This window comes from Mesoplodon mirus, assembly GCF_964341445.2.
Source record: "Mesoplodon mirus genome assembly, chromosome: 16".
In the NCBI taxonomy this organism is placed as follows: Eukaryota; Metazoa; Chordata; class Mammalia; order Artiodactyla; family Ziphiidae; genus Mesoplodon; species Mesoplodon mirus.
Window position 1 is genome coordinate 15,874,224 of NC_138992.1, and position 129,514 is coordinate 16,003,737.

The window sequence follows — 129,514 nt, forward strand, 5'->3', positions numbered from 1 at the left end:
TGCTTTCATCCTAGAGACCACAGTCATCAGGAAAAAACAAGAAAATGAATCATACATTAAAAAGGAACATCATTAAGATATGTCAGAAGACTCATTTAACTTGGGGTGAGGCCTTGCCAGTTACCCTGCTATGGATCAGTGGTTCCCAGAAACAGTCTTAAATTAAGCCCCTTTGAAATACTGTATGGTAGGCCATTCGAGGTGCCTGCCTGGGCAGGAGAATCTATAAATGCTTTAAAATACCTAGCAGCTGCCAACTACGTTAAAACTTTGGGCATTATACTAACCTCTGTTCATGACTTGACCTCCAACAGGCCTGCCTATCCAACTGAAATAGATGGTAATTTCATTATAGCTGGAGAAGCTTCAACCAATTTGTTTAATTTTGTCCAAATAAATAGCACAGGAATTTAGTATATGTACTGGGAACCAGAACCAAAACCCCAACTTCAATTACAAAGCAGACAACAAAGTGCTAAGGAGTTTCATCAGGTTCAAATAATTGTAGATAAAAAAGGACTGACTAAAAATTCTAAGGAATAGTCATTGCCTCTTTTCAGCAGTAAGTAGCCAGAGCGATCTTCATCCCTTTTGCCACAAGACTGTGGAACGGACATTGAAAGTAGGGAATTGTAATAGGGAATAACCTTTGTATTCGATTATTAATACAAGTTAATCACTAAAGGGATGTTGCCTGTAAGCTTAAATTTTACATAATGGCCCATCTCTGGGAACCCTGCCTCCCAGGTAATGAGCTTAAGCTGAAATACCTTTGTTTAGCTCATAGGAAACATCCTGACCAGGCCCACATGTGAATGACTACAAGAAGGAAGAAATTAACATACCCTCTGGAGGCTGACGGGAACCAGGAAATGTTTGGCTTTACTCCCTCCCCTTTTAGCATAAAAGAAGCCTGAAATAACTGTCCTGTCAAAGCAAGATGGTTCTTTGGGACATGAGTCCACCGTCTTCTTGGTCTGCTGGCTTTGTGAATAAAGTCACTGTTCCTTGCCCCAGCAACTCCTCCCTCCATTTATTGGCCTGCCCTGCAGCAAACAGCAGGAGCTTGGACTCAGCAACAGTGATAGCTATAACCACCCCTTCATCTTTCAAGCCTTTGATAGCACACTGGTCTCTGCAATTCTCCACTGAGGATGTGATAATACTTTTGGGTTAACATCGTGGTAGGGAGGACTTTCAGAGGCCTTCACTTGGCTCTTCCTAATCTAACGGCCCTTACTCAGTGGGTCATAGCACCAGTGTAGAGATTCTGCCCTTTGTCAAATATGTTTATTCCAATTATATATTCAGGTACCCAAAATCACTACAGTTGGTTTCATGGCCTTATTGCATCCACTGTAATTCAAACTGGCCCAAGGCTCCTTTTTCACCTGACCACTGTTAGCTCTGACTTTGGTGGGCCCAAGTAATTAGTGTCATTTTACAGCCAATGTCTAGTAATCCCTGAAAGGGCTGGGTGTCTTCTTTTTCCTGCTACCCAGTCTTTCAGGTAAGTGCCAACAAATCTCTTTGGAAAGGACTGAGGGATTATTTATAGCATATATATGTGTCATTCATAGCTGCAGAATCCTTCACCATAAGGACCTGGTCTTCCCTTCAATCAAGAGACATTGAATATAAAATAGACAACCAACAAGGACCTACTGTGTTTTAGCACAGGGAACTACACTCAGTATTTCATAATAACCTATAAGGGAAGAGCATCTGAAGACTATATATGTATAACTGAATTGCTTTGCTGTACCCCTGAAACTAACATGACTATACTTCAATTTAAAAAAAAAGGCTTTGAATCTGGGTATGGAAAATGGGTGACAGACATAGCTCTCCATTATGGTGATGTCATTGAGCAGGACCCTATGGGGCCTTCCTGGGACAGACCTCCCCATGTCCTCCACTTGCCTCTTGTTTGTAGAAAAACTTTAGCTTCCTAGGCCTTCCCCAAGTTCCAAAGATAAATTTAATTGGAGAAGTGAGAAAACGCAGAAACAAAGGAAAACAGTCAAGCAAGACAAATAACAATAGTTTAGCCATTAAACAAAGTCAGGGAGTTTTAGCTCCTCCTCGAGGGCTATAGATAAAAATCTGAGTCAAATCTTTTGAGCTGTGTTTAGCAGATACTGAGACCCCCACCAGGTGGAAGAGTTAACTGCATGCTGCCCACAAGCACATAGACCCCAGACGGGTTGCAACCAGAAGGTTGATGATGTTGCTCCCGATTACCTCACCACCAACCAATCAGAAGAATGTCCACGAGCTGATCACACACCCCACAACCCCTCAACCCCTCTCCCTCACTGTGTCCTTAGAAAACCTTTCCCTGAAAGCTACTGGCAAGTTTGGGCCTTTAGAGCATTAGCTGCCTGGACTCCTTGCTCGGTGCCCCGCACTAAATGCTACACTTGCCTTAACCCCCACACAGCGTTGGTAGATTGGCTTAACTGCATGCAGGCGAGCGGACCCAAGTTTGGTTCAGTAACAGTGACTCAAGTCAGGTTTTGGGCCACCAGATCTTAAGATTTCCTGTTACATATATCAAGCAACATTTTAGTAGGCTGCCTACCTAGTTCATTCGTAGGGAAAACAGAATCAATTACTGATAGCCAAGAATCCCTTAATACTTCTTCTCTGCTGCCCGCAGCTGTAAATGGTTGTCTTTGGTAGTTAAACCACTAACACTTGGCCTCTGCTTCATGCAACCCCATCATCCCCACTGAAATCAGGAAGCATATTGACGGGCGTCTCTCACCACAGAGTTTTTCAAATTTGCAGATATTCGCTTCACTCATTGCCTTAAGAAGGGAGTGTCTTTGGGGCTGAGCATGTAGCTGGAAAGAAAGTGAGAAGTTCATACGTGATAAATCCACTCCTGCGTTCATACCTTCCCAAGCCTTCCTATGCCTTCATCTACATCACATCAGGGATATCCTGGCATCTCTCTGTAATTAAAGAGGCCAACATTGAGTCCACGTTTCTGCCAACCAAGTAAACTTTTAGAGCCACTTTTTTTTTTTTTCTTTTTTGCAGTACCCGGGCCTCTCACTGTTGTGGCCTCTCCCCGTTGCGGAGCACAGGCTCTGGACGTGCAGGCTCAGCGGCCATGGCTCACGGGCCCAGACGCTCCACGGCATGTGCGATCCTCCCGGACCGGGGCACGAACCCGTGTCCCCTGCATCGGCAGGCAGACTAGAGCCACTTTCAATTGCACAGGAGTGCCTGTGATCAATTTATGGCCTCTGAGCTCCAAATTCACTCTTCAGTGCCTGCTCTGCAAAAACAGATGAGACCCTTCAAGCCTTTCTTCTTACGGTGTGCACGGTGTTAGGCTGTCAGCAGAGGGCGCGGGAGGACACTGCAGGAGGAATGGGGCTTCTCTTTCTAGCTCAGATGTGCTGTTTTCTTTATTCTACTGATAGTTCCTGCTTCGTGGTCCCTCAGTGGTCGGAGTGTGTGGGGACACCTAGTGGTGCTCTGTGCCAGCCGTGTGCCCAGAGCACACAACCTCTTAGTGACTTCACAGCCCAGCCCGAGGACCACTTCACTGTGGTCCTCCCAATGTGGACATGGCATGTTCACTTCTAATGCCAGCAGCAGCCCCGACACGCTCTGAGCGCCTGGCTTCTGGCCTTGGTTTGCCTGTATCCCGGGGGGTGGTTCCCCGTTGTTACCGACAAGGGTTCTTGGACTTCCTTAACAGAAAGATAAGAGGATAAGAGGCCAGACAAAAATACAGGCAAGGCTTTATTGGGGTCCCTGCTGCAGCAGGTGGGAGTGAAAACAAGTAACATGTCCCCTTGCTCACTCCCCAAGCTGGGGGGGAGCTGGTTCCTTATCTGGGGTGAAGGTAGGGGTGGGTCCAGGGGCCAGACCAGAGGGGTGGCTTAGGTGTCTGCCCACCTCTCTGGTCGTGTTGAGTGCAGGGGGCATGCTCAGTCTGCTGCTTTTTGCTCCTGACACACTGCTTTTGCTTCTGGCTCTTTAGAAGTGGAAGTTGGGTTTTTTGGTCCTTTTGTATCTTGTCTATAATATGCCCCAGCTCCCCATGCACACAGTTATTTTTAGTCCCTTATAGTTTCTTTGTATTTGGTCGATCAAGGAGACATCTGCCTAGGTGCAAGCACTGCAGCGAAGGGTCCCAGGTCCCAGCCTGTCTCACCGTGACCCTCCCCTTCCCAACATGGCCCAACCGGGCCACACATGGCTATGGTAACACTCGGGGTCCTGGCTTCCTACGAGCTTTCACTCGGCAGCCTTGGATCGCCTGCACCCTGGCCACTTCCTTCCTGCTGCCTATGCAGGCGGGCCAGCTCTGGCCTGGGCAGTCCAGCAACCCCTCTGCTGGCCAGTGCGCTCTGAACCTGAGGCTTGAGGAGGGAGGAACCTCCTTCCGAGTTTGTCCTTCCTTGGGTCCTCTCCCTCAGCCCTAGGCACACTTTAGCATTTTTATACTTACTGCCCTATCATAGTTTACTAACTCTTTACATTAAACTTCTCTTGTTCAAATTACCTGGTTTATCTCCAGACTGATCTGAGATTAAACATTAAGAATCTGTGTTAAGTGCACCCACATTAAAAGATTAACACTTTGGCAGTCCTCGTAGTCATCATTACTGCTCTGATGGTCAAAGTGGAGTCACAGTGGGAAGGCCTTCAGCAAATATTCAAATCTTGCTCAACATCAGAGAATTCATACCAGAGAAAAACCTTGTGAATGTGTGAGAAGGCCTTTAACCAAGTTAGTAACTTATTCAACACCATTGAATTCATACTGAAGACTCTTTAAGTGGAGTCAATGTGGAGAGGGATTTAGCTGAAGCTCCACACTTATCCAACCGGAAAGAAACCTTATGAATATGATAAATATGAAAAGGCATTTAGGAACTGCTCTTCTTCAGCTAACTCAGGGGAGCATTGGAGAAAAGCTCTGTGACTGTAGTCAGTGTGGGAAGAATTTTAGCCAAGCTCAACCTTCATTCAATTCCCAGAGAATTTATATTATAAAGAAATTGGGGGACTTCTTTGGTGGTCCAGTGGCTAAGACTCTGCGCTCCCAATGCAGGGGGCCCGGGTTCGATCCCTGGTTAGGAAACTAGATCCCACAATGCCGCAACTAAGACCCGGTGCAGCCAAATGAACAAATATTTAAAAAAAAAAAAAAAAAAGAAAAAAGAAATTGGGGTCAGGTTGAGGATATACTGCCAAGAAGCAGGAGGAGATAATCAGAAATGTATTTTGTAGATTTCATTAAATATGATAACCTCTGAAATGCCAAGCAATCCCACACGACTTATGAGACTCAGCCAATTACCTCTCTGCTAAGCCAGTGACTTTATCAAGATTACTGTTGGGAGAATTGCAGGCTCAGGGAAAACTGGAGGCAAGAATGTAATAAAAAAGAACTTCATGTGGTTGAAAGTATGTATAACCCACTTTCACTGGATGGATAGAAACTTTAAAAGTTTAAAATATTATAAGACTATAAAAGAGTGTGTGTGTGCACGCACACATGGTTTGCAAAACCAATCTGAATGGATGTAAATTTGAGTAAAAGAGGTCCTGAAGTAGAGGTCAAAAATGGGCGATATACAGTTGATTCTGGCTGGAAGAATCACAATATTTTAGAATTCAAATGCTTCTTTTTAAAAAAAAATTTATTTATTTAGGCTGAGCGGGATCTTCATTGCAGCACATGGGATCCTTTGTTGCAGCACATGGGATCTTTAGTTCTGGCACGTGGGCTTCTTAGTTGCGGTATGTGTGTGGGATCTAGTTCTCTGACCAGGGATTGAACCTGGGCCCCGAGCATTGGGAGGGCAGTGTCTTACCCAGTGGACCACCAGAGGAGTCCCTAGAATTCAAATCCTTTTAGGTGAGCAATTTCTAGCTCATCAAAGTTGCCATCACACCAGAAATATTTTATATCCTGTGACTTTCTGTTGCCACATACACACACCAGCCTGGCCCATGAAGGTATGCTTCTAACAAACGGACAAAGAAAATGAGGCTGATGAAAGTGCTCTTGGGAAACCAATGCCTTGTCTAATGATGGTTTTTTTTTTTAATTGTTTTTCCTGATGTAATCTGAAGTGGTTTTTTTTTTTTGGCTGCGTTGGGTCTTTGTTGCTGTGCGCGGGCTTTCTCTAGTTGCAGCGAGCGGGGGCTACTCTTCATTGCGGAGTACGAGCTCTAGGCGCGTGGGCTCAGTAGTTGTGGCACGCGGGCTCTAGAGCGCAGGCTCAGCAGTTGTGGCGCACGGGCTTAGCTGCTCCGCGGCATGTGGGATCTTCCCGGGCCAGGGCTCAAACCCGTGTCCCCTGCATTGGCAGGCGGATTCCTAATCACTGCACCACCAGGGAAGTCCTGTAACGGGGTATTCTTTTAGGACTTCGGACAAAAGAGAGCATTTGGCTTACCATAAGGTTATGCTTTGTGCCCAAAACAAAACACTCGTATGTACTGTGTGCTGTGTGTTAAGCACCATACCAGGACAAGCAGTATCAGGAACTTTATATACATGATCTTATTTAATCTTTACATCAAAGACCACGTGCTGTTTCTACTCTCCTGTTAGAAATGGGTCCAGGGAAGTAATTTGCCAAGATGACGAAGCCGGGAGCAGCCCTGTTGTGGCGCTCAGCCGGCGCCGTCAGGAGAAGAGGAAACAGTGGCCCGGGTGCTGTTGGAACGGTGGATCGCGGGCGAGGGGAGGACCAGCTGCTGGGGGCAGAGGGGTGGCAGGTGGGCCTCTCCTCACTGCTCGCGCTCTGGCGCTGCTGCTGAGTTCAGGCTCAGTCCTGGTTGCACAGCTGTTGAGGTGGTGTCCTGTTCTTTATTTCTCCGTTCACCTTTAAAATAAAACCTCATCCACTAAAGTTCCATAAAGAGGTTTATGCTGGTCCTTGCAACCTGAAAGGGCCTCATACAAAGCTTTAAAAGCTTCAAATTTTTTTTATTGTGAAAAGTACAATAAGCCATTTACAAGTCCCAAAGCACCAGAATTAAGGAGAACACATAATTTTTATACACACATATTTTTCATACAAAAGGTTGATCTTCGTAGGAATTTAAAATAAATAATCTGAAAATCAGTGTCACTGATTGCAAAATAGGTATCTCGCTCTTTGACTCTCTCAAGGTGACCAGCCTCCTAAGTAGCCAAAAGATGAGGCGTTTGACATCTGTTTCGAGCCTGGGTGGCGAGTCTCTGGCGGAGATTTCTCACTCTCTCCATAACATCCCATTGCATGGTGTCCCAACGTGTTTTTCTTTGGTTTAATGAAACTTGAAAACAAAATTTAAAATTAACAACAGTTAATTTTAGCAATCGTATAGTGTTTAAAGGTAAATACTTGCAAAAAATCAATAATGAAATGAATATTCTAAAAACAAAACTTCTTAAACAAAAAGCCTAACACATTACCTGCCCATGTGGTTCCATTTACAAGTCAAATATTTATTCGTTGAATTGAATGAATGCTATTAGAGAACTTATCTGCTTTTGGTTAGCTTTTTTTTTTTTTTTTTTTTTTTTTGATTTGGGAATACAGATGACCTTTTAAATTAGAAAGAAAGCTTGTTTAAGAGAGAATTTGTGTTCTTTGCAATAGTAAGTTTCTCCACTGTGGTGCTTATTGTAATGAGAAAATTCCAAGGTGCCAAAATTAATATTGTGAAATGTACACCATGACCACTTCTCCTAATGCTTGAATAAATAAATCAAGTGCTTTTTATAGTGGCCAACGGCAGGGAGAGTCCAGGATCAAGATTAGAGCATTACAATGTGTCCAAGTGTAACAGTCATTTCATATTGATTTAGAGGGGCTAGTAAATACTGGAATTCAACAAAGAAGCATCTTAAAAATATACTTCTCTGAAACTTAGTTACATATTCAAATAGCTTCAATTTCTGAAAACTGTTTTTCCCCCAAGGAATAAAACATTTATGCTTCTCTTATTTTGCTGCCAAATGAGAAACTTGCCAAATGTCCTCAACTGGATTTTGAAATTTAGAACTATCTAGTTAAAAAGTTCTGACGTGTCAGAATAGAGAACAGTTGAGAATCTCCTGTCCTTTCATTTGACTTACACATGACTTTTGGTTTAATTCACATCCTGACACAGAATTTAGAGATGCACATAAGAGTATGAGTTAGCAAGGATATTTTACACAACACTGGAACTCATGACTTGTTATCGGGTATATTTCTTACAAAGCTGGTCTTCTGGGGACATTATATACAAATCTGTTCTTCGACAAGAACTCAAAACACATTGTTAAATTCTGCTTCACTTATATGACAGTTTTACTGAAAAAGTTGGTTGAAATAAAGTCTAACCGAGTTTCCAGTCCCCTCCCCTCCTTTTAAACACAAATCAAGGACTTGACTGGGGAAACTGTTAGATGCTTTATGGGCTTAATGCTGTGCCTGCATTTCTGTAAGATGTTTCCATCCCATCCCTTCCAGAAATAAACAAAAACCTCCAGTTCATCAAGTCAAGGGATCAAAAGGCAACTAATCAACATGGAGCCACTTTCCCTCAGCAGTTCTGAGCAAGCTGGCCCTGCAGTGCATCTCAGGGCCCAGAGCAGACACATGTTTCCAATGGTTGTTGGAGGGAACTGAGCCCAGAATAAGAGTTGAGAAAATTCAAATATGTAATCGCTTTGAAAACTCATGCTGCGGTTTTCTTTTCACGAGGGTGTAAAACAATAGTCACGAATATCGTTAATTTAGTTGGTGACGGACTTCTACTGGAGCCTCCAACTCTGTTTCGGGCAGCAGTGCTGATGCTAGAGAAGCAGTCGCACTGAATGGTACTTGGCAAAAGCTTTCTCTGCTTGGGGTGCGGACTGACCCAGTTCTTCTCCCCAGCTGGAGACTTGGGAATCTTGCTGACTCCACTTTAGGACTTCCATGATCAATGCCCTGGGAAAATGGTCTCAACAGGCTACAAATATAACTTGAGCCACAATCTTGCTTAAATATTGCTAAATCGAACATGACAGAAGACATCTTTCTTGTTTGTTGACTTACTCTGTGTCAAGGACTCCATTTCAGAAAGGTCTTTTAACTGTGAGGTTCTAGGCAAACAGCTTGAGGCGACCCATTCATCTCGGCACCTGGGCACTATGTTGTAAAAGTGAAAAAACAGAGAGAATGTTTGGGAATGGATAGAAAGCCATGATTAATTCCAGACGGTCCCTAGTGAATTAAACTTGCCAAGGATAAAAAGCCCCTTAGTCTTCTCTTCTGGGAAGAACGCTGTCACCATTCAATAGGCAAGGGAAGTACAGTTAGTGAGAATTAAGAGCTGAGCTGAAGTTTTGGTAAAGTACTTTAAAAACACCTTTAGCTAAAACAAAAAGCCAACAAACAACTGAAAAATACAGGTGTTAGTACAGAGATCCCAAACATTTCTTGGGAGAGACTATTAAATGTGATTAGCAAACCTTCCTTGGGAACAACTGCGAGCTGATCACTACCAGCCTTAACCAGGCAAGGCATGGTCACAATACACAGCAGACCAGAAGCAGCGATAGGCACGTTTTGTTTTGTTTTTTTAAAAATATTTTTATTTTTATTATTTATTTTGGCTGGGCTGGGTCTTAGCTGCAGCACGTGGCATCTTTAGTTGCGGCATGTGGGATCTTTAGTTGCGGCCTGCAGAGTCTTAGTTGCAGCATGCGGGATCTAGTTCCTGACCAGGGATGAAACCCTGCATTGGGAGCATGGAGTCTCACCCACTGGACTACCAGGGACGTCCCAAGCGATAGGCAAGTTTTACCTGGACTTATGAGAGTAGGAAGCATGGCAGTGTTCCACACCTAACCGGTGCCACCTCCTATTTTTTTTTTAACATCACTCCCGTCACTTCAAAATTTATACTCACCCTTCAGCTGTGTTTTTACTGTTTCCTAACTCCTACAGCTTTACATCCAATAAGACATCAGAATCTTTTTGATTTTTTTCATCCTAATGTCACTCAGGATGTCCCTTCCTTTCTACTCCCATCACCAGGATCCAAGCCTCCATGAGTCAGGCCCAGACTGCTCGGGTCACACTGACTCATGAAGATGATGCCTGCCTTTCACCTGGGCTCAAGAGCTTCAGCTAATGGGTTTTGTGTGTGTGTGTGTGTGTTTTGTTTGTGTTTTAAAAAATTAATTAATTTTTTAACATCTTTGTCGGAGTATAATTGCTGTACAATGCTGTGTTACTTTCTGCTGTATAACAAAATGAATCAGTTATACATATACATATGTTCCCATATCTCCTCCCTCTTGTGTCTCCCTCCCACCCTCCCTATCCCACCCCTCTAGGTGGTCACAAAGCACCGAGCTGATCTCCCTGTGCTATGCGGCTGCTTCCCACTAGCTATCGGTTTTACATTTGGTAGTGTATATATGTCCATGCCACTCTCCCACTTCGTCCCAGCTTACCCTTCCCCCTCCCCGTGTCCTCAAGTCCATTCTCTACATCTGCATCTTTATTCCTATCCTGCCCCCAGGTTTTTCAGAACCATTTTTTTTCAGATTCCATACGTATGTGTTCAGCTAATGGTTTTAACTCATCGTTGTAGCTCAATGAATCATTAAGATAATGTGACTAATTACCAAATGATTAGTTTTGAACTGGAGTCAGGGAATGGAATATAAGAGGCATCTTAAAATATCTGAAGGGCTATCATGGTATAAGTGTAATCTGCATTGCTCCAGAGAATAGTTTTTTTTTTTTAATTGTAGTTGATTTACAGTGTTGTGTTAGTTTCAGGTGTATGCCAAAGTGATTCACTTATGTATTCTTTTTCAGATTCTTTTGTATTCTAGCTTATTACAAGATACTGAATATAGTTCTCTGTGCTATACAGTAAGTCCCTGTTGTTTATCTATTTTATATATAGTAGCGTGTATCTGTGTATCTGTTAATCCCACACCCCTAATTTATCCCTCTCCCCCTTTTCCCCTTTGGTAACCACAAGTTTGTCTTCTATGTCTGTGAGTCTGTTTGTTTCATAAATAAGTTCATTTGTATCATTTTTTAAGATTCCACATATAAGTGGTATCATATGATTCATCTTTCTCTGTCTGGCTTACTTCACTTAGTATTATAATCTCTAGGTCCATCCATGTTGCAAATGGCATTATTTCATTCTTTTTTAAGGCTGAGTAGTATTCCATTGTATATATGTATTACATCTTCTTTATCCATTCATTAGTTGATGGCCATTTAGGTTGCTTCCATGTCTTGGCTATTGTGAATAGCGCTGTAATGAACATTAGGGTGCATGTATTTTTTCGAATTAGAGTTTTCGTCTTTTCTGGATATATGCCCAGGAATGGAATTGCTGGGCCATATGGTAGTTCTCTTTTTAGTTTTTTAAGGAGCCTCCATACTGTTCTCCATAGTGGCTGCACCAATCTACATTCCCACCAACAGTGTAGGAAGGTTCCCTTTTCTCTACACCTCCAGCATTTATTTGTAGACTTTTCTGATGGCCATTCTGACCAGAGAACAGTTTTTAATGAGAGGGTTTACAAAAAGAAAAGCAGGTTCAGCTTTACATAAGGAGCAACTTTTAAATAAAATACTGGCAGAAAATGGAATGAGGTAACGAGCTCACCAGCTCTCTTAGTGTTCTGGCACGGGCTGGATAACCACTATTGCAATGTTGCAGAGATGATTCACATATCAGATCCTTCCAAATCTGAGATCTCACAGTACCTTGTCTCTCATCTGTCCTAAATCCATCCTGCCCACGGCTATTAGGGAGGATGAATTAAATGCCGTCTTGTAAATATCACACAGCCAATGGTTCCCCCCGCCTTTGCTTATAGCAACGTTTCAAACACTGCTGAGCAGATTCACGTGTGAAACTTTAAAACAGAAATCTAGCTTTCCAGTTTTTTTAAAAAACATTATTTATGTAATTTTGGCTGCACTGGGTCTTCGTTGCTGCACGTGGGCTTTCTCTAGCTGTGGCGAGCGGGGGCTACTCTTGGTTGCAGTGCACGGGCTTATTGCGGTGGCTTCTCTTATTGTGGAGCACGGGCTCTAGGCGCGCAGGCTTCAGTAGTTGTGGCGCACGGGCTTAGCTGCTCTGTGGCATGTGGGATCTTCCTGGACCAGGGCTCAAACCCGTGTCCCCTGCATTGGCAGGCGGATTCTTAACCACTGTGCCACCAGAGAAGCCCTTTCCATTTTTTTTAAATCTACAGAATTAAGTGTGAGGTCCTGACTATGCATTTTTTAAAAAATTTGTAATGTATCAAAAAATTGCCAGTCACTGGCTAACTGTAACATATTTGAACATATAAATAGTACAGTAAAAAGTGAAAGTTCTTTTTTCTATACTTCTTTGCACTACAACTTGCTTTTTTCCTTCATTTAATGTATTTATTTTAAAGCCCCAAAAGTGATTCTTATTATTTAAAATTAGTATTTATTTACTGAAGTGGTATTACCTGTACCTCACAAAATTCAAAAGGAACAAAAAGGTACAAACTAAATTTCCTTCCTTTCCCTAACCACGTTCCTTGCCCAGGAGACAAGCCCGGTACTCTGTCTTCCGCAGGCCATTCTGCTCTGCAGCCAGGCTGGGAAACAGGATGAAGCCCACTGCTCAGCCTGGCACTGGAGGTCCTCATCACCTGCATTCTTCAATGATACCTTTAACCATCCTTGCACAGAAGCTCTCTGCTCCAGCTGGCCTAACCTGCATCACCACGACAGGCAAGTCTCTGCCACTGATTAATTACTTTTAACAAGTTCTGTCTCATGCAAGGAGTTCATGGAGGCGTTTGGTTGGGGAATCCACAAAAATGATTATGGGAAAGTGCTGAGTGTGTGTGTGTGTGTACGTGTATGTGCATGTTTCTGGGAGAGATCCTCAGAGAGACCCACAGACTGTAAGTGGTTAGAAAATGGTGTAATATAACGTTAGAACTGTAACAAAATTAAAAAGCGCCTAGTCTATAATCTTCTCATTTTACAAATGAGGAAACTGAAGACCAGTAAACATTTCTTAATAAGCACAAATGAAACACAAGTGGGTAAATAAACTAACCAGAGGTACACAGCTTATTGACTCTGGCTAAGATTATTTAAACTCTGTCTTCGTTTACCATGAGGCTGGGACTAGAACCCGGTGTTCCCGACATCTAGCCTGGGATCCTGCACCACCATGAAATCCTCCCTCCCTGAAACGTCCTCCAATTGCTCTAAGTTCTTCCCTTTCTTCAAGGCCCAGTCACTTTAAAACCTGGTCCAGTGGCCCTACCTGGCAACCAGCATTTACAAATGTCATTAAAAAAATAAGTTTCACTGAGGTAATTCATATACCACAGAATTCACCCCTTTAAAGGGTACAGTTCAGTGTTTTTAGTACACTTAGAGTTGTATAATCATCACCACTCATTCTAGAACATTTTCATCATCCCCAAATGAACGTCTTACCCACTAGTGGCCCACTCCCCGACCCCTCCCACCCACAGACCACTAACCCCCTTCTGCCTCTACAGGTTTGCCTATTCTGGACATTTCATGAATAGAATCATACAACATGTGGCCTTTTGGTCTAGCTTCTTTAACTTAGCATAAGGTTTTCAAGGTTCATCCATTTTGTAGCATGAATCAGTAGTTAATTCCTTTTTATTGCTAAATAAGATTCCATTGTATGGATATACCATATTTTGTTTATCCATTCCGCATTTGATGGATATCTGGGTTGTTTCTACTTTTTGGCTATTATGAATAATGATGCTGTGAGCATTCAATGTACAAGTTTTTGTAGGGATATGTTTTCAGTTCTCTTGGGTATATACCTACGAGTGGAACTGCTGGGTCATACAGTCTCTCTACATTTAACCTTTTGAGGAACTGCCAGACTGTTTCCCAGAGTGGCTGCACCATGTCACGTTCCCACCAGCACTGTTCCAATTCCTCTGATCCTCGCCCACACTTGTTAGTGGGTTACATCCATGCTACTGATCATGAAGTTGTATCTCACTGTATATATATTTTTAATTTTAATGTTTTCTCATGTGGTTTTGATTTGTATTTCCCTAATGACTAATTTAAGCTGAACATCTTTTCATGTGTATTGGTCATTGAATATCTTCTCTGGAGCACTGTCTGTTCAAATCCTTTGCCCATTAAAAATCTGGGCTAATATTTTATAAGACATCACTCACTATTCAGCTTAAGTTTATGGGCCTGGGGTTTTAGGAGCAGTGAGGGTCATTCACATTGTCTAGAAGGTTCCATTTTCTGGGAAACAGTAAGAAGTCCTCCCCATTGCTAATAAAGGTTGACACTAGGCACAAATTTAAATAAACGACCTGTCGTTGGCACACTCATCTGCTTCCTACTTCCTGGTGCCTCGCTTCCAGGCTCTGAGTGACAGGCCAATGCTGAGCACTTCCAATCAATGCCATTTTCCTAATTATAGCTGATTATCCTCCAGTTTTAGGATTAAGTGACACGGATTTAATCTACACACCCTAATTAAGGCAATGATCAAATCCTTACACGTTTGCCTTTTGAAAAATGAATGATTATTAACCAAACTACCACTCATTGGTGAAATTTAGGAACGTTGAAAAAACGTAGGTGGCATGGGAGAAAGACACCATGGAGGCGGAAGGGCCAACATGTGGGAAGACTACGGACGCAGGGAGCTTTTTGCAGTTTCTTTCCTTTTCAAGTTCTAAATTCGTAGCTTCTCCAAAAGTCTCAAATTTCTTTTCTTTCTAATGTTGGGGTAAGTGTGACAGGGTTAGGGAGAACTGGCAGATCCAGGGGTTTGTGTCTTTTAATGTGTGACATTTTGCTCCCCACTTCCCCCAAGGGCTCTGGGCGCTATTTGGGACCTAAACCCAAAAGCGTGAGAAGTAATGAGGGGTTTCAAAAGCAGCCTAATTAAATGATGATAGCATCTAACCTCTATTTTTGCTTTTCAATTTGTGCACTACAAAAGTAATTACAAAGGTAATGCACAGAGCAGCATTAGTCATAAAAGCCCCAAATCGGACACAACCCAAATGTCTATCAATTGATGAATGGATAAATAAAATGCGGAATACTCATACAATGGAATATTATTCTGCATTAAAAAGGAGTGAAGTACTGATATATGCTACAACATGGCTGAACCTCAAAACATTATGCTAGTGAAAGAAGTCAGACACGAAGGACCATGTAGCATATGATTCCATTTATATGAAATTTCCTGAATAGGCAAATCTACAGAAACGGGTAGATTAGTGGTTGCCAAGGGCTGGGGGGAGTGGCAGGAAATGAGGAAAGACTGCAAATGGACATGGGATTTATTTGGGGCTGTGAAAATGTTCTAAAATCGGGCTTCCCTGGTGGCGCAGTGGTTGAGAGTCCGCCTGCCAATGCAGGGAACACGGGCTCGTGCCCCGATCCGGGAAGATCCCACATGCCGCGGAGCGGCTGGGCCCGTGAGCCATGGCCGCTGAGCCTGCGCGTCCGGAGCCTGTGCTCCGCATTGGGAGAGGCCACAACGGTGAGAGGCCCGCGTACCGAAAAAAAAAAAAAAAAAAAAAAAAAGTTCTAAAATCGATCATGGTGATGGCTACACAACTCTGAATATATTTTTTAATATATGGTAATACAATACTGTTGAATTGTATATTTTTAATAGGTGAATGGTATGGCATGTGAATTACATATCAGTAAGGCTGTTATTTAAAAAAGTAATACATACATTTTATAAAAGACTGAAACAATATAAGATATAGTAAAACAGAAGTTCCCTGTATCTTTACTCTATTTTAGAATTTTAAATTATTATTATTATTATTATTTTGGCCGTGCCATGGGGCTTGTGGGATCTTAGTTCCCCAATCAGGGACTGAACCCGGGCCACGGCAGTGAAAGCACTGAGTCCTAACCTAACTGGACTGCCAGGGAATTTCCAAGAATTTTAAATTAAAATTTTGATGTTTCATTGAATGCCACTGTAAGCCTTGCACCAAAACCTAATGTTTGATTAGATCCTATAATAAGTTTCCTTGTGTTATTTTAATAAACTGTTGTTCTGAGGACCAGCTATTGGCAAAGCACACATTTTTACTAAAATTAACTAGAAATAGCACTTTGGGAACAAATCATAGTCTAGTACATTAAGGGGATGCCAAGGACCATGGAATAAAACAATTCTAGGATGGTTGAGAAATTTTTCTTAATTGGAGCTTTTTTTTTTTTAAAACAGCCCCACCTCCTCATCCCACCCTTCCTGACCAAAAAGTGGTCACTAGTGATTACCTTTTAGCTGAGCAATAATTTGACTAAAAGTGCCAAAATACATCTCAAGGATTTATCCATGATAAGAGACCACAGTAAATGAATGAAGGTGTAACACCACGAAGGGAGACAGAAGCATTCGCGATGCTCACCTTTATGATACGGACGTTGAGCATGTATCTCATTCTCTAGGAACCACCTTCTAGAGGCATCTGAGAGAGCAGCAGCTTTCTTTTCTGATTTCAAATCAAAGTCTTGTTCTTCAGCTTCCTCCCACTAAATACAAATAAATGAAAAAAAATCACATAAAAATTGTGCTAATGCAAGTTCCTATAGTGAAGTAGCCCCTTTTGTTTCCTCTACTTTATATTTCCAAGGCACGCAGGCACGTAGGATTTATTTGGTATTAGGGAATTTGGGTGCCTGTCTTGGCTCAAGGCTGTTGAAGAACCTTGAAAGCAGAGGCACTTCTGATGTCCCTACTATTCAATTCCTCAGAGTGCCATACAGGTCCCAGCTGTCACTGAAATAACAATTCATTTCAATACATTTCAGATCTCAAACCTTATGGGATTGAGTTTTTAAAATTAATGGATGGAAAGGTATCCTTGAGAATGAAAGACATACTCCAGGAAATAGTGCAGAAAGGTTGAAGGGGGCAGTTTTTCTGATGACCTTGGAGCCAGGATACCAACCGTGGACTGCTCACCTCCAGACTTTTCATGTGAAAAAGAAAAATACTTCTATCTTGCTTATAGTTACTGTTATTTTGGTTTTTATTACTAGTAGCTACATATAATTCCTAACTGTTCAAAGTCGTTTACGTTGCTAGTATAAAAAATTAGGTAAATTAAAGTAGTAATACTATACAATCAGCTAGAACAAATCCACGAGGTTGGGAAGTTGCGACACTAACGTAACTGAGAAAGACACTTAGTCATTCTTAGGTGGCATCAACATTGGACTTCTCTGAGCACTACCTATTAAAATTAGATAATCTTTAAGATCTTTTCAAACACAAATTATGTGGTTTGATGCTATTGCCATTTGATTATGTACTATTTCAAGATTTAAATGATTAATAACATGAAGTTTATAACACCATTCTTACCTTTTTAGCTTCCCCCTCCATCACTGCATTTAATACTTCCATTTCTTTCTTTCTGTTTTTCCGAAGCAGTTTGGCTACGTCCTGGTAACATTCATTTTGGTGTAGATCATCGCATCTTTGTTTATGTAAAGCTTGAATTCGCCCGTCAGTATTTAGACATGCTTGTTTAGCTTCTGCCAAATTTTCTTCAACTAACTAAGAAAAATTCGTAAATTTCAGAAGCAAGATTAGACTACATAAAATACGGTATGTCCATTCAACGTACCCAAGTGTCCAGGACAGATGTTCACAACCCTGGTTGCATATTAGAATCACCTCAGTGTTTAAAACAAACTGATGTCCAGGCTCCACCACAAACCAACTAAATCAATCTCTTTATCAGCTGGATATTGGTATTTCTAGAAAGCTCTTCAAGTGGTTCTAATGTATAGCCAAGGTTGAGAACTTCTAGGCTAAGGGATGGGTGGAATTAAACAATTCCTATGTTTCAGTCCTTTGAAAAGGAGTCAGAAGAACCTATTTTTACAGACTGGACAAAAGCCTGTAAGGAAAAAAAAGGGGGGAGGGAATATTCTGGGGGGAAGCCAAGGAACAGAACAGAAGGTAGGGAAATCTTAACACTATTCCTGGCTTTTGGAACAGGGCCAGGCCCTGCCACAGACCCATTTAACATTTCGTTAAAGGGATAATAGACAAAGTTCTATCCTGAAGCCCTCAAATTCTATTTCCATTCATTTAAGCCAGCATTTCTGAAAGGATACTCCACAAGAAATTCTATAAAATAAGTTTAAGAAGATTTCTTAAAGATTCACAATGTTCCATATCCTCAAACCTGGAATGGAAAAACCTAACTTTAAGACAGCATTTTCAATACTTGTCATCCCCATTTTATTTAATACTAGTTATTGATATTCTACAGAATACACTTTGGAAATGCTGGCTTATATTATACCAGGCAGAGACCTGATGTTTTGCAACTAATCCACTCAGGGATAATTTCGGAGGCTTAAAAATGTAGGGCACTATAATTTATAAAGTTATTCCCTATGTATTTTCTTCCAAGTCTTGAAATTCTCAGAGTATAAAAGACACATGTATATGGCTGTCAGTGAAGTAAGTAACCTCTAAATAAAATAATGTGAGTTTCTAGGAACTGTGATAACTGAAGCAAAGAAACAAATTAACTTTACAGAGTTCAATATTAAATTCCTTCTTTTAAAAGAATGGCAGATGGTAATTCCTCCTTCTATAGATACACTAAATTTATCATATTTTTACCTTCTGAGTTTTTTGGTTCTGAGTTTGATCTGTTCCTTTCGGTCTGTGAAACATGTGTTTTTCAAGATCCACTTTTCGTTTATGGGCGTCTGCATCTTCTCTCATTCCTTTTGCAATAGCTTCTTGATTTCTAGTGAGATTCTGTTAAAGAAATCATTTGTAAAAAAAAAAAAAAATCACCAATCCATATAATAATGACGCTGGAACACAAAAACGTCTTTGCTCTTTTTCAGAATACCAAAACTGTAATCATCTAATTTTCAAAGTAAAAAGCAAACAGTGGTGACATCAGTGGAAATAAGAGTAAGGACCTCTGAAAATTCATCTATAAAAGCACTGAGATCACTGGCAAAACAAACTTTTTCAGAACTCTGGAAATTAACTGAAGGCTTACAGCAATCTGGGGAGCATTTATTCATAAAAATGGCTGAATCTTAGTAAGAAGGACGAACTTTATGGCATTTTAAACTTGCTTTATTCCTATTCCATGCCACCCCTAAGCTCTGCCATTAGTTTTGAAAATCATTAGCCTGGCAGCTAATGGAGGGGAGAAAATGGAGTTGAGGTCCTTCTAACTCCCATTCCCAGAGAACTGTCATCATCTGACTTGGAAGACCCCACTTTCAAGGCTGTTTTTATTTGACCTGACCCATAACTCACCTGCAGCCTTTTCCCTGGGGATGTCTGCTGAAAACAATCAGGGGAAACTGTAGAACATCGTGACTGTCCAAGGCAGTGGATCACAGAGCAAACAACGGGCCAATCAAAAAGCTTTGTAGGAAAAGCTGGGGAATCAGATACCTATAGGGGGCTTTGAAATGCTCCAATAGATTCCTGGGACTTTAGAAGGCCGTGTGCACGTGTAAAAAATGTGCACGTGCCAAGGGCTGTGTGAATGCTCAGACCCGAGAAGGTCCTAAGCGCTCAGCTCTGGTGAACTGAGGTTTTGCAAAATCAGGAAGTGAAATCTAAGAGAGTGGTAAACTATCTAACTGAGTGTTGAAAGTGTGCCCGAAAATGATGCACATGGTGCCTCTCGGCAAAGACTAGAGGCTTACTGGTTCAAGGGATTTAAGGAAATCTCCGTCTAGTCACCAGGCTACCTGAGTAGAGACTTCAGTGGCTATGACATGACAAAGAATACTTTACAGAATAATTCAGAAAAGTCCCTAAGCAAAGAAACAACAAGAAACCCTTGGGAGAGAAAAGAATGTGATTTCCAGAAATGTCCTCTTACTTAAAATAGCTAGTTTTCAACAAAAATTACACGATATAATAAAAACCAAGAAAGTATGGCCCTACATGCTTTAAACAGACATCAACCACATGATCTCCAAAGGAGATATAAAAACGGACAATGAATATATGAAAAGGTGCTTGATATTAGTCATCAGATAAACAACAAATGCTAATTGAGGAACATTCTACAATATATCTGGCCTATATACTTCAAAAGTATAAATGTCATAAAATATAAAGACAAGACTCAGGAATGGTTCCAACTTAAAGGAGAATACAGGGACATGACAACTGAAACAAATGGATTAGCTTAGATTTTCTTTTGCTATAAAAGACATTTTTAGGACAACTGATAAAATGTGAATACGGTTTATACAACAGATAATAATATGTTAATGTGCTGATTTTGATAATTGTACTGTGATTATATAATAAGGATTCCTTGTAGAAAATATACAATGAAGTATTCAGGGGTAAAAGAGCATCATGTCTGTAACTTACTCAAACAGCTCAGGAAAAAAAAATGTGTGTACAGACAGAAAGAGAAGGATAATGCAAATTTAGCAAAATGTTCATATTTGAGAATCTGAGAGAAAAACACTTTGAAATTTTTAGTATTTTCTTGCAAAATTTCTGTTAATTCTGAAATCATGCCCCCGGTGCCACCACTCCACCTCCCCCGCAGAAAAGACAGTAAAAAAATAACCTCAAGCTTAGTTCAAATGAATGAATTCTAATTCAAAATCATAGGAGACTTAGTGTAAATTCCTGGGGCTCAGATTTAGAAAAAGTTCAGTGTAGAAACTTAAAGTGTTGTAGTTATGAATGGATGCTATGTTTTAAATCTTATTTAATGTGAGCAACAAACAATCATATGCATGTTACCTGTTACGTATTTGTAGTTATTGCTAATTTCAAACTCAGTCTGACTTTAAGAGGAAAGTGAAAACTTGGTTTCAACATTAAATAAATGAGTAACATAATGCTTTTCCCCAACAAAAAATATCTACAGCAGTAACCAAGTTTCCTTTTCCAGGGTCTTGGAAACTGAATTATACGTGCTAAAGTAGGTACTTACTGATTGGATTCCAGAAGATTCAAATTTAGAGTGCCTTACAGCTCTTATCTGACTTACTTTGTAGGATCTTTGTGAAGTACTGGGTTAATTTTGCAGTCACTATTACACAGATATAAGAAAACTTAGTAAGTTAGTAAAAGATCCTGAGGCAAAATCTGGGGCTTACATCTGGTGCTTCAGACACTAGACTAAGTTGTTAAGAGAAACATGAATTAAAGAATTACAACAAACTGTGCATCAGACATTCTGGCTACCTTACAATCCTGGGTAACACTACACTCTTCTTGAAAAAAAAACCAAATAAAATGAACATTAAAAAACCTTGAATAAACTGTCTAAAAAGGGTTCGTGCAAACTCTGCTTTTCTTATATTGGAAATTGTTGATTTATACCTTCTCATAAAGTCTTTTTTGTGATTCGAGTTCCAGATGTCTCGTTTCTAGGTCTTTGGCTGTGGCAGCAATTTCTCGATCTCTCATATGTACCTACGGCCAAATAACAAACTGTGAATACCAAAAATAATTTACAAAAATATTTTTTGTTTAATAGATTTAGTAATCTTGTAATATGAACAACCCGCTAAATGCATTTAAAACAATAGGTATTGGGTTTTTGAAACCAGAGTAATTGCCAATCTATTAACATTCACTGTGGAATCTAGAAATAATGTCTGAGTTAAAGTTAAGCATAATTTTCTAAAAAAGAAAACACAATTACCATATGCTCATCTGCCCAGACTGGGAGAACAGATGGCAGTGCTTTCCATATTACATTAGCCATATTATGAGTTAGAAAAACTTGAGCAATTTAAATTCACAGTGGATAAAAATATAAAATGTTTAATCTTATTCGATATAACATTTATTTAATGTTCTTTTTGATTAAACTTCTATACTTTTCTAAATTCGGTTTGGCAACTAGTAATTTCAAGTTAAAATTTACTGTGGACTGTTCAACCTGTATGTGCCCTGCTTGGACCTAGCCAATTTAAAGTTCACCTTTCTCAAAATTTGATTACTTGGGAGCTTTTCAGTCCTATACCCTAGAGGATTTGGATCAGGAACTCTTTAGATAGAGACTCCTGGGAACAGTCTTAAATACTTGGCTGCCTAAAATGCTCATTCTTTAGGAGTGAGAATAACATGATATGTGTTTCAGAACAAAACAAAACAAACTATAACCCCTGAGGCATCTAACCTAATCATTTCATCCAACCAGTAAACGGTTAATGATTGCATTACTACTTACACGCATAAGGCAAAGTGTTAGCTATTGTAGACAAACTATCAAATACATATAATCAGAGAAACAAACAGTAAAAATGAGAGTATAGTGGGATGTGCAAGGACATGCATCCAAGGAGTAAAAAAACCACGGACTGAAAACCAGTTCAACTTAGAGAGGTTCCTGAGAAAGCAGTTAGCTCAAAGGTGGGGATACTTGAGTTGATGAAGCAAGAGTAGTTATAATGCTAAGAGGTGGAGGAGACGTTTGGCGTAGCAAATAATGCTTTTTAGGAGTTTCAATTACAGAAGCTCTTTTGCTCATGAATTTTCAGAGATACAAACAGCTATGTACCAGAGCAAAACAGATCAACTTTGCTTGCTACTAACAGATGTCTGTGTCACTTGTATGTGTCACTTTGGACTCAAGCAGCCTTTCCTGCTGGCGCCCGAACGGTGAGTAGAGAAGCTTCTGCTATTTAGCAGGGTCAGAGCTCACTGTCAGCCCAGGGAGATGGAGGGGCAGGAGGCTGGAATGGGAGGCAGAGGCCAGATCGTGCCACTGAAAGGACCTGACAGGATTCTTCCACCAAAAAACTGCCTTCCACTATCTCAAAGGGGTTTGGAATAAAGAGATCAGAGTTCTAAGCCTGTATTACTTTTGGAGAAGAACATAGATTTTCTAGAATAATGAATTATCAACCTCATTTACTAGATGAGATAGTTAAAAGAAATCATGGATTTTAAAACACAACTTAAATTAATTGGCTTTAAACAAAACAAAGTATTATCTCATGCTATAGAAAGAGATAATAGATTATTAATATAGATGAATGAAAATCTTAAGAAAAATTTAAATATTTACTACTTTATCAAAAGCAAGTTTGAAACTCCTTAATTAGTTTACAAATTCGGTGCAATCCTAATAAAAATTCCAATAGGATGGGGGGATTCAGAGAGAGAGAGAGAGAGGGAGAGAGAAAATTTTCAAAGTCTATTTGAAATGATAAACATTTGAGAATACTTTAGAAAACTCTTTAAAAGGCACACTAATTGTGGTAATTAGGCCTACTAATTAGTAAAACATTACACAGGTGTTATTCAAACAGTGTGGTACTGGTTTAGGAATAGACAGCAAAGGAAGAGATCAAGTTTATAGGGGAACTGAACATTTAATAACCATCAGCTGGCAAAATGACTTTGCTAATATTTAACAAATGCTGCTGGGAAAATTGACTTGCCTTTGGAAAGAAGTAAGCTTGGTTCCTAACTCATTCCTTACATTCAATTTTCAGACACATCAGGGGCTGGCAAACTCTTCCTGTAAAGGGTCTCAGAGTTAAATACTTTAGGCTTTGTGGGACATAGTTTGTGTCAGCTATTCACCTCTGCTGTTGTAGTGCGAAAGCAGCCAAAGAAATATGTAAACAAATAAGTGTGATCGTTTTCCAATAAAACTGTATTTATGGTCACTGAAATTTGAATTTCATATGTTTTTAAAAAATTCATATAATTTTCATGTCATGAATTATTATTCTTTGATTCCGACTTTTTTTTAACCACTGAAAATGTTAAAACCATTGTAACTCACGAGTCTTAAAAAACAGGTGGTGGGTCAGATTTGCTGGCACACAATAATCTGCTGACTCTTAGGGACTTCCCTGTGGCGCAGTGGTTAAGAATCCGCCTGCCAATGCAGGGGACACGGGTTCGAGCCCTGGTCCGGGAAGATCCCACATGCCACGGAGCAGCTAAGCCTGTGTGCCACAACTACCGAGCCCACGTTCTAGAGCCCGCGAGCCACAACTACTGAGCGTGCATGCCACAACTACTGAAGTCTGCACGCCTAGAGCCTACGCTCCACAACAAAAAAAGCCACCGCAATGAGAAGCCCGTGAACCGCAATGAAGAGTAGCCCCTGCTCGCCACAACTAGAGAAAGCCCGCGCGCAGCAACAAAGACCCAATGCAGCCATAAAAAAAAAAAAAAAAAAAGATAAGGTAATCAAAGATTTAAAAAAACAACAGAAAGCTACAGAACTAGAAGAAAATAGGCATAAGTGGTACAATAACCTTAAATGGGAAGGTTAATAAACATGACAGAAAACCTAGAAGTCATAAAAAACTAATGAAGTTGGTTATCCAAAAATTAAAATATTTTACATGATGAAAAAAAGACACTGCAAACATTCTTAGAGTCAAGAAACACAGACCAAGCAAAACATTCTCAACAGACAAAAGGATTAATGCCCTGACCCTATGCTGTGAGGCAAGCACTATAGCCACATATAACTGTTAAGTCACTTAAAATGTGATCAGTCCTAATTGAGGTGTGCTACAAGTATAAACTGACTATTAGATTTCGAAGACTTAGTACAAACAAAAGGTAAAACATCTCAATGACAATGTATACTAATTACATACTGCAAAGATAATTTCAAATATACTGAATTAAATATTATTAAAATTAATTTCACCTGTTTCTTCTTACTTTTAATGTGGCCATTAGAAAACTTAAAATTACCCATGTGGCTCACATCATACTTCTATTGGACACTGCTGCCCCAAATGATAAAAGAGCCTGTGTAAATTGGTAAGAAAAAGAGTAACTTGGTAGAAAAATGGAGAAACGATTTAGATATGCAATTTTTAGTTCTACAAATGAAGATAAATAAATGAAGAGACTGGGCTTCCCTGGTGGTGCAGTGGTTGAGAGTCCGCCTGCCGATACAGGGTACACAGGTTTGTGCCCTGCTCTGGGAAGATCCCACATGTCGCGGAGCAGCTAGGCCTGTGAGCCATGGCCTCTGAGCATGCGCGTCCAGAGCCTGTGCTCCGCAACGGGAGAGGCCACAACAGTGAGAGGCCCACGCACCGCAAATAATAAATAAATAAATAGATAGATAGATAGATAGATAAATAAATAAATAGACAGTTAACATCACTAGCAAAAAACCCAAAAAACCCCAAAAAACAAAACCATTTTTCAACTATCACCTATCAGACTGGCAAATATTAAGACTGATGCACTCCAAATTGACTAGGGTATCGGTACCCTTATATTCTTAAAATACCTAAGTGCATTCATTTTTGGAGGACAATTTGGCATACCTTGGAATTTATTCAACAAAAATATGTGTGCAACTACTCAAAGATTTGTACCGAGAATGCACAATCTAGCAGTGTTTCGTACAGCAGAATACTGCAAACAACCTAAATGTCCAACAGCAAAAGATAAGTTAAGTAAACTATGACATGTCCATATAATGGAATACTATGCAACCGTAAAAAAGAGAAAGATATATAACCATTTTAAAATAATTTATCTCTGGGGATGAAATGAGAGATGAGTGGAGAAGGTCCATTTTAACTCCATATATTTTATAATGGAAATCTTTTTAGACTGGCGATGTGTAAATTTTTATATTAAAAAGGAGCATTTCCCTTACTTCACAATTAACTTCATGGTTAACTGATACTTCTCTAAAAGAAACCGTCATCAAGGACACTCGTCAACTTGACCCCTTTTTCCTGGCATTTCTAAAACATTTAACCATTAATGAAATATAAAAGAGAATAAGAATAGCTGGGGGTGGGGCGGAATTACATAAAACTAAAGGGGCTATTTAGTATCCCTTGTGAACTCTAGGAATAATGTTTAACTTGAAGGTGTTCGTTACATTTAAATGAGAGTTAATGGAGATAATGTATGAGAACTAAGAATAATAAACCTTTCTCTCAATTTCATCACCCAGTCTTCTTAGCTCCATTTCACGCTGATCTTGCTGAAGCTGCAGAAGACGCCTTCTTGCAGCATCTGGTAAGTGCACTTCCTTTACTTTCAACTCTCTTTTCACAGCATCTAGTCTTAAACACAAAATACATCAAGAGGAATAAATAAAATCATTTCCCAATATATATTTAAATGGAAAAATACTATGTTTCACAACAATGAAAGGCCTGCCACCTATTTTGGTCTGCTTTCCCAATTCAACTGGTGCCATCATAACATGGGTTTTTATAATATATAAATGAAAACGCTCAATTACAAAACAAGCCTGCATTCATGAAAATGACAAGTCCACATGCAATTGGCTATTTCTTCATACTCAAAAATTCTCTTTAACAGGTCTACTACTCAGATCACCTCAATACAATTAATATCCTTTATCTGAGAAAAGAAGGCCCCAAAATACTCTGATGTTACCAAAGATTATGTATGCTTATTCTTTTAGAAGGCTAATGGCTCAGTTCAGTAATTTTTTTTAACTCACACCAGAAATCTGTTTCATAAAGTCCTATACAAAAATAAGAATCAACAAACACTTACAGAAGTGATTTTCCCAACAATTAGCCTTAATCTCAATGCTTATCCTATGATCTTAACTAATTTAAACATTTTGCCTTATTAACATATTATTGAATAAGCATTTAATACTTCTTTCCCTGTCCTCCAAAGTATGAAATGTATAATGAGACAATCATTTTATGTTTCATTTTCAGGTCACACAGATATGTTTAAAACACAATTTAAAAAATTATACTCCACTAAAGATGATTTACCCAGCATTGTGTTGCAAGGCATTTCTGCCCACTGTAAAAGGTACCTTAGATCTTGTATTACTTCTGAATAATCACAGCAAGTTATATTATACTCAGTATAGCTTTAGAATTACATTTTACTATATGCCAATTTTTTGAAAAATGTATTATAATTTCTTTTTATTAGCTTAAACATTTGCTTAATGGAAATAGCAGAGCTGGGTAATACTATACAAAGTGAAACTGTATATAATTATATATAATTTCATAATAGTGAAAGAAATAAAAATTATTAAAATAACTCAGATGTCCAGCTTTTTTCAGAGTGTTAAACATACTTTTGTCTTTGCTGTATCATCATCTCCTCCTCTTGTAAGAGCATTTCTCTCCTTGTTTCTTCAGCTTTACGAAGCAGTTCCTGTTTTTGGTACCAAGCTTCATCTTCAACTCTTTGCTGGTCTACTTCAGCTTGCATGTCTTCAACTGCCTGCCTAGAGTAGACAATATTTATTATTATAACAAAACGCAAATAAGAAAACTGAGTAATTTAAGTCCAAGAATGAACAAAACACAAAATGTACACCTGATTAACATGTAACTGTTTTACTTCCATATTCAAGAATACCTTTAAAGATATTTCCTTCCTTCAAACTCTGATTTTATACAACTTAATAATTTACATGTCTTTTTCATAAAAATTTTGTTTATAATAGATTTTGTTTTTATCAAAGAACAACCACTCCATGATTACCTCTCTCTTAAGTAATCCAATTCATCATTCCTTATTCTTTCTCGTTCCTGTGTCTGATAGTCCACAATAAACTTTGGATATTGATTAAATACTGGGTATTGCCCTTTTGTCAGTGCCACAAAAACATCAAGCATGCTGTCTGGATGAATATCAGTGGGCGTGGTATCCATGAGACGATAAACTTCTCTAATTACAGCACTTATATCCAGGTTATTCCGATGGTGAAAAAAATACTGTAAGAAAACTTCGTGTTTAAATTGAGATTTACCTAGTAGAGCAATTAAGGTAGAACTAAAATGAGTTTAAAACATGTAAATGTGAATTTATCTTTAAGAGGATTTTTTGTTTTTGCAAATTCACTGAAGCGTTTCGTAACCCGTTTTAAAATGAAGATCCAGTTTCATATTTTAAAAAATAAATTTATACAACCATATTATGAAATTTTGAAATAAAACTTTAAAAATTTTAACTCAAAATGAAGGCTTCCTTTATAACAGAAGACTGTTTCAGCAACAAAATAAATTCTTCTACTGGAATTTTTTTCTTCAAAATCCAAAATAAGTAAATTCAAAACTAAATTAGCCTTTGAAAATAACCTTGATTTTTAAAAAATATCTGATGTGTTTCCACATTATCTTGTTCTGCTGGCAGATCCAAATTCTAATATATGTACACACATACATACATATATGTACGCATCTTGTGATCATGAAGTAAAAATAAAGTTTAATTTGATAGGAACCACAAAATAAGTAACAAACAAAACCAACTTCATTCATCCTGTTACCAAAAGAACCTCTCCCTTTAAAAACTACCTCTAATGCTTTCTTTCAGCCACTGTCCTCAAAATTCTCATAGTTACCATTCTGCATGTGTAATAAGCATCCAGATTATCACAGACCAGTTGGGTCACTGATAAGATCATGCACAAAATAAACAACTACCCAATTGTTAAACATCCTTTAAATAGGCAAAAAGCACAAAACTCCAATATTATCATGATTCTTCTCCGAAGCTATGATTTTAGGACTAGTAGTCAAGCTATGACTGACTACAGCTGTGTAAGGGCCAAGATGCACTGATAACTTATTCTCCGCTATATTCTTACCACCTGCACCAGTACCTGACATATAGTAGGTACTCAATAAATACATGGATTTTTAATTGAAATAAATGAAATTTGAGAACCACTACTTAAGAACAAGGATATGTACCTCAAAATCATCTTTAAGATTACAGTTGAGCAAAGGAGCTCTAGAACATATGTTGTAGGCCACAACAGTCATCAGGAGGAATGATGGACGGTTGGAAAAGACATTATCAAATAATTTTAGCCACTCCTCTCTTGTCAGTACTTCCGAGAACACAGTTTCAAGGAGAGGCCATGCATACAGCTAAAAGAAATAAAATATGTATTAGTTCTTGAAGGAGAAGTCATAACAGCCATTGCTAATATGCTTGTTTGGTTTAGATACTAAAAGCATTATATTAAGAACATGATTATGAAAAGAACTACTCTAATTCGGGCTCTTCTTTACAGACTTTCACGAAAGCAGTTTAATGAAGAAAAAAAATGGAATACTATTAAAAGCATAACAGTAGTATGTTTATTATATTCTTTCAAGAAAATACTGTCTTATTTATGCCAGAACCAATGTTAGCTTCCAAAATAAGTTGTTATTCTAAAAACCTTACATTTCTTACCTGGGAAGTTATATCATGATTTATGAAGTGTTGCAGGAGTTCCTTGTCATGAAATGCCAAAACATTTTCTATCATACTAAGAATATTGATGGGAGGATTAGGAAAATATTCAAACCAGTGTTGACACCAATTGACTATGAAGAAAAAAATTGAAAATTTACCTTTACCTTTCTATATCATCAAAGAGCTTTGCAGTTCTTAAATGTATCCACTCTTTATATCCTCAACAGGCCCATTAATAAGGAAAACATAACTCTTTAAATTCTAGAACAATAGATTTTAAAACTCCATCATGTTACTGCAGTATTTTAGGTTTATAGAATATTCCCGTTTCTTCAGAGCAGTCAATGAGAAAGTGTCAACTAAAACAAACGAACCTTCCCAAAGTATTCCTGATGGTAGCTATAAGGCTCTCTGTTTCCTGCTGGCTTGTATGCTGCATGTATTTAGATTTCTCCTGGTTCACAAAATGACCCTCCTAAAAAAGGTCCCTATTTAAGTCTTCGATAAAATGTGATCAATGTTAAATGGCAATCTCCTCAAATCTACTAAAATTCATACCTAATTAAAGAGTCCCATTTCTAGGAAGAGAGTGTTCTATAGCTATGGTAACTGGCAGTCACCAGGACTGGTTTTAAATCTAACTGATCAATGACAACTTGTTTCAGTAAACTTGACTTTGAAAACCAACCAATCAGTGACAGCTGCAGCAGTGTCCTCTGAAAGTCAGCCAATAGAAAGCAGAATCCATTCCACGGAAGAGGCCTCTAAGGCTGACTTTAACTCATTCTCACTTAGTAACCAGCACAACCCCCAAAACATTCTTTTCCAAAAACCCTAGGAAGATGATCAGTTTCATTGCTCAATGAACCTATGTCTAACCACCACAACTTTCCATAATTATTAAATTCAGGTTTTTAATTTTAAATACTGAGCTGGGGTTCCATGTTTTGATGATAAGATCTTTCTCAAATTAGCAAATGGTCTGATCAGAATATTGGATTACATACGGTTTATTCCATTATTTCATTTATTAGTTAAGTATTTAGATTTAATAATTAAGTCATAAATAAAATCTTGCAAAACTAAGCTTTAAAAGAAACATTTCAGCTTCTTTAACTGCTGCTCTTAATAAGTTAACTTTAACAGAAAAATCCAACCTCTCCTAAGTAAGTACCTATGATGTCCCAGACACTGCTAGTTTTGGGAATTTTAAAACACCACACACATACACAAAGCCCTCTTATATTTAATCTTCATCAATAGAACAACTGTTTTCAATTAAGCAAGAGGGAAACCCTGTTTTATACAGTAAACGTCTCTTGTATTCTGCTAGGTGCCACCACACACAGACAGAAGTATGGGTAGAGGACCTAGAGACAGAATTGACTGAGAGGAGAATAAAGAGAAATGGTCATCATGTGGAGGTCCTTCACTAAACCTGAAGAATTTCCTCCTGGTTATAAGAGGAACTCTAGAGTGTGCTTAAAAATGACTTTTATAAACGTATTCCAAATTATACACAGAAGTAACTATATTCCTTCACAATTTCTTCTTGGCCCCAACTAGACTGTAAGCTGAAAGCCAAAACAATGGCTTATCCCAAAGCAGGGCTAACATTTAGTTGAAGCTCAGTTTATTGAATAAAACTAGTTTGAGACCCTTGATGAAAATCCATAGCTACTCATGCTGACTGTCCTGGATCTTTCAGATTTAGATTTCAGTTTCAGAAGAGAAAAATCAATTTCCTTAGTATATAATCATACGTAGCTATGTAACAAGACTTTACTGGAAGTAAAAGATACAGTTGTGCATGCTTACTCTAATTAGATATAATCTGCTTTTTTTCTTTCTTGTGGTAAAATATAATTTGCCATTTTAACCATTTTTAAGTGTACCATTCAGTGACATTAATTCTATTCACAATGTTGTGCAACCATCACTATTTCCAAAATCCTTTCCCAAACAGAAACTCTGTACCTACTCAGCGTTAACTTCCCATTTCTACTTCCCCAGCCCTGGTAACCTCTAATCTACTTTCTGTGCCTATTTGAGAAATTTCACATAAATCTATCCTTCTGTGTCTAGCTTTTTTCACTAAACATGTTTCCAAGGTTCATCCATGTTGTAGCAGGCGTCAGAATGTCATTGCTTTTTATGGCTGAATAATATTCCACTGTATATATACAGATATGGTTTCTCCATTCATCTGTTAATGGATATTTGGGTTGTTTCCATTTTTGGCTATTGGGAATAATGCTCTACAAACATATTTGTATACAAGTATCTATTTGAGTCTCTGTTTTCAATTTTTTGGGGGATATCCCTAGGAGTACAACTGTGGGGTTATATGGTAATTCTACGTTTAACTTTTTGAAGAACCACCAAACTGTTTTCCACAGTGACTGCACCATTTTACATTTCTATCAGCAATGTACAAAGGTTACAATTTTTCCAATCCTTGCCAACACTTACTTTCTTTTAAATTACGGCCATCCTAGTAGGTATGAAGTGGTGTCTCACTGTGGTTTTGATCTGCATTTCCCTAATGACTAATGGTCCTGAGCATCTTTTCATGGGCTCAGTAGCTCATTTGTATATCTTCTTTGGAGAAACATCCATTCAAGCCCTTGCCCATTTTTTAATTGGATTGTTCATCTTTTGTTCTTGTTTCTTTTCCTTTTAAAACTCTTAGTGTTATTGACAGGGTAAACTAGTACAACCCTTTAGTGGAATCAATTAGAATATTCACATTTTATGACCTAATGATACCAATTCTAGGACTCTAAGCAAAAGAAATTATTATGAATTTATGAATGTGAAGCTAGTCACAACACTGTTACTTTTTTTTTTTTTTTTTTGGTACGCGGGGCTCTCACTGTTGTGGCCTCTCCCGTTGCGGAGCACAGACTCCAGATGCGCAGGCTCAGCGGCCATGGCTCACAGGCCCAGCTGCTCCGCGGCATATGGGATCTTCCCAGACCGGGGCACGAACCCGCGTCCCCTGCATCAGCAGGCGGACTCTCAACTACTGCGCCACCAGGGAAGCCCAACACTGTTACTTTTTTTTTTTTTTTCTTTTTGCGGTATGCGGGCCTCTCACTGTTGTGGCCTCTCCCGTTGCGGAGCACAGGCTCCGGACGCGCAGGCCCAGCGGCCATGGCTCACGGGCCCAGCCGCTCCGCGGCATATGGGATCCTCCCAGACCGGGGCACGAACCCGCATCCCCTGCATCGGCAGGCGGACTCTCAACCACTGCGCCACCAGGGAGGCCCCAACACTGTTACTTTTAATACATAAAAATTAGGAACAACCTAAATGTCCAACAATAAAACATTAAACTAGACCATGTACATTATAGAATATTACAACAATAAAATGTTTACAAAGTGTATACAAATAAGAGAAATGTATATATCATATGAAATAAAAGTAGTATAATTATAAAAATAAAAAACCCTAAAAGTCTAACAGTTGGGGGATACATTATGGTATAACTATAAGGTGAAATATTATATAGGCAATAAATTATTTTTTTAAGATATTTAATGATTTAGGGAAATGCTCTTAAAAGAAATTCATTAATATATTATCAAGATTGTTTCTGAGGAAGAGGAATATTCATGAATTTTCTTTTCTTTTATATATTTTCCTATATTTCCTCCAATGATTGGTAAAAACTTACTAAAGCAAATACAGCATGATAAAATGAACGAAAATCTGTAAAGAGAAGTAAACTAAAATATTCACAGTATGTACGCTGGGATCTTTTTATTTCTACTTTTCAGAATTTTATCGTTATAGTTAAGTGCTTATCTCCTTTGTACAAGAAAAATACAAAAATGTTATTTTTGTTAAACCAGTGTTGGTTTAATTTGGATCCAGTTTATTAACCATTTAGCTGATTTTACTAATATGAAAAAAAAGACTTACTTTTTAGGGTAGATGATAATGATGAAGCAGTAACACAATGGGAGTACAGCTATAGGTTCTGAGTGCCTGGGTTCAAATCCTTATTCTGTCATTAACCTAATCATGGAACTTAAGCTCTCTGTGCCTCAGTTTCCTCAACTATAAAAAGGGAATAATAATATATAACACCTACCTCACAGGATTGCTGTAAGGTTAAATGAGTTAATAAAGGCAAAACACTTAGAATGGTACCTGGTACACAGGAAGTTCTCATTAAATGCTAGCTATGGATGATGAGAATGGGGGTAACTGCCAACACCTGCCACATCAGGCATCGTGTGCTAAATGCTTTACATATTTACTGCAGTCTTACGAATAATAACTGACTTTCAATAAGTGAAACATCTGCTTCCTTCTTACTAACAAAATCTAGCCTGTAACAGTATCTTCTAAAATGCAACCATCCAAACTTCATTGTAAGTAAAAAGGTTTATTTATGTATAAATGTCCAAACTCTCCATTTTATGCTCTATGTCTGACTGTCTCACACTAGAATTGTTAAATGTTGCAAAGGTATCAGGAAAATGTATAAGTATCTACTCTTGGTTTCATTATTTACTTATTTACTTACTTATAAGAGTAGCAACAACTTCAAAACAGATGAGCTGGTTGTTCTGGAATAATTTTATAAATGGAAATGCCAGAAGTGGAAGATATGGTGTGTCACTAAAGATGGCGGACCAGTGAGCTAATGCGGAGAGGGTTCTGTGAATAAAATAAGGAAAGACCAGAAAAGCTTGTTAAAATTTATTTGAATAAATAATACATTCACATGATGACAAATGATACAGAAGGTAAATGTGGTGAAATTTGGGTGTGTCTGTTTTCCCATGACTAGACTGAGGTTATAAGTTTTTGGCAAGAATACCACAAAAGTGATGTGCAACACACTGACAGGATTTATTACCGGTGATTTTAAATTTGATTACTTGGTTAAGGAGGTGTCTGCTAAGTTTCTCTACTATGAAATCACTATTTTCCCATTTTTAATTAATAAATATCTTGGGGGAGATACACATTGCTGCAAAATACTGAACATACATACCTCTGTAATACTCTGAGTAGTTTCCTACTTTTGATGGGGTATTTCTTCTGAAGGTTGAGAAATGCCACATGAATACCTTTATCTACAAGGTTACTAAATGCAGTATGATTTTCAGGCAGCTGTAGCAGAGAGCGCCAAATGAACATTCTGAAATTAAAACATAATTTTAACCAAGAAAAATTAAGGGATAAGACTGATTTAACATGCAAGAGTTTAAATTTTACCTGTATTTCGTTGGATATTCACCATAGCCTTTTAATAAGATTTGTAAACGCTTTTTGTTTAATCCATCTGAAAACTCATTCTGTAAAGAAAAAAAACAGTATCAATAAGTGACATAATCTTAAAACTGAAAAGGTAATCTAGTCCACAGTGGCTTTCCAACTTTGGAACACGATACACAGTAAAAAAATATTTTATATCATGGGACTCTCCACACACACACACACACACACACACACACACACACAATATCTTTCTCTCTCTTGAGCATGCACATACACAGCAGATAAAGTTTATGACATATTTTTTTACCCTGTAACAGGGTTTGACAAACTTTTGCTGTCAAAGTTCAGAGTAAATATTTTAGGCTTTGTGGGTCAAGAGGCAGAATCAAGCATATTATGCAGGTACTTATATAACCATTTAAAATGCAATCATTTAAAAATATAAAAATCATCCTTAGCTTGAGTAGCCAGATTGGCCCCATGGGCTGTCATGTCAATGCCTGTAGCAAGAGCAATGCATTTGGATATTTTCTTCCTCTCTTGCTCCTTCCACCTCTTTTATTTTTTTTGCACTTTTACCTTTTAAGTCAATTTTTATCTTAATGGAAAAACATTTTATAGATTTTAGGATCACAAAGCCATTTTCATAATCTCGTTTAAGCCTAACAACTATATGAAACAGATGAGATGTGTTGTCTTCCTTTCTTTGAGAAAATGGGAAGGTCAGAGAAGTTCAGCAACTTGCTCAAGATCACAAGTCTGCTGAGTCTTGCTTGGCTCAAGACTCAAAGCCACATTTTCTGACTTAGTTCAGTGCTCTCTTCACCACATAAGAAACAGGTAATCAAAGTGTAAGAGGGAGGTGAGGGACAGCCCAAGATGATGGTGAATGAAGATCCCCGTTTGAGAGCCATGTACCAGACATTAAGGGCAACTAGCCCAGACTGGAGCAATGTGATCCATAAAAGAGACACATTCACTGCTGTAGTCACCAAGACACCCGCTGCCATTGAAGCCTCTTTAAACAAAGGTCAGAATGCCCAGGTGGATTGACCTGTGAGTTTCATCTGCTTTTGTCTTCACCATGAGCTGATGAAGCTCCTACTTCCCTTTCCATGTCCTGATGCCACGATCAGTTGAGGACAGGCATTTCACCCACAGAAGTACTCTACTTTGACCTACTCCTTACAACTGGCTATGGGTTTTTAGAAGCCGCCCACTCCCAGACATATTTCTGCAGGGCTTCCAACTTTGATCCAGACCAAGGGCTGCCAGATGCCCTGACCATGGTGTCACTTTTACTTCCCAGAAGTCAATCATCACCATGCCTACTAGTTTCCTCAGAAAAGGCTCCTGTGAACGCTCAGGAAAGCTGAAGCCAGACCATGTCTCAGAAACACATTCAACTAATAGGGTCAATACTGCCCAATCTTTACACAGCTAGGTTTGTGCCTGCTACTTAGTTTTTTAAAACTAAACAGTATTTTGTTTAGGGTTACATTGTAGAGGCAATAAAACTATAAGGAAAGCCAAGGACATAATGCAAAAGTGAGGACAATGGTTACATCTATGGGACAGGGAGAGAAATGCGATTGGGGACAAGCACACAGGGGACTTCAGAGCTACTGGTAATACTGTTTCTTAATGTGGATATGAATATGTCCAAGAAAAGAGTTAACATGGCAGGTCTGTGACTGCTACCCTTAGAAAGGCCCACTTGAAGGTTGGCCTGTGTCTGGTGTCCAGATATCTGGACTTCGAGGAAGTTCCCACTATCTCCAGATGAACGGGAGCGGATCACTGTGCCTAAACTGTACACTGTGGTTTATGCTGAGCACCTGCTTTCCTTGTGGAGTCTGGAATTTTGCAAGGGTGCAAAACCAGCCTCCAGTAAAAACCCTAGGCACTGAGTTTCTAATGAACTTCCCTGGTAGACAACACTTCACACATTCTTCTTTTGAGGGAAGTTTCACGTTTTAAAACTGCTTATAGAAGAAAAGAGGTTGTTAAAATTAATGTGAAAAATACCAACAGTTGGTAAGAATATGAAGCAACTGGAACCCTCAAATACCTCTTGGTGGGAATATGGATTGTTTAAATCAACCACCTGGGAAACTATTTGACAGTATTTACTAAAGCTGAACATATGCATAGCCCATATGCCAGTAATTCCACTCCTAGGTTTACACCAAACAGAAACATGTCCTTATGTTCATCAAAGATGCCGTAGAATGTTCAGAGCAGCACCGTTTCTAATAGCAAAAAAACTAGAAAACTACCCAAATGCCTACCGATAGCAGAATGGATAAAGCATGGTTTATTCACTCAACGGAATTCTACACAGCTGTGAGTGAATGGTTTACGACCACATGGATCTCTCCAACATACCATTAAATCAAAGAAGCCAGAAACAAAAGAGTACCAATTGAATGATCCAACGAACATAAGTACAAAAAAGGCAGAACTAATCTACGGTGTTAAAAGGGAGGAGGGGGCTTCCCTGGTGGCGCAGTGGTTGAGAGTCCGCCTGCCAATGCAGGGGACATGGGTTCGTGCCCCGGTCCGGGAGGATCCCACATGCCGCGGAGCGGCTGGGCCCGTGAGCCATGGCTGCTGAGCCTGCACGTCCAGAGCCTGTGCTCCGCAACGGGAGAGGCCACAGCAGTGAGAGGCCCGCGTACCACCAAAAAAAAAAAAAAAAAAACATAGGGGGAGGAGAGTAGTTATGCTTGGGGTAAGGGGGAAAGTGTATGGAAGGGAGCAGCAGAGGGGCTTCTAGGGTGCTGGGAATGGTCCATTTTTTGATCTGGATGCTGATAACACAGGTGTATTCAGTCTGTAAAAATTTACTGAGCTGTGCATTTTTATGCATATGATTAACTGTCAATAAAAAGTTTTGAAAGTCCTTGAAAGTGTTAGAGGTTATTTATTAATGTGGATATTTTCGTTCAATTCCAAAGCAATATATGCTCGTCACAGAAAATTAAGAAAATACAAAAAATACATTTAAAGAAGAGAATAAGACTGACTGAAATAGGTAATTCTACTACTATCAAAATTTTTATGCACATGCTCTGACTTAAAAATTCTACTTCTACAGATACGTTTGTTCACATGTTCTAGGAATATCCACTGCATCAGACTGTATTAACGGAAGACTGACGATACACCCTAAATGCCAGTCGGCAGAGTCCTAGTGCGATAACGTAAGGTATATCCATACATGCAATACTACGCGAATATTCTAACAATGTTGGAGCACTACATGCAGTAATATAAGCAGATATTCAATCTGTTAAGTGATAAGAGCAAGTTATAGAACAGCGCTACAGGGCTTCCCCGGTGGTGCAGTGGTTGGGAGTCCGCCTGCCGATGCAGGGGACACAGGTTCGTGCCCCGGTCCGGGAAGATCCCGCATGCCGCGGAGCGGCTGGGCCTGTGAGCCGTGGCCACTGAGCCTGCGCGTCCGGAGCCTGTGCTCCACAACTGGAGAGGCCACAACAATGAGAGGCCCACGTACCACAAAAAACAAAACCCCAAAACAGTGCTATAGTATGATTCCATTTATGTAAAAAAATTTTAAACAGGTAACAGACAGGGTCTTCCCTGGTGGTGCAGTGGTTGAGAGTCCGCCTGCCGATGCAGGGGACACGGGTTCGTGCCCCGGTCTGGGAAGATCCCACATGCTGCGGAGCGGCTAGGCCCGTGAGCCATGGCTGCTGAGCCTGCGCGTCCGGAGCCTGTGCTCCGCAACGGGAGAGGCCACAACAGTGAGAGGCCCGTGTAACGCAAAAAAAAAAAAAAAAAAAAAGGGTAACAGACACAGATGTGTTTTATATTTTGGCTGCGTTGGGTCTGTTGCTGTGCACGGGCTTTCTCTAGCTGCGGTGAGCGGGGGCTACTCTTCATTGCGGTGCGCAGGCTTCTTGTTGTGGTGGCTTCTCTTGTCATGGAGCACGGGCTTTAGGTGCACGGGCTTCAGTAGTTGTGGCACGTGAGCTCAGTAGTTGTGGCGCATGGGCTTAGTTGCTCTTTGGCATGTGGGATACTCCCGGACCAGGGCTCGAACCCGCGTCCCCTGCATTGGCAGGTGGATTCTTAACCACTGTGCCACCAGGGAAGTCCCATCAACAACTATTAACAATGGTCACCTCTGGGGAGTGCAATGAAGAGTGGGCTAGGGCACAGGGAGGGAGAAAAGTATGCTTTTGTTCTTTTCCCTTTACAACCTCTACATTAGCATTGTCTAACAGATAAGCAAGAGCCAAATGTAATTTAAGTTTTCTTAAAAAATATAATTTAAGTTTCACGTTCAAAAAAGTCAAAAGCAGCAGGTAAAAATCAAATTTAATACATTTACTTAACCCAATGTAATAAAAATATTATCATTTCAACATATAATTAGCATAAAATTATTAATTAACATGATATTGTACATTCTTTAGGGGTAGAAGATTAAGGGGTACAAACTACTATGTATAAAATAAAGAAGCTAAAGGATATATGGCACCAGGGATATAGCCAATATTTTATAATAACTGTAAGTGGAGTGTAATCTATAAAAATACTGAATCACTATTTTGTACTAATATAATACTGTAAATCAACTACACTTCAATTTTAAAAAAGATATTTTACATTCTTTTGTTCATAATAAAATCTCAATATCTGATGTGTATTTCACACATATACCACATCTCAAATCAGATTAGCCACATGTGACTAGTGGCTAGCATATTGGACAGTGCAATCCTATACTGTTTTGACTTTTAAAAAAAACCCAGAAACATGTATTAATTTTATATTAAAAAGTTTTAAAAGCATGTTATAATTTCACTTACAACTTGCTTCTTTTCTATAATTTTCCTTTAATTCCTAAGAGAAGGAAGAATCATGATGGTCTAGAAATCACAAGACTTGTCTACAGCAGAGCCATGACAAACAAACGTTTAATACAGTCTTACCTCTTTATTTTCAAAATTACCAGTCAGGTCTTGTTTTAATATTCTAGCTTGTATTTTGTTTTCCCTTGACTTTCCTGGCCGCTGTACTCTTCCTGATGTTATTTTCATCTTAAGATCACCAGAATTCACTTTCCTCTTAGGCACATCTTCAATCACTTTCACTAAAGGAGGAGGTGGCTAAAAAGGGGGGGGTGGAAATCCAGTGGTTATCCTTGGAAAATAGACCTGTTAACATATAATTTACAAAATGTATTTTGCTCAATTTAGTAATATGCCTTAATAGATATAATTATCCTTCAGGCAAAAGTGTAAATAAAATGTCCAAGAATGTTTCCTTGTTGACTAACGAATCAAAGCAAATTTCTGCCGAATTCCTTTGAGGAACGTAATAAAGATCATGATTAACAACAATAAACAGAATTTAGTTATTCCTTGAAGGCTGGCCTTAATCATAGAGTATCAATCCATGTTTTACACCTGTAAGATAAAGTGAGTAGTAAGGCGGTAATCTGCTGCAGAGAAGGCCCAGTTACACACAGGGCCCTCTAGAATGCTGAGAGAAGCACCCTAATATTCTTCGGGCTCAAGTGAAATTTCTTTGAGGGAAACTGTCACATGACTTTCCTCTGAAAGCACGGGACCCCTGCCTTGTCCTTGGTTACATTTTCTCATCTACATGGAGATGGCTGCCAGTCCCTGACTGCATCAACAGCTTCAGAGGCACGGCAGAAGGCACGACTTAGATGCCAAACCCTCATTTTTATGGGGCTCATCAAACAGGAGAATAAGCCCCCAACAACTTCAATTTACTTAAGGTAAAATGATTCACTAAGACATTTTCTCTGTGAATAACACTCTCTTTGAAATAAAAAGATCTTCATTGTTCAAAGAAAATAAGCAGATAAAGTAGCTCCGGCTTTCTGAGTTCTAAATATGATTCAAGTACAATGACTTTCACAGGGTGTTTTAAATGTTTGAGACCATTATTGCTGAATGTTCCCTTAGTGATTAGCCCAGATCCAGATCAAAGACAAGGTGGATCTGTGATTTTAAAATAATTTTTCTTGAAGCCAAAGTGCCAATTCCTTGCATATGAGAATACGAACACAATATACCCCAAATGTCCAAATGAACATATTCGATTTCAGAAAAACAAATATTACACACATCACCCTGAATTCAAGCTGTCATGGAAGCCAGAACAGTGTGCTTCCATGATGACGTACAATGGAAATGAATCACCACTCTTCCGGAAAGCTCTTTGAAGCAGAAACCAAACTTTTCTGACCTCCTCCCCCTTCGTCCCCAAAAGAAATAAACAGAACAAAGCAAACATCTTGACTCTTTTTAAATAACAGACTATAAAAAGACTACTTTGAGGTTTCAGAGATTTTTCTCACATTGCCTTCAAAAGTTCAGGACTTCTGCTTTTGAAACCTGCAGCCTATTATAGGAGACCAAGAAAATATTCCCTATTGTCAACTGCAGTATGTATGACACAACACTGTAAAATGTATAGAGCGGGTAATATACATGGCATTGATATTGCATTTTTATTTGTTTTAAAATTATTTTGCAAAGTATTTGAAGTTTTAACTGCACCTGTAAGGGTTTTTTAATAGTGTTTTTCTAGGATACATTGGTATTTATTCACATCTAGAAAGAGTTCAGGATAATACAAAATATAATAACTCTGACCCAAATAAAGTACAATGACCACTTACTCTATGATTTAATTCTTTACCTGTGAAATGTAATTAATAGTGGTCTGATTTCTGAATATTGCCCATCTTTAATATCCCTGAACTATCTTCTAACCTCAGCCCATTCTTCTATATCTTTATTGTAATATTTATTCTAGTGCCGCATTTTTCATGATTCTTCCATGAAGGAATCTCCCAGGAGTTGGAGCCTGAGATATGACCTGAATTGCCACACCTTAGGAGTGTTAAAACTTCAACACAGAAATAGGAATTGGCTTACTTATTGTTAGCGCAATACCGGAAATCCTCCAATGGCAAGAAAACAGGACTTGAAGGAATGGGACACGGGGAATAAGTTGTGCATCAACCTGGGCAGTTTGTAGGCCTGGAACAGCACTGTGTGGTGCGGGTAATGTGTCCCCCCCCAGAAATGATCCTTCTTCCGTTACGAGCTAGCTTTTCTGGTCAGTATGACCTCAATTTGCTTAACAAATAACAGAGAGGAAGCCAATGACTCATGCTTACCTTGGTTTTTCTCAGATCTTTGTTCCTATTAATAACATTTATCTAGCTCTTATAAAATTCAGCTAGGCCAACAACTGTCATTAAGAATGAATAACGTGGGGCTTCCCTGGTGGCGCAGTGGTTGAGAGTCCGCCTGCTGATGCAGGGGACACAGGTTTGAGCCCTGGTCGGGGAAGATCCCACATGCCGCAGAGCAACTAAGCCCATGCGCCACAACTCCTGAGTCTGTGCTCTAGAGCCCGCGAGCCACAACTACTGAAGCCCGCGCGCCTAGAGCCCGTGCTCCGCACCAAGAGAAGCCACCGCAGTGAGAAGCCCGCGCACCGCAATGAAGAGTAGCCCCCGCTCACCGCAACTAGAGAAAGCCCGCGTGCAGCAACAGACCCAATGCTGCCAAAAATAAATCAATAAAAATAAATAAAGATGCTCATTGACTGTACAGTGTTGACTCATTAGCATTGAACTCATGCCAACAACACTGTAGCTCATTCCTGCATGAAGCTTACCTAACACCCATACGTTCTCCCTGAGACACCTCCCAGCCCTCTTGTGCTTAGGACACCAGACAGCACGTCAGCACTGTGGTTGGGGGACATTTTAAATAGCAAAATCACCAACAAAAATCACAAGAATGTGAAAAATGTGGCACTACACAGACCAGGAGAAGGACACCTGTTCCCATGGAGAGCTGAAATAAGAAGGCCGTGTGCTGCTTTGTCTGACCTCGGGGGGAACCTGCATGCAGGCAACTCCAATGTCTTGCTGCTCTGCACATGCAAATGTCTGTAAATATGGGGTGAGGACTGACTGTAGAGTTGCTGATAAATTTTCATCAACAGACAAACTCACAACTATAGAATCATGTAGACTGTATACATTTACACACACAGAACAAAAGACTGAGTAGGCATACATTTCAACATCATCTAAGAATGGTGAGACTTGCTGATCTATTTGCTTATCTGTATCTTGATTTTTCTCTGTAATAAGAACTTCTTATCTGTCTAATTGGAAAAGAAAAGGTAAAAAGGAGTGGGCACATAGCAACAAGATTATCGTATTAAGAACAGAACACTTGGGCCTGTGAGGACTAGCTGTGTCAGGTTGGGGCGTGAGCTGCTCTTCCTGTAAAACGAAATGGTTAGACTAGGTGATCACCGAAGTCCCTCTCAGGGCTACTGTGATACAATTCCAGACCGGGAAAGGCTCCCACAGAACAACTGGACTCGACAACGAGCTGGGGGAGTTTTATTAGATGACCATAAGAGAAGTGGGAGTATATTTTAGATGAGGTGCGTAGTGTAGTAACAGATGTAGAAATGAGCATGGTGTCTATGGGGGACAATGAGGGAAGCTGAAAGTATGGGGAAACACGTTAGGGAGAGACGACAAGATCAGAGAGGACTCTGAGAGCCAGGCAGAAGAGCGTGGACTCAATGAAACAGGCAAAAGGAAGGAAGCCTCTAAGACAGCATTATTTTAGAAACGATGATGAAAGTACTATTTTAGAAAACTGTTATATTGGGACTTCCCTGGTGGCGCAGTGGTTAAGAATCTGTCTGCCAATGCAGGGGACATGGGTTTGAGCCCTGGTCCGGGAAGATCCCACATGCCGTGGAGCAACTAAGCCCACGCGCCACAACTACCGAGCCTGCGCTCTAGAGCCCGTGAGCCACAACTACTGAACCCGTGTGCCACAATTATTGAAGCCCACGCACCTAGAGCCCGTGCTCCACAACAAAGAGAAGCCACCGCAATGAGAAGTCCGTGCACTGCAACGAAGAGCAGCCTCAGCTACTACTAGCTCTGGCCACAACTAGAGAAAGCCTGCGCACAGCAACAAAGACCCGATACAGCCAAAAATAAATAAATAAATTAAAAAAAAGAAAAATGTTATATAAAAGATGATTGAGAAAAGCAAAAGAATAAAAAAAAGAATTAAAAAAAACATAAAAGATGATTGATGGGCAGAAGATGGCACTGAGGGCTCTGGGTTTTGGTATATTTGTTTAAATTACTGTTATTCAGGAGCAGCAAATGAGCACCAGTACAAGGACGGCCGATGTGGAGACAGAACAGGCGGCACACACACAGACATCTCAGGTTCAAGGACTACAGGACTTAGTATTGACCAGATTTGGGAAATACAGGAATAGAAACAGTCACAGTGCTCCAAGGTGTCTAGCCTACAACAATGGGAAGAAAGAGACAGAAATGAAGAGACTGGAACTGAAGACCTCTTTTGGGAAGCAGATCAGAGGGGCACCCTGAATGGGACAAGGACTCCAAACAGATGCCTTTTGTGAAGACAGCAATTTAGGGATGGAGCATGGGTGAGAAAAATCTGGAGATGTGGCTTTGGGGGTAAGAGCAGAAACCATATCCAGAAAAATGGATAAGGTGCAAGGAGGTTAGAAGCTTGGAACACAGAGTTTTTATTTTTGATGATACAGCATTTAAATCTTAAAAGAAAAAAGATACAGTTTACTTGATAACATACCTTATTTATTTCTTTTGTTAAAGTCTGAACTGAATATATGTTCAGACTTCCATTTTCCATAATAGATGCAATGTACCGTCCATGGGGGCTAATTGCTGATGAACTAATTCCTTCGTCAAGGCTCCCAATTTCAAAGAGAAGTTTACACGTCTGTATATTAACAAATCTCATAATGCCATCCTGACACAGCACTCCAAGGACCTAAGAGTAGAGAGAAACAACATATGAGTTCCTAAAACACATTTAAGAGTCAAGCCTCAGATGCTAACTGGACTTTCATTATGCTGATCATTTCGCAATGTATACAAATACTGAATCATCATGCTGTACACCTGAAACTAATATAATGTTCTATGTCAATTATACCTCAATTAAAAAAAGTCAAATGTCTGCAAGTCAAACTACACACATACACACGTGTGTATTTATATATGTTTTCTTTTCTTTGGTGGGGGAGGGAGGACAGTCAGAGGCGATTATACTCGCAGAGAGCCGCCACGTATTTTAAAATCCCTAATTAAGGCTCATGTAGGTTTGCCCTGTTCAGGTCCAGAGAAGCCTGGCTCTACCCAGAACCAGTAAGGAGCCCATCCTGGGAGACTACAGAAAGGTCACCTAAGAATCAGCCCTCCCCACAGGCAGGCGCATCTCCACCACTCCCTCCAGAGGGAGTACAGACGATGGCAGGCCTTCACCTTGACTCCACACCGGCCGCCAGAAGCAAGGACGGTGGAGGGCTTGTTTCTCTTCTCCATCCCTAGCCTGACCGGAGCTAACACCTGTCCTGCTGCTCCACACAAACCTGTGACTCCCGCGGTTGTAACTAGCATTTGGGCTGTGGAGAGGGAAGGTCTGCGAGCTGCAAGGGCAGTCGGGCTGCGGGTCGGAGGGAAGCTAGTCTTTCAAGGGGAAAAAAAATTAGCTGTAACGCATACAACTTAGAACTTAAAAACACGTACTAAAAAAGCTTCAACACGTGAAACAATAAACCCCTCTGCTGCCTTGTCCACATACAGGTTCTTTTCCCCAGGGCCACCATGTGATCTCGTGAAACGCTGATGTCCCGTTACATGAAAGACTATAGTCTAGAGGTGGTTGGAGGCAGTTTGAATGTGACAACCTAGAAAGCATGTTCTGGGGCTTCCCTGGTGGCGCAGTGGTTAAGAATCCGCCTGCCAATGCAGGGGACACAGGTTCAAGACCCAGTCCAGGATCCCACATGCCGCGGAGCAACTAGGCCCGTGAGCCACAACTACTGAGCCTGCACTCTAGAGCCTGAAGCCACAACTACTGAGCCCGTGCACCACAACTACTGAGCCTGTGCTCTAGAGTCCGTGAGCCACAACTACTAAGCCCGTGTGTCACAACTACTGAAGCCCGCGTACCTACAGCCTGTGCTCCTCAACAAGAGAAGCCACCGCAATGAGAAACCCGTGCACCACAACAAAGAGTAGCCCCTGTTCACTACAACTAGAGAAAGCCCACGTGCAGCAACGAAGAACCAACGCAGCCATAAATAAACAAGTTTATTAAGAAAAATAAAAAATAAATAAATAAACAGCATGTTCTTCTCTGGGTCAGATGGTAGGACACCCTCTTATTCACAGTTGACACAACCTCTCTGGAAGGCAATTTGGCAAGATCTATCAAAATTACAGATGCACCTAACCCTGGTACCACTATTTTAACTCTGGGATTTTATCCTACAGACAGGATGTGTAAAATGACATGTGCAAAAGTTATGTATATTAAAAAAAAGGGACATCCCTGGCGGTCTAGTGGTTAAAACTCCGTGCTTCCAGTGCTTCCACTGCAGGGGGCACGGGTTCGATCCCTGGTTGGGGAACTAAGAACCCACATGCTGCATGGCTCGGCCAAAAAATAAATTAAAAAAACCAAAAACAAACAAGCAAACAAAAATGCTATTTAGTGCAGCATCATTTGTAACAGAAAAGGACTGAAAACAGGCTAAGTGCCCAATAATAAAGGACTGGTTATAAAAACCTATACACCTGTGAAAAAGAATGAAGTTCTGTACTGACATAGGAAAATCGTCAAGGTAAACTAAGTTAGGGAAACAAGGTAAAAAAAATGGGAAAAACATAAGATTATATAACAGCAGTGGGTTACGGAGAGTAAATAACTGGGCAAATGGGAGAAAAGAGTAAGACTTCACTTTATGCCTTTTTATATTTTTTTATGTTTTCAACCACGTGAAAGGATTATCTACTCAAAAAACTTAAAATAGATATGATACACACATATATTATACATAAATACACAAGACACACACATACACACACACAATTTGTTAATGTGCAAGACCCAAGATAATTTAAAATAAGAAAGGTTCAACTACTCGACTATTAAAGAGAAAAAAGGCGTGTGGCGGGGGAAGCGCTTTGTAAACTAAGGCAAGATAGAAAGAAAAGACGTCTCATAGGATTGAGGCAGCTATGGTAGATAGAACACAGCGTAACAAAGTGAGAACATTTCAGTTCTAGTCCTACCTTTAATCCTTATAATTAAAGGAGTGTTGACAGGTCACTTTGTGTTTCTAAGCTTCAGCGTCACAATCTGTATAATGGTGCGAATACCTTCCCTGCCTACACTCAATGAATTCTTTAATAAGGATCAAATAAAAAACAGCATGCTTAATCACCCTGTAAACCATAAAGTATGACATAAAGTATACTGATTTTAGAAAAAGGGCAAGTTATCAGTAATATACAGAACCTAAGATTTTTCCATTTTTTCAGTTTTAGACTCTTTACAAGTTATCAGTAATTTCAAAACCTTGTAACAATCAGGCTACAAGTTAAATAAGAGAACTAACATAGTGCGGAAATTGATAACGATCTTTCCAAAAAAGTACAACTTTACTAACATTTATATTACTAACCTGATTAGAACCAGCATCAAAACTATCAGGAAGAAACTCTAGATGGCGAATGGCTCGAACTTTGGTGGGCATCTGGATAATTCTAAATAGCTGTTTGGCTTCCAAGCACCACAAATGAAGATGATTCGATTTGCCCCCAGCAGCCAGGATTTGGCCATTTCTATATTTTAAAAAGGTGAGAAAGTAAGACTAGATGAATTATTTATAGCAGCACTGTCCAATCTGATCCCATAAGATGATAGAAATGTTCTGTATCTATGCTGTCCAACGTAGTCACTACTAGCCACATGTGATTATTGAGAACTAAAATGTGGCTAGCGCTTCTGAGGAAATTAATTCTTGATTTTATTTAATTTTTATTAATTTAAATAGTCCCAGGTATCCAGTGGCTACCATATAGGAAAACTCAGGTTTACAGTAGATTTTTTTTTTTAACCTATTGAGTTAAGATACCAGCTTAACAAATATCTGTTTGATGACTTGACTGGGAGTTTCTGAGTAACATTTATATTTTATAGCATAATCTCAAAGTCACTTACTACTAACCAACTTTCTGTATTTCACATACGACTGTACTGAACTGATAATAGCATTGCTATATGAAAAACCAAAAAGCCCAAACTTTTTTCCTGCCACAGAAAGCTACTTTATGTTTAAAAGGTACAAAAAGAATAAGCTGTATTGATTTGCAAGGTTGTTGCTCATTCATTCACAAAGGATTATAAAGTGTCTACTATAAGCTAGGTTTCACTCCAGGTGCCAGGGACACAGTGGTGAACAAGAAGACAGGTAAGATCCCTGCTCTCAGGGGATTTTCAGTCTAGAGGAAGGTAAAGAAACAAATAAATGAACTTGATATCAGCTGTTAAGTTCTTTAAAGAACTCTAAAACGAGGTAATGTTACAGAGCTGGGAAAGGAGGAAGATCTACTACATGAATGATGCGAATGGGCCAGTCATAGCGTGACTTGGAGAAAGAATTCCATGCTGGTCAGTATTCCTGACTGGCCAGAACAAAAATGTTGAGATAGGTGTAAATAACAAAGAGAAGCCACACTCAAGTGTGGCTGGAACACACTAAGGGGAAATAAGATGAGAAAAGGGAGGGAGGCCTAGACCAGAGGACAAAAGATCTCAGGGACATGGCAGGGAGCTGGATTTTCTAAGAGCAGTGGAAAGCCTTTTATGGGAGTTCAATAGGGAAATGACATGATCTGACGTAATGATTTGAGAAGACCACTCTATCTGCTTTGTAGACACTGACTTTAGGAAATGAGACTGAAAACAGGTAGACCAAATAAGGGAGCTATTACAGTAGCCTGAAAAAGACTACGATAGCTGGGACTGGGGTAATAGCTGTAGCAATGGACAAAGGAAAGTAGACCAATTCAAGATACAGTTTGGTAGAGTTGATGGGATTTACTGATAACTCAGAAGAAGAGGGTGAGAGAAAGAGAGGAAATAACATCCATTAATATCTGGAAACAATGACCAGCCCACCCATAGCAAGAACCTAGCATTCAGATTAAGTGTCAATATATCATTTCCCACAAAAATAAACCCACGCCCTTTAGAGAAATGGCTGATTCCAGGTTTGGGACAGGAAATATACAAGATAAGATAAGACTGGAACATCTTGTTGGACCAAAAAGAATGAGAACTATCACAGACAACCGGGGTTGTATCAAAAGGGTTCATTCAAAGCCGACCTGAAGAGGATCCCACTGGTCAAAGATGAGAGTACTGGAGCATCACTAAGAATAATAACTTTAATGGGTCAAATCATGTCAACTGTGTTTAAGTCCACGAGCTTACAAAGATTAAAGACAAAAAACTTCATCGGCCACCTTTGAAGATGCCAATAAACCAATCCATTATTTTGGTGAAAAAAATTTTTTTTAAAAAATAGGAAGAAATCCAGCATTTATCCTGCCTTTCCTTTACAAACTGTACAGTAAAGTAACCAAAGAGTTGAGAGGCAGTTTCTTCCTTTTTTTTTTTTTTTTTTTTAATTTTTATTGGAGTATAGTTGATGAGATGAAGTTTCTTTCTATAGAAGGTTTTGGTTAGTAAGGGAGAAGGAAAGACAGAATTAGAATAGCACCATTTGCTAACCTCTAATGCAACACACGATATCTAGGTAATGATCATCAGTGGCCACTAATATCATAAGAGAAAGAGTTCTGTGTTCCTCTTGATGAAGGTACACAAACCGCCTACAATGTCTTCTTGCCCCCAAATCAAACCAGATCAAGATCAAGCCTCCAATTTATAGGAAATATAGGTGTAACAAGTTTATAGTAAATATAGATGAGAGAAGATCATATTAAACAGCATCACAGGGATGCAAAGAGCAAAATCCAGAATGTAGAAAACCACAGGACAAATGACCAGTTCTTTAACAAATAAACTGCAAGGAAAATATAAAGAGATATACCAACCGAGGCAATGTGTGAACCTTATTTTGTTCCTGACTTGAACAAACCAACCATAAAAAATAATTATTAGACAAGTCAGGGAAATATGAATAACTAGATATATGATAATATTATATTATGAATTTTTAAAAGTCTGATGATAGTACCATGGTTATGTTTCAAAAAGGGTCCTATCCTTTAGAGATACATGCTGAAATACTTATGCATGAAATGATACACTTGGGCTTTGCTTTATGACGGTGCAGTAGAGAAATGGTAGGTAGAGTAATAGACAAAATAGGAGTGGCTATTAGTTAATGCTTATTATGACTAATGAGAGTACTAGCCTTGAGATTTCATGTACTTTTATATTTTTGTGTACATTTTCCACAATAAGTAAAAAACTTATTACCATATCTTAGATCATATCTAAGTTTGAAGGAAACTTTTGCTCATAGGACAATAAAATACTGAATGAAAATTTATAAAATTTCCCTGGAAGTTAAATTTCATAAAAATCCTTAGTGTCTTAAAGAGAACATTACCTGGTCACAGCAAACACTTTGTATAATATGCTAGAGCTTTCAGGTGGAGCTGGCAATTGATATTTGCAAACAAGAGTATCACATTCCCAGGCGAAGATGGAATTGTCTTTAAAACAACTGAGGATGGTATTACTTAATGGTAGAAAGAAAACCTAAAGAGGAAGAAAAAAAGTTATTGTTCATATAAGGATCATATAACCCTCTTTAAATTTAAAATTTACAAGTAGTTAATTTTTCTGTCTTAAAATTATTTTTTCTTAAACTGGAGAAAAATACATTTACAACATATGACAGGGGAGAAAACTGATATTTTTACATACTATTATAAACTAAAAAGAAAAGGTAAACTCCTTTAAACAAAAAACAGGTGACTATAATGACTAGGCCATTCATAAAATACTAGGTAACAATTTAAAATATTTAACCTTATAAAAGATTCAAATGAAAATAAGATACCATTTTATGTGTATCAAATTTATTTTAAAATAATGCACACACATATACATATACACAAACTATACATATACTAACATACGTATTATATTTATAAGCTATTTACTAATATAAATACTATATTGAGTACTAACTACAGATAAGTGTTAAAAATATTAAATGTTGGTGAAAGTATAGATAAAGGCACTGTCATACACTGCTGCTGATAGTAAAAACTGGTTAAAGATACTGTCTAACAGCTCAACAACCTTAAAAATCTCTCTCTTCTGAACTAGTCAATCTGCTTCTAAGAGTTAATCCTTTGGGGAAAAAATCAGCAAGATGCTTTAAGATAAATGTGTATAAATGTTTGTTAAGCATTATTTGTAAAAGTAAAAAGTTGAAAACAAATACATGATATTTTATTATGTTCAATTTATTTAATGGACAGATGAGACTGAAATTGGTAGTCAAGTTGAAAATACCATTTTATTCTCCTAATTTCTATTTTTCTATTGTATAAGCAGTAAGCAATGCTTACTTTCGATAATATAAAATTTTTATTAAAGTTGACCAATATTTTCTCATAAGAGTTTCAATGGCCTCAAATATAATTTTGCGTGTCCTTTGTGTAAAACACACAAAGTGGGGTAGGAAAGGAAGCAAAGAAAAAAAGAAAATGAAAAAAATTCAGTGTCCTAAGGACAAATATTCCTACCTATCCTCGCAAAATACTGGGTTGGCCAAAAAGTTCGTTCGGTTTTAAGTAAAAATAAAAGACACATTTTTCATTTTCACCAAGAACTTTGTTGAACAACATATGCATTAACCAAACGAACTTTCTGGCCAACCCAATAAAACCCCAGAAAGAGCTTGCGACATTTCACACGGTTTGATCATAAGCTACAGCTCTAGCTATTTATTCTTTTTTTCCCTTATTTTTTCCTCAATATAGCTTTGGTCTTACATTTCACTCCTCTTTTGAATTACAGAATAATTATGATTTCTTTATACATATGTCTGCCCACAGGAGATCGACCCAGAGACTCTATGCATGGGACCACAAACACTGTGGACAAAATTGAGTGAGAGGTGTCATCCTTCACAGCTGCCTTGGGATGAAGACCCTTGGTTGGTTTCTGAGAGGGCAGAGGTCTTGTCTATCTTGTTTATTTTTGTGTAGTCAGTGCTGAGCACAATGACAAGAATGTAGTAAAGGTGCTCAACAGTATTTGTTGAATAAATGAATGAATGAACCTTTTTCTGAGTTGTACAGTATATGTATGTCCATCTTTAACAGTTAATGCTGAGTTCCAGGTATTTATTCTTTCCCATCCAGACCAGCCTTCTTAACTGCATTATAGCTTATTGTAACACTTTACATTTGAATGTATCTTGTTGCTTCTACTGGTGTGTCTTTACAAGCTTTATTATTATTATTATTATTTTTTTTTTTTTGCGGTACGCGGGCCTCTCACTGTTGTGGCCTCTCCTGTTGCGGAGCACAGGCTCCGGACACGCAGGCTCAGCGGCCATGGCTCACGGGCCCAGCCGCTCCGCGGCATGTGGGATCTTCCCAGACTGGGGCACGAACCCGTGTCCCCTGCATCGGCAGGAGGACTCTCAACCACTGCGCCACCAGGGAAGCCCCAGCTTTATTATTTTTAAAATATGTGACTTCCTGTGTTGGCGAGAGAGAGGGGCAGGGACTCCCAGAGGAGGCAGGGCACCTTTAAGGATTTGTTACCTTTTATTCCGACCCCTGACCTATCACACACCTTCACAAATTTACTGGCGTCAGAGGGAGTGCTACATGCCTTGGGGATGAAGTGTTCAGTGTCTATAGCACTGGATTGGAGTGTCTCTGAATATTCAGAATCTGGATATAACTGTCATCACAGTAATGAGAGAGAGCTGTCCTGGGGAAAAGCAGCATCAACACTGCATCTACCATGGCTTTCCCCAGTGTTACAAAAATAACGGGTCAATAAGGCATCTACATGAAATACTGTAACCTTGCAACAAATTTGTGTTATTGTCACCCATCCTATTTCATACATATAATTAGGAAATGATTCTAATAGGTAACGACATTACTATAAGAATTTTAGGGAATTGTAAATATATATATATTTACATATATATTACACATATATACCAGTATCTGTTTTTTTTTTTTTTTTTTTTCTTTTTGCGGTATGCGGGCCTCTCACTGTTGTGGCCTCCCCCGTTGCGGAGCACAGGCTCCGGATGCGCAGGGCCAGCGGCCATGGCTCACGGGCCCAGCCGCTCCGCGGCATATGGGATCCTCCCAGACCAGGGCACGAACCCGTATCCCCTGCATCGGCAGGCGGACTCTCAACCACTGCGCCACCAGGGAGGCCCCCAGTATCTGTTTTTTGATAATAGTGCTAAAAAAACATACATACACACATATAAAATATACTATGGAACATACTGGTTAATTAGAACCATCTACTGAGGACTAAAGCTAATAAGACAATAAAAAATGGTAACTCAACTACATCAGGTGCTGATGCCCTTGACTGATCCAACTCCTCCTCACTTTTGTCCTGAGCTCACTCTGTCAAGGACAGTCTGGTAGGTCTTTTGCCAGTTTCATTATGTTAAGAAGATTTGTAATGTGAAGGTCTTACAGAAAGAATTTGCAGTGAATACGTTATAATCTATAATGAATGCCCTAAAACACTGTTTCAAATCTGAGGTCAAAAAAAGTGACTTGAGGGAGCTCCCCTGGTGGCGCAGTGGTTGAGAGTCTGCCTGCCGATGCAGGGGACACGGGTTCGTGCCCCGGTCTGGGAGGATCCCACATGCCACGGAGCGGCTGGGCCCGTGAGCCATGGCCGCTGAGCCTGCGCGTCCGGAGCCTGTGCTCCACAACGGGAGAGGCCACAACAGTGAGAGGCCCGTGTACTGCAAAAAAAAAAAAAAAAAAAAAAAAAAAAAAAAAGTGACTTGAAATTTTTATTATAATTAGCAATATTTTTCTAGAAAAGTAATAAAGTTTATTCCTACTGGGAGAAGCAAAAGCTTAAAAGTTAATGAACATCAGCTGCTATTTTGAGGCACAGCTGTGATAGATTGTTGCCAACATGATTATTCATTACTAGATTTGTGATTTTAATTGCCAGATTTTAATGATTATAAAATTGTTCCTAATGAATCATGTCATTATTTATATAGTGTCATCTCCTGACAAACATAAAATGCTTAGAAAAAACTTCAAAAGCACTAATAAAATATACTCTTTGGAGGGCTGGCTGAAGTTTTTCCTTACAAAATATGAAAATCCTAGCCTTCCCAATTCACTTTTGAGAGGTATGTGAGTGCTTTCCAAAGTTGAAAGACTTGAGGATAGTAATAAGAGAAAGTTAAGGTCAAATATACAATTCAGCAAAAATTGAGTGAGTGCCCGTTGTATACAGAGACTAAGTTCGGTAACACACTATTCAATGTTTTCTGACACCCATCACAAAACCTTTTCTGATACATACTGAACGACAGTAATTAGAAATCTCAGGATTTGTTCCAAAATCTTTAACTAAGGAGCTAAATATCTTACCTCCAAGTATCAAAAAAAGAATCAAAATTTCCTAATTTGAAGAAATGTAATTGGTCTACCTGAGAGGCAGTATGGTGTAACGGAATGACTTCAGAGGGAAACAAGCTTCCGTTCAGAACTGCAACTCTTTCATAAACAATGTGACACTTTCTGAAGTGCAGTTTCCCCAATTGTAAACTGAGAATAATAGTATCTACCTTTTAGGATTATTTAAGCTTAAAAACAACAAAACAAAGTGTTAAGTACATAGTAAGGACTCAACAATTGGTATCTATTACCATTAGTGTTAATTACCGCTATTGCTAGGTACAAAAATCAGTGGAAAAAGGACGGAGTAGTAAGTTCTCTAAAAACATTTTGAAATCAAAGGTCTGTAGCTCCGTATCTGAAACCTTTAGGGACAGATGTGTTCCAGAATTCAGAATTACTTCCAATTTGAGAAAGGTAATACAATGCATATTCTGTAATATTATGTAGAACCCCCAGTGACCTGGAGCAACATTCCATATTCAAACATATTAATATTTCAGCCTCATGTCAATTTAGTTCAGATTTTGCTGCTAGATGAATTCCAATCAGATTTTGCCACAAAATGAGTTATTAAAAAACATCTGGGTTTTTGAGTTGCTAATAAGGGATTGTGCATCTATTTAATATAGTTCAAAAGAAAAAGAATACAGTTCCCTTATAGCTTTTTAAGAAGATATGTAATTGCACTGAGATAATCCCATAATAAAGCTAGATAATAGATAACAATAATAAATAACATTAACAACAATATAGAAATAGCAGCTGCAGCTAACTTGTACTAAGCACTTACTATAAACAAGCATCGTGCTAAGTGCTTTGCATAGATTATCACATTCAGTCCTGAAACTAACCCTGAGGTAAGCACTATTACTATTTTCATCTTACACACAAGGTAAACAGCTTGTCAAAAATGTTTAACGTGAATCTACTCAAGACTTTAGACCTAAATTCAAGTTTACAAGAAATACAGGTGAGAGAACAAGTTAAATGACATAATGAGGAAACAGCAAGACAAATCCAGAATGTGGGGCATTTTCCAACACAACTAACTGGCCTGGTCTCTCAAAAAAAGAAAAGAAAAATTCATGTTATGGGAAAAAAAGAGAAAGGTAGGAGACCATTTTAGATTAAAAGAGCCATCATAAAATGAAACCCACAGAATCATGTGTCACCAGGTGTCATCAAGGAAAAAAAAATCACAAAACTTTTATTTAAAATATAAAACCAGGGACTTCCCTGGTGGCACAGTGGTTAAGAATCCACCTGCCAATGAAGGGGACATGGGTTCGATCCCTAGTTCAGGAAGATCTCACATGCCACGGAGCAACTAAGCCCGTGTGCCCCAACTACTGAGCCTGCGTGCCACAACTATCGAAGCCTGCTTGCCTAGAGCCCGTGCTCCGCAACAAGAGAAGCCATCACAATGAGAAGCCTGTGCACCGCAATGAAAGAGTAGCCCCCCCTCGCAGCAACAACGACTGAGCACAGCCAAAAATAAATAAATAAAATAAATAAACTTATATAAAAAAATAAAGTATAAAAGCAGAAACTGCAATAAAAATATAAGTGTAATAAAAACTTGATAAGAATAAAACTTTTACTTTAAGATTAGTTTATAACTATTTCCTATTTTCAACAGAATAAGCCAGGAGTGACAACCACCTGATTCATCTCCAGTCCTTGTATGGTCCAGGAGAGAATGGCTTTTACATTTTAAAATTATTTCATTTCAGATGGTTATGTAAGTACACACATAATATCCTCAATTTTGCTCCTGGCCAGCAAAACCAAAAATGTTTACTATCTGGTGTTTCGAGGAAAAGTTTGCTGGTAACTTATAGACTATGATGTTCTATTATTTTAGAATATACTTAAATGTATACTGCATACTGTATTCACATTTACTACATTTAATTTTATTCTCTTATCACAACCATTTGGAATCCTATTTTTTAAACTAAAATGTCTGAATGACCAAGGCAAGGCTAAAACTGGCAACTACTCCATGTATACTAATTGTAATTTCACGGTGAAAAGAACAGATGGTTTTTGTGTCATTGTTTCATGACTGTTTCCACTGTGGGTTCAACTTTCAATATTCTCTACCTTAGAACTTAAAATTCAATTTAAGTATTAAAGCAGTTAAAGAATAAAAGACCTACCAAGGCATTTGGCCTAAATACCTGATGAGTAAGCTGGCTATAGCTTTCATCTTTTTTAAATTATTAAGATCTCTGAGATTTCATAGCGACTACAAAATAAATTTTTGGTTGACATGCACTGCTAACTGTTCATGTTGATAACCAAGAAATTAAAAGCAATACTGCATGTATAATGTAACCTGAAGCAAAATAATTAAATGGGAGATGCAGACAATCCTGAAAATAGCATTTAGCTAATCAAATAGAAGAAAAAAAAAACCTTAAAAGCAAAAGAAATGGATTTTTAAAAAAGTGATATATATGTACAATGGAATACTGATCAGCAATAAAAAGGAACAAACTACGGATACATACAACAGCATGGATGAATCTCAAAAACATGATGCTGGGGGCTTCCCTGGTGGCGTAGTGGTTGAGTCCGCCTGCCGATGCAGGGGACACGGGTTCGTGCCCCGGTCCGGGAAGATCCCACATGCCGCGGAGCGGCTGAGCCCGTGAGCCATGGCCGCTGAGCCTGCGCGTCCGGAGCCTGTGCTCCGCAACGGGAGAGGCCACAGCAGTGAGAGGCCCACGTACCGCAAAAAACCAAACAAAACAAAAACCCATGATGCTGAATGAGAAAAGCTTTTACACATACCATTACTGACCAGCTCTACTTATGTGAAATTTTAGAACAGATAAAACTAACCTATGGTGGAAAAACATCAGAGGAGTGCTTACCTGGCAAGGGATATAATGTAACTTTCTGGGATGATGGTAATAATAGGTCTGCACATGTTACAAAAGTGTACGTATTTGCCAAAACGTAATAGATGAATACTTAAAGATTTGTGCATTATACACAAATTTTACATCAACAAATACTGAACCCAATTAAATGTAGTTAATTAAATGCAGGCTTAAAGCATTGATGGGCAAGCAGTGATGTCTGCAATTTACTTAAAATGCAAAAAAAAAAAGATGAGTTAATAAACAGAGGGACAGAAAGATGGATAGATCCATAATACAGTTTACTAACATGTAAGTACAGTAAAGTATAGTATAGTAGGATCTAGACCATGGGTGTACATGTGTTCACTGTGAAATTCTTACAAATCTGCTATATATTTGAAATTTTTCATAATTGGGTTAAGAAACAAAACGAAATCAACCAGCTAAGTAAAAACTAACACCTAACTAAAGTTGAAGTTACACACTATAATAATAATTAAAAAAAAAAAAAAGGTTTGCTTGTTGCTGAGTTATGAAGGCATAGCTAAGTGGGACAAAGTCAACCATTACTTATAATATCTATATTCTGCTGATCAAGAAACTAGCCTGAGAAGCACAACAGACCAAGATGTGGCCCCCTTCACTGACCTTCTGTATACCCACAGACTGGAGAATATTCAGCTTTCTTTTTCTTTGAAAGGTATCCAAGTTCCATAGCTGTGCTGTATCAGAAGAAGTAGTGATGGCGTATCTCCCGGATGCGTGCACAGAGATCGAGAACACCGATGATTCATGTCCTCTCATCCAGCTAACTAGCTCCTTGGTGACTGTGGGAAAAAGGAAAACAGTTATACAGGTCAAACCCTATATTTCATCTGAGAACTGATTCAGTTGATGGCTAGGGATTAATGAGGTCCCTCCACCTCCGTTAACATCTAAAAAGAATGGAAGCCAGTGGTTGGTTGATGAAGTGCACCATAGGACATGTTAGTAACATGTGTAACACCGAGGTTGGAGGAGAGGAGGCCGAAAGAGGGTTTAAGAACAGCTTGAACGTGACGTGATGGAGTCTGGGCTTTCTCTTGAAATAGTTTTATGCAGAAGAATACCATATCTGGTCTGCTTCAGAAAGCACTTTGAAGATATGGTGGATATACTAGAAAGGAGGAAGAGATTACAAAATGACTAGTTTATCTGTTGCTGTAATAACCCAGGCAGGAGATAAGGAGGGTCTATACTAAGAATGTGGCAATGGAGAAAGGAACAAACTCAAGAGCTACAAAAGAAATATCAAAGGACTCAGTGATTAAATGGATGTGTTGAGACAAAAGAGGAGTTGAGACTCCAGTGGCTCTGGTTTAGTTACATAAGCAGGTGGTGATTCCACTACCTGACATAAATACACAAGGAGGGACAGACTTAGCAGTGTGAGAAGAGGTAAGAAATTTGATTTTTTACATTGATTTGGTGTGTGTACATGTGTGTGTGACACATAAGCAGAGAAAACAGTCTGGTAGAGAAAACACCAAAAACTCTTCATAATAATTATCAATGAGTAATAAAATTACAGTGATTTTTACTTTCTCTTTACGTTTTTCTGTGTCTCCAAGTTTTCTGTAATAGGCATGGTATACTTTTATGGTCAGATTTTTTTCCTCCAGAAAGATGGAAGTGGGGAGAACAGTCAGAAAGCAGGATGTAAATCTGGGAAGCATTAAGACACAAAGTAGGTCAAAACTGAAGATAGAGGAACAGATAAACCCTTGGGAAGCGAGGAGTGGTTTCGAAACACCAGTCTGAAGTCTGGCATTACTTAATGCTCAATTTTTCATTGGCCTTCAGTGAAATGAGAAAAGGATAACGTAATGAGTTTTTCATAAAGCTAAATTTAAAGTACTACCTTTTAATCTGTTGTATCCTTCTAAGTTTTATGTTTTAAAAAAATCCCTTGTTTTCTGAAATGAAGTTACATTGTTTTTTTCCAATGTCAATCAGCAAAATTAAAAGTTGACAACCTATGTTGGTTCCTCTACTTTTTCTTTTTAATTGGGTCAAATACCCAAAAGTCTGGGAACCACTAAAAGAACCCAGAAAAGAGTCGGAAAAGTAGACCCAAGAGAGGTAACAGTAGAAAACTAAGACTCTTGAAGTAACCCAAAGTGTTAAAAGCTACGGAGAAACAAAATGAAGAGGATAAAGAGGATGTACACAATCAGAGGTTACTAAAGACCTTGGAGATAGGAGTCTTGGAAGCCTGGATGGGGGGCCTAAGAGTCAGAATCCATCGATGGATGCTGTGAAGAAGCAGCATTTGGCAGCAAAGAAAGGGAGGTAGTTGGGGAAGTAGAGATGGTATCTAAGGAAAAGGCTTGGTTAAGAGGGGTTTCCATAAGACAGAAGACACTATAAAAAGATAAAACTAAGAAGAGAGGAGGAGAGAATGGATAAAATCCAAGGAAAGCAATCACACAGGAGTTTAAAGACTTAGTTTTTCAGAACTTCAGTGACAGCGGTGTTTGTAATATCAACAATTGGAAACAGTTTAAAGTCCATCAATAGGTTAATAGGCTAAATAATTATGGTATTGCAAACATTATTATAGAGTATGAATACTAAGTACTGATCTTAAATATATAAAATTTTCACGAGGTAAGGGAGTGATTCCACCAAACAATATAAATAGGATGATCATACATTTGTTGCAGTATAAAAAAGGTATACGCATAGAACACAGATTGGAAAGATCAGTCCCTGTTATAAAAACACTGACTGTGTCTCTGGGCATTACTGCAGGATGACTGCCTTTTCTTCCTGCATGTGTGGTGAGAGGGTACTAGAGATTAAGAGCAGGGACCCTGCAGCTTGACTCCCAGATTAGGAATCCTGGCTCCACCGCTTACCAAGCTGTGGGAACTTAGTCAAGTTACTTCTGTGCCTCAATTTCCTCATCTGCAAAATGGGCATAACAATGTGGGTTATTATGATAAGTAAAATTAATTAATATGTATAAAATCATAGAACAGTACCTGGCAAGGAGTAAACACTATATAAGTGTTAGCTATCACTATTACTACCATTCTTATTATTATTGTTTATAATTTTTCTAAATATTATAATACATAGGTTACATTAATAACAAGAAAAAACAATGCAGTTGAGATTTTTTTTCTTAATAATAAGTTCAGTTTACAGAACTCTAAGTTCTCTGTTAAAAAATATAATGTGGTATAAAATACATAAGTTATATTTAAAAAGTGTTTATTCTTGTACCTGTGTAGTAAGGAATTTGGCCTTCAAAGAGAGGTATGGCCTTTTTCCAGACTCCAAGGAGGCAACCTCTAAACCCTTGGAATTACTCCAGTGGTAGGAGTGTCTTTGTTATTTGTGGTGGGTCCCTGGACAACAGCAGATGGTTTATGCTAAGGAGAGAACCTCAGAGTGCGGACTGGCCACACCAGAAAGACCAACCATGCGAGTGACTGGAAGGTTGAGGCTTTCGGCCACATGATGTCAGCCCAACCTCCAGAGAAGAGGAGGGCTGGACACGGAGTTTAAAATCAAGTGGGCAATAATCCAATCATGCCTATGTTATGGAGCCTCAATAAAAACTCTGGAAGTCAGAGCCTGGGTGAATTTCCTGGTGTGGGAATACTCGGTGCGGATGGCCACACATGGATGCTGGGAGGGTAATGTGTCCCTGGGGACAATGGAAGCTTCTCTTTTGTGAGCCTCCCAGATTCCACCCTGTGCGTCTCTTCCTTTGGCTAGTTTTAATTTGTATCCTTTTGCTACATCAAAACTATAACCATAAGCATAGTGCTTCCCTGAATTCTGTGAGTCATTCTAGTGAACTCCCAAACCTGAGGGTAGCTGTGGGGAACCCTGAGTTTGTAGTCTGTTGACCTGATGTGAGGATGGCCTTGGGACCCCCAAACCTGTGGCTAGTGTCTGAAGTGAGGGTCATTGGGTGGCGTCTGATCCCTCAGACTATACAAATCAGCCAACTCCCTGCAGTATCTCTGTCTGCATTTCACTCTGCTTCAAAAGAGAAATAGGACTTCTTACCTGTATCGAAACATTTAATAGAATAATCAGCTAACGCCACAAGGAATTCAGACTTCCTATGAAGATTAAAGGCCAGAGCTGTGCAAGCTTGCGATGTTCGCTGAACAAGATTAAACCTATGAAGAGATTACTGCGTTAGTATCAGAAATTCTTCCAATAATTGTAAAATTTCACATTGGAGGAGTCCTTAGAGATGAAGAAAATGAAACCCAGAAAAATGAGCTCCCATTTTGGCAGAACAAAAACAGATTACGAAGAGTGCTACCTGCTATGTAAAGGAGTTTGGATTTTACTTACACAGAATGGGAAGCCATCAAGAATTTTTGAGCAAAGCAGAATCATGGTCAGGCATGTCTTTCAGGAAGAGGATTCTGGCAGAGTTGGCAAATGGACAGGGGGACAAGAAGAGATGATTAAGAAAGCTACTACAGAGACTCTCAACCAGAGTTACGGGTATAAAATGGAAATGACGAATAGGAGAGGTGTCAGAAGTCAAGTGGAGAAAGGCCCGGTGACGCATGGAACATGGGGTGAACAGGTAGGAATCAGGAATTCCTCACGCGTGAAATGAAGATAAGAAAAGATGTCTCGTAAGGTTGTTGTGACAGTTAAATGAAATAATACCTGATGATTAAATGAAATAATGTATGTTAAGTACTTAGCAGAGTACTTGGCACTTAGCCAGAGTTTCATTTACCAAAAAATGAAGGTTTCAAGCTTAGGCAAAAAAGGAACCCACGTGGGGGTAGGAAACAATCATTCTGGTTTTAAACATGTAGAGTTTAAGGCCCTTGAAAAGCATTTAGAGCCGTGCTGTCCAAAAGAAATGGAAGGCAGGCCACATGCATAATTTAAAATTTTCTAGAAGCCACATAAAAAAGTAAAAAGAAACATATGAAATTAATCTTAACATATTTAACTTAATTCATTGTGTATCTAAAATATTACCTTTTTTATTTTATTATTTTATTTTTTTTTAATATTACCGCTTTAACATTTCATTAATAGAAAACTGTTAGAGATATTTTACATTTTTTTTTCATAGTAAGTCTTCAAAACCCATCTCAATTTGGACCAGCCGCCTCTCAAGGGCTAAAGAGCTCCATGCAAGTTAGTACCCACCACATTAGTCCAACCTAGAAGCTCCTCAGTGGGTGGCAGAAGCAGGTGTGAGAATACCTAGAACATGGAAGGAAGCAGGCCAGGGACAGATGCCCAAATAGAATTGAAAAGAGACCACTGGGTTAGGCGATTAGCAAGAGGCAGCCCATTGCAGTGGGCTTCAGAACAAGACAGGCCTGGTTTCAAGTCACAGCTACGCCACTTACACCTCTGCCCAGATGTGAATATTTACAGAGAGAAAAGGGACAGTGGACAGAATAAAAGAGAGGAATACTCATGGTGCAAAGTCCCAGGGGCGGCCACAGAAGATAGAGATTAGCGCTGGAAGAAATTAGGATCACCTATTTCTACAAAGGAGGTGGCAAAGAGTTATGGATGGTTGAACTTACAGATATAGTTGAGGTTCCCTTGAGAAGAAAGGGAAGCTTGAGGGCGTCTATTTCCTCATGAATTAGGAGGCTAGGCAGTCAGAATAAGAGTAGAGTCTGAACATAGGGAATCACGGAAATTGGTAAAAGTTTGGAATATTCAGAGAAGAATGGGAAAAGCACACGACAATAGATACAAGCACATGAAGTACTAGCGTCACCGATGCTGACGTTCATTACTCTGCAATGGGGTCAGTCAACAACTATTTTTAGTTTGTTCGGTCTGTTATTTTCCTTAGTGGGAGCAAAGAAGAGACAGGGGTATTGATTTAAGATTGGGAACTAGGGCTTCCCTGGTGGCGCAGTGGTTGAGAGTCCGCCTGCCGATGCAGGGGGCACGGGTTCGTGCCCGGGTCCGGGAAGATCCCACATGCCGCGGAGCGGCTGGGCCCGTGAGCCATGGCCGCTGAGCCTGCGCGTCCGGAGCCTGTGCTCCGCAACGGGAGAGGCCACAACAGTGAGAGGCCCGCGTACCGCAAAAAAAAAAAAAAAAAAAAAAAAAAAAAGATTGGGAACTGGCTGGGTAGGTTAGCAAGAATAAAGGGTGGGAAAACTGTGACTATTACGTTTTTGGTAAGGAGTAGAAACAATGATTAACAGATGTCTACCTAGTAAATCACAGATAGATAAATCATATATGACCTCTTCTTTCCCTGAACTATTTGAGAATAAGTTACTGAGATCACGTTTCCCACAGACAAGGAAATTCTCCTATTTAATCATAATATAACCATCACAATTAGAAAATTACATTTATATATTACTACCATCTAATCCCCAGACCCCAGTTTTGCCCATCGTCCTAATAATGTCCTTTACAGCAAAGGGACCAGTCCAGGTCCAAGCCTTGACTTGCCATGTGTCTAGGCTCCCTCCGTCTGGAACGGTCTTCAGTCTTTCCACAACTTTCATGACCTTGACCCTTACGAAGATCACAGGCCAGTCTTGTTCTACAATTCCCTTAATTCAGCTTTGCCTGCTGATTCTACTGATTAGACTCAGGTTTCCTGTCTTTGGTAGATAGGACTATCACAGAAGTAACCCTGTGTTCTTATCACTGCACCCTATAAGGTGGCACACGAACTTTGATTTGTCCCACTAATGGTTAATTTAATTTAAATCATTTGATAAGGTGGTGTTTGCCAGGTTTCTTCACTGTAAAATTACTCTTTTTTTCCTCTTTAATTAATAAATATTTTGTGGGGAGGTACTTTGCGACTATGCAAATATCCATTCTCATTAAACTATCTGTTTGTTGATTACAGCATGAATTCACGAATTTCTATTTTATTCAGTGGATTATGACCCATCACTATCAATCATTTTGAAACGCAAATAGTCTCCAATCTGCCCAGAGAGAGCTCCTTCAAGCTGACGTTTACGTCTTTTTGACACATCCCCATCATTCTCTGAACAAGCCCTTCTTTCTGGCTACAAAGTGTTCCAGGCTCATCTCGTTCTCTCCCTGCCCCCATCCTGAAACTGGCTATTTCTGCAAGGATCCCTGATTTCTTGTACCAGAGAGTGATATTTAGAAAAGAACTGGGCACTAGGTATATTCATTACTACTGCGGTGTTACTGCTCCCAGGTCCTATGCGTGGACAAAGCTAGGAAATATATGTACATATAATTCATTCACTTTCTCATACACACACCTGTGTTCATTTCTGTGTCTGTCTATATATCCTCAAAACCAGGAGTTCACACAGATATACCCAGTTACAATCCAGTTCCACAGGGTTCAGTCGCGTTTCCTCCCTTTCCATGTTTGTAACTCCCCTTTCCAATAGTGAGGAATCTGGCCCCCATCATCCTCAGTCTATTTACTCATTTGACCAAACCTCCCCTCTTTCCCGTGATTGCCCTGCCCCCAGGCAGACACGTTCTGACTCTCTGGCTGCGCTAACAGTTTTCCCTCCCATCCACCCACCCTCACTGCACAGATGCCTGCCTTAATCAATCCCACCTAATTGCTTTTTCACTAATTGTTCGGCAAAGGAAGAGAAGACGAGGAAGAGTAAGGATCAATTCTCTAAAACTCCAGATCTAGTAAACTGACAATAATGTACAAAGGAAACTGTGTTCTTTCTAAACAATTAACAGACATTAACTGATAAATTAGCAATAATACAATTTTAAATTTAAGGGAAAAAAAGCTACTAGAGATGCTGTTAAAACCAGAACTTTAATTCTCTGAAAAAAAATCCAACCATTTTATCTTTCTATTCTTTCTCACGTTATTCCATCAACACTTATGACAGTTTTACAAAGTGCCTGAAATACAGTAAGAACTGAATAAATCTTTCTGAATGAATAATTAATAGCAGGTGCTAAAATAGTCAAGGAATTAATTACTTGGTAAACATCCAAAGTATCTGCTCACCTGTTTCCATACAAGTCAAAAACATAGATATTTCCTTGATGGTCCCCAGCAATTAAAGAATCACCTGAGCTATCAAAAGCCACATTCAAAAATCGCAAAACTTTGGGCAGGTAGTCAGAAGTGTTGTGAATGATGTTCACTATAATTCTGTCAAGAAAACAAAAACAAAAACCATTAAATTCTAGGTCAAGCGTTACTTGTTGTCATGAAAACTATGGATTTTGTAGTATGCCTCACTAATTTTGAAGTTTTCTGCCTACCCCGTCCTTCCCTCTCCTACTGCTGCAGCTCCTGTCTCTCCTAGGAGCAACCCTACAAGGATTTCTGAAAACTGTTCCGGAAGTTATTGTCAAAGTAGCTACCATTCATTTATTTATCAAATACCTGAAAACCCAGGGTGTCAGACACTGAACAAGCCAGGAGCTAAGAGTAGTTGATAGACAGGGGCCCTGACCTCAGGAAGCTTTCAGTTTAGTAGTAAAGACAGACACTAAAAAACATAAACACACACATGAAGAGATTTATAAACTGTGATTAAGTCATAGACAACAGGATATGATAAGAAAATGTATTTCTGATTGAGTAGTTGAATTGTTACATCAAGCAACAGACCCATGGTAAAAACAATGAAGTAATAAGTGAAAAGTAGTTTTATATAAATCACAAGCTACCACATGTGAGAAAAATTTCAATTCAATATCCTAATTTTAAGATAGCCTAATGAGATTTTGTTTTTGTGATTACAGAACGTTCCAAGTGTACATGAGTTTTATTTTCAGGTGTAGTTGTCTAAAGCTATTATTTTTTGAGAGGAAGATCATATACCATTTATCTGCTGAAAAGAAAACTGTTATAAAACTTGTAGCACAAATTAACTAACTCTTTAAAATAATATATGTTTATATTTGGGTCACGAAGACCAGAAGAGTCCCATTCTCTCCTGCAACAAGTTTCCAAATCACGAAATTTTTTATCTTAATTGACTTTCTACGAATTTGAATTTTAATATTAGAAACATCTGCCTCATTATCACTTCATTTAAAAAACACTACATTGAATTAAGTATATCAAACATTTTCTATAGTTTATCTAAAAGTAAGGCTTTCAGACTCATTGAGTAAAACAGTAAAATTATTTTTATCTAGTCCCTGACAAGGATTCTTGGCTTGACCAAACTCTAGTCAGGCTCGCAAACCTTCTCCTAGGCCCTTCTGTGCGCTCCCTTATAAAATCTACTTTTAGCAAGAATGCTGCTTAGTCAGTTTAATCAGAACCCCCTACCCTCAATACTACTGTCCTTGACATCCGATGGGTTCCTCATCCTCCACCATCTCCCAAATGATGTCTGATCACCTTGGCCTGTCTTCAGCAGGAATCCTGTGAGGTAGATTTATCCAGAACTCCCTTAACCCCAGACGTTTTCTCTTAGTTATTTTCCATCCACCGATCCCCACCCTTCTCCTTGGCTATAGCTTCCCACTCGCCCAGGCTATATTCAGGACTGAGCCCAGTTCTACCCTGAGGTCTTGTTTCCTCTATCGCAACAGTCCTGAATACAGTCTGTTTTTACTTTAACTACTGTCCAGCTCTGTTTTTTTTTTTGCGGTACGCGGGCCTCTCACTGCTGTGGCCTCTCCCGTTGCGGAGCACAGGCTCCGGACGCGCAGGGTCCATGGCCATGGCTCACGGGCCCAGCCGCTCCGCGGCATGTGGGATCTTCCCGGACTGGGGCACGAACCCGTGTCCCCTGCATCGGCAGGCGGACTCTCAACCACTGCGCCACCAGGGAAGCCCACAGCTCCGGTTTGTGTCTGACATTCCCAAAGGGGGATGGGGGGAATAAATGTATTGAAATAGTAAGTAACAACATCGAAATGTTTCCTGGCAATTAAGCTCAGACCAAGCAAACGACTTTTTCCTCCAGTCTTTTTTCTGTAACATTTATTATGTGTCTGGATTACATGATCACTGTTCAAAATACGGAAAATACAGAAAAGCACTAATAATTTGATTATAACCCTACCATCATGATATAATCACATTTAATAGTAAAATTCTGTCCTTCTGATTTTTCATATAAATCACACATGCAAATATTTATTTTAAAACGGCTTTTCGGAGGTTCCCTGGTGGCGCAGTGGTTGAGAGTCTGCCTGCCGATGCAGGGGACATGGGTTCGTGCCCCGGTCTGGTAAGATACCACATGCCGCGGAGCGGCTGGGCCCTGTGAGCCATGGTCGCTGAGCCTGCGCGTCCGGAGCCTGTGCTCCGCAGCGGGAGAGGCCACAACAGTGAGAGGCCCGCGTACCGCAAAACAAAACAAAAAAAACCCCAGCTTTTCAATTGCTCACAATTCGCCTGACAGAGTTCCTCAGTCCTTAAACATAGTAAAAACATCAAATATTTACTGAACACCAAGATGCATGAGACACTAATTCCCTAAGACAATCTTGCTGTTAAGTATGATTATCTTCACTTACAGCCTAAGAGATTAACTTGCCCAAGGTCACAGAGCTAGTAAGTGGACATTTACTTCAACTAAAGTCCCTCTGACTCCACAGTCAGGGCTCCTTGTTTCTCTCAACACCGTAACAACGGGTTTTATTGAATAGAAAGAAAGCTATGTTTTAGTGGAAGAAACAAATGAGGATATTTGCACACAAACTTGTTTCTTTCATTTTTTGAATCTTGCATGTGTATCTAGATATTTTATAACAGCAAGAAAGAGAATTATTGTGGGTTGGCGTAACTTTTACAACATTTAGAGAACATGAGAAGTAAGGGTGCTATTTACATAAACTCCAAATTTGGAAATGAAAATCTCTACTGAAGTACCCCTATTCTAGATAACATGTTTATTCAATGGAGTTGATGGACAGCAGTATTGTTAGGCGACCGATAGCAACCAGAAACCAAAGAAACCACTGGTACAATGTGCAGCAGTGTGCTCTGGGCATGTGTAGTTGGCACTCGAAGTCTACTGATTTGTTGAGGAGCAAGCAAAGGATCAACAGAAAAATTACGAGAACAAGAAACACACTGCAATATGAGTGCAAATAAGGCAGCAAAGTTCACGGAATCCTAAGGAATTAGAAGCAATAAGATTAATCTGTGTGCAGCAACTGGAACCAAGATGGCACCACTTTGGGACAAAGGCTTCCATTAAAGTCACCCAGAAGCCTCAAACAGGACAGATACCTGGGAACTGAATGAAAAGAAGAGTTGGGGAGGGAGGGATGAATGCGCAGGGCAACAGCAATTTTTAGGGCAGTGAAAATACTTTTTGAGACCATAATGGTGGATGAGTCATTATACATTTGTCCAAACCTACAGAATGTAAAACACCAAGACTGAATCCTAATGTTAACTGTGGAATTTGGGTAATAATGATGTCTTCATGCAGGTTCATCAATTGCAACAAATATCTGGTGGAGAATATTAATAAGGGGCAGGCTAGGCATGTGTGGGAGCAGGGGGTATAAGGGAAATCTCTGCACCTTCCTCTCAATTTTGCTGTGAACCTAAAACTGTCCTAAAGAAATAAAGTTTATCAAAAAAAAAAAAAAAAAAAAAAGCAGCAGCAACGGCTAGCCTTACTAAAAAGAGTGTCCTACCTTGTAAACCGTAACCCCTCCCTCCACCACTATCACCACCATACACGTTAATACGTAAACTCCAAGAGACCCAGAAGTTTGTTTTGGTCCACAGCTGTCCCTCAGCGCTTAGAAGCTTGGCACATAGTAAGTGCTCATCAAATAGTCGATGAGCGAATGCTTGCCTGAATACAAACAATGATTCAGGGATGGATAAACTGCGGCATTTGGAAGGGTGAGAAGTGCATTGTTCTCCTCCTCCCGCATCAGTTCCTCCTCCTGAGTTCTTTCCCAGCTGGAATAACTAACGAATATTTACTGAGCATCTACTGCGTGCCAGGAATACTACAGGGATTCTGTGTTAATTAAGGCAGGCAGTCCTGGTACTCATCAGAAACTCAAATTCCCTGGCATAAATCAGGACCTCCCGCTCCACGTTGATCCTAATGAGACCCCGTCCCCAGGACTGGGCCGGGGGTCTCTAAGGATCATGAAACTCAGGGCACCTGGGTTTCTGGAGGTCACCCAACCCAGGTATCCGGGGCAGGATCAGAGCCAGGACCCGAACCTCCATCCAGCCCCCCTCACCCCTTCCAGAGGTGCTCCCCAACAGCCCCTCCAACGCCTCGCCAAAGCCGCGGACCCGCCCCTCGCCGGCGGCCATCCCCCTCCACAGCGCGCGCCTCCCGCCGCGGCCTTTACCCGTCCCGAGTGGCCGGGGATGGTTTGCGGTGCCATATCTTGCCGCTCTCCTTGTTGCCCAGGTTTACGCTCTGCATGTCGCAGCCCACGCGCGACCGCCGCCAGTCCAGCGGACAACGGTCCCGGTGCCTTTCCGGCAGGCCCCGCGCTTCCTGCCCGGGAAACTTGAGCGCCGGTTGCGGCTGCCGGATCCCCGCCGACCGTACCAAGCGCGCACAGGCCGCCGATCGGACGGCGCTAAACCCCGCCCAGGCGACCCCTCCCGCTCTGGACAATGGAATCAGCCTACGACCTTCTCCCTTAGACTCCGCCCCCTTTCGCGTCCGTTCTCCCCACCCCACCCACCAAAACCTTCTGGGAATCGTAGTTTTCTGCAGGTGTAACCTGGCGCGCGGAATCGGCTTGGGAATTCTGCTTTCTGGGGCCCTCGCTGGGTTTTAGGCTTTCAACGGAAGCAATAAACGTGATTTTTCCCCAGGGCCCCCAGATCCCGTTTCACGTTGCGTTTAGGGATTGAGGAGTTTTACAGACAACTAATAGAGAAGCAAGGACCCAAATGCATTGAGAATTGAAGGGTTCCTTTTATAGAACACTCGGGTTCAAAAAAGAACCTTGATGGAGTCCACTCTTCTTGACCTTTTCTTTTTTCTTTTTTTTTTTTTTTTACCTTTTCATCATCGTCATGAATGTTGTTTTAATTCCGTAGTCTAACAAGAGGCTCCAGTATTATGGCGTCGGATCCCCCAGTCATGCGCCAGTAAAGTAACGTCATCAACAACCGGTTGCGTTGACGCCAGAGGAGTTCTTTTTGGTAAATATTTACTTCAAACTTGTATAGTGCTTACTAGGTATCAAACACTCTTCTAAGTGCTTTAGGACTGTTAACTCAGTTAAGTTTTTTAATCCTCACAACAAACCTACAACATTGGTAATACTGTCATCTTCATCTTTAGTGCTTTATGAGGTAGTGTATTGGTTTGCTGAGGCTTTGTGCCACAAACTTGGTGGCTAAAACAACAGACATTTCTTCTCTCATAGTTCTGGAGGCCAGAGTCTGAATCAAAGTGGTGGCAGGTCACTCCCTCCGGAGGCCCTAGGGAAGACTACTTTGCCTCTCCCACCTTCTGGTGGTTGCTGGCTTCCTTGGCATGGGACCACATCACTCCATTCTCTGCCTGCATCTTCACCAAGCCTTGTCTTTTCCTCTAATCTCTGTCTCAAATCTCCCTTTGCTTTTCTCTTATAAGAACACCTGTCCTTGGGTTTAGGGCCCACCTGGATAATCTAGGATAATCTCCTCATTTTAAGATCCTTAACTTACTCACACCTGTGAAGACCCATGTTCCAAATAAGATAACATTCACACGTTCTGGGCATTACTCCCTGGGTATATATTTCCGGGGTCCACCATTCAACCCACTACAGGTAGAAAAATGACTTTTTACAAAATTATATGACCGTGATATTTAAAAAGCTCGAACTCTAGCAGAAATACAAAATGCTCACAAAAATTTAGCAGTGTGGATTTTAAAACTTTTTATATTGTTATCAAGGGGTGGCCCTGAGAGACAACTCTTAGTAACCCTTTGCAGAGGAGATTTTTATTTTTTAATTTATTTTTATTTTTTTATTTTATTTTTATTTATTGGACTTGAGATGGTAATAAACTGTATGTATGAATGTTTGCATTATTATTCAGGAAATTTAAGGTGTTAAGCTTAAGGGCACCTAACTTGAAACAGGTTATTTCCCACATCTGTGTCTCACACAGGTAACTTTTTATCAGTAGCAGAGACAAATCTGCTGAATGATTTCCTTAACTACTCTGGTTTAACCTGCCTGCAGCTCAGCTTGTATGGGTTGTCACAGCCTATGTGACCATCCTATTCAATTTCAGATACATTGGTAAAGAGGTTTCCATATTACAGATCTTCTGGACACCCACTTTTCACTTATCTTTGGATTTAGTTGGGCCAGATCTGAAGGTCAGGCTGGCAACTGAAGAGATGTGCACCCATGGCTGCCAACCTCCCAATTTTTTCTCTTTTCTTTTTTCTTTTGGCCGCACCATGTGACATGTGGGATCTTAGTTCCCCGACCAGGGATCGAATCTGCAACCCCTGCATTTGAAGTGCAGAGTCTTAACCCCTGGACCACCAGGGAAGTCCCTAATCTCCCAATTTAGTAACCCAAGTTGGTAGACCATTTTCTAGTTCCTTCTTGAATCATTACGTAGTCAATAACTGATGCATACTATACATAGATATTTTTCAGCTTTATTGAGGTATAATTCGCATTTAATAAACTGTACATATTTAAAGTGTATAATTTTATAAGTTTTGACATAAATATATTCCTGTGAAACCATGACCATAATCAAGATAATGAATATATCCACCACCTCCAAAATTTTCCTTCTGCCTTTTTGCAATCTCTTTTTATCCCTACCCCACCTTGTCCATGGGCAACCACTGATCTGCTTTCTGTCTCTTACATTAGTTAATATTTTCTAGAAATGTATACAAATGGGTGTTAAACTAGGTACTCTTTTTTTTTCTTGATCCGGTTTCTTTCATTCAGCATAATTATTTTGAGAGTCAACTATGTTGTTGGGTATATCAGTGGTGCATATGTTTTTATTGCTGAGTAGTATTCCATGGTATTGATATACCACAATTAGCGGTGTATGCAGTTGCTGATGAACATTGGGATTGTTTCCAGTGTTTGGCTATTACAAAGAAAGCTGTTATGGACATTCCTGTTCAAGTCTTTGTATAAATATATGTTTTCATTTCTGATGAGTAAATTCCTAGATGTGGAATGGCTGGGCCATATGGTAAGTGTAGGTTTAACTTTTAAAGAAAGTATCAGTCATTTTCAAAGTAGTTGTGATTTTACATACCCACCGATACTGGATAGTGTAGGATAGTTTCAGATACTCCATATCTATGATGAGTCTTTGTCATTATAGCCGTTCTAGGAGTGTTGTGGTACTTCATGCTGAGTTTATTTTGTGTGGGATCCTAGTTCCCCAACCAGGGATCGAACCCACACCCCCTGCAGTGGAAGCTCGGAGTCTTAACCACTGGACCACCAGGGAAGTCCCTTTCATGGTGATTTTAATTTCCATTTCTGGAATGACAAATGATGTTCAGTATCTTTTCATGGGACTTTTTGCCTTCTGCATATATCTGCACAGATCTTTTGCCTGATTTATAATTGGGTTGTTTTCTTATTATTGAGTTTTGAGGATTCTGTATATGTTCTGGATATAGGCCTTTTATCATGTTTATGTTCTGCAAATATTTTCTCCTAGTCTTTGTCTTGCTTTTTCATTCTCTTGACCATGTCTTTGAATGCATAGAAACTATTAATATGGATGAAGGGTCGACCAAGTCAGTCACTGTGGAAGGAAACCAAACAGGCAACAGTTAGATGACAAGGGTCCGTTGACATATTGTGTAGGAAAGCTGACATTGCACAGGAAAGAGTTCTGCTTCATCAGTAAAACAGAAACGTGTGTCATGCTGCTAACTGACACGAACCCAGGCAATGTTTTCCGTTTCCTAGACAACTGTTTGGCCCTGTAAGGAAAGGGGTGAGGAGGCCAAAGCCATTACAGGTGAACTATGGCATAGTGCACGTCCCCCACCCTTTAAACATGAATCAGAACAGAAAAGGAAAATCAAAGGGTTGTGCTCCAAGGTGCTTAAATAAATATTCATGCCTAGGGGTTCTCATAAAACATACATGAAAGCAACCAAGGGTAGTATTTCATGTGGAATCAAAAGGATTTGGCACCTACAGTTGAAATGGTACAGTATCAAAGCAGAGGGGAAAGTGTGATGTTGATCTTGACAGACAGCAAGATCAGTCCCACATACAGTGAGAAACAACTCACATAAACTAGGGTTTCTAAAAGGCCTCCTCCAGACTAAAGGAAAGAGGAGACCAGAGGGCGAAGCTCCCTCTTCCATGGCAGAGTGGGCAGTGGTTGCAAGTTTCTCATCTTTACAGCCCTTACGCGTGGCCAGGAGAGGAGCAGGACTTAGAATTCTTGATCTCTATCTCATCCAAAGCTGTCCTAAGAAGCAAGGACAGCCTAGAGCCACCTCTGCCTTAGCTGCAACTGCATACTATCCCATCTTATGGATGCAGCATAATTTAATAATTCCCCTATTTTTTCAGTTGGGTTTAAAAAAATTATACGCAAACATTATGCCAGAGAAATTAATATCTAAGTGTGTAATTGTAGGCACTGGTATAAGCCAGCTCAGGAAGCTTCTATAGGGAAGCTTAAACCTTCCAAATTATGCTCTGCAGGTAGTGGCCTATTCCAAAGGCCTCCCTGGGCAGAGGGCTGTGGAGTCAGAGATTGCTGGGAATATCTCCCATAGGACTGGATAGCTATTCTTGATTCACAGGCTCCTAATAACATTTGTGGGCTCAGAGGACAGGCGTGTGACAGGATGCCAGTAAACCATGAGTAAAATGCCTCTAAGTGCTGTAAGGGAGGAAGGCAAACTGATTGGGCTAAGTGTTTATTGTCCACTAAAGTATTCTAGGGCAGCGTGGCATCCTTCCTGCCCACTCTGGGCAGTGTGTGGAGAGAGGCCACAGAGCCGAGTGAGGATGACCACTTTCATGGCAGAGCAAGATCTTTGGAGATGGTTTTTGGGGGACACCAAGTCCACCGTCTCCCCAGATTGCCAGAATTCTGATTAAAGGCAACTTTCCTTTCTACCAAATTCTGCGAGTATTGCTTTTTTTCAAGCAGCGAGCAGCCCGACCTGATTTGGTAACATTTTCATTGCCCTAAAAATCCTATGTGCTCCACCAATTCATCCCTCCCCTCTCCCTAAGTATTTTTGTTACTTTCATTATATAGATGGCTTTGAAAACTACTGCAAGCAGCTATCCACGGGAGGAAAGAGAAAGATGAGATAGAGATGCACAGTGGGGCGGGCTCTTTCACCTACAGACCTTAGAAGGGTCTTGTCTTTGTTAGTGAAGTAGTGGCCTGGAAGCTGGTTCCATCTGCTTGACCCTTCAGAGAATTCTATGTGAGGAAGCAGATGTGGACAGGTGCAGGTTGGCATAGGTAACCACTTTTCACTTCGTTATCACACAGTTTCTTCTTTGGTCTTGCTTGCTTTTATTTTTTAATCCTATAGAAGCTCCTATTTGAATTTTGCATAAAATTAAAACCTCTAAGTCATAAGTACTGTGAACAGAGAGTCCTAATTTCAAATATTCTGCCCTGTACTCCCCCCAAGTACATTGCACTTATTAGATCTTGTACCCCGGCTAGTGGTTTGGAAAATGTGGGCAGCCTATGTGTAAAGGCATGGTACCCACAATGCCTAAGTACATTGGCTCTAAAGCTTACTAGTACTATAACCTTGGGCAAAGTATTTAACTTCTCTGTGCCTTGATTTCTTCATCTGTAAAATCAGGATAATAATAGTGCCAACCCCATAGAGTTGTGAAGAATTTAGAATAGCAGCTGACACATAGAAGTCGTCTCCTCGTTATTATTATTTAAGCCCTTCTAGGGAGAGTGCCAGTGATATGCAGATACATTTAACAACTGGCTGTCTGGACAAAAAACTCTGGCTTGTAGAATTTGGCAATTTCTGTGGTATAAATACTCCTACTATGGCCAGTTTCAAGCTGTGAATGTGATGTCATTGAATGCAGAATTGGAGAGAGATGAGCCGTGGCACACTATTATATAGTATGGTCACCATACAGATACAACAGACACAACCCCAAGAGCATGGATAATGGTAAAATGGATTAAAATAATTTAAAAAATGATATGTTTTGAGTATTACCTTTTAAAAAATATAATTTATTTCTACCTAAGTTAATATAATTTAATATTTAATAATTGACTCAGAAAATTCCTGAAAATTTAACAGTTTGCTCTTGTGAGCTAACATGAGCCTGCTCCAGCTCTGCACTGTTTCTTACTTTCATCAACTTAGACATTTGCTAATGTTTCAGTTGACTTGCTATGTAACACAGTACCTCAAAACTTATTGGCTTAAAACAAAACTGACTTCCTGTTTTCCAGTCCTGTGAGTTGACTGGGCCCAGCTGCACAGTTCTTCTGTTCCACGTGGTGTAGCCAAGTTCATTCACGGTGATCTTGGCTTCAGCCCAAGTTCACTCACGGTTGCATTCAGCCCAAGTTCATCTTGAACTGGAACATCCAGGATGGCTTCTCATCTACCAGTGCTTCTCTCCATGTGGCCTCTGGGCCTTCAGGAGTCTAGCCTGATCTTCTTTACATGGTACTGGCTCCCAAGAAAGGAATGTTCCAATAGGACAAGCCTGAATGTGTCAGTGTTTAACAAGCCTGTTTGTAGCACCATGCCCGCTAATGTCCCATTGGCTAAAGGAGGCCACATGGTCAAGTCTAGACTCAATGTAGATGGGAATTACATATGTGCAGGAATCCCGAGAGATGTATTTTGTCAGAGGCTACTAATATAATGGTTGACCACGGATGACATCAGGAAATCCCAGGGCACGTTCAGAGGGAGTACACATAGGAATAAAGCTTCCTTTGAGGGGAGTTGAGAGTGTTGTCCTACCGTACATGTGTGGGGTGTGCGCGCGCGCGCATGTGTGTGCGTATGTGTAGGATGTATGGGGAGTTGCAAATGGAAGAGGGGGAGTGGACAAGCACCACATATAACTCAGTGGTTCTCAACCAGGGGTGAGTTTGCCCCCAGAACCCCAGAGGACAGTTGGCCACATCTGCAGACGTTCTTGGTTGTCATAACTGGTGAGGTTGTCATTTGCTGCCAATCACCCTTTGCACAGGGAAGCCCCTCACCAACAAATAACTGTCTAACCCAAAGTGTCAACAGTGCCGAGGCTATGACACCCTGTGTGTAACCCCACAGCATGAATTTGGCTGTTTAGTATGTGCTCTATCTTCCCAACACGTTTTCCCTACTGCTTCTGACAGCACGTGCAAGATATAAAATTCTTTCACAGCTCTCCAAATGCATGTTTAGCCTACTTGGACTGGCTTCAAACAAATGTGACAGATGTAGCCTTTCTGGATCCAGTGCCTTGCCAGGCAAGCATATGCATGTTTGCACATCACGTCTGCAAAATTCCGTGACTGAAAGAGGTCACACCTCCAACTTCCAGGAAAATATCTCCAATGACTTTTCCCCCAAGTCTTCCGGCTCTCAGAAGCTCCTGATACCTCTCTTTGCTCCCTTCTCCAGGGAAGCTAGTCTGTCCTATTCCTCATCATGCCAAGGTTACATTTGCCCTATCTGCGCAAAGGAATCCTCACTCATTAGTTCAGTAAATGTCAATGGAATGCGTATTGCTGGCCAGGGCTGTCCTGGGTGCTGGGGTGCAGCAGGGAATGAGACACAGCTGCCTTTGCATGGAGCTTGCCGTTCTAGTTGGGGAGACAGACAACAACTAAGGGAATACATAAATGATATCATGTTAGGTAATGAAAAGTGAAGAAAATTCTAAGCAGGGTAAAGGGACGAGAACAATGGGGGTGGGGTGATACTTTGATTAAGGGGTTTAGGGAAGGCACTGTTGAGGGATGCTGTCTGAGCAGGGAACTGGATGCTGAGCAGGAGGGAGACACAATGACGGTTCCCCACTGTGTACTCAGTGCACTGTGTGGGAGCTTAGTATTTGGTTCCCAGGGCTGTTGTCACCAACTATCACAAATTGGGTGGCTTAAAACAACCCAGGTGTATCCTCTTACGTCTCCAGAGGCCAGAGGTCTGCAATCAAGGTACTGGCAGGGTTGGTTCCTTCTGGAGGCTCTCTGGAGCATCTGTTCCCTGCCTCTCTCCTAGCTCCTGGGGGTGGCTGGCAATCCTTGGTGTCCCTCGCCTTGTAGATGCATTACTCCAATCTCTGCCCTTGTCTTCACATGGCCTTCTCCCCTGTGTCTGTTTTCTCTTTTTATAAGGACACCAAGTCATTGCTAAACCAGTAGTTTAGCTCGCCCTAACCCAGTGTAACCTCATTTTAACTTAATTACATCTGCAAAGACTCTATTGTCAAATAAGGACATGGTCACAGGTACTGAAGGTTAGGACATTGATATATCTTTTGAGGGAATACAATTCAACCCATACTGTGATTGTTTTGGGTTATCACAATGACTAGGGGCGCAACTGGCCTTTAGAACGGGGGGCAGGGATGCTAGGTAGGCATCCTGTAGTGTATAAACTGGTCCCACACCTTTTTGAATGTTACCAAGATATTCCTGTAAATGAAAACCCTGTTTGTAATAGCTAAACTAGAACTGAATTCTGTTTTACATATATATAAACATAAAGGATATTTACAGGGATTTTACATTCACTAAATTTTCCTAGAATGCAACTACTGTACTCATTAAGGCAAGATTGTACTTATTTTCTTTCTTCTTTTTTTAAAATTGAAATATATTTGACATATAAAATTGTGTAAATTTAAGGTGTATGTACTTGTTCTTTCTAATGTATGTGTGGATGTATTCTTTTTTTTAAATTAATTAATTTATTTACTTATTTTTGGCTGTGTTGGGTCCTCGTTTCTGTGTGAGGGCTTTCTCTAGTTACGGCGAGCGGGGGCCACTCTTCATCACGGTGCGCGGGCCTCTCACTGTCGCGGCCTCTCTTGTTGCGGAGCACAGGCTCCAGACGCGCAGGCTCAGTAGCTGTGGTGCACGGGCTTAGTTGCTCCGCGGCATGTGGGATATTCCCAGACCAGAGTTTGAACCCGTGTCCCCTGCACTGGCAGGCACATTCTCAACCACTGCACCACCAGGGAAGCCCTGTGGATGTATTCTTATTTCCTCTTCTTTGTTACATGAAAAATCGCATTATATATATTTATATTATTTTGCACTTTCTCTTTTTCACTTATCGAGGTATCCTGGATATCACTCCATATGGTTTCGTAGAGATCTTTCTTATTCTTTGTTTACAGCTGCATATTATTCTAATCTGTGAATGTATTATAGTTTATTCAATCTATCTTCTATGTATGGGCACTTAGGTTCTTTCCAATAGGTTGCAGTTACAAATAGCACAATAAATAACCTTGTATCTAAGTTTCTGTACAATTTTTTTGGTACTGTTACAGGTTTATCTTCAGGTTGAATTACTAAAATTGACATTGCCAGATTAAAGGGTAAATGCATACGTTGTTTCTATTGTAATAAATTCCCTCCCTAGGGATACTAATTTTTGCCAGTCTAATAAGTGAGAAATAGTATCTGAGTATGGTTTTAAGTTGCATTTCTCTTTTTATGAGAAAAGTTGAATATCTTTTAATATGTTTTAGGGTAATATATTTTTTGGTGAATTATCTGTGTATTTTGTCCACTTTCTGTTGGGTTTTTGGTCTTTTTTCCCCTCAGATTTTACAAGTTCTTTATTTACATGGGGATATTAGTCTTTTACCTGTGATATACCTTGAAACTATTTTCTCCCACTTTGTCTTTTGACTTTGTAACTTTTTTGTTAAGCAAACATTTTATTTGTACAAAGTTCAATTTATCTTTTTATTAATTATCTATGAACTTTGATGCCCTTTGTTATATTCAGAACTTTCCTGAGTTGTCCACCATTTTGGATAATCCTGTAACCTATGTGGCTGGTGATGTTTGAGTTACAAATACAGCATGTGGGTGTCTGTCTGCATGTGTAGCTCTTCACTCATCATGACTTTATGTGTAACTGCAAGCAGCAGACTATTTCATTCCACCTGTTGATGTAGTTGTGCCTGAACATTTATATGTTAAAATACCTATTATAGTAAAAATCAACTTTCTTTTATTTCTCATTTATATGATAATTAGGCACTATATTGATTTTATTGGAATTGTAATTTATAACTTATGATTTTCATTTTGGAATAGCAAATATTGTGTTTTTTTAAAAATAAATTTATTTATTTAATTTATTTATTTTTGGCTGCACTGGGTCTTCGTTGAGGTGCGTGGGCTTTCTCTAGTTGCGGCAAGCAGGGGCTGCTCTTCGTTGTGGTGCGTGGTCTTCTCATTGCGGTGGCTTCTCTTGTTGTGGAGCACGGGCTCTAGGCGTGCAGGCTTCCGTAGTTGTGGCTCACGGGCTCTAGAGCTCAGGCTCAGTAGTTGTGGCACGCAGGCTCTAGAGAGCAGGCTCAGGAGTTGTGGTGCACGGGCTTAGTTGCTCTGCGGCATGTGGGATCTTCCCGGACCAGGGATCAAACCCGTGTGCCCTGCATTGGCAGGTGGATTCTTAACCACTGCGCCACCTTCCCCGTACCTTGTCCTATGCATCTCTTCCGTTTGGCTTTTCCTGAGTTGTATCCTTTAATAAACCAGTAATAAGTTGTTTTCTGTTATGGGAACAGGCTCTGTGCCTTTGCAATGGCTCAAGGCCCTGGTTAATGTGCCTTTCACCAGATGTATCACCAACTGAAGGCCTTTGAGAGTTCTTCCTGTGCTTTAATTCTAGTGGAATGTCTATATCATCGGTGATGACTTTGGTCCAAGGTCAACTGATAAGAATCTGTATTTAAATACACATCACAGCCTAACACTGACATTAGCCTGAGCAGCTTTTTCTTCGATTTAGAGGGAAGGCATTTCAGATCCTTGCAGGCCTTCCTCAAGGCATATCTTGGATATCATTCACTACTGTTCTGATTATGAATACAAATCATGAGTATATGAATATATATATTGAATGTATATTATGAACAGCAATAATTATTGTTGGATTATTGTTATTCTGATGATTTTGGTTTGCAGAATTGTTAGTCAAGAGAAGTTTGATATTAAAGGGATTCTTTTTTCCACAAATACTTCTACATAAACTCTGGTCCAGCCAGCCTGGTTTAATCATCTGTGAAACACTGAGTGAGTTCCATGTGCTGGTCCTTTGTGTTGGCTACTAGAATAAAACCAGTACCTATGAGATGCTTTTGAGTTTATAAAAAGCCTTCATTATTTTCACAGAGGTACAGCAGAGTGGTTAAAAGATTGACTCAAGTCAGATAGACCTAGATTTGAATCACCACTTACAGTTATGTGACTTTGGATAAATTAATCTCTGTTTCTGTAATAATAGTACCTACCTATGGGGGTTAGTGTAACCAAGCAGGACTCTATGAAGCCTTCCCAGAATAGACCTCCACCCATGTCCTCCGCCTACATTTTGTCTGTAGAAATACTTTAGTCAAAGAATAAATTTAATCAGAGAAGTGAGAAAATGAAGAAAGGAAAACAGTCAAGCAAGATAAAATAATAATACTTTAGCCATTGAACAAAGTCAAGGACCTTTAGTTCTTCCTCAAGGACTATAGATAATATTCTGAGCCATGGCCTTTGAGCTGTTTTGCAGATATGGAAACCCCCAACCAGGTAGAAGAAGTTAACTGTATGCTGCCCACAGACACGTAGACCCCAGACCGATTGGAACCAGAAGGTTGATGATGCTGACTCCTGATTACCTCACCACCAACCAATCAGAAAAATGTCCACGAGCTGACCACTCCCTGCTCCTTGAACACTATAAAACTCATCAACCCCTCCAGGGTGGGACACGCTGTTCTGAGGGCAATAGCCTGCTGTGGTCCCCTTTGCCTGAAAGCAATAAAGCTATTCTTTTCTACTTCACCCAAAACTCTATCTCCGCGTTTCTAGTGGCACCGGTGAACAGAGGCTGAGTTTCGGCAACATTAGTATGAACATTAAGAGAGATGATCCCCAGGGACTTCCCTGGTGGTGGAGAGGTTAAGAATCCGCCTGCCAGTGCAGGGGACACGGGTTCGAGCCCTGGTCCGGGAAGATCCCACATACCGCGGAGCGTCTAAGCCCATGCGCCACAACTATTGAGCCTGCGCTCGAGCCCTCGAGCCACAGCTACTGAGTCCGCGTGCTGCAACTACTGAAGCCCGCGTGCCAAGAGCCCGTGCTTCACAACAAGAGAAGCCACCGCACTAAGAAGCCCGCGCACCACGCCGAAGAATAGCCCCTGCTCACTGCAACTAGAAAAAGCCCATGTGCAGCAACGAAGACCCAACGCAGTGAAAAATAAATAAATAAATTTATTTATTTTATAAAAAAGAGAGAGAGAGAGAGATGATGCCCAGAAAGCACACGCACAGAGCTTGGTAAACAGCAGGCTCTCAATTAAAACCACCAAACAACAACCTTGATATAGGTGGCAGGTAATACTATTTTCCCATTTGGATAAGTCAGCTAAGAGGCTAGTTACTTGCCCATGGTCACACAATCAGCAGAGGACAGAGGCAGGACTGGAATCCAGGTTGATTCCTTTACAGTGTGTAGAAGGCTCTTTATTTAGTGCACACACACACACACACACACACGTGCACTAATCAGAATAACAAATGGGAAATGCTTTATATGCTATTTACTAATCCTCTTGTTTCCCAGCCTGGTGTGCCAAAATAAAAATAATTTCCCAGGCTTAGGACTACAAATATAGGACTGCTTCTGCCAGGCATAACAGAGATAAATTATTCTTGCCATAGCTTCTTCATCTGCAAGATGGGGCTAACAAAACTGCCTACTAGTTAACATAAAGATTAATTACATCTTTGCAATGTGCTTTGGATTTCTTGAAGATAGAAGGCACTCATGTGGCAGGCATCCCACTAGAATGGTGTTCCTGTATAACTGTTGTGACAGAAAGCTATTTAAATCATCAGTTCCCTGTCTGTCAGCATCACCCAGCAGCATAGTGCTGACCTTTATCACCAGGCAGTAATGTGTTCTCCGTTGTTGGTCTCCCTCCAGTTTTTTTAAGTTCTTTTTTTTTAGAGAAACAATAGGAAATATATTTCAATTACAGCAGGAGAGACATTGTTGAGGTTATCTTTTCTATTTCTCAGTCTTTCTGAAGATGTTGACATCGAACCTGTTCCTGTCTGAACAAACCTCCTTTCTACATATTTTTAAAGTTAACTTAAAAACACAAGTACATATAATTGGGATAAAATTTAAAAGGCACAAGAGGATATGCAATGAAATGCCTCTTTCCCACTCCTGTCTCCCAGCCTCTGAGTTTCCCTTCCCAAAGGTAACCATTGTTTCAAGAAAATACTGTGTGTATATTTTTGTGTGTGCCTTCTGTACAATTCATCTGTGTAATGGCATAGCATGTGTGTTGTACTATTACTCTTGTATTAATGCTGTATGTTATTAGAGATTATTCCATGTGGGGGGCATACGAAATTATTTTTTTCTAATAAAGTTTATATAGTATTCAATTATATGGATAAAGTGTAGTTTATTTAATCAGTTTCTTATTGACAGATATTCGGCTATTTCCAGTCTTTTGCTATTTCAGAAAATGCAGCAATGATTATCCCTGCACATTAAAAAAAGTTTGAGTGTACCTAAAATTTAAATTCCTAGAAATGAATTTAAATATTGCCAAATTGCTTGCTGGAGGGGTACCAATATATATTCTCATCAGTAATTCATGAGAGCGCCTGTTTCCCTCACACCTCCACATTTTTTCCTAGAACGTAGCCTGGTATCATTACCTGCGTGTTTTTAAATGATGACTTGTGTTGACGACAGTAACACAGGAACTTTCTTACAAGCTAAGCGATTGAATTCTAGAGCAAGCTATCTGGAGCACTGGGGAAGTCCTCTATTTAAGATAGCTAAGAATTAAACACCTTTGTGTTTTATGCCCAGAATAGTTTATTACAATATAGAGTGATTTTATAATAAAGAGAAATGGGAAAATCCTGAATGTCCATCTAGTCTGATGGTTCTCAAAGAACGGTCTGCAGATAACTTGCATCAGAATCGCATGGTGGGCGGGGGAAGGGCTTTTGAAAATGCCGATTTCTAGGACCACCTCAAGCTTATGAAACTTGAAATCTCTGGGGGATGGGCCAAGTTCTCACTGGTGACCCTTATATTCACTCTCATTTGGAAACACTGCTCAGTCATTAAGGTAGGACAATTTGAAGGCAGACAAGCACTCTTACCGATTAACTTGTTTAAATTACAAAAGTGATAGATACATTTTCATTTTAAACATTTCAAAAGGAGAAATAAGCACAAAGAGAATTGTAATAAGTATACTGCTTCAAGAACTAGACATGAATTTGTCTCTTGTACATCTTCACAACAATCCTATAAGTTACCTTCCCCCCACCCGTTTTACAGATGAAGAGACTGAGACACAGAGAGATTATTTTATTTTATTTTTGGCTGCGTCATGCAGCTTGCGGGATCTTAGTTCCCCATCCAGGGATCGAACCCATACACGCTGCAGTGGGGGGCACGGAGTCTTAACCACTGGACCGCCAGGGAAGTCCTGAGGTTTCATTTTAAAAACATGATATTGCTAATAAGTGGCATAGCCAAAATTTAAACCCTGAATTTGAATTCCAGAGCACACACTCAGTGAATTCTAGAGCACAACCCAGAAATAAATACTGACAAACACTGGATGTATGTTGTTTTATCCTTGTTTTTTTTCTCACGCACCTTACTTATGATTTCATCAGAGAAACCTTATTTAGCCCTCCACCTAAGGTAGATAACCCATTTTTTTTATCACTGTACCTTGGATACAATGTGTAGTAGGTAAAAGAAAATGGGTGGAGGGGCTTCCCTGGTGGCGCAGTGGTTGAGAGTCCACCTGCCAATGCAGGGGACACGGGTTCGTGCCCCGGTCCCGGAGGATCCCACATGCCCGGAGCGACTGGGCCCATGAGCCATGGCCGCTGAGCCTGCGCGTCCGGAGCCTGTGCTCCACAACGGGAGAGGCCACAACAGTGAGAGGCCCTCGTACCGCAAAAAAAAAAAAAAAAAAAAAAAAAAGGAAAAAAAGAAAATGGGTGATGTAGAGAAGGAAACTTAGGCGAGATTTCTCTTATATCAAAATTATCTTATAAGGCTGTACCAATTTACATTCCCACCAGCTTTGTACAGGTGAGACGTTTCTTCATATATTTACTATGCTTGATATTCCTTAGGTCCCCGAATATTGTATAGTCTCATTAGACTATGGAATATTTAGTGCCTTTTTGTTCTGTAAAAAATGCTTTTGTTAATTAACATCAAGGACATGGTGCTAAGAAATGTCCTCTAGAATAACAGGTTGGCAGAAACTTTGCTGTTTGAAATCAGTGTGGATGGAACACCCCATTCTTGCTGAAGGACCTGAGGCATACGGGTCATTTTGACACAGGATTTTAAATCCAGGTGCAAAGCTTTAGATAAGGAGTTTTCAGACCCAACGTTCCACACTTATCTTTTTTTTTTAATCATAGGAGTACTGTATTTTATAAAAATTTTATTTTTATTTATTTTTTATTTTTGGCTGCTTTTGGGTCTTCGTTGCTGCATGCGGGCTTTTCTCTGGTTGCGACGAGCAGGGGCTACTCTTCGTTGTAGTGTGCAGGCTTCTCATTGCGGTGGCTTCTCTTGTTGTGGAGCACGGGCTCTAGGCACACGGGCTTCAGTAGTTGTGGCACACGGGCTTAGTTGTTCCGCGGCATGTGGGATCTTCTGGGACCAGGGCTCGAACCCGTGTCTCCTGCATTGGCAGGTGGATTCTTAACCACTGTGCCACCAGGGTAGCCCCACACTTATCTTAATTTTGAGATTTCTAAGGAAAGAGGATCCTGGGTCTGCTTTTCAGCTCAGGCTTAGGCCTGATGTTGACACTTTTACAGACAGCTCTGCTCTGTTTTGAGCCTATCAAAACACTACTTCATTTAAATTATACCACAACTCAACCCTTCCTTATAATCCAATAATGACCCTATTCTCTTTAGTTTGGTGAGATGGTTCAGTTTCCTCTGGAGTGCAGTCTCCCTCCCAGCAAGAAATCTAACCTTCTGGACTATAGGTGTGTTCCTAGTGGTCTCTATTGGATGGCCTCATCAGTCTTAAACTGTAGGTCCTTATATGATCAGGCCAATCAAGATGACTGTTCTCTTGTCTCTGTACATCCCCTGCTGGACCAGTACGTTCTTCACCTACACCCTACTCACATGACTGACCTTCCTACCCCATGACCCAGCTAGTGATTGTTCTAATCTTTAGGTCAGAACATTTCCCCCAGGATAGTTTATCAAAGGGGCGGTGAGGGGCATGCTCCTCCAATAGTTTCCCTGGTAACCGATAACCCAACCTGAAGTCAATTCCCCTTATAACTGGTAACCTCTCTCTCCCCCAGGTAGCAAAGACTGCTGCCATATCCTGCCCACTGTCTGCCACACATGGTGAGGTGTCGCTCCAGAACCTTGCTTCAGATGTGTAAGCTCCCCCTATCCATTAAACCTTTGATGTCTCTGTGGCTGACTCTGGGCTCTTTCTTTGGTCTTGAAGCTGGGCAAGTGCAGGGCTTGCAGGCCTGCAGGGTGCAGCCCAACAGTCCTATATCTAAAGACAACAGGAAAAGTTCTACTCTATCCTTTGATAGATTCTTTTAAAAACAAGAGGGATTTTCGTCTACTTGTAACTTAGGTCCTACCCAACAAACTAGATTGAGTCATGATCATTTCTGCTTTCAGTTCCTCCAAATTGCAAGCCAGTTGGAGTTGTTGACTGAAGAAAAACCACATAACCTAAAAGTTGTGAGCTAAATTTTATTCGAGGAATTTACTGAGGACTATAGCCCAGGACATAGCCTCTCAGATAGCTCTGAGAAACTGCTCCAAAGAGGTAAGGGAGAAGCCAAGATATATAGGAGTTTTTGCTGAAACAAACAAAAAAACCATGTAGTCAAATGTCAAAAGATTACTGCTAATTGCAAAAACAGACATCTCAAGGTAATGATTTTAGTGCTTTTCTATGTATGGGAAGGTGCAATAATCTGGCTCATTGAAATTATTCCTTAGATATGCACCTTAACTATTTAGGGCCAGTATCCTGTTTTTCTCTACCCTGAATTCTCCTTAGGGCACACCATCTGGGTGTCTGCAGTGGCTAAGGGCCTGATGGCAGGCAACATTCCCTGTTTACTGGAATAGAAGTCAACATTCTTTGTTTACTGAAATGGCAGGCAACATTTTGTGTGTGCAGAGTGGCTGTTTTCTCTGTGTGGAAAACTCCCCAGATCTGTGTGTGTGTGTGTGGGGGGGGCTCAGCTCAAAGATCACCTCCTCCAGCTTCTCCCTGACCTTTCTCATCGAAAGCGGCCACCTCTCCCCACACTTCTGCACTCCCACCCCATCACTCTATTCCCACTATCCTAACTTATCTTCCTTATTTTTCTTACCACTCTCTTGAAATTATTCAATTATTTGTTCATTACCTCCCTATCTTTGTATGGAAGCTCCAGGAGAGAAGGTACCACAACAGCTCTGATAGCTGCAACCTCCAGAGTCTAAAACCCTGTCTCGCATTTACTAAGCCCTCAATAAACATTTGTGGAAAGAATGGACAATTGAGGGGCTACATTGTACTTTATTTTCCTCCTTCCCCTTTAAACACCCTCCAAGTGGAACCACCTGGACTATAAATCCGGCAGGAACTGGGTAGAGTGCGTTCACCCTCGCTATTGGCTGGAGTATCTGTCGTTGCTCCTGGCAACCACTGTTCCCCACCAGTCGTGTTGTTGGCCCCGCCTGGACCCGTCCCTCGCCCTCCAGCCTCCGAACCACCGAGCTTCTGCCCAGTGGTAAAAACGGTGCTCGCCCTTTAAGCGGCGGCACTTCTTGTCAACGTCGTCGGCGGCCGCCGGAAGGGCAAGTTTCGCTTCCGAATTCTCCCTCGCTCGTCCGAATTCGGTGGCGCCACGTCTGCCGGCCTCCGCGTTCTGCAACGGGGCTGTGGCGGCTTCCGCCTCGACACCTTCCACTCGCCCAGCGGACCGCGTCGTGAGGGGGCCGGGACGGGAGTCGGGCGGCTTTGCACATCCCGGCCACCGAAGAGGCGAAGATGTCGGACATCGGGGACTGGTTCAGGAGCATCCCGGCCATCACGCGCTATTGGTTCGCCGCCACCGTCGCGGTGCCCTTAGTCGGCAAACTCGGTCTCATCAGCCCGGCCTATTTCTTCCTCTGGCCCGAAGCCTTCCTCTATCGCTTCCAGGTACTGACGGGCGACTGGGGAAGTGGAGACTACAGGCCCCAGGTGGCCCCTCAGCGGCGGAGCGTAGACCGGCCGGTTGCGGACGCGCGGTGCCTGGTGGGACTTGTAGTGCGGTGGCTCCAGCGGTTTAGGGCGGGGTCCTGTGGCCAGGGGGTGGGGTGGAGGCCAAGGGGTTTGAGCGTGGGCCTGGGTAGCTGGAGACGTAGAGGGAGACAACACGGTTTGGCCCGGTGGGAAGGGATTGATTTCGTCCTTCCATTAAAATTGTGCTCCCCGCCCTCCGTACTCGGAGAAGGCGGCATTGGGAAGGTAAGTCTGATAGTTGTCCATCTATTGGACGCCAGTGAGTAGCAACCTGGGGCCACCTGGAGCAGCTGCCCTCTGACCTCCCTCTGCCACCCAAGTGGATGGCATGTGGACGTCGCCTTGCTCAACTACCAGCTGAGTTCTTTTTATGTTAATGGAGTTTCTTCCCAGTAGGAGTGATTTGAAGCCCGAGGTGCAAAGAGTGAGTTTATTTGTGTGCATCCCAGATCCTGATCTAGTATCTGGCAGGTAGTAGTTGTATTTGTGAAGGAGTGAGTAAAGAGTAAATTGCTCCTGAAATGGAAGTCCTTATTTTTTGAAGCATGAAGGAAACAGTCCAGAGTAACATTCCTGGCAAGAGAATATTAGTTTTCTGGAGGTTATCTTTATTCGCCGGATTCAGTGATTTAAATCTTTAATCAGTGGCAGGTCGGATACTAAGATCTGACATTAATTTCAACACGTTGTTTGGACTGTGGGTAACACACTCTTGTCTTCCCTCTCCTCACTGGCTGTTTCTTAGTTTTCTTTGCTGGTTCCCCATGTTCCTGATCCTTAAATATTGTGATGTACCCCAAGACCTCTTTTCCATATTCTCCCTAGCTGTGGGTGATCTTATGTGGCTTCATGGCTTTATATAATTTCTACAAACTGACGATTCTCAAATACAAATATACATATTTTCAGTCCAGATCTGTCTCACTTCCAGACTTGTACATCCAACCGTATACTTGAAATTACCACTTAGATGACTCATAGACATCTCAGACGTAATGTGTCCAAAACAGTACCCCTTTCCCTAGAAGTAAATAGCAATTCCATTATGACAGGAGCTCAACCTAAAAGTCATGGACTCATCCCTGACTTCTTCTCTCACATCCCACAGTCTGTTAGCAAATTCTGTTTACTTTAGACAAATATCCAGAATGCAGTCCCTTTTCATTCTCTATTGCAAGCCATTATCATAGCAGCCTTGTTCCTTTCGATCTTTTCTCTAGACAGCTAGAGTGACCCTTTTAAAACATAAATCGCATCCTGGCAGTCTTCTGCCCAGAACCTTTTAATGTCTTCTCCACTGGATGAGTAAAGCTCAGGTCCTTTCAGTGGCCTGCAAGCCCCTTACTACCTCTCTGACCTCATCTCCTACTGCTTTCCACCTTGTATATTAGGCTTCACAGTGGAATCCTTTCTGTTTCTTCAGCACCTAACTCCATCCCTGCTCAGGCTCTTTGCACATGTTATTTCTCTGCTTGAGGACGATAACCGTGGTTTATCTCATTACCTCCTTCAAGTCTGCCCAAATGCCACCTTATTGGCACGGCCTTATATGATTGCCCTACGTAAAATAGTACCTCTCCTTCACTCTGTCTCCCTTATCCTTAATTTTTCTTGGTTACATATCCCCTTGATGTTTGTCAGCCTGCTTCCCTTCAGAGAATAAAGCTCCATGAGAGCCCCTTGTCTGTTTACCACTGTCTTTGTTACCTAGATAAGTGTTTGGCCTATAGCAGGTGCTTATATATGGGTTGAATGCATGGAAATAATTGGGTACAATAGTGAATAGTACAGAAAAAGTCCCAGCTCACATGAAGAAAGTAAGAGAGGCGTGTGTGACTTTGATGGAGTGTTCCAGAAAGGCCTCAGAGAAGATATTTGCACTGAAATCGGAATGATGAGGAGCCAGCTTTGGGAAGATCTGGCTCTGGGGACAGTCTTCCAAGAAGAAGGAATAATAAGTGAAAGGCTTAGAGGCAGGAATTGGAAACGGAAAGAAGACTGGATAGTTAGTACAGAGTCAGCTGTAGGGATGAGGATTCGTAGTTGAGGACGGAGAGATAGCCAGGGGTGAGTGCAATACAGTGAAAGTGGAAAGGTAGGCTGGGGCTAGATTGTATAGGGCTTTGTGGTTTGAACTTTAATTTGAAGGCACTAGAAAGGCTTCAGAGCCTTTTGAACAAAGGACTGAAAAATTGCCTTGGCTACTCTGTGGGATGGACTTGGTATGTGAATGGGGGAAAGGGTGGGCTAGGTAACAGGATCAGAGAGATGAGTCAAGTTAGAGGGCAAGAGGGATGGTGGTTTGGACCAGAGTGGCTGTGAAGATAGAAGTGGATAGATTTGGGAGTTGGAGTGGACTACACTGCAGCTTCATGGATGTGAAGGGTGAAATGTGTGAAGGGGCGGGACTTGAGGATGTCCCCGTTTTCACAGGAGCAGTGGAGTGCCTGGTGCAGCTCTTTTCTGAGATTGGGAATGTTTAGGGAGGCTCAGGTTTGGGGGTGGAGAAAGGTATCGATAAAGAGTTACATTTTGACCATATTAAGTCCAGAGAGGCTTTTTAGGCATCCAGGTGGAGAAGTTAAGTAGGCTGTTGGATATTAGAATATGATCTGGGTGTGCATCCAGAATTGCAGACTCTTTTCTATTTGCTTTGGTAAAATATTTGTTGCAGTGAATGTTGTGCACTTTGTGCCCGGTGGCACGTTAGGAAATGCGGTGCCTGAGGAGCAGTGGTCATAAATGATTGTAAATCGTCAGTGGCCGTAAATGAGAAGGTCCTGATCAAAACCGGCTCTTTGGCCTTCCTTGCAAAATCTTGCTTGTTTCTGAAGTCAGCTTAGTAAAAATAAGTCTTTCTAATAGCCTACATGTGTATAATATTAAAAGTGGTGAACTGATTAGAAAGGTCATCATTCATGTCACACCTTCCATAATTTTCCCATCTTCCTTGCATTGTTTCTTGTGGGCTTGTTATCCTGAAACGGGGGAGAAGCTGCTGGTAGAAGGCAGGACAGTGTGCCCACTGCCCAGGTGTGGAGAGACCAGTATCTATACTTTCTTTCTGCTACTCTGACTCCTGCTCTTTCTGGACAGGTTTAGCTGTCAGACCCACCATTTGCAAATGAAGCAGTTAAAGGAAAAACTGCATCTGAGAGGCTGATGGGTGAGGACACACAGCCTGTGGTGTGCTTTCTGCTGGAGGCTCCTCTTTTCCTTAAAAGCTGCATCTTTGGACAACTTGGAGATGATGAATTTAGAGTTGTGGATTCATGCTGGAAGTGACAAAAGTTATTTTCCTCCTTATCTGTGGGTTTCCTCTGAGTAGCTTGTTGGTTTGGAACTCTAAAGTTTAAAATGTTATTTCCTTAGTTTGGGTAAGTGGAAAGGCGTAGGTGTATGTTAAGACTCACTCCACTGTTGCGTAAAGTTCCTCATCCCTCACATTTAAGACTCATTGATCAGATAGTCCACAGTGATGAAATGTCTCCATATTGGTCCCTGATTAACTAGAAGAGAGGCTGCACTTTGCTGCGGCCCTCGTGGTTTCTGAGATTATGTCTCCCAGGGCTGCCTGCACGGGAGATTTTGTTTCTTTGGACAAAATAACATCACTGCCTTACATCTGTGTTGGGCTTCTCCATATGATACGTCACTTAACCCCCATAAACATCCCGAGGTCAGTGTTACCCCAGTTGATAGACAGCTGCAGTTTCAGTTTCTATTTTGGTGAGTTCAAGATAGTTCTAAGCGCTCGTTTTACTCCTTTGCCTCCTACCTACCAAAACACATAGTTAAGTGTTTAACAAAACATTCTTGAGGGTGATTTCTTTCAAACCAGTCGTAGCAAATTATTGTTCCTTTTCTATTAGAGTAGAAAGACTGTGGGATTTCAAGTAGTTGAGTCATGGTCTCCAGGCCTGGCTTAGCCCCCTTGCAAGCTGTATGCCCTCAGGCAAGCTGTTTATCTTTTCTGAGCCTCAATTTCTCCACCTAAAAGTGGGGATAATTTAATACCATATTAACTCTGTTCTAAGAGTTAACTGTGTTGTAACTCCATTGGTCATAAGATGCTCCTTTAATTTACTACAATTTTTTGGAAGGGGAGGAAAGTACACATTACATTAAATGAATCTATTGGCTGTAAGGCACGTCCGAATTTCAGGAACACGAAAATGAATAGCTTCAAACTGAGGAGAAATGTTACCTACTTCACGCCTCTATTATATAAAAACTTAAAAAATGTAAAGTGCCCAGTAAATAATCGGGTAGATAATCTATTAAAAAAATTGTGCCTATTTTTACTTATTAGTCAATAATAATTCCTGCCATTGCTGCCTTCTCTCCTTGGGCAGTAATATTCTAATTTTAATTTGTAATTGAAATTAAAACGTAACTGCTGGATTATTATCCTTCTTTTTGTCCCACTAAAGGCGTCCTGACTAGAAATGGGAAGATACGTACTCTCAGTTTCTCTAATTTGTTTCCGGGAACAAAAAGAAACGGCACCAAGCAAGTCTGTGATCAGGCCTGGTGCTTACGCTTGCCAAGCTTTTGCTCATGTCATCACATTTAGCCTAATGACAGCAACCCTAGCAGGCTCTTCTGAGTGTGGTGGGAAGGAGAGTCATATAGACCCGTAACTGGAAGGGGAATGAACTTGGTCTGTGGGCTGAGCATAGAAGTAGCCTCAGGGTTTGGATTTAGGACTTTATGGCAAGTGTTCTGGTGTGTACAGCTTTAAAACCTTCCCTTTGCAATCCTGTCCACATAAGACAGTTCTGCTGTGGTCTGTAGCTAAGGGTGAGCCCATAGCTTCATTTTTAAACTTTTTGTTGAGTAGCAGTATACAAGCAGGAAAGTGTATGTATTATATATTTATAGCTTGTTGAATTTTCAAAAATTGAACATCAGTATATAACCAGCCACCAGATCGAGACACAGCCAGCATCCCCCAAACCTTCCTACTTCTCCCTTCTGGTCACTACCCACTGCAAGGGTAACTACTATCTTGACTTTTAATACCATAGATGGTTTTTGCCAGTTTTCTTACTTTTCTATAAATGAAATTACACAATATGTATTTTTTTGTGTCTAGCCTCTTTTCAGCAGTTTGAGAGTCACCCACATTGTTGCATGTGGTTATAGATTGCTCATCCTAGTATTGTTCCCTTGTGTGAACAGACCACCATTTATTTACCCTTTCTGCTGGTAACGGGCTTTTTGGGTAGTTCTAGCTTTGGCTAGAATGCGTAGTGCTGCTGTGAACATTCTGGAACACGTCTTGGTGAACACAGGTATGCAAACGTATCTAGGAGTAGAATTGGTGGCTCCTAATAGCTGGTTTAACGTCCTCAGTTGAGACTGAGTGCCTTTCATTTGATTTTCTTGCCTGTCTGGTGTCCCCCCAGCCCCACCCCCCGGTTCCTCTCCCCCAGACCGCCACCCCCTGCCAAAAAAAAAAAAAAAAAGAGAGAGAGAGAAAAGCCAGAGTTTGCTAACATCAGCGTTTGGCACATGGGTGCCCTTCTTTCTTACTTGCTCGTTGACCCAGGCAGACTTTCTTTAACTCCAAATCAACCAGTCTGTATTGTTGCAGAAAAATCTTTGTTTTTGATAGTTAAAAAGACCTGCCCTAGACTCTGGGTGGCATGTGTAATGATTTCAGTAGCACGTTGTTTGGGAGATTTTCGTTCAAGGATGGTTGAACTAAACACTCAACAGAAGTTGTTGGACTTGCAGCTGACGAACAGTGTCTGACGTTTCTTTGAAGGCCTCTGCGCCAGGGAGCACGTGGGCTTCTTGCTCTTGTTAAGTGAGGAACTCTGGGCAGGTTACCTCAGCTCTAATGAGGGCCCAGGTTTCCTCGCGCAAAAGGTGGGTGATTATGCTTCCGGCCTTGAGATTGCTGTGGGGTTAAAGTGAGATGCTTGCCTGCAAGTCCCAGGCTCTTTGCACTGCCCCTGGCTGCTTCTTAGGGATCAGTGCAGGCTTTCTAGGCCTTCACCACTCCCAGCCCTGAAAATAAAGCCATTTCCTTACCCTAACTATCTACGTATCAGAGGAGAGGAAGGGATTTAGTTGGTTACCTTCAAGGGGGATTTCAGAAATATATTACACTGTGTCCCTCTGAAGAGATGAGCTATCTCCTGGTGTTTTCAGATTACAATTTTACTAATACTAAGCCCCTTAGATCAGTGAGAGCAAGTATAACTCAAGGGTAAGCTTAATGAACTGGGAAAAGAAGTGTGCGGTATTTTGACAGACACTGATTTCCAAAGCACAGGTGCACACAGTGGCTAAAAATAGCATCGTGGCATCAAGTGTTAGTGAAAAATGTAGTCAGAAAACCCCCCGAGGTTTCTTTTCCAAAATCAGGCCTGGAGTAACTTAGAGGAGTCTGGGGGGAGTTCGAAATGTGAATTTGTAAAAACCAGGTCAGCACATGTCTCCTAAAAGATTGTAATAATTGTATGCCCACACAAATTTTTTTTACAAAGCACCTTTTTAATCTGCTTTCTTAATTCCAACCTTTTACAAAATCTGTGAGATGAGGAAGGCGGGAGTCAAAGGACAGATGTTACTGGGTAGATGAAGATGCAAGCTCAAAGGTCCAGACTTTTCCAAGGCCCCGAGCCAGGGCCACAGCTTGCTTGCTTCTGGTCTTTTACCCCCAATGCTTTTTTTTAAGCAAGGAGAGTGAATTTGTGAGCTTACGCTCAGTTCATTTCAGGACTATACAAGTAGTATAGTAGTACTAAAAATTTTTACTGATTTTAATTATATCTCATAGTAATGATGTCACTTGTGAGAGGCACTGTAAAAATAGGGGCTTATTAGTATTATAAACTCTGGAGTCAGGCTGTCTGGGACAAAATTCTAGCTCAGCCACTTACTGGCTATTATTTGGCCTTTTCTCATTCTGCTTCCTCATCTATACAATCTACCCTCTGAGTTAGGACATGTAAATGAGCATAATAGTACACTATATTTTTTTTTAACCATTAACCAAAATGGAGCAAGTATTAGTATATCATTCCTCTTTTACAAATGGAAATTGAGACTCAGGACTGATGACTTGTAAGCCCCTACTGAAATCTCTGTCTTCTCAAATCCTTTCCAGTGCTCCTTCCATCAGGCTCAGCTGTTTCTGAGATAAAATTGTGAATAAACCAAAATGAATTTTAACCTATTTTGTTTTACTGGTTTAGTTCAAGGTTGTTGGAAGTGACTTTTGGGGTATGTGAAGTGCATTCTCCTCCACAGGGAATTAAGCTCTGAGGGTTACAGTTCTATACTTGGAGAACCTGACTTGCCAGCTGTGCCTGGCCAGCCCCACAACTAATGCCCGCCATTCTAGCCACACCCAAATCGTTAGCAATACCCATTCATCCTTGTGCTCTTGCAGTTCTTTGGGACTTTGTACTCATTTTTCCAAGACCAGAAGTTCCCCTTCCTGTGCCTACTCTTGCTTCTTTGGACAGACTCCCCATTATCGAGACCTCCTTGATGTAGGGACCATGTCTTTCACACTCATGCGATAAGACACACAGCTCTCAAGACAAAAGCCAGCATTATGTTGGCATTTCCAAGTCTGGGAAGGCCATCTTCTTCAACCTCTATAACTTAACATTATCCTGGAGGTGTTAGCCAGTAAATTAGGCAAGAAGAAGATACAAAATTTTATTTACAGGTAGAGTTGTATACTTGGAAAGTGCAAGAGGCCCAGTTTTCAAATATCACAAACAATTAGATAATTCAGCTTTGGTGGTTGGGTATAAAAAAGATAGAAATCGAAAGCTCAATAGAAAGGTATGAAAGACTTCTTTCTGGCTGGAAACTGTGTCTTTATCACATTGAAATAAGAAAGGTGTTGGTTCTCGTTCGTTTAGAAAAGTAATATGGAGACTAGCCAAGAAGATTGTGACATATGTGGAAGAAAAACAGGAGGGGGATTATTTAATTATATAACTTTACCAGATAAGAAAACACATTATAAAACTAGAAATTAAAATAGCTTGGTATTGGTATTGGAATTCGATTCTAAACAGAATAGTCTAAAAGTAGACTTCCCTATAAAAGGGAATCAATATATGATGAAAGTAGTTTTTCAGATCAATGGAGAGAAGATGGGTCACTCTGTAAATAGTATTGGGAAAACTAGTGACCGTCTAGAAAAATAAGTTGACCCTCTTTCTCACTTCTTACATAAACTACAGTACAACTGGGAGCACTATTACATTCTTGGAGGGGAGAAGTACTTGTATAAACATGATACATGATGGATACATTTGCCTATATAAAAATTAAACTTTTACATTTCATTTTATATGGCAAAAACACCACAAAAGCATAAGACTAATGACAGACCAGAAAATAATTGCAACAGTGAGAAAGGGCAGTTTCCATAATATGTAAGGAAATGCAAATTGAGTAGAAAAATGAAGAAAGAATATGCTGAAGTTTTAGAAACATGCTTGGTGACTGTGAAATACACTAAATGGTGAGGCTGTGGAGAGAAGACAGACATTAATCTCCATTTTAGGAGGAAGTATAAATTGGTTAAACATTTTTGTAGGCATTTGGCAATATCTGCTGAAATTAAATGCAAATGTTTGATCCAGCAGGTTGACTCACAGGAACTTATCCTATGTGTACATGTATAAAGAGGATATTCAAGAATATTCATTGTAGCATTGTAATAGTTTCAGTGAAGTTTGGACATCCACACAGAAGGAATATTATGAAGCCTATAAAAATTTTTTTTCAAGGGAGTGAAACAAGGTATAGAACAGTGCAAGGTAAGTTAGGATGAAAAGGGAGGAATAATAGTAATAGAAATGATTGTTTCTCGAAAGAAACACAATAAATGGATCCATTCTTGTTGGAAAAGGAGCTGGGAGACTGAGGGTCAGGAGGGAGGCTTACTTCTCACTGTAGACCTTTCTGTAGTTTTTTGGGGGGAAGGTAATATTTTTAAGTTATGTATCCATATTGCCTAAATAGCACATTGATTTGAATGGAAAGTTCCTATTTTACTTCTACCTTTTGAATATGACATTATTTTGACAAGGTTTGTCATCCCAGTGTATTCTTTTCCTAAATAGAGATAATTACTGTGCTGTTGGAAATTATCTTTATAAATCTTTTTTCTTTTTCTTTTTTTTTCCCACTGTAGTTGATTTACAATGTTTCAGGTGTACAGCAAAGTGATTCAGTTATACTGTAATTCATTTTTGATAGGCATAACTATAAGCCTGATCCCAGTAAAGATTAACCATATATGTCTTTAGTGATGATTTTTTTCAACTTGCTTAGAAATATTTATTGTTTATATTATGATGCCATCTCATTCCATTGACTTGCACATTGAAGTCACTGTAGCTAATATGAACTTTTCTTCAGTTTTCTTGAATTATATTGGTGATGTCCATTTGGTAGCTCTCATCACTGAGGAGAATGTTTTTCAAGGGTTAATTTTGTTTAGTTAAAAGAAAAAAAAAAACCACCCAGCTTAGAGAAACTAACAGCCGTGTTTATTTTGATCTGGACAGATTTGGAGGCCGATTACTGCCACCTTTTATTTCCCTGTGGGTCCAGGAACTGGATTTCTTTATTTGGTCAATTTATATTTCTTATATCAGTACTCTACACGACTCGAAACAGGTATGTTATCTGTGGTTGTTTTAAGTATTGTTTCTGTCTAATTTACTAATCCATGTATTTACTTATTGGAGGAATTTTGAGGGCAGATGGCATATATAAAGAAATGACATAATGGTGTAAATGCGCAGTAAGTAGTGACTGTGCCAGGAGTCTACTAGGCGCTTAGATTATTCGTTTTTTAATTCTCACAGCATCATCATGAGATGTAAGCAGCAGTGTCACCATTTTATAGGTGAAAAAAATACAAGAGCAGAGATTTACACATCTTGTCCATCTCCTGTGTGTGCCTCTCACTTCATGTGACGTCTCCCTCATTTCTGTCACACAGCAGTCCCTGTTTTTTAAAGCACAATTGGGCTGAAGTGTATATATCTCCTGAATTGGGGTTGAAAAACACTACTTTATGCAAGTAAAAACCTAGACTTAGTCTCTGTAATTGAAACATGCAACTTTAAAAACAATTTAAAAAAAATAAATTTATTTATTTAGTTTTGTTTGCATTGGGTCTTCGTTGCTGCGCATGGGCTTTCTCTAGTTGCGGTGAGCGGGCTTCTCATTGCGGCGGCTTCTCTTGTTGTGGAGCACGGGCTCTAGGTGCACGGGCTTCAGTAGTTGTGGCACACAGGCTCAGTAGTTGTGGCTCGCGGGCTCTAGAGCACAGGCTCAGTAGTTGTGGTGCATGGGCTTAGTTGCTCCGTGGCATGTGGGATCTTCCTGGACGAGGGATCGAACCTGTGTCCCCTGCATTAGCAGGCGGATTCTTAACCACTGCACCACCAGGGGAGTCCCTCTCTTTTTTTTTTTTTTTTAAATTATTATTCACTGTGTTAGAGCATTTATACTCAATATGAAGCACTCAACTTTTAAAAAATATATAGCCAGGATTTTAATAGCATGGTAGTTTTTCAGATATGACTACCTATATCGATAAGCTATAAAATTCTTAAAACTTTCTTACTGAATTGTTATTTATTTTCTACAATACCTTATATGCTTTTCTGAGTTACTTATACTGAGAAGCAATATCTTGATAGACTGCTGTGTCAAAATATAACTTGGCAAAGCCTAAATGATTTTGAAAATGTTGTCTGACTTCAGAGACTAGAAACCTGATGGCTGTTAGCTCAGGATAGAAAATTCTGAGCCACCCTTAAATCTAAGTCAGTGCTCATATGCTTGAGAATTGTGAATCCGTCTCACAACTGCAGGGATATAGAAGGTTGGACATTTGGTGTCAAATATCATTTTTCCTTCAATTGGCATTTGCTGTTAGGTGCTTTTTAAGAAGAGGGAAATCACCGTGTTGATACAAAGTTTTGGGTAATAGACTATTACTTCTGGAAGGGACCTAGCCCATTCCCTTAGTTTTATAAAGGAAGAACAGGAGATGCAAGGAAGTAAAGTGACTTGGCTGAGGTGAAGCTGACAACCAGGACTCTGACCACCACACCAGGGATTGGATCCTTACATCTACCAGAACATATGACATTCATTCTCCTTGCCAGCTTGCTTAACATTCTACCCCTCTGATAAGATTTAATTGAGGGTTAAGCTGTGGGAGGAATTTTTTTTTTATATCAGTAGTAAACTCCAGATTAAATGTGGATGATCCGTGACCACTTGTTAAAAATTGTATTACGGGGCATTTTCAAACATATACAAAAGTAGAGAGAAAGGTTAATGAACCTCTTTATTTTTTTTCCTTTTCATTGAGAGAAAACTCACCTAACATAAAGTTCCTCATTTTAACCATTTTAAAGTGTACAATCCAGTGGTCTTTAGTATCTTCACAAAGTTGTGCAACCATCACCACTAATTCCAGACATTTTCATCACCCCGCAAAAAACCCAAGCCAGCAGTCTCCATTCTCCCTCCCGCTCCTCCTAGCCCCTGGCAACCACTCATCTACTTTGTGTATGGATTTGCCCATTTGGGACATTTTATGTGTCCTTCTGTGACTGGCTTCTTTCACTTAGCATAATATTTTTGAGGTTCATCATGTTGTAGCATGTGTCAGTATGAGCCCCTTTTAATCATCACTCATCTTTAACAGTTATCCCATAGCCAGTCTTTTTTTTTTTTTGGCGGTACGCGGGCCTCTCACCGTTGTGGCCTCTCCTGTTGCGGAACCTGTGCTCCGGATGCGCAGGCTCAGCAGCCATGGCTCACGGGCCCAGCCGCTCTGCGGCATGTGGGATCTTCCCGGACCGGGGCACGAACCTGTGTCCCCTGCATCGGCAGGCAGACTCTCAACCACTGCGCCACCAGGGAAGCCCAGGATTATTTTTTTTTAATGGACTATATATATCATGTAATTGTGATGGGGTGTGTGTGTGGGAGAAGTAACCGTTGGAGATAGAGGGAACTTACAGTCATTTGTTCTTTTCTCCGCCCCTCTCCTAGTTGTGCAGCTGGAGGCATGAGGATCATCCTTAGAAGGGAGAGCTGGGCCAATGTTGATTGTTCTGCCCAGTAATGAGACAAAGCCCAGTATGTGGCATAGCAGAAAGAACACTAAACTAGTAATTAGACTTCACTCTGCTTCTAAAAGCCATGTGACTTTGGTCATGCAACTATACTTCCTCATCTGCAAAAAGAGGGTGTAGGTCTTTCCGTTGTCCCTCACAGATATGGTAGGAAGAGTCAAGGCCATGGAAAGGTGTGGCTGCCCCCTATTCCACTACCATTGTTTTCCTTTGCTAGAATGTGAGGTCCTGGAAGACGGAGACCGAATCCTCTTGGTAGGCCCAGTGCCGGACTGAGTGGTAGCGCACGTGCGTGTGTGTGCATGTGCGTGTGTGCGCGCATGTGTATGTGCATGTGTGTGTGTGCGTGTGTGTGCGCGCGTGCGCGTGTCTCCAGTCATAACAACAGTAATTGCTTCCCAGCCTAGTTGTGTAGAGGAGGCACAGTGGTAGGCAGCACGGACATGGTTCCTCCCCTGACCGAGCTTATGGTCTAGTGGAGGGAGAAAGGATTAACCAGGTAATCAGGAACGGGTCTCCATCTCATGATGAGAGCCATGAAGGAAAGGCCAGCAGGCTGTGAGGGGCTTCAGCGGATGGGGTCTCAGTAGCTGTGGACCTGACTGTCCTCCCTTTGGGTTTCTTCTGGCTCGTGCTAGTTGAGCAGAGCATGTTACGGACTGGAATTCAGTTAGGAGAACACAGATTATTAGCCTTGATACCCGGGCAGCTTTACTTTAGGGCTTAATTGTGGACACGGTTTTATATATTAAAAATTTTTTCTTTTACTTCCAAGGAGTGGTTTTAAAATACTCTCATTTTTTGTTTTCTCTACAATTTTTTGAAGTACTTCTCAACATAGAAGTTTCTTTGTTCCGAAATTCTGAACCATGACATTTGGCTTATTGTTGTTTCCAGGAGCGTTTGATGGGAGGCCAGCAGACTATTTATTCATGCTCCTCTTCAACTGGATTTGCATCGTGGTATCCTTCCGTCTGTCATTTTGGGCCAGAAATAACCAGTTTTTTTTTTCAGGTTTGGAGAAATGGGCAGTAATCTGCATAACATTTTAAGTGATAGTATTTGCATCTTTGTTTACTGTAGTTAATAGTTAAGAATCATGAAGGTTCTTGTCAAAAGCGGTAGTGAATCACATAGCCGTGGAGCGATGCGTTCCCCTACCATTGCCTTTGTGGGGTTTTTCCACGTTTGGTTGAGTTTTATTACTGTTCCCTCTTCTTGTTCCCAGTTCTCTGTGTTCTGGTGTGTGGCAGCTTGTTGACTGCAGCACAGAGAGATTCCGTGCCATGAGACAGCTTTTGAAAGCTGTGGTCCTTATCAGAAAATTAATTTACAACCAGCATCCTTTCCTACTTTAGTGCTGTCTTTGTCTCGAGGTCCTAAATGGTAATTCGGTCCCTCTGTAAGTGCCTGGCTCTGGGAAAGGACACAGCATGCCTCTCTGCTTGCTCTGTGTCAACCACAGCTGTCAGCAGCCTTGCGGCTGCAGACCTCTACAGATTGTGAGAGCAGCAGAAGGGGCTTGGTGGCTCAAGTCCTGTGCACAGTTGGTGAGCTCAGAATGGCTTTGGGGTTTAGTGTCCATTGAAACTTGGCCAAGAGCCAGAAAATTGTGGCGCTCTGGATGCCCTTTCCTTCCTTTAAGGGAAGATAAAAAGATTGTTTTGGACTTCACCTGTGCTGGGGAGCCCTGAATGTGAGCAGACGCATTATTTGTTTCAGAGGCATGTTTCACATGCCCCTCCATCTCCTAACTGAAGGAGAGATGCTAAAATACAGGGGCATGGCACGGAGGACACAAGCAACCAAACTGAGTCATGTGCCAAAGCAGTTAATTTCTACTATTTCCTCGGCATCGGATAGTTTAATAGCGTGTTCCCAGTGAAGATTATTAGATACCTTTGTGTTCCGGGGTGTTTTAAGCAACCTGAACTGTAGAAAAGTGTTTTCCTTCAGAAAACTGGAATGAAATGAACTTATATTAGGTGTAGAATGCTTTATTTGTGTCTGATCTTTAACTTTACAAACCAAGATTACTGGCTTAGCAATGGATATGCAGGTAAGTGTCCCTTGAAACTATTTGGCCTTTCATGTGTTTCAGATTTACTGTTAATGACCTTTGACAGAAGTTTAAATTGCATTAACTGCGTGGTTAATTATATGGTATTTTGAAGCTCTTACGTGAGTTACCTAAATCATTACTGTCCTTGCTCATGCCTGGCTTCTGTATTATGTATGAACGTTGAGAACGATGGTCATCCAGTATTTTCTGTTCATGTATGTGGATATGTATTTTTTAAAAATTGAGAATACATGGTAAGTAAAGCTTTATTGCATACTTTTTCCAAGTAACAGAGCTTGACCCTGATATTTCTGAATCCATCCCAAATAATATAATTGTGTTGTATTTTATTAGAGGATTTTAAAGCATGCATTGCATGATTAAGTAATTCTGATGAGTTGAATTTCTTTCTGCTTTTTGAATAACCATGGGAGAATTTATTTGGAGGGGAGAGGTTAAAAAGCAAAGAAAGGTAGGTTTACACGAAGCCTCTGTTTTAAGTGCCTCCGGAGCCTTTACGTGTTCGTTTCCTTTGCAGTTGCTGATGATCCCTCTGATCATGTCAGTACTTTATGTCTGGGCCCAGCTGAACAGAGACATGATTGTATCATTTTGGTTTGGAACACGATTTAAGGTACTCTAACCTAGCTGGGAGAATTTCCTTTTCATTTGTCTTTGCAGAAATCCCTCTCTTCAGCCCAGAGATGTACTTTCTGACACGTGCAGAAGAGGTCACTGCAGAGCAGTAAACCGTAGGCAAGCCCCTTCTCCCCTCCTCAGCCCCCTGGATTTCTTTAGCCAGCCCTGAGTCCTTTGCTGACTATTACTTCTCACTCCCTCTGGAGCTCAGGCCCTTTAGGCATGTGTCCTGAGGGATCTCCTGTATGTGTGTGTGGTAGGGGGAGGGGAGGAAGGACCCTCATGTGTCCCTCTCTTTTAGTCTGTTCTTATCATTGCCTGTTATGTATTTTACACTTAAGCTGAAACAGATTGGTTTTTCCCCCCAAAACGCTTCCCTTTCTGCCTTCTCTCACAACTTTCCACCTGTAACATCTTTTTTATTTTCTTTCTCATGTGAATCCTGCCCATTCTTAATCTGAGTGGGGGACTAAACATATTTCCTGCCTCTCCTCCCTGGAATTGGTCTTGCCTTTGGGCTTCTGCAATACTTTGTGTTCTTACAGTACTCACCACATTCTGCCTTCAAGTTATTGATGTGTAACCCTTTCTTTACCAGTTTGCGATGTTTTTTGCAATGCCCTTAGCTCTTAGTATGATGTCTTGAAACTGGTAAGGGGTGTTGACCTCAAGTAAATAGGCTGCCAGATACTTCTGCAGCAAAGATGGGTTTACTTGGGATGAGTAGAGAACTGTATTTCGGGGTCTGCAACCACGGTGAGCCACGAGCAAGTCCCTACGTGCCAAGGGAAGGAGAGCGCTTTTATATAAAGAGGAAAAGGAAGTCAAGAGGTGTGGTAAACAAAGCTTTTCATTGGCTGAGTCCTTGCAGGGAAAGAAGTCTGTCTTCCTCTTGGGCTCTGCTGTTGAAACAGGGCGTGAGAGCTCCCCCTTCTGGTCTCCCAACCCTACTTAATGGAGGGTTCTGTTTGCTAATTTTTTTTTACAGGGGCTCACATGTTGAATTCATCTGGAGAGCTGTCTTACTTGGGAGAGTGTTAGTTCAAGAGATCAGTGTGTAATGTGATAAAGATTCAAAGTAATTTTGTGAAATATATAAAAGGAGAACCTAAAAAGATGGGGTGTTTTATAGCTGATTGGTAACAATTTGCTGGCAGGAATCTTAATGTGACTCTATTATGGACAATGTTTTTATTAGCATCCATAGGACACTCATCCGCTTTCTTTTTTTTTTTTAGTATTTATTTATTTATTTGCTTGCACCAGGTCTTAGTTGCAGCAGGTGGGCTCCTTAGTTGCGGCATGTGGGCTTCTTAGTTGTGGCATGCATGTGGGATCTAGTTCCCTGACCAGAGATCAAACCTGGGTCCCCTGCATTGGGAGCACGGAGTCTTAACCACTGTGCCACCAGGGAAGTCCCAGACACTCATCTCCTTTCTAAAGCTATTTGTTATAATTCAGCAGGGTATGTATTGGATCTGAAAACTATGGGCAAAGTACTCTGTCTCCAATTGCTAATATATGAATAGGTATGATGCTAGGGCTTCCCTAGTGGCGCAGTGATTGGGACTTTGCCTGCCAGTGCAGGGGCACGGGTTTGAGCCCTGGTCCGGGAAGATCCCACATGCCGCGGAGCAACTAAGCCCGTGCACCAGAACTACTGAGCCTGTACTCTAGAGCCTGCGAGCCACAACTACTGAGCCCGCATGCCACAACTACTGAAGCCTGTGTGCCTAGAGCTCATGCTCCACAGCAAAAGAAGCCACGACAATGAGAAGCCCTCATACCGCAGCGAAGAGTGGCCTCCACTTGCCGCAACTAGAGAAAGTACGAAGACCCAACGCAGCCATAAATAAAAGAAAGAAAGAAAGAAAGAAAGAAAGGCTTGAAACAGTAGGAATGATGCTAGATTGATAAAGGGAACTTTTGCAGTGACTTTCCAAAGGATTTATTGATTTATTTTTTAAACATCTTTATTGGAGTATAATTGCTTTACAATGGTGTGTTATAAAAGCCCTTCTCAATAGAACCTTCCCCATTTCAGCCCCCTAGCAGCTGTATCCTCTGTAGGTATATTCATGTTTGTGTATATTCTTTCCTAGGCCTGTTATTTACCTTGGGTTATCCTTGGATTCAACTATATCATCGGAGGCTCGTAAGTGATATTAGATTTATTTAATTGCAAACTAACCCTTGGAAGACTTCCATTATTCTTTATCTTCCTTCTCTAATCTTTATAACACTTCAAAGAATCTCAGCGTTGATACCTTGGTACCTTATACTTTTGAAATTATTTCATTTGGATGTAATTGATTAAAATTGCAGGGCTTGTTATAAAGCAGAAACTAATAAAAAAAATTGCAGGGCTTTAAGCACATTTAACAGTGAATGGTTTTTTATTATTGTTGTTGTTTGTTGTTATAGTATGCTTCCATGTATGTGCTTTTGAATAAATATTTATTTCTGGATTCACTATCCAGATTGAGCAAATATAGACCTAATTTTACCCAAGCCGACTCTGTGCACAAAATTCCTGTTTTTTTAATTCTTAAGGCATTTCCAGAATGCCTTGGAAACTGCTCACCAGTCACAGAAATGCACAGATTCTCAGATGGGAAGTTTTGTCAGTGGTTCGATAGTATAGAAGTTTGGGCCAAACAGGGTCAAATTTCTAGTCTGGAATCAGACCTGAGACTTAGGAAAATCTCGAATGCATCCAGTCAGAATTTTGGAAGGAGGATTTCAAGATGCAGTTATTCTAAGAACTCCTGTTTCTTACACCGCCAAATATTTTTAACGTTTTTAAACAGATTTTGATAGTGCAAGTTCTTCATGCGATGACATCTTTGCTCTATATGGTCCTAACTTCTGCTGCATATCCATAGGGAGAAGGGAATGAATCGAGTAAACAGATTCTGTTTAGAGCAAGTCCGGGGCTTGGTAAAACTGCCCCGCCTCCCAGAAGGGCAGAATCTGGGAGCAGTTGTAGACGGTGATTTGTCCCTAAGAGGAATCATGTTGCAGGCGGAGGCGGAGAAGGATATGTAACAGTGAGAATTGATCTGTAAAACCTTGAAGTGGCCTGTGTGTCAGCCATGGGAAGATAGAAGACGGGCAGTGTTTATTTTAGGATTACAAGGTGAAGGTCAGCCTTCCAGAGTGATCTCTGTGATGTCTTACAGTCAGGGACCCAAGAGGTGAGGGAGACGTGATCCATGGTTCCAGGAACGGGGCAGTGGACGTTTTTCATCGCTCCTTTCCTTACTCCCATGCTTCTCTCTTGCCAGCCTTCAGTTTTACCCACGTTTTGCAAATATGGTATTCGTGACTGAAAGCGTTCAAAAGCTTGCTTTGCAGCTTGCCCCAGCTCCTGAGGCAGGAAGTAGCAAAAACAATATGTTGAGGGTGGGCGGGGGCTTGAAAGAGATGTCAGAGGGGCAGCTGGCCTTGCAGAGCACAGGCCCCACTGGTCCAGCAGGATGGATTTTGCTTCTCATTCGGAATGCGTGTGCCACTCCGACTTTATAAAAGGGCTCACTGTCGAGCTGTCACAGACTCCCAGCGACCAGAAACAGGCTGCCACGAAGGATCTCTTCCCTCTGCTGTTAGTTAAAACTTGCTGCGTCTCACTTTACTGCTTGAATGTCTTTAAACTCATTTGGCTTTCTGTTTGCAGGGTCATCAACGAGCTCATTGGAAATCTTGTTGGACATCTTTATTTCTTCCTCATGTTCAGATACCCAATGGACTTGGGAGGAAGGAATTTTCTATCCACGCCTCAGTTTTTGTAAGTGTTTCTTCCCCCTCTCGTCTGATAATCATCTTATTGTCCGTGTTTGTCAGCATCCTGATAAAAACTCTGTGAGGGGTAAGGTTTCCCTCTCAGTCTGATGGAGAAATGCGAGCCAGCCAGGGACTTGCCCAGGTCACTCCAAGCCGAGGCTTGGTCTTCTCCTGGAGCCCTCGGAGCCAGGGGCCGCTGAGCCTAGATTCAGGCATCCCGGGGAGCCGTGGGCCCTGCAGAGCGGGCGGCGCGCCTGTGTGGATCCAGTGTGTGCAGCAGGGGGCCAGGGTGACAGGTTATCAGTTTTACCCAAGATTTTGGCTGAGGAAGGGGTAAGAGGGTAAGTAGCCTCATTGGTTAGCAGTTTAAAACATCTTTATATTCAATGTTATAGACCAGAATGTTTAAAGGACTTTTCAACGTTAAAATGAGAGACCGGAGGCTTGTATAGTCCCGCCCCCTGGGAGGATGTGCGTGTTCTTTCTCTGTTTGCAGGGTTTACTAAAGTGAGGAGGCCAAGGGCACAGCTTTGGTTTCGAGACAGACTTCGGTTGGAATCCCATTCCCGTCATCTGCCAGTTCATATGTTGGGAAAGTGACTTAGTAAATCCCCCGAGCTTTAGTTGGCGAGTCTGTGTGTTTGGGGGAGGCCCTGTCTCACGGGTCTGCAGGAGGTGGGGTTTACCGTTAGCAGCACAGTAGTGGATGCTCAGTAAATACAAGCTCTCAGCCTTGCTCCTGAAGTTGGGGCGGGGGGCGGGATTCTGATGAGCCCCCGGAGATGCTGACACACTTAAGCGTTCAAGTAGTGTGACCATTCTGTCAGTGAAGCAAAAGGCTGTCGAAGAAGGGACAAGTGAAATCACCATCTGGGTGTCACAGCCGGCCTGACAATCACGCTTAATCTCCAGTCGGGCGTATGCAATAATAGCTTGCACTTAGAAGCTTAAAAAAAAAAGCAAAAAACCCTTTTCACATCTTGCTCGTTTTAATGTTTTCCAGTTTGTCGTTCTTCCAGGGGGTCAATGAGGGCAGTAAACTTGAGTAGGCACCCCTTCCCCCCACTTTTATAGGTTGGAGGAAGGTTTTTTGTGGTGAAATACAATACACAAACAGAGAAGTACACTATTGTCGTATTTTTGTTTTGTTTTGTTTTTTTCGCTAAGAGCGTAAGAAGAAACTTGTTTCTCTTGTGAGCCTTGAGTTGCCTTCAGGCTAAAAAAAACACAAATGACCAATCTGCTTTCTAATTATCAAAGGACGCAATAACAGCAGGTTTGGATTTTTGATCTAGGTTTATCAAGTCGGATGGCAGATGCATCATTAAAAAAAAAACTTGTTGCTTTGGGGGGCAGCCAAGAACTATTTTACTTTAAACGGCCATATTCTGACTTAATGGCTTGGAGAGATTTCACAATTGTGGGCAACAACGTCTATGGGATTCTAGTGGCAAAATCGACAGCCCACTGGAGCCTGCCTTCCACTTGAGCTTTCCTTGTTGGTGGAAGCCCTTCTGTTAAATTTTGCATAAAGATCAGATGACAAAATGTAGCTCCTTGCAAAAGCAGTAACTGCTTTGAAATTACCATAAATCTTTGTTGATTATGTATAATTGGGTATCTTTTTATACTAATTACTTGCATTTAATTTCACTATCTGTTTAAGCAGTGGCGATGGCTTCCATATTGTCTCAGAGTAAGAAGCAAAGCAAGACAGCCTTGGTGTTGCCTTTTTTTAGTCTTCCAATTTATTACATACTTTGGAGGAATGTTATTGTGCCAGAACGTCATGAATGTTGGGAAACCAGCGCTTGGAAATACATGTTGATGTAATGATAAAACCGTATTTGTTTAAAAGGGAGGATGCGAGTTACAGAATTCTAAGTCGTATCACTATTTTGCATTCCACTTAGAAAAGTAGATAGATCCTCTTCTGTGCACAGTTATTTTTCTGTTTACAAGGGGTTTAATTGTCTTTTTGGGGAGGGAGCGTGCAGCTAACTGGGTTGATGTAAACACATGAGGACTCCGGTCACTAACTGTTGTCACCTGAATCTCATGCTGTGTGTCCTGCGGAAGTGTGAGGTGTAGGAAGTGGTGTGGGGCACGAGCTCCAGAGTCAGGCTGCGTGGGTTTGAATCCTGTCTGTCACTTTAGAAGAGCTTTGCTCAATTCTGCCTCAGTTCTCCCATCTATAAAATGGGGTAATAGTGCCAACCTCCTAGGGCAGTCGTGAAGATGAGAGGCATTTAAAAATAAACATGCAGCACCTGGTGTAAGGAAGATGCTTTATGATTAGGTAGAACTCTGCAGGCTTCCTGCTGTGGGCAAGTCACCCCTCGTGGTTTGCTCTTGGTGCCATGAAGGGTTTAAAAAGAGGTATCAGATCACGATCTCTGCCTTCAAGACAAAAATTGAACCATCAGGATCTGATTAGTGGAATAGGTTAAAATACATTCTCAGTTTACTAATAGTCAAGGAAGGGAAGTAGTTAGAAAAACTATTGTGAACATAGAGTCCTGGGTTTACATTTTCTTAGCTGTTTTGTGACTTAATTTATTAATTTGTAAGGTGAGAAATCAGCTAACCTTTTCGGGCCTCAGCTTTCCCACCGTCTATGAGAGAAAGATTGCAGTTGGAGGGCAAACTATGAATCAACTTTAAAACACGCCCAAATTCCAAGACAGAAATCTATCTTCTCCGCTCTCCCTTGATGGACGCCGAAGAACCCAGCAGCATCATGGTGATGCCGGGCGGTGCCCAAACACGCCGGCTGCAGATTTGTCCTTTGGAACTGAATTTATTTTATATCCTTTGAGCCAGTTAGAGCCATAGTTACATAAACTAAAATGCTATATAGATGGTTCTTTCTGGTTGTTGGGCTCGTGGGTGTAATATTTTTGTTTCCATACTGTTCCTGCACGAATTGCTTCTATAATCAGGGAAAAAAAAGTTAGAGTGTGAAGTTAGTGCGAAAGCTTAGTAAATTAAAAAGAAAACATAAAAAGTGAGTGACTTCTGTGGTCAGGGCATTGAGCTAAGTGCTGAAAAGGGCAAAGTTCAATAAGACATTGTCCTCAGCCTCTCCGTGGCCACAGACGAATGTAATTCAATGTGACAGATGCCGTGGGAGCCCCAGGAAGGGAGATGGGATGGACAACTGCGTGGAGAAGTGACTGTACTTTTCTCTCCTTTTGTTTCTTCCCCCCTCTGTTCCAGGTACCGCTGGCTGCCCAGCAGGAGAGGAGGGGTGTCAGGGTTTGGTGTGCCCCCTGCTAGCATGAGGCGAGCCGCCGACCAGAACGGCGGAGGCGGGAGACACAACTGGGGACAGGGCTTTAGGCTCGGGGACCAGTGACGGAGTGGCCTCTGGCCTGCCCACCAGCCCTCCACTCAGATGACGTTTCTTCCCAGTGCCGGGTGACCTTTACCACCGAGTTCTAGCTAACGCTGTTGGACCTGACCCACACTGAATGTAGTCTTTCAGTACAAGATGACAGTTTTTTTAAATCCTGGAGAAAAAATATATGTTCCTCGAGTTTCGTGATTCTCATTCAAGTCCTTACTGCTAAGAAGAACAAATATCAACTGGGCAGATTTCGGAACTGACCTTAGTTTTTGGTGTCTTCTCTTCCTTTTCCATCTGAATCATGGGTTTCGGCAGGTCCCGCTCTGCTGGCACCAAGCTGGGTATCTGGCGTTGGGTCACCAGACCCCTGTCCCGGGGGCTCTTAGCTCTTTTTTGCACCCACGCCTGCCTCCTCCTTCCCCAGCCTCACACTCCCAGCTAGAGGAGATTGCCCATGAAATGGTTCTGCCTCTGACAAGCTCGCTTTATTTGTTGGCTTTTGCCAAGGCTTGGCCACAGAGGCTTTGTTCCCAGCGTTTTACGGTGGCAGAACCGTGACCGTAGGGCAGAAGGCGGCCAGCGGGTGAAGAGCTTCCTCAGCGTTTGGGATTGCCGTGGCCTGGTATCAGTTGCCACCGTCTGCCGCCTCTCCGGCTGTTCTGATAAAAAAAGCACCACTGAGTCAGTGAGGACCACAGATTGGTATTAATGAGGCCTGAAGGTCCTTGCTAGGCATTTTGTATCCTAAGTGATCAAAACTCTAGTGGAGTTGCATCTTACACAGGGGCTACGTTTAATCATGGGCATAATCTCTTTGCATCTTGTGTAGGGCATACTGGCTCTGTGTGTACCCAGAATAGTGGATTTGTATTGTGCTAGAAAGTTCCAAAGCACATTGGCCACAGGGAGAAGCTCTCTTTGAGAGGTGCCTGGGCATTGATTCGACTTCATTCTCCTTCTGGGTGTATGTTTATTGAGTAGAGTGGAGGGAGCACCTTAAACCCTCTTTAAGTTGTCTTTTTTTTTTTTTTTTAAACCAAGCCCCCTTTCCCCACCCCCATGGCCATATGCTTCGGTTAATTGTGAGGAGGGTGCAGCTCCTCTGTACGTAGGTCTGATTTTAGAAGCTATTGTAAACACATCTAAGTGAATCACATAATTCTGGGTGTCATGGCTTTAGAATCATCTGTGTTTGAGGAGCTTTTTTATTTCGAGTCATGAAGGTACATCAGACCATCTTCACCCACAGCTCTTTTTCGTTTTACAGGTGGGCTGTTCCCATCAGAGCTAGGCTTGTCACCGGCTAGCTTTTTGAAGGCTGTGACGTTTCACACAGGTTCTTATTTTATAATTTTATTCTGAAAGCAAACTGCTAGGAGCAGTACCGAGTGGCTACCATACCTTGAGCCAACTAGAGAAGGCTTTGAACGTTTTGACCAGTGGTTCCGTGCAGGAGACACTGTGTGCTAAGAGTACGACTCTTCGCCCCACTCTGAAGCAGTGACGTGTGTTATTCTAGGAAGTGGGGATTTGAAATCCGTTCCTCATTTTTCACGAAGTTTGTTCGAGTGTACCTCTTCGTATTTAGTTTATATGATAAAATAGGCGGCGGGGAGAATCGGAGCCCTAACTGTCATATGTTTGCTGTTGACCTGTGGCCAGAATAAAATTTTACTTGTAAAATTTTAGAAACCCTTCTTCCTGTTACGTCACACTTGCACTTACCGTGCAGGAGTGGAGACTCATTGTATGTGTAAGAAGATTCTCATGGTAAGTGAGCTAGTCTCCTACTCGCTGTCACAGCCACTTGACTGCCTGAGAGCAGTCGTCTTTCTGAAGGTTACAAGTATTCCTTAGAATTCTTCAGTTCCAGGCAAAATGTTCATTAAATTCTTCCTCTTAAACACATTTAAGAAGCTGATAATTTTATTAATTTTGTCTGGATTACCTGTCTTTGGGGAATAATTGTTAGCTAAGCAAGCTGTTTGAGATTTGATTTGGCAAGGCAAGACATGACAGCGGATTCTCTGTGAAAGAAAATGAATCCTAATTTTGTATAGAGAAATTCCCTTTTTGTAACTAATGCTTTTTATTGGTAAGAATTGTAAATTAAAACGTACAGCTTCCTGGTTGTATGTCTGAAGTTTCCGTATCCCTACCCTGCTGCCTCTTAGATACGACGTAATTTATGTAGCCAGTCATCTCCTGGTGGGCACTGAGGAGTGTCCAGTGTGTGTTGCTGTTATAGCCACACAGCAAACTTTTTTTTTTTTTAATTTTTTAAACATTTTTTGGGCTGCACTGGGTCTTTGTTGCTGCGCGCAGGCTTTCTCTAGTTGCGGTGAGCGGGACTTCTCTTGTTGTGGAGCACAAGCTCTAGGCCCGCGGGCTTCAGTAGTTGCAGCACGCGGGCTCAATAGTTGTGGCTCACGGGCTCTAGAGCGCAGGCTCAGTAGTTGTGGCACACGGGCTTAGACGCTCCGTGGCATGTGGGATCTTCCCTGACCAGGGCTCAAACCTGTGTCCCCTGCATTGGCAGGCAGATTCTTAACCACTACACCACCAGGGAAGTCCCAGCAAACATTTTTGTACCTGCTTCTGTTCACGTGTTGGAAAATACCTGTACGATTAATTCTTGGAAGCAGGGTTTTTAGGTTTTCATTATAAGGAAGCAGGATGCTTCAGAACATTGGGTTAGGGGTTATATCTGATTGTAGTATGCTGTATAGCATTTTTGTCACCTCCACCCATGGCTCTGAGTCTTGGAACTGGACGGAATTAGTTTCATCCCCTTTCTGTATTTTCTTTCTAAGGATCCATGGATCGTGAAAGGCAGGTGCAGTGACACTCCTGAACCATCCAAGTCTAGCCCCGGCCTTGGGCGGGCTGTCTTCCTTCATCACAAGTTGGGTGATGGGAAGGAACAGGGCTGTGCACCCCTATTCTGGTGCTGGAGAAGCACCGAGAAAACAGGAACAGTCCTGCTTGTTTTGGAGGACAGCACATTGCCAGTATCACTGTGTTCTAAGCTACCTTTTTTTTTTTTTTGCGGTAGGCGGGCCTCTCACTGCTGTGGCCTCTCCCCCTGCGGAGCACAGGCTCCGGACGCGCAGGCCCAGCGGCCATGGCTCACGGGCCCAGCCACTCCGCGCCATGTGGGATCCTCCCAGACCGGGGCACGAACCTGCGTCCCCTGCATCGGCAGGCGGACTCTCAACCACTGCGCCACCAGGGAAGCCCTAAGCTACCTTTTGAGGAACACTGATGTAATAGGTGATGCTGCAGCTGCCAACAGCTGCATCTGTTGCCAACTCTTTCTGAGGTCCTAGACCCTTTGAAATTTTCAACATTAACTTAACCTTAACCTTTGGAAAAATTTACCCCTGTCTGCTTGGACTTTTCACCGTTAGTATCTTGAAAGGCTGGGCTGAGAGAATATATGTCTCCTGGCAGTTTGTTTGCTTTCCAGAGTGGCTCTGGTGATTCTAATTGGAATTGAGGGGAATATCATGTCATGTAATTCCTTCCATGTATGGTTTATGCCCAGAATACTTGCACGTGCTCCTCTTATTTTCCCACCACTGTTCCTTAGGGTAGAATCCCATTTTCTACAGCACACCTGAGTATTGTTTTTTTGTTTTTTTAAATTAATCTCTCCCTTTTCTTTTTTCTTTTTAAATATTTGTTGATTTATTTTGGCTGCACCAGGTCTTAGTTGCAGCACATGTAGGATCTTCGTTGTGGTGTGCAGGAGTTTTAGTTGCAGCATGCGAACTCTTAGTTGTGGCATGTAAACTCTTTAGTTGTGGCATGCATGCGGGATATACTTCCCTGACCAGGGATGGAACCCGGGCCCCCTGCATTGGGAGCACAGAGTCTTACCCACTGGACCACCAGGGAAGTCCCCTCATCTGGGTATTGAGCGTTAATGTGACAGGTACTTCACGAATAATTTAAGCCTCCAATCTCTGGTTTCCAATCTGGCTATATGTGAGAATCACTTGGGGCTTTTGAAAAATGCAGCTTTCTTTTTTCGTTTTCATTCTGCATCTTTTTCAAGTTCCCAGTGATCCTGATATTCAGCTGGGTTTGGGAATCAATGTTTAAACCCGCTTGTGAAGTAAGTAGTAGTATCCCCATTCCCCAAGTAAGGAAACTTGAGAGATTAAGTCATTTAAGGGCAAACAGCTAGAAGTTACCAAAGATAAGATATGAACTCAACTCTAAGTTAAGACCTCTGCTACTGCAGTTGAGGAAGCCAGCATTGAGAATCTGGCATTAAGTGATGAAAAAGATTCTTTTCTTGCCAGGCTGAAGGCAGGCCAACATATTTGGAAACATTAGTTGAAGGTATAAATTGCTATCATCCCTGGGGGGGAATTGCCTTGTAGCCTGGGAAGAAGAAAACATGTATTAATATGATATTAATAAATAATATAATATAGTGTAATATAGTGTCTGTTGAGTAGTGCCTGGGCAGATGCAAATAGGACCTAATCTCTATCTTCACAGCGTGTTCTCTCCACGAAGGCACACAGCTTGGCCGGTAGTAGGTACTCACGTATTTGTTGAATAGGTGAACACAAATTATAATACAACTTGATAAGCTGCTAGAGTAGAAATAAGTAAAAAATTGTATTGGGTAGAGGGGTTAGGTCTTGAAAAATCGATGGGAAATTTCAGGCTGAGAAGGAGAACCAATGAGCAGTGGGAACCATTGAAAGATTTTCCCATTTGTTCCTTAAAGAGTGACTGGCTGAAGCATTGGGAGGCGGGGAGAGGGCTGAGAGTGGCAGCTGAAGATCAGGTGACTGAGCTCTGAGTTGTTGCTGTGGGGCAGACACAAGGTCGTGGGTCTGTATGAGGTTGGCCTGAACCAAGGCCGTGGGATTGGGGGCTGGGGGCTGGATTGGAGAGACCTCTGTGAGGGAACTGCTGGGAGTTAGTGAGGAAAAGGGGGGCTTGTGAGCGTGGGACATCAGGACTCAGCGTAAGTTTCCCATAGAAACGAGTTTGTCTGGTTAAAATGCTATATATGGTGCAGCACATTATAGATAATTGGGTGCCAGTGGGCCAGCCTGGAAACCTAGCCACTATTTCTATGTGTATTTCTGTGGAAAAATAAATTTTTATTATTATGAGCTCTAAACCCATGAATGTGAAAATAAACTTTTAGAACATGACCTCTTCCTGTGTTGGGGACAGCTTTCCAGACGGCCCCAAGTGAAAGAGAAACAATTCTCTTGATTCCTGTTGCCCACCCTGTCACCCTCCTTCAGGTCTCCCCACCTTTCACATCGTTTCATCAAGGAGAGGCCTATCTAGGGTTGTAGGCGAGGTAGAATGTCTCCCCATAGGGTCCACTGGCACCCTGCCCTCTGATGAGACTCATCCATCTATAATCATTTGCTGAATGTCTCTGTCCTGTGGTCTGTTATTAGCATCATGGGGACAGTGACTGCACCTGGTTCAAGGCTGTGTTCCCAGTCCATAGCACAGTGCCTGCCACAGACAGGTGCTTCTGTGTTTGAGGCACTGAACTAAAATTTGGACTGGGTAAGAGGTTGGGTGGGAATTTGGCCTATTTAGGGAGAGAGTGAATGGCCTGGTCTCCTAGGAGCCTTAATGGACTGGGGGTTGTGGGGAGGTTGTCGTACAGGGGAATCAAGCCTCCTGAAGAGGATATTGGAAGAGGTTGGAGATACTGGGAAGAATGGATTCAAAGTTGAGAAACTTTTTAAAACGGCAGTTAATAGCTTTTGTTTGCAGTTGTGTAACTGTCTGCTAATGGGTGTGTATACTTGGGGTGATTTGGGCAAAAGGAGACTCAGTATAGACCGAAGGCAGGCAAAAACATTTGGGAAGATTAATCGAAGGTGTAAATTTAGCTTTCTCTCCCTTGAGGACTTCTCCTGTGGCCTGTACAAATGCGTATGCATTTAGGGAGAAGGAGAAACCCCTGCCATGGCATCTGGGCCAGAGAGTCCCCCGGGGAGTGCGGGATTGAGTTCAGGTGCAAGGCTGCAGGATCGCTTAGGAAACGTTTACTAAGCGCCATGTGTCATTTGAAGCCTCATCCTGACCCAGATGAACTTGATCCCTCTCTCTCCTCAGTCGGTGTGTTGGCCTTTTCCTGAGGGCTGGCACTGACAGGGTGGGTATCCTTGTTAATGATGGGCAATCACTGTTAGCTTAAGGGAGACTTTGGATTTTGATGGAAACTGTCCTGATACAGAAGTTGCAAACCTGGTGCTTAGGATATAAGATGCATCTGTCCCCATAGCCAGGCCCTTGTACCCTGGAGGTTGCCCCCTTGCGGGGGGAGGAGGGACTGGGACTTTTCATGATCTTTCCATCCGTTAGGGTTCTGTGATTTCAGGTACCCAAAAAGGACTCTGGTTAACTTAAGCAAAAGGGAATTTATCAGAAGGGTATAGACTTATCTCAGAGATTCCAAGGGTCTGCTGAGAAGCCTGACACGGAGAGTGTATCAGGGATCCAGGGACCAGGAACAGATCTTACCTAAATCAGCTCCACCTTTTATTCTGTGCTTGCATCTCTCCCTTTACGATTGAACTCCCAGGTCTTAGTGACCTTGCTTCGGCCTTGAGACTCCCTGTTAAGAGGGGAGAGGTAATTTTCCAAAAGCAAAAAGCAAAGCGCTGTTGCATCATAAGGGGGAAGAGGGTGCCGGATGCCTGAAAAGCCCTGGCTGGCCCACTGGTGCATGTAAAGCACATGTGTGACCTCCTGGAGGAGCCTCTGGCTTTCCCTCATCCCAGCCAGGAACAAGACAGTATCTCCTCCCATCTCCTGTCTCCAGCTTGTCTACAGAGCATAAGCAGTGTAGATTTTGCTGAAGATTTTTTGGGGGATAGGCATGGAACATCTAGGGAAAGTGACTCCCCACATTCTTGAGAGCAGAGACTGTGTCGGTCTGTTCACCACCACATCCCCAGTACCTAGCGCAAAGATTGGCATGCATAGCTTTTTTTTTTTTTAAATTTATTTACTTATTTATTTTTGGCTGCATTGGGTCTTCGTTGCTGCGTGCGGGTTTTCTCTAGTTGTGGCGAGCGGGGGCTACCCTTCGTTGTGGTGTGCAGGCTTCTCATTGCGGTGGCTTCTCTTGTTGCGGGGCACGGGCTGTAGGCACTCAGGCTCAGTAGTTGTGGCTCGGGGGCTCTAGAGCTCAGGCTCAGTAGTTGTGGCGCATGGGCTTCGTTGCTCCGCGGCATGTGGGATCTTCCCGGACCAGGGCTCAAACCCGTGTCCCCTGCACTGGCAGACGGATTCTTAACCACTGCGCCACCAGGGAAGCCCCAGGCTTCTTGACATAAATATTCGTTTCAGGAGTGAATCCATTTCATAACCTGAATTCCCTTCAGCTATCAGCTGGCTCCCTGCCTTTCTCTTCATCCTCTCCTCATGTGGCCTTTCCAGTCCCTCTAATTCCTTGGTCAGTTTAGTTCTGCCTCCAAAACGCTGTACTCAGCAAAATAAAAGCCTTGCGGTTAATCAGACTTACTCACCTCAGAAAGGCTTATCAAAGTTATGCAATAGACAAAAAGTAAGACTCTTGGTCAGTGAAGCAGGGGAATTCTGCTGCTAAAAATTTAAGATCATTTCATTATGTACAAACTCCCCAAGTTCTGATACGCACCCTGTAGTGCATTGAATGGTGGCCCCCAAAAGATATGTCCATAGACTCATTTCCAGACGCTGTGAATGTGACCTTGTTTGGAAAAAGGGTCTTTGCAGGTGTAATGAAGGATCTTGATGAGGCAATCATCCTGGATTATCTGGATGAACCTTGAATCCCATGACAAGTGTCCAATAAGAGACACACAGGGGATATTTAACAGACAAGAGAAGACACAGAGGAGAAGGTGATGTGAAGACAGAGGCAGAGATGGGCGTGATGTGGCCAAAAGCCAAGGAACGCCTGAAGCTACCAGAAGCTGGAAGAGGCAAGGCACAGAATCCTTACAGATTTTGGAGTAAGTGTGGTCCTGCTGACACCTTGATTTTGGATTTCTGGCCTCCTGAACTGTGAGAAAATAAAGTTCTATTGTTTTACACTATCAAGTTTGTGGTGATTTGTTACAGCAGCCCTCGGAAATGAATACACCTCCTATAAAGTGCTGTAGTAAACTGCCAACTCTCTTCTCTTAATTTCTTAAATGCAGTGTGCCTCTTTCTGCCTTTCAAACCTGGAACACTCTCAGAATCTCTGACCTAGCAAGGTGTATTGGAAATCATATTTCATCCCTTCAGGTGAACCAATCAAGCACTGTCCAAGACAGAAAGTTTGACCACCCATGTCCCACCAGCTAAGGTCACCTGAATGCATCTCTGCTTCCTGAGAGAGCTTTAACTAATTTAGAAGCTGACCACGAGGCTTCTCTCGGCATCCCAGTGTCTGTCTACTTTTGTCGTAGGCAGAAATCATTGGCAAAACATTGCAAAAATGCAATTTCGGATTTCTTACATAAGCTCAAAGATCCATTAGGCTAGGGGTTCCTGAAAAGATTATCTAAATCAGAGATTTTTCCAGTGATTTTTAAGCATGGAACTCTGCCTTAATGAAATCCAAATCTTGTCTGTAAAAGACGAAGGTGAAGCTGGTCTAAATTGGGAAGGAAGGGCCTCCCTGGTGGCGCAGTGGTTGAGAGTCCGCCTGCCGATGCAGGGGACCCGGGTTCGTGCCCCGGTCTGGGAGGATCCCACATGCCGTGGAGCGGCTGGGCCCGTGAGCCATGGCCGCTGAGCCTGCGCGTCCGGAGCCTGTGCTCCGCCACGGGAGAGGCCACAACAGTGAGAGGCCCGCGTACCGCAAAAAAAAAAAAAATAAATAAAAAAAAATAAATAAATAAAAATAAAAAATAAATTGGGAAGGAAGGGAAGAGTCACAGCTAGTGCTGGCCCAAACCCACCCCCTATTTCAGTCCCTTTTTGCTCCTACTTAAAAAAAAAAAATCCCTTGAAATATCCCTGACTTCTCAGAATGGCCATCATCAAGAAATCTAGACACAATAAATGCTGGAGAGGGTGTGGAGAAAAGGGAACACTCTTGCACTGCTGGTGGGAATGTGAATTGGTACAGCCACTATGGAGAACGGTATGGAGGTTCCTTAAAAAACTAAAAATAGAACTACCATAGGACCCAGCAATCCCACTACTGGGCATATGCCCTGAGAAAACCATAATTCAAAAAGAGACATGTACCACAATGTTCATAGCAGCCCTATTTACAATAGCCCGGAGCTGGAAACAACCTAAGTGTCCATCATCGGATGACTGGATAAAGAAGATGTGGCACATATATACAATGGAATATTACTCAGCCATAAAAAGAAACGAAACTGAGCTATTTGTAATGAGGTGGATAGACCTAGAGTCTGTCATACAGAGTGAAGTAAGTCAGAAAGAGAAAGACAAATACTGTATGCTGACACATATATATGGAATTTAAGAAAAAAAATGTCATGAAGAACATAGGGGTAAGACAGGAATAAAGACACAGACCTACTAGAGAATGGACTTGAGGATATGGGGAGGGGGAAGGGTAAGCTGTGACAAAGTGAAAGAGCAGCATGGACATATATACACTACCAAACGTGAGGTAGATAGCTAGTGGGAAGCAGCCGCATAGCACAGGGAGATCAGCTCGGTACTTTGTGACCGCCTGGAGGGGTGGGATAGGGAGGGTGGGAGGGAGACGCAAAAGGGAGGGGATATGGAAACATATGTATATGTATAACTGATTAAATTTGTTATAAAGCAAAAAAATAAAATAAATAAAAAAAAAATATCCCTGACTTCTGTTGTTAAAAATGATTTTTCTAAATTGGTCTCATTTGTGGACCATGGCTACAGAGAACAGGTCCTTTCCTAGTCTTTGTTGGTTTTTTAGGGACCAGTAAACCTCTCTCCCCTTTTCCTTCTCAGTTTGGAATTACCAAGAGATAATTACAGTTATTAGATAGAGATAAAAATGTTAGCTTCATTTTTGAGAAAAGCTAGATTGGAAGACATGGTACGGGGATGTAGTCATGTGGACATCCTAAAACAGAACCCCAGAATTTGAGAGTCCCTGGTCCCTGGCACAGCATGGCAGGGACAGGACAGCCTACTGCTGACCACGGGGAAGAACAGAGCAGGTGGCCTCCCGAGGCCTGATTGGCTTCACACAGGCTGAGGTCAGTTCCTACATCTGCTCACCAATCACATAATTCTTTCCCTTGGGAGAAAAAGAGTTTCTTGTTTACTTTTCCTTCCTGGGAAATACCCTCTCTTCTAGGGAAATGCCAGGAGGGAGGAATAAGTATTTCTCCTTGAGCATGTTCACTTGCATTCCCATTGACAAGACAAGAGAAGCGTCCACTTGGAAACCCAGGACCCAAATGGCATCTTTTAGGAAGGCGAATTGTGTATTAGTCAGGCTAATAGCTGTAACAAACAATCCCCAAGTCTCCATCACATATCACGACAGAGGTATATTTCTCGTTCACATCACAGCCCACTGTGGGTAGGCAGGCGCGATGGCAGGAATGAGGAGGGGTCTCTGCTCCATGTGGTCATTCAGGGACTCGGTCTCCTCTTGTTTAGTGCCATGGTGACAACTATCAGTACCTCCACGCCCTCCGGGGACCTCAGAGTCCTCCACTAAATTCTTTGCAGTGGTGAACAGATTGAGAAACAGAGCAAGTGGAGGATCGTGTAGGAGATTTAGGGGCCAGGCTGGAAGTAGGATTCTTCATTTCTGCCCACATTCCGTTGGTCAGCACTCAGTCACGGGGTCCCAACTAACCCCAAGGGAAGCTCAGAAACATCCATCTTCCTGGTGGCATAGAAGGTACATCAAAGAGGTTGAGAGAACACAAAGCATTGCCTCAGTACAGTATCACATTCACATAAACCCAACCCGACCACCAAAGCAATTTCACAGTGATTCCAATCTTGGAGAAGTCCAAAGAACAGGCCTGCTACAATGCTACTGCTTTTCAAAAATATTTTATTGCATTTGGTACATTTAGAAAATCACACACAGCCTAAGCATAGGGCTTGATTAGTTTCTACAAACTGAGCATACCTGTATAACCAGCACCTGGATCAGAATATGACACCACCAGCCCCCAAGAAGGCTCCTAGATCTCCCTGCCAGTCAACGAGACCTCCAAGTGAGCCGCTGTCCTGACTTGTAACCACGAAGATTACTTTTTGCCTGGTTTCGAATATTCTATAAATGGAATCAGGAATTCTTTTGTGTCTGGCCTCTTTTATTTACCATTACGCTTGCGGGAGCCGTTCACATTGTTGTGTCTAATTGTCCCACTCCTTCTTGTTGCTGTAGCGTATTCTGTATAAACACACCATGATCTATTTATTCATGCTACTGTTGATGGGCATTTGGGTAATTTTAGGATAAAGCGAGCTGTGCTGCTGTGAACATTCTAGGGCACATCTTTTGGTGAACGCAGGGACACGTTATCTGCTGCGTAGGCACCTCCTAGACCTCGTTCCTAGAAGTGAAAATCCTTGGATCACAGAGTATGTGCAAGTTCAGCTCTAGTAGAAACGACCAGTTTCCCAAAGCGATTGTACCCCCTCTACCGTGGTGTGAGGTACGAGGGTGCCAATGTCTTTCTTTCCCCAGAGTTTCTTAAAGTCCTCACTCTGCTTTGGTTCATTTTGACCCTTACACCTGTAGTAAAACCCCTGACTCCCCACCTCCAAGAAAACTGCTTCCCAAGCCGGAATCTTTGAATCTCAACTTTTCTCCACCCGCCCCGCTTTCACTTTCTTGCTTCTAGTTTGGTGCCTCTCAGCCATCCTTCTCCGATTCTCTACCCCACAGACGTGGGAATAGGCCTGGCTCAAAGGAAGCAAAGCGGTGGTGGGACGGGGCTGGGGGAGGAACTGAAAATCTAAAGATAAAATTTCCTTTAGAGATGGAGGGGGTGTGTGTGGGGGGGAGCTGGCAACACTCACGCATTAATAATTTTTGTATCTGTCACACAGAGAAAGGGAATTAAAGAAAACCCTTCGAAATCATTGAGATGAACTATCTGCAGGAGTGTGGGCTCTTATTAACATTCACATCCACATGGTGTGTGATGGGCGGGAGAGTCGGGCGCTAAAGTGAGGAAGTGCACTCCCCTAGGTCCTCCCCCAGCCCAGCCCCTTAGCGGCAGGGGGCTGGGGGGAGTAGGGCCTGCTGAAGAGGGTGTTGAGCAAAGGCCACTGGAACCTAAGAGCAGACCTGTGCTGGGAAAGGTCACCGGTTGCGGCTCTAGCTTCTCGGTGGCCCTGATTCATGTCCAGGTCTGGCGGGCGGGCATCGAGGCAGCTGAGCATCCCCCCCGCCCTCTGGAGAAATGCGTAATCATTCATCAGCATCACCGGGCTCCACTTAGACTAAGTGGCCTCTTGTGATTAGGAATGGGCCCTTGAAAAAGAAAAACGCAGCCTTTTAGCATGTTAAGTGTGTGCATTTGACAATGGCTTTCTTGATAGCGGTGGGGGGTTCAGAGGGGAGTCCAAATGCAGGGCCCTGAGTGTCTGTGTTTGTGTGTGTGTGTGTGTGTGTGTGTACCGGGAGTGCAGGCCTGGCTTCGGGGCCTGAGGAACAAAGCCCATTGGAGGAGTTGTGGGCCTGGCCTTCGTGGAAGGAGATGAGTCCACCCGGCAGGTTGAATTCTGATGGGCGCCTTTCTCTGGGTAAGAGCTGGAACTTCCAGGAATGGTGAGGGCAGCTGGGGACTGGCTTCCCTCTCAACTTCTGAGTCACGCGGTCGGTCCTGACACACCTGGAAGGCCCAAGTTAGAAGGAAATAATCCAACTCCCACCTTGGAAGGCTGTTAAATCAGGTAGGACGTGTAAATCATTTAACTCTGCTCAGAAATGTTCTTCAATTTAACTCTGCTCAGAAATGTCAGTTCTCCTTCCCTTCCCAGCCATGAACTCATGTAATCCTCACGATTACCCTCTGAGGGTAGTACTGTCCTCGTGCTGCAAATGAGGACGTTGGGGCTCAGAGGAAGCCAAAGACCACCGCCCCTTTCCCAGTTAGGGGCAGGATCCCACCCCCACCTTCTGTGTATTCAGTGTAGACTGGGGAGTCCAGCCGACCTGGGTACCGCTGACACTGCCCTTTACCAGCCCTAGAACCTCAAGCCCGTTATTAAACTTCCTTGACCCTCAGTTTCCTCAGCTTTCTGAAGGATGAGAATCAGGTTTGTGTGAGAATTCAGTGAGCGAATGTCGGGGGAGCATTTGGCATGGAGACTGTCCACAGCAAACATTAGTTTCCCTGCCTTCAGATCAGTCATCAGTTTGACCCTCACAACAGCCCGATGAGGTTGATGCTGTTATAGATGTGGAAACTGAGGCTCAGAGAGGTGCTGACCATCACTCTGCCGTGCCCTGCAGTGATGCAGCAGCTGTGGCACTTAGGACCGGCCCGCCACCAAGGGGGTGTTAATTACAGGGGAGACTGTGGGCCCAGGCAGTCACCTTAAATTCCACCTTTGGAAATGATTCTACTTGCTTTAAAGCCAGTTTGGGGAAACGTTTTTTTTTCCAAAAAAATTACTCTTTATTTTTCCTATAAAAATCTGAGTTGGCCCCAGTTCTTTCTTCCCTCGTATGACTGTCTACACTGCAATGCACATGAAGGACAGGTGTGAAGAGTGCTGAGAACAGCATTATTTATAATAAGCCTCAACTAGAAACCACCCAGTGTCCTCTGGCAATAGAATGGGTCAATTGTGGTCTGCTCCTACAGTGGAATACTATACAGCTAGGAACACGAACAAAGCACTGCCATAGGTAGCAACATGGGCCAATCTCAGAAACATAATATTGAGTGAAAGAAGGCACGTGCAAAAGGATATATAAAATGATTCCACCCACATAAGACTCAAGAATATGCAAAACGAATCCATGGTCTTAGAAATTGGTACGTTTAGAGAGGAGGCAAGATGCTGGGAGGGGCCCTTGCGGGTGCACCTGGGGGGACTGGTAATATACTTATTGATACAGGTGATGGTTCACTTTATAAAAATGTATTGAGCTGTACACTCGTGATTGATATACTTTTTGTCAGGACATTATACCTTAGCTTTAATGCTTGTTTAAAAAGATTATTGGGTAACCGGAAGAACCACTGGGAAGGCTGGAGAAACAGGCTTGAGGCTGAGCTCCTGGCAATGACATTCATAACTCTGCTGCAGAATTGATGTGATAAGGAGACTGTCCCCGCTGGGCACCTGGTGTAGCAGTTGTACCACCGCAGCCCCTTCCAGACTAGAAACTCGGTCTGACTGTAGTGGGAACGCTGCCCCACTGCCAACGCCCCTCGTCCAGAGCATGGGTGCTGCGTGGTGCTTCTCCCTCACGTCCCCCTTGTTTCTGTTCTGTTAGCTCCCGCTAGCTGTACTTGATTTCTGGAGCGGATGCTTGCTTCCAGCTGCAGGGGAGGCTGGCAAAGTGAGATCGTAACTTCCATGTTGAGGTAGAAGCGAGGAACTCTGCAGATGTATGGAGACCGCCAAGAGGCGTGGAACGGCCAAAAAGCAAGCCAGTGTCCACTGTGCTCCAGGCCGGAGCCAGGGCCTTTTGGGGACAGCACCTTAGTCTTGGATGACCCTAGTGATGTACAGGTTTTGTCTGTTGGTGTTCAGCTTGATACCTGCCCTTTGATACTTTTTCCTATACTACTATGTCTGAGGGACTGTATTTTCCAGACTCCCTCGCTAGCTGGGTTTCAGTTAATTATTGCAATGAAAGGCACCTGTGTGAGATTAGAAGTTAGACGTTGTTTTTCCTCTGGCAGCAGCCTTGCAGTGCCTGGGCTCCTGGGCTCTGGGTAACACCACCTTCCTCCATGTGCGTCTTCAGCCCTCCCACACTTGTTATGAATTCTCTGTAGTCACCCCAGCCCTGTGTTCCTGATGGGCGTGGACCTGTACCCACAGACACCTGAAGAGCCGTGAGGCTGGAGGAGAATCAAGCCTTTCCCACCACCCCAAGGGCCCCCCCGTGGAGTCGTGGAGTGGTTAACATGTCACTGGAGGGGCCTGAGCAGTGTCTGCTCATCTGGATCTTAGGCCGGTGGGCTCCGCCCGGGGATGCCAGAGCCCAGGACGCATGACGGGAGAACAAAGGTGCTGGGGACCAGTGCTGATCCGGAGTCAGATGGACCTGGGGGCCGGTCCTCTCATCGCCACCTCCCAGTGTCCCTCTCAGGCAGCTCCTGTAGCTGCTCTGGGCCTCAGGTTCCCCATCTATAAAGTGGGTAGACTAATACCTACCCCGAGGGTGGTGGGGAAGCCATGTAGAAAAGCGCACATGAAAGCCCTTTGCAAACTGAAAGAAGGGAGCGGCTTTTCACGCGGAGGGAGAAGGACACGTCAGCTGAGGAGCGACCTGGACCTTCTCGCCCTCCTGATGGGAGTCAGTGGCTCCCGTGAGAGGGTGAACGTTCACATGTCTGTTTGATCCAGCACATGCATAGGCCTGGCGCTGTGCTGTGCCGGGGTCACTAAGGTGGAGAAGACTTGCCTCCACCCTGAAGGAGCCCTACTGGGAGACACACGCAACCCGGCGGATCCCAAGCCAGCGTGAGAGATGCATTGAAGGGGTGAGTAGAGGATACAACGGGAGCTCGGAGCAGAGGTAGCTCCCCTGGACCTGGGGGTGGAATCACAGGAAAGTTCTAGAAGGAGGACTTGCTGAGCTGCGACCTGAAGGAGGAGGGGTTAACCAGCTATAGGAGCAGGGCTGGTTGTGGCGGGGGTGGGGAGTCTCAGGTAGAGGGGCAGCGTGTGCAAAGGTCTGAAGGCAGGAAAAGTGGAGGATCGGGGAGCTGGAGGCCCGTGGAGGCAGAGGGTGAGAACTGGGGGATGATGGGGCTGGAGGGTGAGGCCTATCACATCCTGCTAAGTAAGGGGTTTGGGTTTACTGGGCACATTCTCTGCCTCAGGAGAGACCCAGCTAGCCGTGGGCCCAACTCCAGGCTGATTTATCAGCTCCAAGTGCCAAGAGTGGGCACGTCACCTGTTCTGAAATCTTGGGCACGTAAGGCGCTGGGGCAAACGCTCTGTGTACTTTCTCCGGTGTTAACCTGAGCCGCCTCCAGGCCCCGTGGACTCTGGCTGCGGCTCTCAGCAGGAGGAAAGCTGCAGGAGTGGAAGCAATCCTTCCCAGGACCTGCTCCACCCTCTGTTCACCTCTTGTCCCTGATCTTGATCAAATCTGAGGTCCTTTCTCTTCTCCGTTCGTCAAGCCAGGCAGGAAGGAGCATTGTGATTTCCCACCGGCCCTCCAGACAGGTGATCCTCATGTGGAGGAGACCAGATGGGCTCACACTGGTGTTTCTAGGTTGTCTTCCCATCGGAGAGTTAAAAACCCCATCAGCTCTGCGAAGGGGAGGCAGGTGGAAGCTAAGTAGGAGAGAAAGCGAGAAGCGGGAAAAGCTTGTTATCAGCGTGTTTCTGCCTAACCCTGTCTCCTCCCACCTACTTCTTCCCGTGTCTTATTCTTCTTTGTTTCCGAACTCAGCATAGGTGGCACCTCCTCCAGGAAGCCCACCATGCCCCTGTTTGAATCGATGCCCCTCCTCTGTTTTTCCAGCTCTCTCTGGAGGTGTCCAGCTGTGGTTGCTATTGACTGGTCTGCCTCACCCATTAGACTGAGCTCCCTCAGGGCAACAGAAGTGAAATGAACATTTCCTTTGTGCTGGGCTCTGCCAGATCCTGGGTGGTCAAGGATGAACTCAAACTCCCGGACTGGACAAGGTCCTGCAGTGGCCTGTGATCTAGTGGGGTTCATTTAGGGCAGGGGCCAGCATTTATTCAGCTTTGTTTCCCCAGCAAGTGCAGTGCTTGACACACAGTAAGCACGCAATAAGTGAATATTGAATGAATGGTTTTGGTATTGTGGAGGTATTTATGAACGTTCTAAGAAAAGAAATGACAAGAGCGCTCTGGAAAGGATCTCATCAGTGAAGCTTTCACCTCGAGCACTTCTCCTAGCTGCGCTTCCCCAGCCATCTCCCTGCGTTCTTTCCTAACAGCGGGCTCAGGTCCTTGGGCATTTGCTTGCATATTGCCCGTAGGCACAGGTGCTGTGGGATGCGGCGTGGAACTGCACCTGGCCAGGAGGAACATGAGCAAGTGGCTGGCAGTAGCTGGACTATCACTAGTCTAGGGAACCGGGAAGGCTGAGACCAGAGATTTGGGGTCCAGGACTGCAAAGCTTAATGGAAGAAACGTTATATTCCCACCAATGGCCAACGGCCAGATGACAGCTACTTACATTATCCGTCGTCATAACCAGCATCGCTGGCTGTGACAAAGCACTATCATTTATATCAGTACATAATCTCGTATAATAACCACTAGATTTGTATGGTGGGTATCATCGTCACTTTAGACTGAACAGAAGGTGGCCCAGAGAAGTTAGGGATTTGTTTAAGTCAATACAGCTTCTAAGTGGCAAAATTGGGAGTAGAACCCGGGTCTGTTGACCCCAAGTTTTTTTCCTACTACACTATGCAACTATTATTATAACCTCTCTGTCAGTATGGCATTATTTTAGGAGATTATCAGGGTAGGTATTATTATTATTTAAAAAAATATTTATTTGGTTGCACCGGGTCGCAGTTGCAGCAGGTGGGCTCCATAGTTGTGGCATGTGAACTCTTAGTTGCGGCATGCGTGCGAGATCTAGTTCCTTGACCAGGGATTGAACTCAGGCCTCCTGCTTTGGGAGCGCAGAGTCCCATCCACTGTGCCACCAGGGAAGTCCCCAGGGTAGGTATTGTTTTCCTAAAGCCACAAGGAATATAAATATCTTTTAAATTATTTATCCACTCATTCATCCACCAACTACTCACCCATCTACCCAGCCACCCAACCATCATCACCTACCCATCCATTTATCTATTCATCCATCTCTCCACCCAACATCCAACCATCCATCCACCCAAACATCTGTCTATCTATCTATCTATCTGCTCATCTGCCTACCCATACACTCTCACCTATAAATTCATATATTCTTAATTCATCCATTCATCAATTTATCCATTTACCATTCCATTAATCAATAAATATGTATTAAGCACGTACTACGTACTAGGCACTAGAGTACTGAGCTGCAAAGATGCCTGGGTTTTGACTATTGTCCTTGAGGGACTCTAATGGTGGAAACAGGGTGATACATGCTATAACAGAGGTATATATAAAGGGCCATGGGAAATCAGAGGAAGGGTCATGTCCCTGCCATGGCAGGACAAACACAGGCTTATCTCTGCAGGTGATAACTCTTAAAATACCTGGTGTGATGTAAACTCATGCCAGTGATCATGTTCTGGGACTGAGGAATGCTTTTGTCATCAATATCAACAATAGAACAATGTAAGAGTGTGTGTTGTGTGTGTGTGTACTGTGTTGGGAGAGGGAGAATAAAGAAATAGGCAGATAACTGCTTTAAGGACAAGAATATTGTCTAATGTATCTTGGTATCCCCAGCATATAGTACGGTGCTGAGTATATAGTAGGTGCTCATTAAATATTGAGAAACCTTGCTAGAATCTGCAGTGTGGGAATGAAATGAATGGATCAGTAATGAATCAACAACCAATCACTACCACCTCAGCTTCATTTCTTACCAAGCTTCAGTCTGAATTTGGACTGTTTTGAATTTGAATTTGGAGGAAGATTCGTCCTTCATTATTCCTTGAGAACTGAAGAATGTACTTCCTACTTTCTTGAGCCTATAAAAGAGGAGGTTACTCTGATTTCTCATAGTTTACAGGGGACAATGGACCTTTTATGGCTCAGAGGCTTTAGGAATAAGTGCATTGATGGCTCTACCAAAGACAACTTTGTTGCATGGCTGTAATAATAATGCTTATAATAAAGGACAGAAAAACCTGGTTCTGGAGTATAATATTTCGGTTCTGGTCCTGGATGTGTAACTAATTAGAAGATGATCTCAGGCAGGTGACTTATGTTGGACTGCTCTTTCCCCATCTCTGAAACAAGGAGGCCTGGGCTAGATGAACTCCACCACCTTGCATCTTGGTGTCTCTGAATCGATGGCTTGTTTACCTGGATTCCTGGCCAGAATCCACTTGAGTCTATTTGAGCGTTCGTGTTTCTCAGTCTGGACCACCTCTGGGTCTGCATCACCCAGAGTCCCTTGTCACTGGCTTCTGGTTGGGCTTGACCGTGGGAAGCAGTGGCAGGAGATTGGAGGGCTCGGGGGAGAGAGGGAACCTGGCATTTCTTCTTCATTTTTCTTTTCCTCTCTCTTTGGTGTTGTGTCACCAGCAGTAGCTGCAACTAGGACTCCAGCTAGTGTCCTCTTCTCCACGGCACTAACAACCTCTGGCTTCTGGTAACACTCTTCTTCCGAGGTTTTTTCAGCCCTGCAGGTGGTAATGGCTTCCCACTGTGGCTAGACTGTGGGTGCCTTGCTTGTTCCCTTAGGCCTGCCCACACCCGTCTTAACAGTCCCTGCCGTGCAATCTCTTCGGTTGAACCACCTGTGGTAGGTAATGTTTCCTCTTGGGCTTTTGACCATTCAGCACTGCACCGGTGTTTCACGTTTGTTATCTAATCAGTGCTCACAAACCTCCACGATGCAGCCATTATCTTCCCATTTTACACCCAAGAAAACCAAGGCTCAGAGAAGTTCAGTGACTTGCCCCAAAAGACAGGATTTGGAAGGCCTGGCTTCAAGGTCCGTGTTCCTCCTCCTGCCCTGTGCTCATCCTCATCTCCTCCCCTGTTTCCAGGCAGAGTGGCTTCTCAACCTTTCCCTTCCTCATATTTTTCCATTCTGGCATCTTGGGACAGGATATTAGTCTTTCTAGGCTCTAACTTTTGTGTCTAAAAAATGTCAGTGTGCCCACCTGGAGTCTTAATTCATCCGTGTTGGCAGTAATTGGTGAGAGCTGTTAGTTGAAGCCCCGTTTTCATGCTTGGTCCACAGTCAGCTCAGGCAGGCAGAGAGGCAGCTTCCTAGGGAGGGGCGTCCTGCTGTGGGGATGAGGCACGGATGAGGGAAAACAACGGGCAATCTAGCACCGCTCTTTCAAGCTCTGACCTTGAACCCTTCAGGTTTGGCTTTGGTCTTG

At 41.8% G+C, this 129,514-nt stretch overlaps 2 protein-coding genes across 3 annotated transcripts; one reads left to right on the top strand and one right to left on the bottom strand.

The window, feature by feature from the left end:
• Nucleotides 1–6,429: 6,429 nt before the first annotated feature.
• Nucleotides 6,430–69,462, bottom strand: TBC1D31 (TBC1 domain family member 31). 2 transcript variants are annotated; one of them, XM_082600820.1, is made up of 22 exons: nucleotides 69,226–69,462; nucleotides 64,931–65,077; nucleotides 60,997–61,112; nucleotides 57,580–57,758; nucleotides 50,014–50,165; nucleotides 47,053–47,212; nucleotides 44,151–44,351; nucleotides 39,423–39,599; nucleotides 34,456–34,535; nucleotides 34,232–34,378; nucleotides 33,758–33,891; nucleotides 29,215–29,348; nucleotides 28,725–28,904; nucleotides 27,511–27,743; nucleotides 27,098–27,250; nucleotides 25,949–26,084; nucleotides 21,388–21,480; nucleotides 18,679–18,819; nucleotides 17,401–17,595; nucleotides 16,442–16,565; nucleotides 9,057–9,149; nucleotides 6,430–7,302 (listed from the first exon to the last, which is right to left on the bottom strand). In XM_082600820.1, exons 1-22 carry the CDS (start codon nucleotides 69,300–69,302, stop codon nucleotides 7,169–7,171), a joined length of 3,186 nt encoding a protein of 1,061 aa, XP_082456946.1. In that variant the 5' UTR covers nucleotides 69,303–69,462; the 3' UTR covers nucleotides 6,430–7,168. The 2 variants fall into 2 exon arrangements, with proteins under 2 accessions (XP_082456946.1, XP_082456947.1); XM_082600821.1 differs by lacking the exon at nucleotides 69,226–69,462 and adding an exon at nucleotides 61,294–61,367 and having other exon boundaries at nucleotides 64,931–64,999.
• Nucleotides 69,463–86,874: 17,412 nt separating this feature from the next.
• DERL1 (derlin 1) lies at nucleotides 86,875–111,044 on the top strand. Its single transcript, XM_082600964.1, has 8 exons — nucleotides 86,875–87,292; nucleotides 96,931–97,042; nucleotides 100,426–100,490; nucleotides 101,561–101,587; nucleotides 102,129–102,224; nucleotides 104,332–104,384; nucleotides 105,906–106,016; nucleotides 109,232–111,044. Exons 1-8 carry the CDS (start codon nucleotides 87,140–87,142, stop codon nucleotides 109,368–109,370), a joined length of 756 nt encoding a protein of 251 aa, XP_082457090.1. The 5' UTR covers nucleotides 86,875–87,139; the 3' UTR covers nucleotides 109,371–111,044.
• The last annotated feature ends 18,470 nt before the right edge of the window (nucleotides 111,045–129,514 follow it).

Coding starts and splice junctions, on each gene's coding strand:
- DERL1 (XM_082600964.1), top strand. CDS start 87,140: ATGTCGGACATCGGGGACTGGTTCAGGAGCATCCCGGCCATCACGCGC. Junction 102,225..104,331: donor GGTTTGGAACACGATTTAAG/GTACTCTAACCT, acceptor ATTCTTTCCTAG/GCCTGTTATTTACCTTGGGT. Junction 104,385..105,905: donor AACTATATCATCGGAGGCTC/GTAAGTGATATT, acceptor TTCTGTTTGCAG/GGTCATCAACGAGCTCATTG.
- TBC1D31 (XM_082600820.1), bottom strand. CDS start 69,302: ATGCAGAGCGTAAACCTGGGCAACAAGGAGAGCGGCAAGATATGGCAC. Junction 57,759..60,996: donor TATTAAATGTTTCGATACAG/GTAAGAAGTCCT, acceptor TTTTTCCCACAG/TCACCAAGGAGCTAGTTAGC. Junction 7,303..9,056: donor AATGGAGTCCTTGACACAGA/GTAAGTCAACAA, acceptor TTTGTTTTCAAG/TTTCATTAAACCAAAGAAAA.